Source organism: Amblyomma mixtum, chromosome 3 (assembly GCF_055824585.1).
Source record: "Amblyomma mixtum isolate Tamu chromosome 3, ASM5582458v1, whole genome shotgun sequence".
Taxonomy (NCBI): domain Eukaryota; kingdom Metazoa; phylum Arthropoda; class Arachnida; order Ixodida; family Ixodidae; genus Amblyomma; species Amblyomma mixtum.
In genome coordinates, this window is record NC_143014.1 from 222321360 (window position 1) to 222465538 (window position 144179).

Here is a 144179-nt window from a genome sequence, read left to right on the forward strand (position 1 = left end):
AATCACCTTTAGGCACATCCACGATGAAGTCATGAATTAAGTGAATAGCTCTGTTGAGAGTGCCTTAACAGAATTAAAATCGGTAGGTAGGGTCGATAAAGAAAAGTTTATTGAGAAACGAGCTTTTCGAAGGCTCTGTTCAGTGTAACTATTTTCACAGTCCCAAGCGTGTTTTTCATGGCCAACTCGAAGACCTCCTCAGCCTTTCTCTGTCAAGAATCATGCACGCTGCCAGACATGCTTGCTGCCTAGAGCACACACTGGCGCTAGCTGGCTCGTCGCTTATTAGGCAGAGCCGACCGTCGCTATCCCAAGACAGTGCAACTCTTGCACTTGCGATGATTCGACGTTTGATACCTCAGTTTCAAGATGTGCATGGTTTTAGAGAGAAGTCATGAACTTTTTCAGAGCAAAATATAGGTCGCTTGGAAATTTTCTCTATGAAAAAAGCGTGCTTCCAACGCCATGAGATGTCGCAACGAAAATTACTGCGTTGGCCTTGAAGGGCACGCCATCTAGTTAAGTGGCTTTTCGCGCCATAGACCCTCTCGAAGAATAACATACCCACAAGCGAGATCTAAAAGACCGGTTTATTTCGGATTAAAATGAACCAAAGACGCAACACTGACGCTTTCGTCACGATGGGAACAAAGCAGCGGCAGCACAGAGAATACAAAGAATTCTGCCCCCGCCTAAGGTCGGCAACACGCTGACTTTAATTTACTAGTGCAAAACAATTCAGTGCCATGACACACACAGTATCGCATCGGCTTCAACCAACCAACGCTACGCTACTCTCTGGAGTGGTACAAGTGAAGGGGCTCCGGAGAGCGCGCAGCCACTCCCGCCAGCATTCAGGGCAAAGGGAAGGGGGGGGGGGGGGGGGGCAAAAGACGAGGACGAAAGGAAGAAGCAAGACACGACACGAGCGCTCGTGTTGTGTCTTGGTTCTACCTTCACCATGAATCCGGTTCAACTCCCCCAACTTTCCACCTCACTCCTTACAGGTACCGCTTCCATCTTCACAGGTATGGTTGTCGCCGGGGTACCGTCATTGCAAAGCTTAGAAAAACTGCGCTCTCAAGAGCGCTCCCGAGCGGTTGTGTTATACCAACTGCCTGGACTGTTTGCTCAGTCCTTAAAGGCCGAGCTCCATTTACGCCAAAACTAACACGAACGCGAAGGCGACGGCGCCAAGCGACGACCGGCACCGTTCCGCGAACCGTTCAGCTCGTGTCGCTTGCTTCATCGCTGGGTTCTGCATCCACAGAAAATTTCTCTCGTCGCATGGAAGTGGCCCCGGAAGTAGCCAATCAGATTACCTCTGACCGTTTCGGGTTGGTCACATCGCTCCTCTGCAGATCCTATCATCGCCTCAACAAACGCGTCTTTCTAACGTCATCTTCCACATCGAGGCTGTAGCGAAAATACTTCTTTCGCGGTAACTGTGAGGCACACCCACTACATTTAAATAAAGAGAGCAATCTGCTTATCGAGCACTAACAACATTTGGAGCTGGCTACGAGTGGTTGCACTGCAGGGCGAGGTGCGTGTTGAGCCGCGGGTACCGGCGCTCGATCCATTTTGCCCCTGAGCTCCAGATGTAGGTGCAGAATCCCTCACGGAGCATATTCTCGCTTGCATAGTTCGCTCACTTACAAGCAGATCTAGGTGACAGTTTATGGGAGTTTTTACAAAACCGCACTGCACAGGCAGTGAACGAAAGCACACTTTCCCCGTGAATCCGGGATATGACTTCGCCTTCGCAAGCGCGCTGGCTTGGTCACCGCCGCTGTAGAAAAAATATTTCTTTTGCCGTGGCTATGAGGCAAACCCGCAAGAACAGGTTACGGGCGTGTTGTTTACTAAGCCGCAATGCGCAAGCTCTGATACCGCTGTGCACATCACCTGCGGCCTTCACTTTTGTTGCCCACTAAGCGAAGAAGAGAACGACGGCAGTCGTCGCCGCGCAGCAATGTCGCGTCGTTCACTTTTTCGCGCACATCGAGGTCACTCTTAACCAGTGTCGCAGCCGTTATTACGCGTATAGTCCTGCTTTACTCCGCGTAGTCCGTCATGCTCAGTAGTGCTTCACACGGGTGTAAGTGAACTCGGCCGCACCCAGATTACGTAACGACCATCCGTGCTGGAAAGGGCACGTACCACGTAGTTTTACTGTGCAGTGTCATTGGGGGTCGTGGGCCCCACAATCTATGGGCTACTGATAGTGTTACATGAGCTTGAAGCGGGCGTTCTCGAAGATCTAGCCTGAAAGCATGGATCACACAAGCGGTGCGTGGTCAATAACGACCTTGAAGTCGGTGCACGCTGTCGAGAACAGACATGTTTTAAGTATCTAGAAGTCGGGGTGCAGAAATGAAAATTATAGTGGTGACGTTAAGAGGAAGAGCGGCTTCGGTTAGAGATCAAACTTGACTCAATGATACGTTTTGGGGAAATGAGTAGGTCACTTTACACAGGGGTAACAGGCGGTCCAAGGGAAGCAAACGCGGCCTGTTACCGAGGAGAGTTGTGCGGCCAGGCTATACTAGGAAATCTGCGGCGATAGCAGAACCACGGCTGGCTCAGGGCAGGAGTAAGTGGAGGTGAATGAGAAGGATTTTTTGCCTGCACTGCGAGTAATGTGGAATGGTGATGATGATGATGGTGGTGGTAGTGCATACATGTCTGCTGCAAAGAGTCGTATACAGGTCAGTGTGTAGGAGCTTTAGACAATGCGCCACATGTGGCAGCGTGTCTAGGTGGGCCAGAAGTGGGCATGCCTGTCGAGAAAGCCGATGTGCTCCTGATACCTGTACTACTAGTTTTAGTACTTATTCGTGGCACTGGTACTGCTACCTTTCTCGCTTCTTTTGCCCGAAGAAGGGCAAAAAATATTGACCTTCCTCATCCCTAAAATGGGTGAGGCTCTATTTGAAAGTCTCTCCTCTGTTCCCAGAAATTTGTGCATATTAGGATCCTATGAAACAAAAATGTTGTTAGCGTGACGCCTGGAAGTGGGCTTCACTTGTATTATTTCCTGTGGTGAACGTCACCTCCTGTCCTACCACCAGCCGCGCAATTTTGGGCGCAATCGCTAACCTCCCAGCTTAACATGTGTTACCAAAATTCGCGTTCATGCACCGCTGTTCGCATCTCATGCGCCATTTTTGGCTTGCTATTACTTCCTTTTCTTTGTAATATTACTCAAATACTGCTGGTATGTTTGTCTGATTATTTACCAAATTTTGGTAACAACTTATAAACCATGCTGGAAGCTGCTTTTCAGCGAGTATTGAACAAAGCTGCCGACTTTATGCTTCAAATCATTCATTACCTTCGGGCTTTAGTGTTAATTTGTCCACTGTTAATCTTTCTCTAATCAAGCAAGACAAGAAAAAAATCATCACACTGAATAATCGCCATTGAGAACACTCTTAATCTGGTTCGGGTTAGGTTACAGCTGGCACTTGGAATTGTTTAAACTTCAACTTGAAGAACTGGAGTGGTGTTCTAGCAGAAAAATTGTCACAGGGAGCCCAAAACGTGCTATCACAATTTATCAAATACTATGCGAAACATTGTTTTCCTTACGGGTTTGTTAGATTCTATGCAAAACATTGTTTTCGTTATGTTTCTTTAGAACACTATTTCGGCTAATTCTGAAAATGTTTACTTGGAACCGCGTTCGGCGCAGCCTGCTTTTACGGACTGAGCTTCATCCTATACTAAGGTTTCACTGCCTTTTTCTTCTGCATTGCGGGCAAGCCTAGCCAAAGGCTCTTGCATTTAATCGTTTTATATTGCGTGTTTCCTACGTCCAGAAAACGTGTGTGCGCGCGCACGCGCGCGCACGTGTGTGTGTGTGCGTTCGTGCGCGCGTGTCTCTGTGTGTGTGTGTGCGTGTGTGTGTGTGTGTGTGTGTGTGTGTGTGTGTGTGTGTGTGTGTGTGTGTGTGTGTGTGTGTGTGTGTGTGTGTGTGTGTGTGTGTGTGTGTGTGTGTGTGTGTGTGTGTGTGTGTGTGTGTGTGTGTGTGTGTGTGTGTGTGTGTCAATTTTTAGAATTACGAAAACGCAGTTCCACTCGGAACTGAGGAAAAACAAATTTTGGCTGCATCGCGCCAAAATAACATTTGAAGGCAAAGTAACCCCATCTGTGCAAGAAACTCGTCGAAATAGCCAAAGTTTTAGGCCACAACATCGAGGGTAATTGCGTTTTCGAAATTCTAAAAATTTGCATACATATTACGTGCTGCTTGCTACACGCCTCTCTATAAATGAGAACAGTAGTTCAGAACTAACTACAGAGTTCAGAATTTTCCTATTAAATATTAATTAACAAACCTACTGGCTAGCACTTCTTAGGTGTATTCTGATGCGTTACACTGCTGAAAATGCTATGCTGAAAAAGCACCCATCTAAAACAAAAAGCCTGTTTTTAAAAAGTGCGCAACATCTTAAATGAAACACTCAGTATATGCCTGTTGATATCTTTAACGCTTCCAGATTTTTATTTTAAAACCTGCGAAAGATACGTCATGTGGCCTGTTGAGAAAGATAGTACAACTAGGCGAGCATTATGTACTACCTTATATGGATCATTATTGAGAATTTGAATTGCCTTCAATTAACTAGTAAACTTTTTATTTTTGATTTCAGGGGCAAGGCTATATATAAAATTTATGGCCTCAACATCGAAAGGTAGCCCTGTTCTAAAAATTTGTTAATCGACCAAGTTTTTAAAATTATCGAACGTCAAAAGCTTGATGAGTTGGCTTACCCTCATTAGTTTATTATAAAATGGCGTCGATGCGTATGGTATTGTCGCTGAAATCAAGTTAACTACTTCGACATAATAAAATATACCGAACTGCTCATGTATTTCATTCATGAAGATAGCGAGAGACGCCATTTTATAAATATGCATTGCGGAAAAGCGAATTCAACGAGCTTTTAAATCGTAATTTTGGCGAACGATATTTAAAACACATTGCCGATTGCAAAAATTTAAGAGCACAGCGCACCTTCGATGTTGACAACCATCAAATTCACAATACAACCTTGCCCACTAAAATCAAAAATTAAAAGTTCATTCACTATATTTTGTCAATTGTTTAAATATTTTCCATATGAGGTACACAACGTCGGCCTTGCTGCGCAGTCCAGCTCAAGAGAGCTTAAATAAGAGGTAAAAAAAATTTTACAATAAAAATCCCTAAAGATTTTTTGAGAAAATCGCTTAGCATTTTATATGCACACGCATACAAGTGGGAAGCTTCATCGAAGGTGTTTCTCGTCTCCGTGTGATTCATGAATGAGCAGAGGGCTTGTAAAAAAAAAGCCAACGATCACAGTAGCGGCATCGGTGGTGAAAGTATCAGTAAAATTACTTGGTCACAATGCTGTCATAGCTGGCACGCTGCACGAAACTCTATAAAACTCCTTCGCAGTGAAGAACACAATTATTTCGCTGGAATACATTCTAGCAGCAAAACTGATTCTATGAATTTAGGAGAGTTTCAAATTGGGCTAGTTGGTGGTTGTTATTCTCGTGCATTGTTGCGCTTACGAAGGAACTTGGACACAATCAGGGACGACACATCTGTTCTGTGTCGCACATCTGTTCTGTGTCGTCCCTGATTGTGTCCAAGTTCCTTCGTAAGCGCAACAATGCACGAGAATGATTCTATGAAGACAGGAGTTTCTATCATGACAACGATACTGCCAACACATTTCAACTGTCGTATGTTACAACTGCTTCACTTCGCAAGTTTCACAAGTGCACGTATGTAAACTGCAAACTACCACGAGGAGCTTCATGCTAAGCCCCGCACAATCTCAGAGCCACGTTTGTCGTTTCAGGATCCCGGCAAAACAGCAAGTTTTAATTTCTTTGCTGCGCCATGCAGCACGACCAGGTTTACAAAGAATAAATAGTATAAAGCAAAGCCTTCCTCCGCAAAGAGTGCAACAAGAAAATGTCGAGGTTTATCATCCTTCAAAGTACACTTCAGTTGCACGTAACTCTCAGATGCAGCGCAAGAGCACAGTACGCCCTTCGGTCGTTATGGCCGTCAATAGTAGCCTTCAGCATAAACTAAATGAAAGCCGATACATCGAGTCTCACCTTGAAGTCGTATAAGCGGTGCGTATTTATCCGAACTATCTATGCATTGCAGAACGGCCAAGGTGGCTGACATGCTCAATGAAAAGCGCTTAAAGCCGAGCTGTGAACCTGTCACAACGCAACGACACAGCATTCCCGCCTGTCGATCATTGAAGGCTCGCAACACGCGGCACTGGTCGTTAGAAAAATGCAAAAGACTACAAGAAAACATTACAGTCACACACCAAATCGTCGCTAGGGCACTACTTCCTCTATGGTCGCCCCGTCCAGGTGGCTTGGCATAGGTATACATGCCTAACGTCGCACTCAAAAAATATCTTAGTGATTATATCACAACAGTATTTGATCCTTCTTCTGCGTCAAAATACGCGGCGGATTTAATCACTGTACTTTTCAAAATGTATCGGACAAATGGTGGCTTAAGCTTGTGATGAAAACATCGGTAACAAAAAATTACGGAGTGCATTTAAGACTGCTTATGTGCTGTGAATTCGAAAGCATCTGTGTGTCATCGTGGGCTACTAGGCAACTATATTTGTTTACAAGTCAATAACTAGCACCAATGCCTCAAAGGCCTTTAACAAAAGGCCTCATGGTGAAGGTCTTTAGGAAAGACCACATGACTTGCATACATATAAAGCACCGCTTTAAGCAATACAACCACGTCTCTTCTGGTTTCACATCCGGTTTGGTTAACGTCGTTTCCGGTCTCCGAGGCCATTGTGACATCACACTGGATTTTCGTGACCTCATTTGCGGTCAACGACGACAACCACAGAGTTTCGTTGCTGATGAGCCATACAAGGATTTCGCCTTAAAACAAACTGCAGCGTGAGTGAGAAAACCAAGAGATTGTTGCATGTGGTAGTCTCGGACAGGAACGGATTGGCTTTCAGTATGTTTTTGAGGTCATGATCCACACTCATAACTCATTAACCACACTCTAAAATACCACTACAACAGAAAAGCTTTGAGAGAAAAGTTTTCTGTTTTTTTTTTTGTTTTTTTGCTGTAGAGCTAAACTCAGCCAAATGGTACTCGGATGAACACTGCTACGCTCTGTTCTGCAACAAGATTCCCGCAACCAGGCAACCCACTCCAGTATAAAAGGTTGCCTCGACAATTGTACAGTGACTGCGTATAGTTTCCATAAAGTTGCCAAAAGAACCAGGAAATCTACTTTCAGTGCAGCACCCTCTGCCTAACATTCTAGAACGCAGATGTTTAGCGCCATGGCGAGCAGGAAGAGGAGAAGGGAAAAACTTTATTTGAGACCATCACTAAGGTCTAGTAAAAAAAAAAAAGCGCTTGCTTTGCTAAGTCCTGTTGTTTATCTGCCGAACCCGAGTGAAGCCAAACAGCCCAGGCAGAACGGGGCGTTCTGTATCTGTCCTGATGTCCGTACAGTTGCGACAGGGGTCTGTATCACACCATGGGGAGCCATGGCCGGCTGTAGCCATGGCGATCAGGTGGCATGCCAGCCCCACTCATTTTTTAGAGGTAGGGGTTTACAAAGATTAATGTAAGGGACTTCGACAGGCCGTTCACAAAATTTGGCCCGGGAATTTTGCTGTGGCTTTTACCATGAAAAGTAGCTCGCCTATAGGCGCAGCGGAAAAATTTGATCTCTGCACCTAATCTGGTACCATGCACTTTTCATTATCGGCTACTCGCACTTGAAAGTTGAGACATTCGGACTTGTCGGTTTGGTAATTTGAAAGGAGCAGCGGAGTGGTGTGTGCGGTTTTCACCGATGTCCTGTATGCGTGCTTTTCCCGATGTCCTGACCTTTTTTCCAGCAGTATCCCCGAGAAACACTTGTTGAAAAACGTGATGATATTTCACCATTAATGCATCCTTCAGACTAACTAAAGCTTAACGTTAAAGTGGTAGCTTTCAATATGTTACAGTATGGCTGGTTTTCAGAATCCGTATCATGTGCGATTTATTACATTCTCACACTTCGTCATACTCGAAATTGCATCCTGTTGTGACTATCGACTGGTCTCTAGAGAGAAGCGTCTAACTTTTAAAGTTTTATTTTCGAGTCTTAAAACCCAAGCTGTGCAGTCATACCAGATAGGAAAATTTCCATAGGACCCATGTATCTGAATTCTGGGGTCTTATTAGGCCAAAACTCGGAGTTTAGCGGGCTACCACGATGCCTGTGTGCAGTAAGATGAACTGTGTATACACGTTACAGACTCTGAGATGGCTAATAACCTGGCAACCAAACTGGTGAAACAGTTTCAGTAAGAAAAACTGATAGATATGATCATCTGACCGCAAAATTGAAGGCTAAAGCACGTCCAGTATTTCAGCTTTGCTTAAGACAGGCAACGACCTGCGTCAGTTCTTATTTACCGCTCCTAAAGCTGGCGCCTACATCTGCTAAGCTCTGTGAAGTGTGCATAGCGACTAGTCAAGTTTTGGAGCGGAGTTTCGCACCTGGTGTAATGACGAATCTCTGTATTTTACCTAATCTATAAAGGCGATTACGCTGTCTTCAGTGTACACAAATACTTTTTAAGGCGAAAGCTTTAATGCCTCATCCTTGTTGACAGAAGGTTGTCAGCAGAGGTGTCACGCTTTTCTAGTCAGACCAGAAAAAAGATCTTTGTTCACGATGGGATTTGAACCACCATCCTTCAGTTCTCCAGCTGAACGTGCTAATGGCTACGCTACTTCCTGCCAACGCATATGTAGTTCTCCTTCTCTGGGACGCTGGAGAGGGTTTGCAGAAGGGCGTCGAATCAGACGGATGCCTCCCAAACGCCCTCCAGTGACTCCAGCATTTAAGATGCACAAACAATTGTGTAATTAATTAACATCTTAACCACACATCAGTGACACAAGCAGCCACACCGCGTTAAAGACTTTCGCCTCACCGCATTTAAGGTCAACAAAGTGCCCCCCTGATTTTTTTGTCATGCTTCCTCCTTGAACTGCGTCTGGATGGACCCAAATTCGCCAAGCCAATTTCTCTTTATTTTGTTTATATATTTAGATGAAATGTTAATTTTGGTGACGCCAAACATATAAGTGCCGTCAAAAGTAAATAGAAGGCAATATTAACGAAAAAATTTAATCACATGCCTGCTCAATTCATGCATCCTTGAATACATATGTGCAGACTAATTGTGATTGTGCGAATTGCACTGTGCACCAACAAGCATGGACCATTATGCTTTAGATTTAAAGAAAATAAGTTTTTTGGACAAAGTCGCCTTCCATTTACTTTTGACGGCGACTGTACACTGCGCCCCAGCTAAGGTGAAGGAAAGGTCAACAAACGGTACTGTCGGGGTCAAAAACCTTCAGGATAAGCGAGAAACAAAAGACACACATAGTTCTGTTATCTTCGAATGGCTCGAGGCTGCACTTACGAAGGTGAAATTCGGACTCACGTTCGCTAACGTGTGAAAGTTGTCAGGCGTTCGCTTGCACATATCGCACCTATAATCTTGGATCGGCAGTGACGCGTCCAAAAACCTTTTGTCCATGATAGTACATAATCCAGAAATAAAACTTAGCTATACTACTGGTGGCGAGGTTTGAAGCACGACGAAAAGATATTTTATTGTGCACTAATTTGAAATTTTCCCAAAAAAATCACTTACTTTTAAATCTCTAAAGCCACGCTAGAATTTTAATCAAAAAGTCATATAGCATGAAAAGAAACCCATCTAGTAAAAATTCTTAGCGCCATCTTCAGTCAAGAAATGAGTACACACTCTCGGCAAAGCCCGTCAAACGCAGACTGTTCGCTCCAAGAACGCGTTTTTCATTCTAGGCTTGGAAGTGCCAATCTCTCGGTCATTGACATCGAGCGCCCAATTTCGCGGAACGCTAATCGTTATCAGCACGCGCCAGAGGATGCAGTCTTTCTTTCCTCCGGCGTTTCGCGCACTTCGTTCACAGAATGGAGAAAGGTTCCGCCTAACGCCATGTAGTGCGAAATTGCGTAACTTCTTGTCCATTTTCATTATCTACAAAACTCTTGGCTAATCGTCAGCGAATAACACCGATAAATATTTATTTTTACCTTTTCTAGTGAAAACTTTTCAGAAAAAAACACGTCACATTCATACTGACAAGCAATAAATAATAATTTTTTTACTTATTCCACCCCCCCCCCCCCCCGTGCCGGTTCTTGTTTAATTTGCTCGGTAACATCACCTGGGACGCATATTATATATTTTGCTAATAGGCTATTCACATTTTTTGGAAGGATTATATATTTAGCATGTTGTTACCAAGGGTCAGTGGACTCCCGTTCTTCGAGGTTATTACACTCAAAAACCGGATTGCCTAGAGTGACCCTCCCTGAGCGCTATGTGTGTGTAGCTGAAACCTGTTCCAGAATCTGGATACGTTTCCTTCTTTAGTTTTGGCTGTTAGAATTTCCTTCGTGTGTTTGACTCAAAGGTCATTATCTACAATTTTACTTACTGTTCTTAGTCGCCAGGTGAACTAAAAACTAGACTTTGTCGTTGGTCTGTCCGTCTCTTACGTGCACGGAATAATAATAGAAGCGAAAGCGCACTTTTCTTTACGTACAGTGGTGGGGCAGACGCTTACCTCTTTTTTTCATCTTACTGTCAGCCTGTGAGCCCTATACGCTTCCTCATTTATTCTAGAATGTACCTATGCAAGAATTTGAAACCCATGCTAACGTCCTGATCAATTTTTTGTGTCGTTTGAATCTTACTCTACTCTGCGTCAGGTAGCCTGAGGGCCGATGCCTGTAACCATAGTGTGCTGAGCCACTTTTTAGAAACTTTGAAAGTCACCAATGGTATCGAATGGCCAGACAATTTATAATGATAGAACCGGTTTCTGGTGTCAGAGAACATGTGCATAGGCATACTGTTCGAAGGATAGGCTCAGACACCTTTTGAGACATTAATGAAGAGTGCAACAACGTATACAGCTACCTGTTGGATAATTTGGAACACGCCAATATGAGTAGCGCAATAACATAACATAACTATAACATTTGTATTAGATTCTAATTTGGCATGTTAGCAACAAGATCAGCCATAGACACATCGCCGACAAGGGGTCACTGCTTTTCCCTCACGCCATCGGAAGGATTTTAAAATTAGCCTGGCGGACATATCTGCACAAAAGGCGAAGTTAGCACATATACGTGTGGTGCTAGGCTTTACAGTCATGAGGGTGGCTCGATTACAGTACATAATGAAGCAACTGCGTGTAGCCCTCCGGGATTTTTTGGAACAATGTAGGTGGCCGTATTTTCCCGAGCGGAACTCGAGATAGGCAGCCGTTTAGAGAGCTGCGTGGCGGGGAAGGCGAGAAAAAGATTTTCACAAAGATGTTCAGTGTGTAGATCGAAAGTTTTCAAACCATAAATGGGCTTCACCGCTTACTGCAAATCAAAGAATGGCAGGCTCTGTGAACTTATCAATTCTTGCTCGAAATAATCGGGCACGCGGTGACAATGCGCAAAGCGTTCCACGAAATATTTGGTGCCGTAAATGCAATGCAGTCTGATGCAATAGTGTGTACGGCATCACACTGTATTGGTTGGCGGTCACCAGAAGGCATTAGCGACAGCTCCTTTCGCTGATTTCGAAGTTATGCTTTAAATAATCCAACCTCCCCCCCCCCCCCCCCCCCCGCCCCTCCACACCTTGCATTGTGTGAAACTTTGTAGTAGTTCTTACAGCTAACCTTGGATTTCTGTGGCCGCCTTTCCCAAGAGCAGTGAAAGAATGTCAAACGAGGTGAAATAATATGCGCAGGTTTCCTTCTATGTTGAAGTTCAGGGTGTCAGTATAATTTCTGAGATTTGCACTACGGTGTTCTGCTCGACCAGCCCTCTTGGTTTACTCCTTCGTCTTTATGGATCGGCGGACCAGCACTTTAATGTTAGTGTTATGCGCTGTGCACCCTGTTAGTCGTCATCATCATCAGCAGCCTGACTACGCCCAGTGCAGGGAAAAGGCCTCTCCCATATCTCTAAAATTAACCCTGCGCTGTACCAGCTGCTGCCACTTTATCCCTGCAAACTTCTTTCTCTCATCCGGCCACCTAACTTTCTGCCGCCCCCTGCTCCGCTTGCCTTCATGGGTACTCGTAGACGTGCTCGTACTTCTTTACGCATGGGTTCCGGCACTAAATGCCTTTCACCATTGTGCAGTGGCAGAAGAAAAAGAATAGAAAAACGCCTTGCATCTCGGGTAGTACGTGTCCAGGGCTGTTTCCATACGCATATCTCGAGATCATAGCACAGAGCCCAAGGACGTTCTAAAACTTTTTCGGCATCGAAATACGGCGGCCACTGCCGGGACTCAATTCCACTTCCTTTCATTCAGCAGCCGAACGGCATTGCCACAGAGTCGCCGCGTCGAATCACCGAGCAATAAAAAGGTCTAAACTAGCTTGTGCTGCTTTTCGGACACTTCTATATATATGCTGTGCTCACCATAACAACGTAACCTCCGAAGAATGACACAGTTTATTATATGCGGCTACACTTCGTTCGCCCTGCAAGATTCCAGTAAATTAAATGGCAAAGAAAGCAAAATGAACACGGCATGCCATGGACGCTGCAATTCGCGTCTGTTTAACTTTCACAGATGTTAAAAAATTGTATGCTATCTGTAAAAGGACATATTCCATGCCTGCAAGCGAGCGCGCTACAGTCGCACCATCTGCCTCAAAACAACGGCGATGTGATAATTACATGCAACGAATCCCAGTTTCTGTGCTCGCTTTTTTTCGGAGAGAAAGAGTATGGTATGGTTGTTTATCTGCTCATGGACATATCAGCTTTCCCAATGCGAAATTTTTGATGCATGGTTGACAACAGCCAGCGTCGATATATGGAATTTCAGCTTTACCGCCGCGGCCCGCTGCCAATTGGGTTTTTCTTCTCCAAGAAGCACACTTCATTTCAGAATGTCGCTAAACTTCTCCTCTGGTGCTTTCAGTTCACCACCCAAGCGGCATATCTCGTAGCGGTGTTGTCCCTACTGCGCTCCGGCACAACGCGGTATGAAAACAGCCGCGAAGTCCCGGCGGTAATTCCTTCAGGCACAGTCGTACGAGACTGCTATGCGTGCTTGGGAAAGTTGGCAGTGATGCCAGCCCCACATCATCCTCGTAACGCCGCTGAATTACAAATGTCTCGGTATAGCCCCAGTATACGCGGAAATGATAACAGGGAAACATGCAAGGCCATAAGGACAACTCAGTAAACAGCTGATATAAAAATACTGCAGCCATGAAGCATGCGCCAGCCTGGGGCAACAGGAAAAATTGAGTAGCCAGTGGAGTTTGTAAGAGAGCAATTGCAGCTGGTCTTACGCTTGTAAGCGCTGATTTTACCTTCGGATCCGCATAAATTACATTTTTTAATGCGAAAGCATTACTAGTCCCATTGCAATAAAAGTCGGTGATGTGCGGGCGTGCCTGCGTGCGTGTGTGTGTGTAGCCACGGATGGTAAAGAAAACCCCAGTGATGACACGCAAAAAGGGTGACGTCATCAAGCGGCCGTACGATGCACACAGCAAAGTCAAACATCCCCACTTCAGGCAATCCTTTACATGTCGTTGTTATATATATCCCCTCCAGTAGCCGGCCTCCATGTGGCGCCATTCATGTGATGACAGAGCGTACAAAAATTATGACGCAACCGTTTGTCGTGTACAGTGTTCCGGGTGGTGTCATACCATTTCTGGTTGCATATAGCTTACATGTAGTAGTCAAGTTGGAGGCTAGCTTGCGAGGGGGATTCGAACCGATGACATACGCATTTTAATTGTATGCCTTCCTAGACTATTTAGCCCGTTCCTAAATCTGGTATGTGAGGCAGTTACTGCGTCATTTCGTTTCCTCGAAAATCAATTTTCGCATCAAAATTGCGATGCAACCGTTCGTCGTGCAGCGTTCCAGGAGGTGTCATACGCGTGTGTGCGTGTGTGGGTGGGTGTCAGTGCACCCAGGGACAGTCATGCTATCGCATTCCCACACCTTAGCAGTCCTGAGTGTCTCTGCCCAATTTTAATGTAGACAGAGGACTCTAAGCAAACTAGTACCAGACCCACGAGGCAGCGCGTCTAATGAAGTAGTTCAAGGACTATTGGGTGGTTTACATTTGCACCAAAAGTGCATGAAGACAACATTCAGCATAAAGGGTGACCGAGAGAAAGGTATGTCATGTGCTAGGAAGCAGGAGTTTTAAACTAGCTATGGGGGTTTTTGAAAACACACAGCGCGAAGAAAAAGGCAAATGACTGGCACAGTAAGCACACTGTTTGAGTGCTGGGCACTTTTTCAAATATAAATTGGAACCAACCATAGTCGGTTACTACTTAAGTCTGCAGTGACCGCCACACTTTATCCTGCCCTGAAAATAAGTAATCCGCTGTCCGCTATTAACGGTTTTCTTGTTAACTAAACAAAAAGCTATTCATCCGACGAAGCAAGAATATCGATTTCTCTGACTTGTTAGATATAGTCAAACACTAAAAATCTCATTTCGTTCATTGTTGTGACTGGTAAGAGAAGTAGTACAGGATGCAGCGATTCGCGAGTCATTGTTACGAACTACTGTTGTTTTTTTTAAGTCATGTCCTACAAAATTCAATTTCAGTTTATTTCCGTCAAAATCAACGGAGGGGACTCAAACAAAAAGTTAAGCCAGTTGACTTGACTGCGTTCGAGCTCCCTTTTTATGGCGTAGAGGGACGGCATAATTCAAGTCTAACAATATGTGCATTTAAGTTTTACAGAACAAAGCAAAAAGCATACATTGTCAGAACCACGTAAATTAAGTTACATAATGTCCTTTTTCCAGTTATACAATTCTAGTGAAATATGGAAGTAAGTAAGTAAAAAAATGGTATATCAGAATCATTTTCATTTTTTTCAGCAAAGCACATGCACAAAGCCCTGTGGTAAATCATATCAGACAAAAGCAAATAGTAGCGTATGAACACTGTCATGATGATGATGATGACTGTGTTCATACGTAGAGTGGCCTCATCCTTGCTCCCGAAAGAAAGCCTTTAGCTCAGAGATGTTAGTGCGGTTAATAACAATTCGATTGCAGTGAAGATTGTTTAGTAATGTCGGAAGAGAATGACGTAGCTTTTCCTGGCCTAGCTTTGTCCTCGAAAACATAATTTTCCAAAGTTGTGAAAAACGCGACTCACTAAGGCTTGTTAACTTGTTTGCTGTGCTATTGCATTAAGTTCGCAAAAATGCTGAGTTGTTTGTATCATTTTCCCAATGTATATAAATATAAAATATCTACACTTGTTAATTTAAGCCGAGTAAAATATTCACCAGTGTGAGCTTTTAAGTCAGCCCCTAAGATATGACGAGTATGGACAAATTCGAAAATAGTTAAATGCGGCATAGCAGTGTCTTGTTTAGGATCTGCACTTACTAAATCATGTATTCATACTTTAGGCAGCAGTTTCGATAAGTAGGTTCAAAGGCTAAGGTCAGCGGGCTTCCCCAAAGATGTGATAGCGCTTGCTAGCAACAAGATCCTGAAGAAGATGAAGTCGTTTGGTAGACATGAAGCACAGGAAAATTCTGGTAATGATAGAACGAAGTATGCGGTAATACCCTACATTCATCAGTTATCCCATAGGCTTAAGCAGGTTGGCTCTAGATATGGGGTTAAAGTGCTCTTTTCGGTCCCTAATAAACTAGGCAAGGTTTGTGCTATTGTTGACAAAAGAGCCCGGGAACTGAAGCAAATAAGAGGCAAAAGAAAAAATGCATGCTGCGTGGATCATGAATCACCATTTGTGCCATGTGCAGAGGGAGTGGTATATGACATACCTTTTAAATCCGGCAAGAATTACATTGGGCAAACCAGGAAATGCATAAATACACGCTTACGTCAGCATAAAACCTCTTTGAATGGTGCTCCTTCATCAAATCTGTCCCTTCATTACAGAGATTGCCATCTGAACAAACCCGGTGTGTCTAATAAAAAAAGCATGCTTTCCACTGCTTAACAGGGCTAAGATTAAAATCAGTCATCCAGATCAGCTGACTAGGGAGTTGTGTGAAGCCTATCACATTCACAAGAACAGCGACACGTGCGACACACCATCAGTAAACTTACATGAGTGTGAAATTTTGTATCTAGATTCTTAACTTTCTTTTGCGTGCTTTTTGCGGGAAGCGCAGGCGCTTTGGGTTGTAAGTTGTGTGCATATAATCAGTGTTCTTTCAAATAAACTTTCAGTTGTTAGTAGCGCTTGTCCTTGTCTTCCTTGTCTGTTCTTGTTCCTAGTCGCAGCGCTGGTGAAATTTTGAAGATATACCAACTAGCTCAAACCACCATTTTGCTCAAGATATGACGAATGACGAATGGACTGTAGGATATGTATGCGATTTAAATTATTTGCAATTATTATGTCGATTAGTGCAAATATTAGTCAAATGTTCAGACTGGGTGGACAGGGGGAACACGTTGCCTTATGGTAAAGCACGCAGGTCAATGTGGCAGGCAGTCTTTGAGAGCTTTACTGAAAGTCACATAGCCAGGGCAGGTTTACTTCAAAGATTTAATGCTAGATAAAATGCCATAAAAGCTAAAGGACGGGTTATAATGAAAGAAAAAGCTTCGGATCCGAAGGCAGGTGCTATATATTGAATAAAGATGAAATCTGGGCGAGTTGGAAAATATATATTCATTGTAGGCATACCAACTCGATTGTCGTGTGCATGTCCTGCCGCTTTTCCGCTGTTCCCCTAGAATAAGCGCCGTAAAGTTTCGGGGCCATGCGCTTCAGGATAACATGTCGGAAGCGAAAGTGTTCTGACGTAGGTGACGATTTTTGATGTTGGTGAAAGCAAAATAGTACCATGTGCGACAATAACACAGTGCGAGGTTCTCCGGATAAATCATAGAAGGCCGCCCCAGACATGCAGTAATTTTTTTTTCAGCCACCCATAACTTTCTCCTAAGTCTGAAAAGTGTGGACAGTGCTCGCAAAGATGACAAAAAAGAAAACTGAAAGCAAAACAAATCGTTTGACGGGGGTGAGACAGTTGATCAAACGATGTGAGCGGAAAATTAGCATGGCAATTAAGAAAAGAAATAGCAGGATTCATGGCTACTACAGGCACGCGTGGTATTATGCATTCCAGTAGACCGCACGTTGTACTCTAGCAATTGGCCAGCAGGCGACTTATGGACAGCTGAGGTCTGTAGAAGCAAAATGGAAATGAACTCTCGATTTCAGAAGGATATCCTCATTTATGAGCTTGGTAGCCTCCGCAGAGTGCTGAGAGGACGTATTAAAGGGCATTTCACTGGGAAAGTAGTGCGTAAAAGCCATTAGCGAAGTTAATAGACTATTTTTTACTGCCGAAAAAAAGAAGATTGCAGAGGACCGCAGCTCTTTACATCAGATGGTAGCCTTACTTTCCGTCACCGCGCGCAAATCCTGTTTTACTTAATTGTGGTGGCCTTGGTAACGTCGCCTGCTGGGATTCCGCATAAAAAGCATAAATCCTTTAACGAGGCCCACAAATTTAGTTTCTTTTTCTTTGTTCTTAAAATCGTCTGGAACGCAACACGTGGTCCTAAGCTCTTATTTTAACGCTTAATATAAATGGAGAAACGGAACAACTCTTGCAGCGTTTGTCTAGCGTGCTCAGTGCCAGCTTTCGATCAATGAACAATATTGCAGGAGTCTTGGTTTTCCATGCAGTTTTTTTTTTCAAGTATAACCTAAACTATATTGTCCCAATTTATGCAGTACAACCGACGCTATGTAGGCGGGTACCTATTTTAAATTTCAAAATTGCAATTATTCCAGTTTATTTTCGAAACGCAATTCGGAATGGTGTTATTTAGGAACTTATGACAACTTACAGGAATACAATCTCTAGAAAGTTATTAAAGCTTATGCAAGCATTAGTTTTCTTTTAAATTGAAAAATATTACTTGTGTGATTATTTAGATACATTTATGAGAAAACTTAGAGCAACTCAATACGTTGCTTTCAGATCACTTCTTCTTCACTGCCTAATGGTCGCAAATTTGTAAGTGAGACACTTCTCTATGCACATTAGCAGAAAAAAATGCATATTTCTCTGTATTTTCGCTCACTGCTTCCATGAGATCCCTAGAAACTCGTCTTCTTAGCAATGCGGCTGGACGAAGGGTTCGAATAAGCAATTACTTGCGGAATGCTCCAGCATGTAAATGAGGTCCGTCAAAGCAAAACTAGCTCCAGATAATAAAATTTTCGTTACATCTGTGTGTTACTACTTCACATTTAGTCACTGCATTCTTTCACTGCATTTTTTGTGTACCCAGACATTACACCGGGCATGAATTACGAAACTCGAGAGGCCGACCTTTGAAACTGTTGTGCGCTGAGCGACCGTAAGCAAGCCAAGTGCGCAATCGAGGGCTTACCAGGGCCACATTATTAGAAACTGTTCGAAGGGCGGTTGGCTTGGGTGGCTCTATTTACACAGTACATTTCTGGGCCTTTATTTCTAGCAATAGATGGAAGCCATGCGGATTTTCTATCGGAACTTTCTCATGTGGCGGTGCGGCCCCCTCCCTTCCTCCCTTCGAGCATGCATCAGCCTCTGGAGCTGAATTGCCTACAAGGTGCTAAAGCCCAGCTGTATGCTTGAACCCCCGTTGCAGCTTGAAAAAAAATGTTACAATAGAAATAATGACAGGGGCTCACTGATATTTTACTTCCTGTCGTTTCGTATGGTGCCACTCAGTCACTTCTGTGAGAATGGGTGACAGGTAAATGGGCTTCTAGAAGAATTTTAAAATATATTTCGAGCTACGCGAAGCTCGGCTGGACGCCAGTGTGCTATTAGGTATACACAGACCTTCTTTTACGTCTTTGTAAATTGGAACTACTATTCCGCTGCACATTGTCTCTCTACCATGCAGGATAACTGCCGCCTATGTGCTTAAAAACACAGCCGGCAAGGAAGGCAGCATCACTTCGACAGCTTTTTTTTCTGATAATATGTCAACGTGTGTCTTTATTAAAAAAAAAATAGAGGAAAAGACAAAAGTCGTAAGAAAAAAGTAAAACATCATCACAGCAGTAATGCCCAGGGAAATGTGTGTCCCAGTTCCTTTTCCGAGTCTCCGCGAGAGCCGAATAGCTACTTCCAGCAGCCGTCACGAGATGAAACAAGCCCCGGCCATCTTGGTCAAGAAGGGCGCAGTCTTGCAGGTGCCCAGGGCTCGCGTGAACGAGTCGTCGTCCTGCTCAGTAGCGTCCCCCGCGACCACCGCCAAGGCCGCCTCCAAGGCTACCGCTGCCACCTCGGCTACCTCCGCCAAGGCCGCCGCGGCCACCACGGCCCCCGCTGCCGCCAAGGCCACTGCCGCCACCGTAGTCACCGCGTCCACCACTGCCCAGGCCACCCAGGCCGCCTTGGCGGCTTCCACCATGGTCCCGGCCGCCGAGTCCACCACCGCGGCCGCCGAGTCCACCCCCGTGGCCGCCAAGCCCACCGTGGCCATCGAGTCCGCCGTGGCCGCCGTGCCCGCCATGGCCGCCGTGATCACCAAAACCACCGCTGCCGCTTCCATAGCCGCCGCTTCCTCGGCCGCCTAGGCCCCCTCGGCCGCCACCTCTCCGCTCGCCGACATCTTCCAATGCGTGGCTAGTGCACACGGCGAAGAGCAGGACCGCTCCGAGGAAGATCACCTGCGCAGCGTTGAGAAGTAATTCGGGTCATTCGCCCACGCCTTACGAACAAGAACACTTTACAACGGCCCATTGTCAGTGACCACTCTTCACATCATACTTGCAAAACAGAAGCTTCAGTAAACACCAGTAAACACCAGCCTTCAGTAAACACCAGCCAAGAAAGTGCCCACGCTGGAAACGATGGCCGTGTTCCCTGGATATTTTCAGGCTGTATCTAACAGGTTAATGCGACTTGTCGGTATGCTGGCGTAAATCTAGCCTTCAGAAGAAATGAAGTGGCGGGAGGTATAAACCATATGTACATAATCCCATCCACAAAGTACACAGATAAAAGGCAGACAGAAAAAAATAATCAGAGCAGAGATTTTTTTCCGTGCTCCCTGACATAATGAAATCTTAAGAACAGAGCATCTGTAAAAAAAAACTTAATTGTCACTTTTGCGAGAGTGGAGATTTTTAATATATATTAAAGAGAACTCGGTGAATAAAAATAGGTCCAAGAACAGTGGTGAATAACAACAAAATAGATTCCGTCTTGCGTCGTTCAAATCTTCCTTTGAATGCCTGTCACGCATTTGAAACTGCACCACATTCGTATAGGCGAAGGAATATTGCTGATGTATATGGCGCCCGCCACTGCCCAAGCAACTTTCCGCAATGTAACGTCGAACCTCCTGCAGCGACAGGCAGTCGTCAGCGGCACTAGGCGCGAAATGGTAAGTCTGCTTGTGTGTTGACGTAAAAGAGTAGCGTAAAGTAAAAAACAACACAACGTTGATTGACTTTGAAATTACATTTTTCTCCTTGCTCTCAGGCCATATATACTGCACAGCTTTCCCTGGCTATCGCTCAGACACCGGTTTCTCTTAGCAGGACAAATCATAACGAGAAGTGCCCCATTGCTCCTGCGTATTGCTCAAGCTGTGCATTGTTTTTCAGCACCTTTTCGAGCTCTGGACTGCCCACGTCCGCTGGAGGGATGTTTTAACCAGCAAATAAACCTGCATTTCATTAAGGCGGCGTAAGCGAAGGCACTGAGCAAGACACGAAATTTTGTCTACTAAAAATTATTTAACGTCATCGTTCTGTATACTGCATCACTGAAAATGACACCGACCAGGAAGGGACAAAAATAGGGGTACGGGCAGCGTCGTTCCCGTCTTCTCTTCTCGTCTTTTTCAGTTCGCTTTTATCAGCTGCAGTGTAATAAATAATTCACCAACTAGCTCAGTTCGGCACCTACTTGGCGCCATCTTGTGATCGAGCATTTACTAGTATCGGGATTTCACAGCGCACCAACTACATCTTCGTGTCCAACCGTTTGGAAAGGGTTACGATAACACGATTTTACCTTAAGCCCTTCTGACTTCCTCTAAGCTCCTTCTTATACTAGTGGTTTCCAAGACTTGACCTTTCATTTGAAAACTGTATTATTCCAATCGTTGCAGCGATTGCGGTCGCTGACTTTAATTAAGTGAGCATGCAGGGTGAACGGGAAGTTTGGCGGAGGAAGTTCTCATGGTTTCTTCATTTTGTCCTAAAGGTATCGTGGGAAAAAGAGGACAGTGGTTCGCGGCCAAAAAGTTGACCCCGCTCCATCGCTGTTACACTATCCTTTAGCAAGCCAATGGATGAGCTAACTTTGAACGCGAAGTAGGAATCACGGATTAAACAGACTATACCCTGCCCCACTGAACGTTCACGCATCAGTCCACGATGAAAAACCTGACTCCGCTATCCATTTCCAAAGTACCGCACAGCCGCGCAGGAGGGCCGCTACCACGGTCCTTCTGCGCGGCTGGACGTGGAAATCTTAGCGTAACTGCGCTCAAAAGAGGTGCGTGCACTCCACGCTTCCATAGCCGCCAGTAAGCCTCACTGTAAGCCTCACTGGTAGTCAGTAAGCCTCACCAGTAAGTCAGTAAGCCTCGCCAGTAAGCCTCACTGGTAGTCGGTGCTTCGGTGAGCGCCACGATGGTGCGCGGAGTTTTATCATGGCACATGACGGGCGTCGGCTGTTCCTACACACCCTGCCGACGTTCTCAAGGACCGATTACGAACAGTTCAGAAAGTGTTCGCAATCGGTTTTCGTTCCCATAGCTTCCAGGGTCTTCTAAGAACCTTAACTAGAGTTCGGGGATAGGCATACTGCCAAATAATACAGAAAAAGGCAGATATTTTCTCACTTATATCAAGTACTTTTACGAAAATTTTCCGCACCATAATTTCAACTGCCAGGGGGATTTTGATAAGAAGAAAATTTAGGTCGATAGTACAGAAGTTTACTTCGACGGTCCTTTCAACGTGAGTTGTCAGGGTTGTTCCTCCAGGATTGATGTCAGCATCTGCGAACTTGTAGGTACCAGGTTTAAAGGTAATCCGGCTTACACTATTTAAACGCGCAACAGTTTGGAAGGATAATGCAAAAATAGTGCAGTATAATATGCCGCCACAAAACAAAATAATTTCTTTCGCGCAAAGGGCTCGACTCAAAAGTAGCAAGCAAAGCACATCCGAATATACCACCAGCTATTTGCCGATTTTCTTCTCTTCGATTCCATTCAATACTCTCCTTTTCTCTCATAATCCAAGAAATATATTGCTCGTATCAAAAAGAAATATGTTGAGCGTTTTGCGACCGTACACAGCAATGCATACCATACCAGTACGTATTCAGCTTCACGAAATGCGTCACTTCAACTCACCACTTTGCTGAGAGCCATGGTACAGTTGTTTCGACGATGTTACGCCTGTTGTGTCCGGTGGGATCTCGGCTATGTCTTATATACAGCTGCGAAAGCTTCGGGAAGAGCACCCAAAGGCATCAAGGTCTTGGGCACTCGCCACCGTTTTCTCCGCCACTACAAGGCAGGTATACTCATGCAGAGATATTGGCGCGCAAGCCAAAACGTGAAAGTTGCGCGTTCCTCCTCCCCCAACTCGGTGCCCTTGTCTGCGCTACCTCTCCGCATCTATTTTCCTCGTGCGTTGCGGTCTTCATTAATATGCGTACGAAGTAAACAGCTTCAAATTATTTTGTTGCGCAATCACGCAGTGGCTTCTATTTTTTGTTATTTTTGATCCCTCTCTTTCTTCGGATGCGAGGCTCTTTTACCTTCCTTTCGTCTTCTCTGATAAGCTGAAGTAAAGTTCTTCAATTGGACTCTCCACTACGCACTTCCTTTTTTTATCGCAGGAAATTAACGATTTGTTCTTGCTTGCTTTCTCCAGACAGCATGACTTTGCTTCATTTTCGTGGCTTACCTCTGCGCAGATTCTTTCACTTTTTGCTTTTTGTAGTTCATTGTCTGTGTAATGTAAAGTGCACGCCGCCGACTGTTCTTTAGGTAGAGCTTTTATTCCGTTCTGATTCACGGAAAACCCCTATACTTTAGACGCAATTTAAGCTTTCCGTAAAACAACCAAGAAAAAAACACATACGTCATGCAAAGCGAGAGCCGTGATACTGTCTGTACGTGTTGCGCAAGGAAGAAGGTTAACTGCGAAGTTGTTCACGACGAAAAGAGGGCAATTATCTTCAACTGCTCTCACTGGGCAACTAAGAGAATTCTCGGTAGGACGATTTCGTTTAATTAAGGTGCGAGGGCGAGACGACGCGTAACGTAACGGGAAAGGGTGCTTTCCGTTTTCATGCGCTCCAGACTGCGCGCTGCGCTGAAAACGTACTGGAGCGCTGCGGTTGCTAAGGGAAGTGGATACGCGGTGTTTCCTAAGCGGAGTGAATATAAATAAGCCGGTATTTGAGCAGCGACAGACCGTTTCTCGATATTCAGGTGAGAGTTACGCGGACGCTTCTCGTGAAAATTCAACTGAGCTATGAGAGTTTCAAGGCGTCTGCTACTCCAACAGCGGTCCCACTGCTGGAGTTTGCAGCGAGCGCTGCGGGTTCGATGAAGGGGCGGCCAAAGACGCTTTAGAGTGAGCTGTCGTAGTGGCTGGTCGTTGCCTATCTTGAGAAGAGGAGAAGCGCGCCGTGCTTAATTTTCGCTGTTATCACTCGCCCTCCTCCTGGCGACATCGTGAGAGCTCTTGTGCGTCGCAGTTTCCCACGGCTGTGGATGGGAAAAAGATGCGGCTCGGACGCTGTCTGCAGAACTGTCCACCGATCGATAACGATGAGACCAGCTGCTTCCTTGTTTGTAGGCAGCTCACTGGATTGTTGGTGCTTCCTCGTCTTTAGGCGGCTGGCGCGCCATTCTCAACAAGGCTTCGTACCTACTTCGAGCGTCAGCTGCTATAGACGCAGTCCGGGGACGTAATCACGTGAGAGAATTCTGTGCTGAGCTCCGGAGCGAGGCCTTGTTAAATCAGTTCTTCTAATTAAGTCATGCCCTGATCTTTATTAAGGCTTCCCAGTTTTTAAACTTGGACGACGTAGACACAAAAGTACCTTACGCGTATACGATTGCTTGCGGGAGTAAATTCAGCACGCTGCTTTGTTACAAATGCTTCTACGTCTGTCAAGTGCAACAAAACTAGAAATGAGGAACCAGCAGTAAACTTTGACAATCAGTTCTATAGCCGTCAGCTTGTTGCCTATGTTGTGTTCATGTTGGCATTGTGTAGTGGACACGGTCACTATTTCAGTATTTATTGATCATTCACTTCTACGACTGTATTGAGACAAAACACGATCCAGATTTTTCACGCGACTTGAAAGTAGTCAAGGCAATCAGAGATTTGAAGCGAATCCCGTTTTGGCTGTTTCTTATTCCAACTAAAGAAAAAAAAATTGTTCGGTTTTTCTCGATAGTGGCGCAGCAGCTTTTGAGTGGGTGCTTATTTGCGGACCCCAACTTAATGCATCTTAAATGTTCTTTTCCGAAGACTATATTTATTTTTTTCTGCTTTGAGACACGACTGTGAGGTCTCAAAGAGAGACAAAAAACGAACAAGCCAGTGGCAAAGAAACGGCAGGTGTTTGTATGTGCTTTGGTTGTGAGTTTTTCCCCTAAGTTTTTTGCGCTTGGGAGACGTGTTGAGAAAACGCTGCGAGCTCTACGAAGTCCTATGAAGAGCGCTGCACGAGTATTCTACTCATCTACTCATAATTACTTATCTCAAAATTAATCTGCTCAGGAACGGACCGTACAAATACGTATGTCTTTCTTTTCAACAGGAATCTGACAGAAAGCCGTTGTTACTTCGTTGTATAATGTTTCGTGTGGCGACTTTCCCTCAAACAAGACCACTTCGTTGCCGCAATGAAAACTGCGCACCCGCCGGCTTTCCTGTTCGGCTCGCCCGTTGATGGAGATTACAACCGAAAAGATTTCATTGTCAAGCTGACAGCAGTTTGAAGCGCCGGCTGAATGGTCGATTGAGCAGAAGCTTCGCAACGCAGTACCAGTGCGGAAAGGGCATGAACGGAAAGTGTCTGAGTAGTGTATACGGCATTTATCCGAGACTGTAACACATAGAATTGGTATGCCGGCTAAAGTGGAGCCTAGACAGAACTGCCGCGCGAAAAAAAACAACCACATAGGGAAGAACACACTCAAGACACGGACAAACGCTGCACTCCCAACTTTTTCGCGCTGCATTTACATCTAAGCTAAGCAATCAACTTGCCAAACAGTTCGTTTTACTTGAGTTCTGAGTGCAGCGTTTGTCGGTGTCTTGAGTGTGTTCTTCGCTATCTCTTTGTTTTTTTCACGCGGCTGTTATGTCTTAGCTAAGCAGCCAATTTGCCCAAAAGTTCCTTTTACTAAATCAAGTTGAGCTGTCCGCTTTCTTTATGCACGGAAGAACTATTTCGTAAGGGTTCTTTTATCAGGTCAGCATGCAATTCCTTATCATTAGCAGCTGCCCACTGAGACGATAGAGCTTGTATCTAGCAAACAATATAACTCGGTTCGCAGGCTCTGTAGTCAGTGACAGTGCCCACCAATACCAAAAAAAGGAAAAAAACGAATCAAGGAAAGAATTGTAAAAAAATCAGACTCACACTTCAGTTGGCGCTAAGGCCGAATTAGCCTGCAGCAGTGGCTTGTGTTTGAGCGCCTCTAAACTGCCTTTCGCAGCTGCTTTCAGCTGCTCTTCATAAAGCTGGAAAGTCATACTCTATACGTGTCCACGAATGTTGCGCCTTGATTGCGGTACCAATGAACCTTTATCTGCTTGACTATACTTCTGTTAATATTTGAAGCATGATAAGAGATTTTACCGCATTCCAATAACGGCCACACCAAATCATTTTACGAAAATAAAACACGCGCGCAAACGTATGGAAGATTAACCCAGAAGTTAATACGGTGAGCGAATTAACGTACAGCCCAGTGTACAGAGGGCAAAATGCATGTCTAGAACAGCCGAACTGCGTGCTCCCGGCCGCTCAGAGCTACTTGCGCGACGTCTAGCGATATAACGCCTGTTTCGAGACGACGGAGTGTGGGCATGCGCTGCCAAACTGATAGCGCTGCCCGTTTTTCGGGGCTCGCAGGCGGCCGCGGCTTTACCTCCTGCTTTTGTCGTTAGTAGCGCTGATTTGCGCTACCGTCTGCGAAAGGACATATGCGGCAGAGCGCACACCACTGACTTCTTTTTTTTTTACTTTCTTTTTGTGCGACGACAGCCACCTCACCTGAGGCCCCAGTATGCTTTCAATAATCACATGCCTATTTTGGCATTTGCCGAAGAACGCCAAAACGCCAAACCTCGCTCCCTTATCTAAGGCTCGTAGCCGTGATGACGATGCAGTACACCGGCGCGTATGTGATGCGGTGAATTGCTCCTCGCCAGAGCTTTGCAAGCGCACAAAAAGAAAGTAAAAAAAAAGAAGTCAGTAGTGTGCACTCTGCCGCGTATGTGCTTTCGCAGACGGTAGCGCAAATCAGCGCTACTAACGACAAAAGAAGGAGGTAAAGCCGCGGCCGCCTGCGAGCCCCGAAAAGACAGGCAGCGCTATCAGTTTGGCCACGCATGCCCACACTCCGTCGTCTCGAACCAGGCGTTATATCGCTAGACGTCGCGCAAGTAGCTCTGAGCGGCCGGGAGCACGCAGTTCGGCTGTTCTAGACATGCATTTTGCCCTCTGTACGTTCACCATGCCTAAGACCAATGCTGATATGCGCTTGACTTGTACCCGCACGCTTCGCGCGCAGAAGTCATAGTAATGCATAGTAAAACAATCATTGAACGCACAGGGGGCCATTTATTACCTCTGTCAGCCACAAACTAGCCACCTTAAACAGCCGTTGTGAAGGCGGTTTGCTATTCTGCGGCACATGGTCAAATCTTCCTACGTCCTACAGTTGCCAAAGTTTCCAAATAAGCGCGAACAATTCTCGCAAATAGCCCCTGGCAAGCGTTAGGGCTTGTTTCCGGGCTTATGCCTGTGCTCTCTGCAAAACATCCCGCAGTTCTGGCGCCGTTCAGTGTTTACCGCCGACGAGGTAAACCTACCTGTGGAGGCGCCCTTTGTGACCCGAAGAGAAAGAAGACAAATTATCGCGCAAAAGACCTCACCTGCGATCCGACGAGCAGCGCTTGACCAGACGAGGAGATTACGTCACCGACCAGCCGTTACCATGAACTCGTTCTCCAAACCGCCGCACAAGGAGCAGCCTATCGCAACAAAACTCGTTACGTAACGTAGTCAGCGGCAGCACACCTTTTGCCGAAGCAGCAGCAGGAAACGAGGCGTCGGGTTGCCGGCGTTGGCAGCAGTGCTGGGCACGTTGTCAGATTCCGAGGCGTGTTGTTGAGCACGGCGCCCGAGAGACGGCCGAAGGCACCCGATCACTAAGAGAAAGCGCGCCGCTTTCTTCGCACTCGCCCCTCAAATGCAGGAGCAGTCTGTCGCTCGTATCCGCCAAGATTGCATGACAGTCTCGCTCTTTCGCACTCTCTTGACTGCGAACCTTTCGAAACTGTGGGCGTCCTCAGTAAGGAGCTCGCACTTTGACTTCTTGGCGCTCTTATAACCGGAAATGTTTCCCCTCCGAGAGACTCCGATGGGCGGCCATGAATGACCTGCCTCGGTCTTTTCACCTCGCAGTCTCCCCTCCCTCGCACTTCGCGCCGCAGCCAAGCACTCCCCTCTGCGCCCAGTGCAGGTGCACGCTCTCTTTCACCCGAAGGTCAGCCGCTGTTCCGCTTCCCCTGAGAACGTGCGTTGTCGTGGCAAGGTAGCTGGCGAAGGCCCCTCGCGTCACACTTGCGTCATTCGACGTCTGTGTAGCAGTTGCCCCAGAGACGTTCTATTTCACTTCCGGCCATGGACGGTCTTTCTAGATCACGGAGCGTGCGGCGTGTCCTATTTTTGTTTCGGGCCGAACGAGGAAAGAGTAGTGGCCTATGATGCGGAGCAAATACAGCTCACCGTTGGGCCTCTACGCGCCGGGAAAATTCGCGTTGGCCTGCTGTCTCACGCTGTAGCGGAGAGGGGGGGGGGGAATCACCGTCGCACGCTGCTTGCCAAATGCAAGTCGCCTTTGCAGCGCTACAGGAAACTGATCTCCCCTGTATTATATACACAATTTAGACAATTCCAGGAGCGTGTCCTCCGTGCTGTAGTACTGGAAGCCATCTAACCATGTTATTACTCATTGCCTTTTCTGACGCATTGACCTTAGGAACGCTGTGCAGCCCACCACGTTCTTCCCTTTAAGTCACAAATAAAAAGGTGCATGACTGAGTGACAAATAGCGTAGTTCGCAATAGCAGAACTCACCTTCAGAGTTCGTTTAACTATGCAGTCGAAAAGAAAAAAAAACACTGATTCAGTTCTGCGCTGCGCGAATAGTGGGGCAAGACGGCTGCATTCTCGCTTGTGGCGTCTTAGTGGTTGGTAAGGCGCGTTTGAGCGATTACGCATTACGCATGCTCAGCCGGTAGACGTCCCCACATCTTGACATGGTGTATTGGGCAATAGGAAGCGAAGTATACTGAACTCTGTGAAGGACATTATCAGTCTGCTGCACAAGTATGCTGTATCGGATGGACGCACGGGCCTCACGCACGCGCTTTCCATGGTGTAGTGGCATAGGCGAGTTGGCAGCTTACACAACAAATCCTGGAGCCAAGGGACGGGGAGATAGAAGGAACAGCCCGATGCAATTTTTTCCCCAAAATAGTGGAATAGAACGGTTGGTAGTTTTTCTCAAGAAGAACTTTGCATGGAGGACACTAGGCAGTGCGTCGAGGGCCAACTGTGCGAGCCAAACAGTAACGTCAATATCGCAGTGACTGGCATGCGCTTTCGCTCGTTTGCTTCATTGCGCCCCAGCGAAAGGTGTAACAGCGGAGTTATGTATTTTTTAAACTCTGGATACAACAGCTGCCAGACCTGCGGATGCTTTTGATGACGAGTGCTTTCCCGTAGCTTTCACTTCCTTTATTGCCACTCGTCAGCATACACTTCCATACCGAAGAAGGCGAACGCTCTACCCTAACGAACGCGACGACACAGACGCGTGCAGTCATAAATAATGATAAATCGACAAAATGGTGGCTCCTGTTCCCGTAGGCCGCTCTTTGCGGCTAGTTTTGTTGCTTAGGAAAATGATCCTCACAACCTAAATTAAAATGGGCCACATTTTTCTCCTCCTAATGACGGAGTAGAATCCTTTGTGGCGCACTTTAATTTGTTACCGCGTACCCATGTCATGCCATAAACGTGGAAGGTGTCAGAATTCAATTTTTTTTTGTGCCCTGGCTGCGAAGGATAGCATTACATTTTCATCGACAGCTGTTAGGCAGCTCATGTGCAGCAGCTCCACGCACGTAAGCCTTTAGATCCTGTCACTTTCATCAAATTTGAAAAAAGGACATAGAGGGCGCAGATTCCTGTCAAAGATTCAGGTGCGTTACAACGCGTCTGTCATAGCAGGCTGTGATAAATCAATGATGTGATTGAGGAGAGGTAGGAATTTATAGCTCACCCTTGGTGGGGGCGGTTTAGGGAGGGGGTACCATTTGAATCATGCATTTCTTGGACTTTTCTCGTCGAGTAATTGAGGTTCAGCATAGTTTCCCTACGTAAAATTAATCCTCGCTAGGGAGAACGGGGGGGGGGGCACCGTTTTTGTGCACCCACCCCCCTAAATCCGCCCCTGATTGAGGAATAGATGAAATCCAAACGGACAAAGGAATATAGTGTGCTTCCCCACAACTAATCTGCACAAAACTATCTCTCGTCTTGAATCTAAGGAAATGAATAAATGACGCGACAGAGAGCAAGCTAAGGCAAGTACTGTGAGCTGCAAATTTCGAGCAAAATATATCCAGTTAGTTTTCAGTACTTTAAAAAGGGCGGATTACAATAAGATTGCACAAGGAGCGCCGATGAGCGGCAAGAAATGACCCGACCCAGTACCAATAAATGAGTCAACAAAATTTAGGTTCATAAGCGCTTGAATCTTGTTAGCAAAAACCACAGTGGTTGAGCATAGATCATTAATGAACTCCTTATTTACACTGAGTAGTGGCTGTCAGGCAGACGCAATTGCTTCTCCACTTGGTGCTCAGTATTGCTCGCCCAAGCCGCTTCTCGCGTGGACGCAGCTTTGGCGACTGGGGATGTTGTGAGCTGAGGCGTGAAGCAGAAAATGTTATCAGCACTACACATTCTGGCGAGGACCGCATTTAAATAAATACATTACCTTTCAAGAGCCCGTTGTCTCTTTCGTAGCCTTCGATCTCCAGGGAAGATTTTCTCCTCAAACAACGTGGTTTCCTTGCACTGGAAACATTTTCTACGCAATCAAACCCCACAAGCGACATTCCTGAGATGAAGGGTATATACATACGTAATTGAACGAGGGGCGCAAATATCTCAAACAGGTGGAGTGTGTTAATGCTTGAAATAAAGCGCAATTGCGCTTCACTTTAATTCCTTGGCCATATATAACGCATATGGTCAAACATGAACACACCTTTGCACTCCACTTATTTGGGCATCTACTCTGTGCATAACGTCGTTTCTAATTAATCTTAAACCAACCACCATTATATGTTGTGAAGATTCATCCGAACCAGCGGGCGCAAAGCACTACGCAAGCTCCTTCTCAACGGCATTTGGCTGCGGCCCCCGCCGCTTAGCGGAGCGACAACCCTGTCTGCATCCCGCCACCAATAATGTGCTTTGTCCGTCCCGAGATGCCACTTCCCGTGCCCCTGCTTATGGCACGCTGGTGGTCCGCTCTGGCGTTTATTCGGTGTTAATTTCGAGGCTCGCCTATTAAGATGACATAACTCAGGTGACATAGACATCCGACGCCGTTATCCGTGCAAATTATGAATGTAGACAAACTTACTTTCCTGCGAACATAGGGATGAATAAGACCCGTTTAATTTCTGATCGCATCCTTTCTGTTTCTTGTCTCGGTAATTCACATCAGCAACCAGCGTGTGTTGAATCCCTCAATCCCCTCCCTGTCCAAGGCGCAGTTTGGCGGTTTTAAAATGTACTTGTAAGTTTTTAATCATCGACGTTCAAATTTTGAGTAGAGGTTTTTAAAATGCGCATGTCCCCAAAATGAGCTTCGTGCCAAGCAAAAGTAAGAAATCTGAAACTTACCTGCTTACAACATGTACAAGTGCGCCAATAATAACAATGAGCAAGCTTCGGCAGTTCCGTAAAGAAAATATGATGGTTTCTTGGGTTTATGCGTGAGCGCGTCATAGGCATTTCATGGCATACGTATTATGTACGTACCTTTAAATTTTCGCTTCTTAAGGTGTGAGAGGAGTTTGATCGCCGAAGCGGGCACCGTAATATTATGGCCATGACTCTGCATGTGATGGCATCACTTCGCCCTACCTGTACCTTATTTTTAATGTTCCTTGAAGTTTTTCAGAGATGCTACTTTTTGTAACGCCTTTCAGGCAACTGCATTATGCCACGAATGCTTCCAATTTTGCGAAGCTTTCTGCACCACTTTTAGAAAATGGGCAAGAACTGAACCAATTTAACAATAACACGATGTTTCAGAAGATAAAATGCACGTTCCGGCAGTCACCTAAAAAAACAGTTTGCGAATATTGTGAAAGCTGTGTACGGAAACCGTTTATGCTTCATTGGATGATCACGTGCATCAAAGCAGGAATATTTTGTTTTTTGAGTGAAACGACTAAAAAAAGGGAGCTTTGCATAAATTTTTCTGTTCTTTCCTCGGTTTGAGTTTTGTTTTAAACAGTTCTTGCTTCTTCACACTCTTGTTGACCCAAACGACTGACTAATAACACATTTTGTTGCTTTGTATTGGACGTCCTTGAAGCACATCCACGCTTCCTCTAGAGAGTCTTATTGGTTTTCTAGCCACGAACCATGAGTGAGAGCGGCGACTTTTCAATGCGTGGCGAGTCGTCTACTCAACTGATATCAAACACCGGAGTTTAGAGCACATGAAGGTATTAAAATATTCTGTTTCTATTTGTTTTCCTGTAAACATAAAGTGCAGCCCTCATCAGCAAACCGGTTCCCATCGCCTCCTTGAAATACCGTCTGTGGCTTGCCTACTCATTAACTATTCGCTTTCTACCCGTATCTGGCGCGATGCCTACAGCAATAAATATGGACCGAGTCTACTACACTTTCCTTTCAGCTCAACAGAAAAGCTTTCGGGACCGGTAAGCAGTGAATTTATAGTAAGAACTAACCTTGCTCAAACTTAAAATAAACAAATCAACAGGTTAGGCTCAGCGATATAGAATGGGATTGGCATCAGCTGTCGTGTCGGGTTGTCTTATGCGCGGTCAATCCAGAAAGCGTCCGACATATTTTAATGTCTCCAAAACCTGCGCCGCAGCTCGCATATGATTTAGACGTCTGTGTTCGTTTGAGTGATCATTTTCGTTTGCATCGGATCGATAAGCAGTGAAATGCCATGAAATGACGCAGTATGTTGTGTCGCCCTCGCGTTCTAAACGGCAAATCTACTACATGCGTGTTCCGTTCACCGCGTCCACTACAAGTCCTTTTTCATCTATCCAGAAACATGGCATCACGTGGTTCTGCCACTACCTCTGAATTCCCAGATATTCCTGTAGGCCTCTTGTGGTCATTCAAAAAGCTGGGAGGTCATTTTTAAAGGAGTATATTCTCCTACGACCTCTAAATAATTTATTACCGAATTTCTTTCTCATAGTGTTTCAACTTCGGTTTCAACAACCGAACGATGACTGACATAAAACTGTGGTAAGAGGTCACGTGAGGCATGAAAAAACTGCAATTAATCGCTGCTTCTACATTTCTTCTCATTCCGACTTTTGAGCAAGGCTGGCTTCCGCACTCCGGTGAGTTAAAACAATCAAGCGGCTTTTATATCGCAGTTTTGCCATGCCGCACGTAACAAATAACCGCACTTTGACGTCACACCCATCATTCGGCTGCAGAAACCGAAACCGGAACAGCATGACAGAAAAATTCTGTTATAAATTCAGGCGAATACGACATGGTGATTCATGCATAGTAGTGCCTTCCGCATTATTGTAGAGAAGAAAACATGCCACAAAAATTAGTTTTCTATACTCCTTTAAGGCGTTGGTATTTAAAAGCGGTGAATAGATAAAAAAAAACTAAACCATGAAAGGGAGTTGATGGCCATCCAAAATTTCTCCTCGTAGCGTGCTTCAATAACAGAAAGGAACGCTGGTTCAGGTTTGTGCGCTCCAAGAGGCGCCGCTTGAACCACAGAGGTGCGCCATTGTCTTTGGTTGCCTACACTTTGCCCAAACTACAGGCTCTTCCGTTCTCCCTGCGGGGAGAATGCTGCAGCAAAATATCTTTAACCACCATTTTAACACCATTTTTTAGCCACAATTTTTAGCAGTTGTAGTTGTAGTTGTAGGCAGAATTAAGGCCCAATTATCCCACCTACAGCACCAGAACTCCAGAACGATGGAAAATTCCAAAATGTCGCACTGCCTATGGACAACAAACACTCCGGTATAATCTTCCGCGATTATTGAATGCTGCAGAAAAAGAAGCCGCTGATGTATCCAATATGTCTCTTCCAAATATGTACAAATATTTTGCTACTCATACTTTTCTTTTTTTGTGTGAATGAACGCACAGATCTATCCTTATGTTCAATTGTTTATGTTCGACTATTTATTGTTTGACTGTTTATTGCCCCACTCTGCTGCTGTATGCACTGTAAGGGGGCGGAGGATTTTTCAAGCCGCAAATGTACGGCTTTTCCCTCCGCCTCCTTCCACTTCTTTGTGGAGAATAAAACTTGTATGTATGTATGTATGTATGTATGTATGTATGTATGTATGTATGTATGTATGTATGTATGTATGTATGTATGTATGTATGTATGTATGTATGTATGTATGTATGTATGTATGTATGTATGTATGTATGTATGTATGTATGTCTGCAGTAATAAAAAATTCTGGGGGCACTTTGACTGTACAAAGTGCGTAGAGGTGAAAGCGTTTTCCGCACCACTTTGACTGCCTCTATGACACTGGTGGCGTCACCATTGGATGACGTCACACATAATCAAGTACTAATTACGAAGTAATTACAATGATTAATCAATGGGTAATTACTGATTAATGACCAAACACTAATTAACCGCTAATTAATGACGCTTAAGCTTCGCCTTTAGGAGTGGAACGCAACAGCGTGTTGTATCGCTGCCAGGGAGCCAACGGAACGCCACCACCTTTCGGCGCGATGCCTTGCCCTTTGAACGCAACGCTTTTTGAGGAAAGGAAATGGCGCAGTGATTCTCTGTCATCTCGGCGGGAGGAAGTGGGAGTGAAAGAAGAAAGAGGGGCCGTAATGAAGAAAATGAAAATTGTATTTGAGGAAAAGAAATTACGCAGTAATTGTCTCACATATCTCGGTGGACACCAGTCAAAAGCGTGACACCTCTGCTGACAAGCTTCTGCTGACAGCCTTCTGTCGACAGCTATGGCATTAAATGCTTTCACCTTAAAACGCTGTCACCTTACCTGAATCACGTAATCCCCGTTTAGCATATAAGAATGCAACGCAGTCCTGCTGGACAGTGTCTTCTACAATCATATGATCCGGATCTGGTTCCGACGCTTCCACCTTTTAGTCGGTTCTATCGAGGAGGCTGCAAATGTTCAGCTGCCACCCATATGGCTCAAATTTATTTCGCTAACACGAAAGCGTGAGGATCAGGTTAGTTTCGCTTGCTGCATCCTCAGCAGTGAAACTAAAACAACGCTGATACAACAGAAAGGTGCAACATTTTCTTTGCAGACCAAGTATGCGTACTTTGCGAAATCCTAAAGCGAATAGGACAAAAAGGTCCGCATAACAGCCCACATAATCGCACAGCCGTTTCAACGCCAGAAACACTCACATGGCAACTTTCTAAAAATCACGGGTTTTGTAGCGCTATCTGCTGCTCGCTATGTGCTGCTCGCTATGTGCTGCTGCATAGAAGCGAGCGCAAGCACAGGTGGTCTGTGCCCAAATTCGAGCGGAAGTAAAGGTGGCTAGCCGAGTTCATATAGAAGCGACAACTATTTGCCATTTAAAAACAAGCGTGATCTGTTGTGTTAAATAACACAGCACTACGTTTTCTCTACAGCACTACATTTTCTCTTGAAACCGACTGAGAAAGTTGTGACACTAACCACCAAGCTTGTGCGACATTGGCCGTTGCTCAATGTGAGAGTTCGTCGGCAACTCAAAGTAACCTTCGTGTTACCGCGGCCTCTCGTAGTTGCTTCACGCCTTGTGCCACCCTGCGCACACTTGTTCACGCAGCTCTCCGCATAGGATGCCCCCCCCCCCCCCAAAAAAAAAAAGGGGAGGGGGATGGCATAAGGGAAGGCATGGTACCAGTTACACATATATTTTCATGCATAAATAAAGTTGTCGCTAAATACGCAAACACTACATTTCTTGAAGATGAAAGTACAGCTTCGGACAAACGCGAAAATATTCCTTCTCTTGGGCTCGCATGCAATCGCAAGATGTTTTGCTGAAGCCCTTAAATAACGCATACCTCTCGCATGTGCATGGTGTAGCACCTCCGGCATTTTTCTGGTCGGCAGATGTTCCAGGATTTCTCCAAAACGTGTGTTTCCTGTCGCCTCTGGAAATTGGGCTTGCTATCTTTGGGCTACAGTCCAGGTTTTAAGACTGAATTTTGCAACAGCGCCTCTTTCACTGACTGCCAGGCACTACGTATCTCTGCGAATCTACGTTGTGCTCCCTTTGCTTGTGTTGTTCTGCCTGTGCGACTTCCCGCAAACCTTTGTAACCGTTGTTTTCTTTGTTATTTGTTCAAGGCCCCTGGAACGGGTCTTATCGTTTTGTTTGTGAAGCCCGAGGAAAGATTGTAACCACGCGCTAGACGCCGCTACGTTCGAGATTATTATCAGTGCTTTCCGCTCTTTATCACGGAAGTTCGCCCCATTGAAATTCAGCGCAGCTGATACCGATGGCGATTCCGTCTTTCGACGACTGCCGAACGTACCGTCTTCGTCAAATACACACAGCCCAATGGGTTTGCTTCCAAGCCGTATAGCGGGGCTCTTTAGCACATTTGACAGACAGTCTTAAGCTTGGGAGGGTGGAGGACGCAAGTTCCTCCTGCCTTCGTGAGATTTGGGTCCCTGAGCATGCAAGAGCAAGAGGAACCGCGCTGCAGGGCTCAGAAGCAGACCTCTTGGGCTGTGCAGTGCGAGTGCAGTGCATTTGAGGGCACAAGTTCGCCAATTATTTCCTTTTCAATGCCTTCAGCTGTCTTTCTTTGCCAGACTGGAGTCCGCGCCACGTGACAGGCTTATACCCCATATGTTGCTTAAGAAAAACACTACGATGGTAGGAACTAAACCGGCTTGCAGAACCAAGCACGAGAACCGTCACGCTGCATGCACATGCCATGCGATTGCCCCTGAAGTGTAAGAAGGAATACGCCACCCAAGGAACTTATTTTGCAAAATGCTACCATGCCATTAGTGCATCATTACGGTCTTGTGTGTTAGTATCATGGCTTTAATGTGTGTAGGGACGTTGAAGACATCTAAATTTTATTGCAAGCGATGCGGATGCCCATCCATTAGCTGTGGTACAAACGGCCAGCCGGCGAGGTGAAACCCGCCGAGAAACTCTTAAGTAGTCTGGCAGTGAGCGGTAAAAAACGTGTTTGAGCAATTGGCTATGGCTCCTTAACACCATATATCACAAATATCACAAAGTCTATTTGTGTCCTCCTGGTGGCTATTTTTCTCTTTAATAAGGAAATGCGTTTTGTTCTTAAGCATACTGTCAGCCAAACTTTGCTTCTAATCATCTCTGTAGGCTGCTTGTCGTGCTTTTTTCGATGTGCTGCTAAAATGTTAACAGGATCGAAAATAACGTACCAAGGAGCACCACGTGGGCAAATGAGCGAGATTAATGAACGATTCTGAAACCTCTCACGGAGTCGAAATCAAATTCAGTGGAAGTGAGCATCAGCAGTTGAGCTCATGTGTATAACTGATGTGAGCAGCCGCTGATATTTAATGCCACTGCACGCAGGATGGCGGGTGAGTGCGGTGCGCGTCATCCCGTCATTGCGGAGCAAATCGGCGAATCGAGTGAGGCTCAGCGCCAGCGCAGAGGACACACGGCAATTACAGCGCCGCCTATCAGGTTGTTGCGCTCGTTAATATGCAATCTTTTTCTCTGCGTAATACATCGGTACCGGCTGTTTTTGAGCTGCTGTTACAAAGCCTGATCCAATTCCTGACCCAATTCATTCAACAACACAGTTAGGTAGACCGCACGCTTACCAGGGACGTAAGGCCAGCCAGATTCTTCAAATATTGCAAAGAACTTGTTATAGGCAATTTCACTATATCAGTAGGCAGCTGTACGCAAATGTTCGAAACGGTACACATATGAAACAATATTTTATGCAATACATTTGCTCCTAGGACCAAATGCTGCTAGTGAGTTTTCATGGAGTGTAATTGAACTTTAAAGGACATCTGTTATAATTATATGAGCATCATGCAAAGGACATTTCATTAGATTTATGTCGACTGACTACTCTACTAGACGGTTTACCATGCCCGCCTGCTATAATACAACTAACATAAACATTGATCAGGATAACAAGATGGTCGTGAGCGCTGTAACCTAATTGCACCTTATAGGTATACATTATTTGTGTTGGAAACTTCGCGCACTGCCACATCGGCAGATCTCGCCCTGATGCCAATAGAACTGTAGCATTAAATTCATTAGGCTCAAAGTGCCAAGCGTATGCATGCACATGCAAAACATTTGCAAACTCAACTGCGTATGCACACTACTGGCTTGCATTTTTGACGCATTTCAGTGTAATACACGTTGTTCCTCATCACGCGTACACTTTGGCAGATTAGTGATTACTTCTTGAATTTTCTTTTTTCGCTTGTTAAAACAAAGGTGTTTTGGGGGTTGGGTGAGAACCTGAAGAGCCTGCCTTTTCACGGAATCATGTGGTTGATCCCGGGTAAAGCAGAAAATTTTGATTGAATTTCCCAGCATGCTTGTACTTTATCGAGTTGTGTGAAACTTGTTTCTGTGCGAGAGTCTACTTCATAATTACCTACCTCCTTAAGACGTCTTCACCGGTGTTTTTTTGAAGTCTGCGGCTTTATTACGACATTTCCTGAAGTCCACAGTGCTGGGATCGAAATTGTCCAAAACAGGCTACACACATTTTGGTGGTTGAACCGCTGTAGAATTAGCAGTATTGCGATCAAAGACCTCACCTGCGATTTTCCTTGGTTTCGTTTTTGCTTTCTTGTCCCCAATTTTGCGCAATTGAACATAAAATATTACGTATTGTTCCATCTTCTTCAACGCTTTAAGTAGATTGAGAGCGTCGAAATACGCCTTTATGTACCGGAACTACAATGCCAATTTACCTAGGGTGGCATCCCAAGCAATGATTTGTTCAGTGGAGTTTCAGTCAATATAGGAAATGTCCATCCACAACGAATGTTTTATAGTACGGCGTGATCATGTACAGGCTTTGTCAAAAGTAAAGGGCCCTAAGTCGCTTGATATGGCTTTTGAAGCATCCGTGGAAGTTCTTATTCTCTGGGGAATCAGAACATGAGTTTCTCTCAGCTTCAAGAAATTTAATAGCCGGCGAAGCATGACAGCCACATAGCACGACCCGTAAGCAAACCCCTTGGGGCCTCTACCTTTGACAAATGCACCACATTTACAATCATATGCGTGTACGCATGGGTGACAGAAAGCTATAAGTTGTAATTTTTGTGCTTAAACAACTGAATATTCACATAAAAATTAGAAACCGTTTGACCAACAAGGTTGGGCTTTAATGCTTTGCAAACAGGAACGAATATCCCATCTAACCGTTTCCGCTGTCTTCTTCGACAAAATGCAAATGCATGTTTAAAGCTCACCTCCGTAAAAAAATACTCTGGAGATTCAAATAATGCGCCGCAGACAGCCTTCAGCGATCACCATTAGTTACTCCCGGTTGCTCTCGGCAAATGGTGCGGGCAGAGGTTGCTCATTCGGAACGACCTCTGAGGGGTTAACATTTTCCACGGGTTGTTCTGGTTGGCTCGGCTGCTGCTGCTGCTCATGTTGCTGTCTCTTCTCCTCTTCTAGAACTTGCTGAAAGAGAGCGTCTTCGGTGCGCAGTGGCAGTATTGCTCGGTCATTGCCTGGTGCGTTTGGTGGGTGTCCTTGAGCGTCGCCGTCTACATAAACCACATTGACTTGCTCTTCTGGGGACGACGGGCGCTGGTTCGCATCTTGAGCGCTCCCTGCCTGCCCAGCGCCCTGTTGCATCAGCTGTTGCATCTGCTGTTCGAGATCTCTTTGAAGCAGCGGATCAATTGGACGTGGAGCAAAGCCTGGGTCAATGATACCTTCAGACCCGGGATACTGCTGCCACGGACCCTGTGGGAACGCAGGCAACGGGTGCCAAACTCCTCTGCGCCTCTGTTCTTCGAGTACCCTCTGGAACAAACGAGCATGCGGGTTCGGCGCGAACCCAGGATCGATAATGCCGGGCGAGTTAGGGTAGAATCCCTGCGGGTATTGGGGGTAATGACCTTGCGGATACTGAGGATAAAATCCTTGAGGGTATTGTGGGTAGGGACCTTGAGGGTATTGAGGATAGGGACCCGGAGGGTACTGAGGGTAGATGCCCTGGGGGTAAAAACCTTGAGGTGGGATTGGGTACGATGGGTATTCCGTCTCGGGCTGCGGTTGCGGGGTTTCGGACGCAGAAGTCGTCTGAACAGTGGGCACCTCAGTTGTGCTCTCCTCAGGATTGAGCGAGGCTGCCGTTGTGGCAGGTTGAGAGCTTTCAGTGCTTGTCTCGACAGAAGCAACGGGAGTTGATTCAGGACTTTGAGGGGTAGTTGGTTCAGCAGTTTCAAAGGTAGTTGGTTCGGCCGGAGCCAATGTAGTGGCAATGGTGTCCTCACTAGTTGGAGTCTCTGGAGGTGTAGGTGTAGCTTGGCGACGATCCCTCTCCTGCAAATAGGAGACACGATTTTTCAGACTGCATGCAACCTGTACGATTTTTTTTTTGCTGTTCTTGCTAACGCTCATTTTAGGGTGGCCCCCTTTTCATTTTTCCAATCTATTCCACAGAAGCTCTTTGGAACTTCCCATTTTAACACAACGCACTCACTCGCTTATACATTATTGTCCTCTTCGCGGTGCAGTAAGGCAGTAGTGGTAGCAGGAAACAAAATTATTTTATCACTACGACGCACCAGCAGAACAATTGCTAGCAATACTAATGTAATGATAACATAACCAGCGATACATTGGTGGTGAGGGGTGGAGGTTGGGAGCTAGTTCCCATTAGCCTCTTCCTACTGCCCTTAAGGATAACATAACTGTGCAGGAACATAACCCGTCTCCGTGTCTGCACTACCACTAACCGTGATGAGCTACCCTGTTCTTTTTTTAATATTTTCCAACATTTAGTCTTTACCGGGCCCCTTCGCATTTCCTGGAATCAGAACAATGCTTTACTAATGAATATATCATGGCAAATAGCACCTATTTTTCTTACATTTATCAGAAAAGATCACTACGTTGACCACAACGGCAGCACAAAGTATGCAGAGCACGAAGGTGTGGTGCAGAAGCACTATGCTCAAGAAACGAAATTCACTACATGAGTGTACCTGGGCGAACCTGTTATCTCCGAAGTGAACTTAACCCTCATCTTCAATTGCTTACAACTGCTCCATCCCAAGAACCGTCTCAGGCTACGTACAGGTGCCTACAAAAGTTTTCGGAACAGGAAAATTGCAACAAAGCCTAATAACTGGGCAGCCTAAGCTTGCAGCCATGAAGAGAAGTGTGTGCTTTGTAGTTCCCAGCTCGACCTGTACAGTGCACCCCTCAGTGCCTCGTTGGGCTTCTAGTCAGCGAGCTTCTTGATGCTTTTCATGATTTCGGCGTTCCAAAAACTTTTGTGGGCACCTTTACAAGACGGAAGACTGCGAACCCTGTACAGTTTTGCACTCTACTGGGTTCGCCAGATGATGACACTCATGTATACCACAGGGTGGTGAGAGTAGCAGTATAGGGGGTCTTATTTTCTCTTCTATACATGTACAGTCGCGGACAAAAGTCTCCGGACCACGTGTTCCTCTAACGAAGCCGATAGCTCTGCTCATAATCGGCGGCTGGAGACCACACTTGTGAAGGTGAAAGCTAATTTTTTGTTCTTTCATCTCCACAAGTGCGGTCTCCAGCCGCTGTCTGATAGTAGAGCTATAAGCTTCGTTTGAGGAACACGTGGTCCGGAGACTTTTGTCCCTGACTGTACATACCATCTGGAGCGACGGCTGTCCAAATTACTAGGCTGCCTGACATATATCCGGAAAGAAACTCCTCCGAATGTAGGAAAAACACTGGTAGGAGATGACGCTCCAAATGTAGCTCTAACAGTATTTTATGTAACATTTTTCACTGATTCAACAAGAATGTACTGGAAAGTTGACGCGGGGAAACCCACTGCGTAGCTCAGTCGGTAGCGCACTGCTCCCGACATGCGGGGGTTGGGGGTTCCGATCCTGCCGGCGGCGTGGTAGTCTTTTCTTCCATTTTCTAAGAAATTCACTTCTGTCTAAACGATTGGTCAACTGTTTTTGCACCCTAAACATCACTACGAAAGCAAAAGTACGTTCCCAAAAGCTTTGCTTGGTTACAATAACTACTGAGTGCTTTAGATTGTTCTTCACAAATTTTATATGGTTACAATTCCGACCAAGCTCGAGCACAAAATAAATATTTACGCAAAACCTCTAACATCACGTACACCTGCCTACACAGCCTTCATTTTCCGTGGCTATTAAACTGCCATTGTTTCTATGCGAGCGGTTGAGAGGCGATAAACTGTCCATAAAAAACACATCATAAGTTACAGGTAACTGCAGAGCATACCACCAAAAAAAAATGTAAATAAGCGCTCCACCACACTTCATTCATTGCATCTTTCCATTCGCTAGCGTGGTGTGCAGAAAATGCCCGTGGTAATGCTTTTTTGACAGTGCTTTCAAAAACGAACACAGCAAGACAAATATATCGTCAATGTGCTGTAAACCAAAGTAATCTAATCGCATGTTTTCCGCAATTCCTTCCTAGTATCTGCTGTTGAAAGCATCATCGCTATTGCATCACTACAAAGTATTCTTTCCGGACGCTGGAAATCCACGTGCCAGCCGTAAACGTTGTACATAAACCATCATAAATGATCAGTGAAAGACTGCCAAGGAAAAAAAATTGGGAGCATTCGGAAGGGCGCATGCTTATTTCAATAAATTGTTAAGCCGCAAGTAATCGACTTCCGGTTGGGGAGCAGGATAAAGGGGGAAATCGACAACCAGTTATTCCATAAGTGGGGTTGGAATTTTCGTTTGAGGGCGACAGCACTACTTCAATAGCCTCAAACTGACGAAACGCCAGTGACGGAGGCCTTGAGCAGCTGCTCCGTTAACAAGTGGAACCGACCCCCCCCCCCCCCCTTCGCTCCCTGGGCCTATGTACTCATTTTCTCCCTCACACCTGTGCCATGCGTTGAAGCCAACCTAACTAAAGCCTCGCGGCAGTCCTCCTGGGGTACTTCGCTGCCGAACTCGTTGCGCAAGCCAGCTGAACCTTAATTTTAACGAGGCTGTTAAATACACACTTAACTGGTAACAGGGTTAGACATCTTATGATAGGCACTTGGTTAGTTGAAAATCACCGTCCGATGCGGCTTCGATGAAAAGCACGTTAGGCCTGGAAACGCCTAGTCAGCGGTGGGCTGCCAACACGCCGGTGTGCGGCACGTCGCTGCAGAAGTAGCGCATCACTAACGTCGGTACCCTGTATTCTTGCTTCAAGGTTGCTGATAAGCTTATCTACTGCCACTTTTTGGTACACCAAAACTTTGATATGCTGAACTAATTCGTGATCTCCTTTTGAATTCGACATATTCGGGTTCGATTGAAGTAGCAAGAATTTAGAACGCTGGCCTTTCGACGCCAGTCAGAATGCTTCTCATAAAAATCGGTCAAGGCCACTGTGTACATCATTTCAGTTTCTAATTTTTTTCTGCGCTTCGAAAACGTTGTTCAGACTTCGACTCAGACCCATCGTGAGAGGGAAATTTATTCTGCGTGTGAAGAAAGAAGCACTCGCCAAGGTCATTGAAGGAAAATAAAACTTAAGAAACATAGGCGTTTTGGCGTCGGTTGGAGCGCCTTGTTAACAACGAGACGAAAATAGACGGGAAATCGCCAGTGTAGGAAAAACGCAGCGTACAGAGCCTATGGCAGTCTCTCCGCGTCCTGTTTACCGCTTCGCTTGTCGTTAGTATGCGGAGGGACTCTCGGAGCAGGCGCCGCCACTTCCTCAAGGTCCTTATCCAGCGAACAAGAAACCGTATCACGACTAGCGTTTACAGGAGACCCACCCACGCGGGGTATATCCGAATTTTGTATCGGCACGCCCGACCAGACAGAAACGATCAGCTGCCTCGGCACTTTTAAATCGGGCCTTAAAGCTTTGCTCAAGCCTCGGAAAAAAAATGGAATGGACACTTAAGCTCCACCTTAAGGGTATGGCGCGATATCCTAGTAGGTTACGCTTTACATCCTGAGCATTTGACACCTTTGAACCCCGTTTCTGCAATTTTTTCATTTCTAAAACTAATCAATCAATTACAATGATTTCATTAACTCGTCATCGCTTATCACAAACCAGTCAATCACCAATCGCTAGAACCAAAAATTACCGTGATGCGACTTTTTCACGCAGCCCCCGATTATTTCTACACCGGCGGCTTTTCGACCAAACTACTTGTATACGTTATCGCATAATAACTCGTGAAATCAGATGCAAAAAAAAGACCCTCAGTGAAAACGGACACGCGCTTAAAATTCACCGTTCCCAAGAACGACGCGCTGCAGCTCTTCTAGCCGGAGCAAGCAGAACTAAATATAACAAGCGTGCAGCCGTCCCCTATGCCCATGGTGTCAGCGACACTTATTCAGGGTATGAGCTAACTATGACGTCTAAGTGGCCAATGTTCCTTCTAGCAAACTCAAAGGCCCCTTGCTACGTGTGAAGGACCCGCTAGAGAAGACAAGCTACTTTGGCGTCGTCTACGAAATTCCTTGCAAAGAATGCGGGGCAGCCAACATAGGCAGACAGCGTTTCAAGGACCATCAGCGTGGCGTCATGAACGGAAAAGTGGCCTCTAACGCCCCAAGTGAGCACCATCAATGCACTGGTCACTTGACTGACTGAGATTCCGCGCGCATACTTGAAATATATATATATATATATATATATATATATATATATATATATATATATATATATATATATATATATATATATATATATATATATATATATATATATATATATATATTTGCACGCCTGCTCGAGGAGTCCCTTTACATACAAACGAGAACCGAAGCAATAAGCAGGGCGCGGGACTATCTACCCGAGATATACATGCGCTTTGTACGCCACGTTTCTCTTATAAATGCAACAGCCCATCAGTTTTTGTCTCATTGGGAACAGGGCGCCCGTACCTGCGTCGAAATATCAATGTTTTGTACTGTTTTTTTTTTTTAAGTGACGTTGGGGAGAGCTTCTTTCTTCACTTGCAGAATGTTTTTCTTATCTTTTATGGGGGTTTAAGCTCCCAAAACAACTCAGGCTATGAGGGACGCCGTAGTGGAGGGCTCCGGAAATTTCTACCACTTGGGGTTCTTTAACGTCCACTGACATCGCACATCCCGTGGGGAATGTAAAAAAAAAACGTTAATTTATATATTTTGTTAATCTTTCTTTACGGCCAACTTAACACCACGCCTAAGGTGCCTGTAAAAAGTCCCTAATGCGATACATGCTTAATGCATTCAAATATCATCATCATCACTAGCAGCACAAAGCACCAGGAGAAAGGCCTCTCTCATATCTCTCAATTAACCCTGCCCTGTGTCAGCCGCGGCCAGCTTGTCCCCGCAAACTTTTTATTCACATCCGTACACCTTACCCTCTGGCTTTTGGGCAACCCTACGCTATGCTTGCCTTCTCTTGGAATCCAGTCCGTCACCCTTAACGACCAGCAGTTATCTTGCCTTCGCATTACGTGCCCTGCCCAAGCCCATTTCGTCCCCTCGATTTCGACTAGGATGTCATGAATCCACGCTTGTTGCCTCACCCACTCTGCCTGCTTGCGTTCTTTTAGCGTTACACCTATCATTTTTCTTTCCGTAGCTCACTGCGTTGTCCTTAACTTAAGCTGAACCCTATTCGTTAGCCTTCACGTTTCTTCCCGATAGGTGAGTACCGGTAAGCTACAGCTGTTGTATACTTTTCTCTTGAGGGATATTTTGCAAATATCAGCATGCCGCTTACAGGCCGGTGCTGAATTAAGGTCTTCACTGACGTAGCGTCAGACAAGGCATTTATAAAAAAAAACTGGTACCTTACATACGGTGGAACAAACTGAAACTGTACAGTCGGTGCTCACCTAGAACAAGTGAGTGTATTATTTGCTCCTTACTGATGCGACAATTTACTTACAAATAATTCATTAGCGTTTCACCTGTAGCAAGTGCGTGAACTTTCATTTTAGGTGGGAACAGAGCACTTCAAGAGACACTGAGGAAAATTGAAGTTGGCCTGCATCGATACCACTCTCACAGAAAGCGCAACTTTTATAAGTTATAGGAGAATAAAAGTTATAACAGAATAAAAACATTTTAGGCGGCATAGCAAACCTCACACCTAAACGAAAAACACGGAATAACCGCAGTACTGAACTGTGGGAAATACCTCGAGCACGCAATACTATGGATACCAGATGCTACGTAATATGCTCCCGTCACATCTAAACAAACGAGTTGTTTCATAGCCCCAATACTGTTTTTTTTTGCAAATATATCATAGCCGCAATAATTCCACCTTCTACCTTTTTCTGTATTGCACCGTACATTGTATACTTCATTCAACACTCTACTAATCTTTTAATTGTTTTGCTTATGTCCTGATTTTGTGCCACATCCTCCCATGTCTGATGCGTTGTGTTTGTATCCTAGTTTTGTTGCCAATGCCGTGATTTTTAGGGGCCGTGAACCCCGTCAAGCCCAGCTAGAGGCTTTTCGTTCACGGTCCTCAGCATCTGTAATGTTGATGTTGCAATAAAAAATGATGATGATGATGATGATGATGATGATGAGATCAAAAAACTAAATAGAGGTAATCATAGAGAAATAGAGGTGGATGCCAGAGGGTATGCTAGATAGACGTTCATTCAAAACACTGGTACTGGAGTCTGTTACTGCGTGGACGTCACGTTTAGAATTTGTCTCTGCAGCTGAGAAAACGTCTATATATACAGAAAAAAGCCGTAGGATTGCCTTCCACTTAAAAACACATTTGCATAAAACTGGCCTCCGTTTCCGCTTTAAAAACAGAAAGAACCATAAATGGTGCTACTCCGATATGCATACGACCTTTCGGTACAGACTTTTATTTTTTCGTGCACAATAAAAAGTGTAAAATACCATGAAATATTACAAACCTGACAGTTCATGCACGTTGATCGCGAATTCGAATGAGGGCTAGCAGACCGCGGATGTCATCAACCCTCAAGTGCTTTACACGCCAGCCATGCTGTATACATGTATAGCGCTCTAAGACTCCTTGAAAAGAACTGTGTACATAGCAAATTTTGACTATTTTCTACATATGCTACACCTAGCACTGATTTTTTTGTTTTAGGCGAATTTAGCATCCATGATATCACAAAAAGGTCGTCGTCTTTTTTTTTACGCCAGGTAACGAACGCGGTAAATCAAATTGCCCAAATCAGCTTGGTAGCACGTTCTCCGCCATTTTAAAGCAGAAGGATTCAGGCAGTGATATTAATATAATTTTTTTTATTGCTTGTTGTACATCTTCGAAACAGAAACTGATTCCATGACCGCTTGGGAGTATAGTTAAGAAATCCTGACATTTTGATGTTAAAATTTCCATACACTGTGACACTTTGTAAGAAATTTTGTACACGCGTACAAAATGTAAATGTTGGCGTTTTGCTTTGGAAAATGAAACAATTGGCTTTCATGATCCCCGATTATACTATTTACGCAGGAAGCGTTTTGTTTGTAATCGAAATAATGGGCGTCGCCTAAGAGGGCTTAACCTTCGCTGCTACCGCTCACATTTTTAATTTCGCGCGCTTTCTCCAGATGACGCAAAACGCTTTCAGAACAATACAACCATACATGAAATTCACGCAGATATAACACAGGTCAAGCTGTCACCTCAAAAATGCTCGAGTAACAAATTGAAAAAGAAAGGGGGTAAGGAAGGCAGGTACGTTACTTCTGGAATTATAGTTCCATTTGAATGCATTGCGACAAACAAGTGTTCGTTGACTACCAACAGGTATTTGACAAACTACCCTATGGTACCTTGTTGTACAGGGAGCTGCAAGTTAACGCAGAGGCAGGCTATTCGCTGCTAGCTTACCCATACAGTCAGTCAGCTCAATTGCCACAGAAAGTTGAACTGCCTGATTACTTGTTCGCTATCACAAAATTTTCCATGCTGTTGTAGTACCACGTGCTTCTCTCGAGTTCACATTATCTCTTTTGGAAGTATACTGAAAGTCGAAGCAGTTGCTTCCTTTGTAAAGTTTAAACCCTTCTTAGGGCCTAACTACAAAACTCCTCAAACTGGTTCTTCAGGTTGACGTTTAAGTACACTCCGTGTAAGCACAAAATTGAAACACTCATGTTCAGGAGTGTTCTGTTCTGCGTAATTTATTCTTTAGTTAGAAAAAAAAAGTCACACCCTGTTTCAAAGTGGCTCCCTTCTAAATCACTAAAAAAATAAAGTCAAAGGGCGCACTGAACGCATAGCTAGCGCCGAGTTCAGTGCCTCCTTTGTTCTCATCTTTAAGTTCTTTCGGAAATGAACAAACTGTACGAAACAAAACTTTTCTCTCTAACTTTGATAAAGCCTCCCTCCGGCGTGGTGAATCAGTCGCACAGTCAAGAGCTGTGTGGCAAATGAACATCTTGAGAACACTAAAGGCCCTTGTCTTCAGTTCGTCTTACCTGCTCGCCATTCTCGTCGCCTTCCACCGCCTTGGGAACAGGCACGCCGACCGGAACAAGCTCCGGCTGGGTCTGGGCGCCTGGTCGTCCGTCCTCGAGGTTGGCCGCCGAGCGGCCGAGGAACTTTCCGAAAAAGTCCGAGGTAGCGCCGTCTTCTTGTGGCGCTGGTCGTAGCTGGGCGTCCTCTGAGTAGCCTGGCACAGAAATGGCCTCGGGAAAACTCTCAGGCTTCTCAGCGCTTCGCGGCGGTATGTAGTTGGCGCCATCGTCGTCATCGTCGTCGTCGTCCACCGAACGTCTGGCCCGCTGCGACAGAGTGCAAGTTAGGCATTTGTTTCTTCAAGATTAAAAAAAAAAGCAAGGCTTAAATTATCAGTGAAGTCATCTTTGACCTGTTGAGCCAGGCTTTTTCGTGTCTTTGAGTTAGTTTTGTAATAAAGCGGATCCACGGTAGCGAGAAGGAAGGAAGGAAGGAAGGCTAGATTCTTAGCAACGCGAAGCGAAATGAACAAAGATCAAGGGAAAGCCTCAGCGGCTTGAAGCTGTCCCTTTATCCTTGTTGAAAGAAAGCATATTTGAGAGCGTTGCTTCATGCTGTACAATGTGACACTTGGTGAACAGGAAAGTCGCAAGAACCTTTGGGTTATTCCACATGTCGTCTAATGAATGTAACACCAGATTTTGCTTTGATGCCAAGCAAAATATCTTAAATAAAGCGTTTTCGTCAGTATGCGGAAAGGCTAGGCTGTTTTTGCTATGCTTCTCTGCCTTCGTCCTAACTTTTTATTGCGCTAAGTTGTTCTAAATATCAACGATCAATTCACCTAGAAAAATGCTTTTCCTAGACAAGGCTATTTGTCTTCTTGTCTCAAAATTGCAAGGTACATTCGGTGGGATTCGGACACGAAAACGCAATAAAATTATATTTCCTGCCGATCGTTTTATGCAGCCTTTTATTTTTCTGATCTACCTACCTACTATACTGACTCTCCGTATTGTTTTGATTGTCCCGTTTTTTATTATTCGTAGATAATTGTGTGGCTAAAAATCACCCTGCACTAGACCGAATACAAGGGAAGTCGCTAAGCGCCAAAGTGCGCCCTGTATGCCCTACCTGCCTTCGTCGCCTAATTTTGCTGTTCTTTGCTTACAATCTAATCATTGCAGTGACGCTGGGGCTATAAGATGAGGACATTCCTTTCAGTATATCCGAATTCTGCGGTCAATCTAGACCTAAATCTTGACACTGATCAGCGATTTGCCCATGCCAGAGTCACAGACACATTCAAAACGCATTCACAGCCAACTCCAAAATGCTTTCACAGCCAAAAATTCGCGTTTTGAATTTAAGAAGTGTGCTTCTAATGCAGATTTCAGTGCCGTATTAATCCGAGAAGTGCGTGCTTCACCTCTGCGGCTTCCGAGAAACTGGTCAAGCGTTTTTATCTTATAATGAAGTACACATATTCATAAAATAATCTCAATGTGTCTAATAAGTAAGCGCTGCCACTCAAGAGTTGTTTCATATCATTCGTTGTTAGCAGTAACAATTCTTTTCAAACGCTGGCTTATGTTTTGTGTAATTAAAATGTGCCACATGTGGAATCTCATGCACTCTGTGCGTCGGCAGTTCTAGATTGTCTGTTTAAATGGTTAAGTATGAAAGGCAAACACCGTCCGGAACGCACGTCAAAGTTATATGAAAACTTCCCTAACTTTTCTGTCTGATGGGTGTTAAGCAGAAAAAAAAACTTCACCACAATATTGGCCCCCAGCGCGATTAGAAGCAGTGGCGGCGCAAACATTTTTTCAATGAGCCGAACCAGAAGTGGAGAAGTATATATGACACATCGCAGTAAGTATGGAGTCATGAAGTGAACAAAACAGAATCTACTTTCTCACAGCTTCGCTATGTTGTAGTCACATCGAAACTGTTCCTCGTATGTTTTCGCAGGGCCTCACAGAATTGGTTTCATGAACCATTTTGCTTGCGCGAACAAAAATGCTCCTCTCATATGAGACCTCATCCTGCTTGGCCTCTTTCGTAACTTCGCTTCGTGACTTCCAACATCTGTAGTCATCTAACAAGGCGTCGCCATTTCCGGCTTGCTGAATCCTCATATACGAAAGGCTTGAGGGTCAGTAAAAAATTCATGCTGAGTGGAGCTGTTAACATGGGCGCATTTCGTGGCAGCGAGCCAATCTATTCTGTCCCACCATGTTTTCTGTACCACCATGTTGTCTTCCCGAAGGACTTGATTAATGGCCGAAGCTTAGCCGCAAGCGAGTCAGCTTTGAAGCACATAGATCGTGGCTTTTAAATGCCGATCAAGCAAGAAGCGGTGGTGAACACTTAATCACAGCACATCTTTTATAATGTGTTTAATTGGCTAATTATAGCGTTCTGCTTTTTAAGGATCGGAGTGCTTTCGAACAGCTAATCTTTCTGCGAACAAAACAAGTCTGAACAGAAAGCACTCGAAGCATAAGGAGTCTGAAAAGAAATTGGTGAAAATTTAATGCAATTCACACGAAGCGATGGGAACGCGCGGACATGTAGTGGGAACCAAGGACATGGACCTATAATATCTAAGCCCCTTGAAGGTAGCGAGTCAACACTAACTGCCATGAGCACGTGAGAGGAAGATCACAGCGGTCTGAATGTTCACCACAGCGCAGCATCATTTGCGCTAAAAACGTGGTGCAAATTGTCCCACAAAGCAAACTTTCTTTGAAATGCCAAAGCAACAAATATGTAGGTATGCGTGTTACCTACACATTGCCTTCATTGGCAAACGCTTGCTGAAATGCGGTTGGAAAAAGTGTTCCCGCGCTTGTGCAACAGCCGAGAGGGGCGCAGCCTATAAAGCACACCACCATCGCTCCATCAGGTGGACGCCGAAAAAGCAATAGAAATCTCGCTCGGTGTCTGGGCTGGTTCAAGATATCCCCGAATCGCTGAATTTTTTATTTTTTTCGCAGAATTACGCAGCCTTCCTCTTGCCATTAATGGATTTAAAGGTAAGGCGGTGGCTGCCATCAAGGATTCCTAACACTCACATGGACCTTCGTTGTTTTGTATCCAGCCTAGTTCGCATAGCTGTTAGGGCCTGCAGTAAACTAGTAAACCAGCATAGGCTGTAAACATCTCTGATAGTGGTAATTAGCGTTCATTGGAACATGAGAATAAAATTTTCCCAACAGATGTAGAAACAGGCTCGTACGCAAATCTGCGTTTTACGGGACAGCAAAAAGTCACCGAAAGGCCACCGTTGCAGCGAAATTCGCTTAAAAAATTGGTGCTCGTTGGTATGGAAACATGAGGTGAGGCAGCCGTTGGCTTTCAAGGCTGACGGTGCGTGGCAGAGTAGTATGGTTTTCCGAAAGCCTTTCCAGGGGCTTCGCGTGCGGGCTTTAATATCAGCCGAAGCGGTTCAACCGCGCATTCACGTGCTACGGGGCTGCGTCCCCGCACCGTCCGGCTGGTCTGGCCGCCACGTAAAGAAAGCGCTCGACCAGAGAGAGTTACAGAGCTGGGATTATCCGTGGCAGCAAGTAGAAACCGGCCCCCATGCGAAGGCTATAAAACAGCGCAGGTATCTCTAACACAAATACGGTGAAGCACGAACGAACGCCGCTTTACGTGCAGCGCTTGCACGCTGCCGAGGAACGAGATAATTCAATAGCTTGCGTTCTTGAAAAGACCTGCTCGGCTGCGTTGTCATCCTATTGTAGACGCGGTTGGACGCTGGTAAGATTTCACAACAGTGGCTTCGACTATAGAGGCGTGGCAGAGAGTGTTTCCAAGAGGAAACGTTTTGTGCTTTGCCGCCATGAGTTTCCTAGGAGACGAAATATAACAGTATGTCTCCTTGGGAAAGGAAGACTGGGTCATCGGTTAAGGCTGAGTTAGAGCTCACTAACGACGGCAGATGCCCACGCACACTCAGTGACCATCTGTTTCTGAAGCTGTTTCGATCGTATCGCGCATTTGTGATGATTCCGATAAACCATACGAAGCAAGCATTCTGTACCAAATAACATTTTCATGATCGTTTTCTGTTAAGAATAAACATGCTGTGAAGCTTGTTTTTACTTTGTCGTTGCCGCTTGAGTACTCTCTCAGTTTCAGTGTTTCAGGTGACGTCAGCAATAACGTCTGCACTTTGAATTTATATTTTTATTTCACAAAATTCTGGGTATCAGGTAAAGATACCAGCTGTGAGGTGGCACTTAAAAACCTCCCTAAAAATATTTATTTATTTATTGTTCATTTATTGAAAATACCTACAGCGCCCATGAGGCATTATTGTAGGGGGGATATTAATATATACAACAACACATGCAAAGAAGATATTGGGAAACATGTCAGCAAGGATAACACAACATATTAAAAGAAGACTAAATGAGTTTACAAGTAGTATGAGTGATGGCACAGCGCTGGTAAACGCACGAGACCTGGAAGAAATACAACAGATTATCGCATCAACAGCACTTTCGAAATCAGGTGCCCAAACCACATCATTCGGAAGCTTATTCCAGTCCAGGAATGTGTTAGGGAAAAATGAATACTTAAATACATTAATGCGGCATTGATAACTATTAATATTTTTCGTGTTATCTAGTCTCTCCCAAATGTAATATGGCTGCTTTAGATAAGTGTTTTTATTAATACCTTAAAAATATCTTAAAATGTGACAAATTACAGCCTTAAACCATTCAGCGGCCTTTATTATATTTATTGCGAGAAAACCAAGCAAAAACACAAACTTATAGGTCTTGGAGAGGAAATGTAAGAGAGCTTAACTGACACTTCTAAAGGACAGTCTTCGTGCATTCAATGCGAACTTAATCTGCACTAGCACCGAATTTCCTCCACCTAAGATATTCTCATTTTTCTCTTCAATTTTTTTAATTATCGTGTTAGCGTTTCATTTGTTCCTGATAGAGCATCCCACTAGATATATGTCTGTCTTTCTATGAACCACTTTATACCTGAGGAGGAAGTTGGTACAAGTTGCAGCTCTGGTCACCATTATTTATATGATGACCGACCTCAGAAGTCTTCAGCGTGCTGTACTTGGACAATTCCGCGTTGTTTTCTTCCTCAACGAAGAACGGTCATTTTCAGGATAGCAGAAATGTTGGATATTACTTTACCGTATATACGCATGAACGTATTGGGCTTCTCAAACGGTGCCCCATGCTTGTAAAAGCCATATACTCAAAAATAATTCAAGCAAATTATTTCGTCCTAATGCTTGGGGGCTATCACGTGACTGCGTGAGAGGGCATGAAAGTCTACGGGGTTTAGAAAGTAAACTGCATCACTTGGATGAAGAAGCACGCGAACCGGATTTGACGGGGTCTGCTCCAACAAATGCTCCTGAAAGCGAATAATTACGTCGGTTACTTCTTCAATTTTTTATCTTTCTGAAGTTATTATGGATAAAACCCACTTGTTTTTTCCAACGTAAGTAAACAATCAAGCATTGGCTTCTTGCCCAAGTATATTCTATAAACGGGAATTAAGAGTCCTTGACTCGTTCTCAATCGTTTTCTGGGGTTTTTCTTTTTGTTTGCTAGCTTTCCTTTTCGTCTTCCTGCCATGACGTGCATTTCTAATTCTTTCCATAACCACAAATCACGACATATTCCTTGCAGTTGGACCTGCTCTTTCAAGCCTGTCGATGATAGCGCATAATAATATTTTAAATCTTAAGCAATTTTTCCTTTTGACAAACTGCGAAAGTTTTTGTCTATCTCAGACCTATGTTCCTCGTCAATGAATGGAACCCTCAAAAACGTTTTCAGCTGCTGCTGCTGCTGCTGCATATCACTACACGGGCGACGTATTATTTATGAGCGGAAGTTTATACACACGCATGCTCCTCATATCAATGCCGTACATCTGCGCACAATGTGTCACCTAACATACCCGCGTCATTTCACAACAAGCAGGATTTCAGTGCCCCTTACATTGTGCACCTACTCGTTGTGCCACTTCTTTTACTGTGCGTTGGACCCATTGCCGCCCAAAGGAAATCAAACACTCTTCAAGAGCCCGCCAATCTCGAGCTCACCTGTGCGGGTGCCTCGCCGCCCGCGGAAGTGGCGTTGCCGGTGTCGTTCAGCTTCACGAGCATTTTCTCGATCTCTGCGATGTCCGAAACAGTGAGCACGTCGGTCGAGTTCTGGGGAAACCTGATTCGTGTGTGGTAATCTGGGGCAAATCCGGGGTCCACCTGCCCTGAGCCTGGGAACGTCGACGGCGGAATCAGGGGCGGCTGCCACGATGAGTTAGCGGCGCCCTCGTCGCTCCGTCGCCAGATGATAACGTCGCCATCGGGGAAGTCGTTCGGCAACGGAGTGGTGACGTTCTCAATGGCAGCCGCGACCGCCAGCCGCAGCGCGGTTATCGGCAGGATCATCGCCGGTGTCCTGCGTCGGAAAAGAAAAAAATTGCAGTCCATAATAGACTCGAGATGCAAAACTGAGCTTCATTTTAAGATGGCGTGTGTGCACAAAGGCGCGTCTGTGATACGATCAACCAACGGCTAGAGACCGCCGCAACGGTGTTCGCCCCCTCCCCCCTTAGAGGGTAGATAAGAGTGAACCTCGCACACAAATATATCTACGCAAGCGCTATCCATAGCTATCATGGCCCTTGTACCGCGAGGCTTGCTTGTCGTTTGAATGGAGCAACCTCGTCGTCACCAAATCGATGTGCCGTCTGGTGAGGCAGGATAGTATTTAAAGGGTAGGCTGTACAGGTGTAGCTATCATAGCTTCCCACCAGGCCGTTGAAAGGAGAGAAGTTCGGGAGTTTCTTCCTCTTTAATTTTTTTTACTGCGCCAGCACTAAAACTCTCAATCTCAGATTTCGCCGGCGTTTGTCTGTCCGAAGCCTCTCTCCGTGACCTTGAGGCTGCATAGGAAGAGCAAGGTGGGTCTCGCAAGCCCCACCGGTGGCAGCCCTTTGTCACAGCAGGACAGTGGTATGCGCATCGCTTGACTGCTGCACCACTGCTCCAGGACTACCAGCAATCAATGAATGTAATGAAGAGAGTGACAACTTCTGCATATATGGGCATTAACTGATTAAAGCTATCGGGTCATACCCTGAAGGCGGAGCTTATGTCCACTTTCGACGATCTTTGTCTGAATCCTGCTTGACCTACAAAACTGAGCCTCGAACCGAAGCTCAATTGAAAACCGAAGTGCTACTGCACCCAATTCGCATTTGGCTTATTGGACAGCCCGGCCGCCTTTGGCCGGGCTGTCTGCGCCGTTCCTCAACCCTCGACTCTACCATAAGTGCCTCATAAGGGCCTCTGTGTTGCCTCGACAGGCGAAAACCATTAACCATTACATGCGGCACAGCACTGCTGGAAGAAGAGAAAAGAACTGGTTCTGAACACACTAGCACTACTTACCTGTAATACATCGTACAGTAAGAGCGCGAGCACTTTAGAATCTCACGCTTATTTCTGGGTACTCACGTAGGAGATAACAATTGCGTCAAAAGTAAACTGGATACCATTCTATTGCTTGCCACGTGGCACTGAACCGTAATGAAAATGCTGCTGTTTTGTTTGGTCAAACGTGAGCGCATTGTTTTGCTGTCTTATTTTTTTAGCGTTTCTCAAGCGTTACATACATCGGCTGAAGTAAACTTTTTTTTTACCTTGGAGAGACATTTAAATAACATGTGTACCGTTTCACTCGAACAGAACAGTAAACTAGCCCGCGAAGAGGAGACTCGCCAATAGTCAGAGCAGGCAGTTTTAGTCAACAACAAGGAACAAGGGGCAACGCAGGCGATACTAGAGCACTACAATATAGCGCGACTAATGCATGAAGCTCACGCGCTAACCTTCGAACGGATACCATAGCTCAAGCTGCTTATGAACAGGCATGAAATCTGTAGCATCAGTGATGGGGTAAATGGGTAACAGGCAATTATCTACTGAAATTTTGGGGCTCTCAATGCAATGGATGGGAAGTACACTCTGAGACATTTAACTGTAAAAATTCTGTAAACCCAAGAACATTATTGCTGTGCGAGCAGTGAAAAACGTTCTGGAGAACGATGCTTGATATATATTTGTAATGCTGTTTCACAGTTATGATTCGCACACTATGATAACATTACAATAACAGCATGAGCATAAGGGTCCATTTTCAACGTAACCAAATGTTTACGATGCTACATGTACCAGCATTTTTTTATATTTTTAACTGCACCCTAACGTTCGATTGTAACAAGTAACATGGAACTTGTACAACCATTTAATAACATTATACTGACTTTTGGTGCTTCCAGTGTCTAAAGGCGTCAAGGCAATGCAGATTCTGGGCTGAAAAGCCACCGCACTCATAGGCGACAAAAAGTCCACAGAGAGGCAAAGTGTGCCTGCATATTTCCGCTAGGGCTCCGATCATTGTACTTTTTTTGTCAAAACGAGCCTCTGTTTAGCTTTGCTCCCTAACTTCGCTGCGACCACTGTGGCCAAAGCACAAAATGCCACTGTATGTTTTTGTGATATAGTGCGTTAAACGCCCGAAGTTTGAATGTTCCTTCCTTTATTCCTTGATCGCCAAGCCAGATGTTTGAAGCATTTTTATAAGGCAAACTTGGCAATCTATATATTCATAAAAAAATTTTTATAGCGGTGCGCAAGCGATACATTTCGACCCTACGAACATGAAGCGCGCAACCGGAAAATTTTCATCGTTGAATTGCTGTCCACTTGAGCACCGCGCGCCCTCTCGTAGAGCGGAAAGCAACCAAGAAAATTTTCATCGCCAGAGGGAGCGGTGCGACAACCTAGCACGATGATAACGTGCACGGGGCGCCGAACCGGTCAATTTTATGGGAAGACAGCCTTTCCCTGTTTCCGGTCTTCGCGACGCAAACAAAAAGGCCACCTTTCCTGTGCGATAGCCCCCTGCTGGGAGAACCAATTTTTCTGACGCCGCTACCGCATGATTTCAGAACTGTAGTGGGAGATAACTTTCGATCGGAAGCGTCATTTTTCGCCGAATGGATCATGGTGAGAAGATATGGTTGCGGTAGAAGTGTTTTGCGAACCACAGATTATCTCATTTTCAGTTAAGCATCTCTGAGTTCATGATTTTGTTCACAGCGCAACCAGAACGGGAAAGACGAAAGAGTGACACAAACAAGCGCTCACTATCAACTAGTTGTTATTAAAGAACGAAAGGCGTATATATACAAATATTAAAACACTTCTCAAGAACACAGAAGTTATCTGGAAGGCACGTGGGAGTATAGATACCTCAGTTCCCTCCCAGATAAAGCAATGGAAGGGCTGCTGATACACAGAGTGCCTTTTTTGGTGAATATGAAAGGCCTCCATTATCTCGCGTGTGATTTTACCGCTGTGTCGGAACAGGATGCGCGTGTTCTTATAATCAGGTGCGCATTTGCACTCCTTGCATGGAAACGTAGACTGGGCAAGGGGGTCACGTTTTGCTCTCCTTTCTGCGTGATCTTTCACATGCTTGCATTGGCAGTTCCTGCAGTACGTGGGCCCCTGTGTTGGTATCATGAATACTTACCAACTCGCCCAAATTTTCGCCTTGCTGAAACTTGTGAGTTGACTACAAGAGATTGAGGGTGCAGATGCTGAAATAATTCTGGTTTTTACAAGTATCACATCCGTTTTGTCTGGTTCTCCTAAGCACATTCCACCGTGCACCAATTAGGTGTGGCAGTGAAGCAAAAACTCCTATGCTAAATGCTTTACAGACTGAAACTACTACTGAAACTCTTTAGACACAATCTGAGAAATGTGTTTTTGTTTAGGCACGCTTTCTATGAAGCTTTTGGGAACAATTTTTCTCCTTCCCGAAAAGGAAGAAGAAAGTGCTGGGCTGGAAGAGAGCTTCTGTGGAAATGCGTAGGAAGATAATATTCCAGCCATCGATAATGGAGGCCAGAGAGGCGCAATTACCTCTTCCGAGTTGTTCACTTCATCTTTTCGCGTGCTTTCAAAGTGCTCCGTGTCGAAATACCGTAGCTTGTCGTTTCCAGTAGAACAACTCTGGCGCAGTGAGCACCATTTTAAAGACCGGGGCAGGGGTCCCGCGTTTTTCACCGCAATAGCAGTACCAGTGCCACTTTGGAAATATGCCGGCGTCGTCCGTCTGAGGTCTCGGTGAGTGAAGCCTCCACTTCCCAGAAGCATCACCCACCAGCCACTTTCTCACCGCACCCCCGTAGCAAAAAAGCGCTTTCAAGTTTCAAGTGCTCCTTTATTCCGAGCCTATCAACTGTGATCGGGCTGTCGAGTCTTGAGATTAAAAGTGGCAGGGGTTTAACGCAGTTAAACCGAGTACAGATGTGAAAGCAGGGGACACTTAAACTCCGCCTTAAGAGCTTTAGTGGGTTAATCCCTATATATGCTGAATTGGTCACTCTCTATTTAACATTCATAGATCGTGGCGAGTCCTCACACCACTACCAGTGCTGTGGCGCAGCGGTTAAGCGATGCGCCGCTGCACTGACAGGTGGCTGCTTTTATCACATCTACCGGGACTGTGTGACCCATGTTGCTCTTCCCGAGCAACCTCTCGCGACCAATCATTAAGTGCCACCTGCAACGGTGGTCAGTTTGTGGTGACGCCACAATGTTACGTGACCTAGATGCCGCGACGCCTTCGTGCCATTGGCTACAGCTGGCGCGACGCTCCAGCGAACATACCCGAGCTTCCTCCCTTTGACTGAAGCTTGCGCGGCGCGCCTCCTAACTTACCCGAGCTTCTTCCCATTGATTGCAGCTTGCGCGACACTCCTACGATCTAACGCGATCTTACCCTAGTAACTCGGATAAGCTTGGGTTACTTCGGAGCACAATACAAGACAGGATTCTTGCTCGTGGTTTGACAAGACACTGCGCAAGACAATATTCTTGCTGGGGTTGGTACGTCTGGAATAGTGCTTTCACACTAATACAGCCGGGACAAGTATAGAATGGCGATGATCATAAAAGAACCCCAACTTAAAAGCGCTGCATGACTAGTCGGTAAAGGAGCGCTGACCCATGCTGCGGTCCAGGTCCTGAACTCTGTGCCATTCTCCACTGAAGCGATTTTCTGACCTCGAGAGAACAGTTCCATGGAAAGATTTCTCAACTTCTTGAAGGTACGATTGCTTTTCCTTTGCAAGCTTGCTAGTTTCACAATTTCTTCGTCATACTTCTTACCTATGGCGTGGCTGAAACTTGTCGAAGAGAAATATTGGGCGCAAAATTGCGGGTTCCTTCTGGCATTGTTCTCCTTCGGCTGTGCCCAACCGCAAAGGTGTATATCAGACATGACGCAGCAGCGCGGGGTTTTCGACACCACTGGAATGCTGTCCCTACTTCCTGGCTTCGACGCCTGCGAGATTTCCCTCGTCAAAAGTCATAAAAGTCGAAGAATCGCCGCCCACCGTATCGTCAGATTATGCTCGCCGAGTGCGTGTCACTTCCCGCTGAGTCATTTGGAAGCTGCATCAGTGTGCTCGTAGTTGGGCTTCTGAGAAGTCCCCCGCCCGCTGGTGTTGACAATTCCGCGCTCGTGTCGCTTTCCAGTGTTGCAATGGGCTTGGAAGGAAATGATCGAGCCAGTTGTGATTGCCGAGTGCAGTACACGTCACACAAAGCCTGCTACATTCGATAGTCGGGGGTGGGTCTCGCCAGTTGTGTAATTTAACGCCAACATTTAAAGTTGAGCCTCAGCGGAGCCTCAGCTATGAGCTCAGCAGTCAGATGTATATATAAGCGCCACAGTCGCCCGTACATAAAACTGATCGGGGAGTGTTAGGGCGCCCATTACAGAACTCAGTTCCATAAAGTTTAAAAACGACGCAAGTTAAAGACACATTTCAGAGATGGTTAAACCAGGAGATGGTCCCGTTAAATAATCGACGCAAAACATCGAAATTACTGAATTAAACGGTCATGATATACGTCAGCATATGAAGGAAGCCAACAGACATCGAAACTCCGCCCCCACCCCTCTTGCCTCATGAAACACAGAGGAAAATTTTATTTTTCATTTTAGGGGTTGACCATTGGGAGATTAGTGATGTAATTATTTTTTACCTGAAGGATAAGTGATTAGAAAGTAGAGGATCAGACAACCACATGGTGCTGGTGGAATCCAAATCCACAACAGGCGCATTTCGCACACGGTATTCTACGAATTGAGCTACGGCGGCGGCGGTCCGTTCTTGTACTTTCGAGTGTACTTGCGTTGTGTATAGCCTAACCTTGAGAGCGTTCACCAGCGCCACCCACAACCACTGTGGCGGACGTTCAACGTCCTGTCATACCGCAATTGCCACGTGGAACGGGATCGAATGGTGAGAGTGGGAGCATGGCGAGAACCCTCTTAGGCTACCTATGGAATCAAGAATGCCAGGACCGAGGTCCTGGTTATCCAAGCAATGAAGGAATGCTTGGTTATCTAGCCTTTCACTTGGCCGGTTTTTTATTACTTTTTTTTTTCTCTGCATGGCATATTTTTGAGCTGCTTATATTGTTACGCGGTAGAAACGGCGCCCAAAGAGTTCGGCAGTGCTTCCGTGACATCTGCCAGGCAGTTTCCATCGCCGATCAAGCCACTTTCTAAAGACGCGCTACCAGCGGATGCTCAAAAGCTCGGATACACATCCATGACGCATTGTGCAATAAATTTACTCTCAGCAGTCCGCAGAGAGCTCGTCTTTTCATTCTAGGCAGCTTTCGCTTGCGGCTTTCATTACAATGCACCGTTTTCAATTTCTTTTTGAAGGGCTGTCGGCCGCCGAACACTTCAGTTTCGCTGAAGTAAGAACAGAAAACAATAAAACGCAAGACAAGCAAGCGTACAGCTGGCCGAGCGTAGCAGACGCCGTGCCATTGGCTCCTGCGCGAACTACGCTGATTGCTGGGGGTAGCCTCTGATAGACCAATGTCGAGGCGAGGAGTCATGCGGCGAGAAATTGGAACTTTTACATTTTGATAATTATTCGTCTGCGCGAAGAAGTGAGCTAGTGCGCGAGTTTATGTGATAAAGAAACAAGCTTTCCGCTGAGTCGAAGATAGCACCGCTCGGTCGACCCATCGCAAAGATACATACGTCTTTTTCGACACCATCGAGCACCACCACGGTTGATAAAACAGTTTTTGAAGTGCTTCTCGGTAGATGATGGCGATGAAATTTATAGAGAGAATAGCAACAAGACATACGGGCATGCACTGCGAGTTTTCGAAAAGCAATTTTTTGGGCCATTTTTCGCGATATAAAATCTGCGTCGCTCATTCAACGCCGGTCTGTTTCACTAGCCTGGCGTTCCTCTCGCTTTCCCGCGTATTCATCTGAGGGCTAAGAACAAGGTATTGTAAAAATAGAAAAATAAATTGTTTGCGACCAAATCCGAATGCCGTAATGTCACTGCATCGTATTCAGTTGCTCATATATTCTCCGCCCTTTAAGAAGAACGGGATCCGGTTTTCAAAACCAAGCAACCAGTAGGCATGCCCTCTTTCTTTGGAGCTAGCACTCACTCGCTTTACTGCTATAAAAAAATGGTGTCAAAAGCAAGTGCAAACTTCTACTAATTAAGCTAATACTTTAACAGAGCTCAGTAAAAGCAAAAAACGGTACGTGGTGTGCTTCACTCAACAGTGAAATGTTTTACTCCGTACTCTCCTTACCTCATGTAAAGAGCCCAACTTCTTCACTTCTGCGCTATTATTTTCAATGTTTTATTTTGCGTTTCGTTGCAGAGTTAAAAAAACACAGGCAAGGCTTTTCTGCTCACGTATTTCCACATTTTGCTGCTGACAGAGGCTCATGTCAGGGCCTGCGTTCGAAACACCCCCACAGTTGGTGTGAGTGCAATAGCCAGATAATGAATGAGCATTTTGTGCATAAATTCTCGGGCACATAAGTTCTTCACAGAATAAACTCTGTTTTTTTTTTTTTGCTGGTAGCTCCATGGCCGTAGCCAAAATGCCAATGAGTCTTTTAAAGAACCAAGTCGTCTGAGAGCGCAAAAAAGAGAATGCTTTCTTTAAGAAGTATATATCCAAAATACCGCTTTAGAGGCAGCGCTTCCGATCAGTGATGGCACGATGTCGTAGTTAACGTCCTGAGGGCATGCGGAATAGAGCTAGGGTCCTTAATCATGATATTGTTAAGGGAAGTGAACAGTTGTCGAATATAGTATACTGGCAAAGATGACAAGAAGCTTAAAAACTGACCACATGGAGCCTGTCTACTAAAGAGACGTTTCTGCGTATGCCGCTTCAGGCGAAAAGCTAAATAAATAATGGTTTTGCCTTCCACCTTTATTGTCTCGAAATGCAATTTTATTATTACATTTGAAGAGTTACTAGAAAACCTTTAAAAAACCGGCTAATTTTTTTACAGCTTTGTTTACACGGAATTGCAAATTTACGGATCGACAATGGCACACATCTCCGCATCAGTTACTTCCAAAAGAGGCGTATTCTATAAAGAATAAACAAGCGGCATGCAAATTATGGTTTTGGAAAAAATCACAAAGCTATGATTTCGCTGAAACTGTAATTCTAGTTAGTAGAGTTTAAAAATACAAAACAGCGAAAAAATGAAACAAGCTCAAGTGAGCTATTTGCAGTAATAGCTACGGAAACTGGCGATAGCTATGCCTCAAAATACGTTGCAATTATATAGCCTACATTGTGCCCTTGAAAAATCTTCATTTCGTGTTTAACGCGCTCTGTCCTGGGGGGTGCATTTTTTATTGCGCTGTCGGTCATTTTTCTTCAAGATTAGTTCAATGCTAAGTGCCTCATATTATTGATTTTTTCAGGCCACCGGTCATTCTCAAGAAGCGACAGTATGCCACCAGGTTTTAGAAGAATGACGCGAGAAACTTTCGGCCGGCAATTGTGATTCATTAGTTAAGACAATGCGCAAAAAGCACTTCGCTGCCGCGCAAGTACCGTCAGGAGCAGGACCGATTCATACCACACGAGTTCGGATTAAAATCCATCGTACACCAGCTTTTTTTTGCGTTTTCGATAACCAGGAGCGCGATGGATCGAAACGAGGAAACTCGCATTCCAGCAGATCAAAATGGTCCCCATTTCTTCTGTCTGTACACTAGCAACTACCGCCCCGTGGCGGTATCTCGAAGCTCGAGTGGTATACGCAACTATTATGACAGACATTGCATCTCGATTTCAGCTCATTGAGATACATATGCTGACTTACTCATGCTGTCGTAAGTTTCACACAGAACCGTAGTATTTTTTGCGTCTCTAGACTTCGCCGAAAAGATAACAGAGGAAAGAAAAGGTTGCAGAATCATCTCCCCGAGATTATGCAACCTTATCAGTGTATGTCTCTGAGATTGGTTTAAATTATCCGCGAAGCACTTCAAATAACATGTTACAAAAGAGAAGATTGTCAACAAGCGACACAGAGAGTACTAACGACCACTGATGTCCAGAGAGAAGCGTCGGAAAATAAAAACGAACATAATACTATCAGAAAGTGTGTCTCAATTTCTGTGCGATTCGAGAGGCTTTATTCTTTGAGGCGCTGAGATTACGATGTCACCCGTGGGAAATGCGTACGGGGCATTTCTCCTCTCTCACCGACACCCGTTTATTCATGCGATCAGTCTCATCTCCCGACCGGCTCATGCTCCTAAATAATTCTGCCATGTTTCACTTGCTGCTTTCGCCAGACAACGATGCGTTATTTTAATCGGCATTCTTCCTGCACTTCAGAAATAAACTCGTGTCTAAAGTTCTCTCAGGTCCTGAGGTGTTCAAAAATACGCCGCTTATATGTTCTTCCTTTATAGCCGCCTTTAAAGCCCTTTCGGAGCCTATTTTTTTACCACCACACGCACTGGCTGATGTGTGTGTAAGTTGCGGAGAAGGGCACCTGGCCGGAAGTGTTGAGAAACGCCAAAGTCCAGAAGAAAGAAAATTCCCTCGTCTTCAGATCATGGAGTCAGGAGGTGATAGTTCAACTCCGATGGTGTTACACAGGCTTAGGGCGCCTTTCAACTGTAGTATATGCATGTCTTGGTTTCGAGGAAATATCAGGTTTTTTTATGGTGTCCTTGCTAAAACAAATTCCATGGCCGACAGCACTCCGAAGACTTGGTACGGCCAGCAATTCGCAGCATACGTACTCCCGCGCAAAAATATCTATCATGACCACCTGCTTGCTCTGCACTCGGCGGAGGGTGTGCTAAACGACGCCGAAGCCTTTACAGTTTCGTACAACTCAGCATTAGCGCAAAGTATTTTCAACGAGCCTTCACAGCGCAATCTGTGATTGTTGTCTACGCTTGATGGCACGTACGTCGGCATGTAGGCCCAAATTTTCGCTTTCTTTTGTATTCATCTTTTATTCGTCTCGATATACCTAACGTCAACCGAAGTGCGAAATTAATGTAATAAATCATAGGGTCGTTTTTATGGAGCTATCTTCCCCCTGCCCTCTTCCGCTTTCTTTTCTCGACCAGTTGCCCGAGAACGGCAGAAAACACTCAGTTCGAACGGTTATACTCCGTTTCCTTCTCCAATAAGCAAATTAGAAAAAATACAACTCGCGCAAATACGCGTGCGAACAGCGATACCTCTGCCTACACGTACGCAACGTTGCGAGTGATGCTATCTGTTATATCAACAAGCCTGGCTCTTGGCTTCGAAGAAGTGCACTTTCCTTAATGCAACGCACGGCACACAAGGACTAACACGGATGCGTGAAACTCACCTTACGCTCCGCTCTGGTGGATCCGCTTTCTCAGCAAAGAACTTGCATGCGAGGTCCCGAGGGCGCTTCCTTTGTACTCTCTGGCTGACGAACAAAAAACGCAGTCTAGGGGCCGACATCCGTTTTGACGCCTTTGCGATGACGTCGCTATCGCAGCGGAGCACGCCTCTCCCGACGGCGACCGCTAGCGCACTCAACGCCTGTACCGCGCTGATTGGGGAGCGCAGCAGCAATTCTAATTGGAGCAGATTGCAGGCTAGCGACTCAGAAGTGTCGGAGGGTTCGCGATCGCCATGCGTAGCACTACCGGATACTTGTAGCTTGTTTCCCAAAACAACACAATGGTTGCGGTCAGCACTAGCTTCTTTTAAGGCGAAAGCCTTTAATGCCTCATACTGTCGTGACCAAAGAATGTTAGAAAGTGCGTCCGTGTTTCGGCGTCACTACTTAAAAAAAAACTGTGTCGAGGCTGGGAATCGGACGAGGGTTTTGGGATATGTAGTGGAGACGCCACCACTCCGCCACGAAGGCTCAGGGTTTGAGCGTGAATAAAGGCGCATGTAGTGAATGCATGGGTTTCATAAATGAAATAATAGAAATAAATACAAATAAAAATAAGTAAAGAAACAAAAATGAAAACTAAAATATGAAAATAATAAAAAAAAAATGTGCGCCAGGAAACACTATCGCCTTGCAGCACTTTAGAGAGCCAAAGTGCCCCCAGAATTTTTGTTTTGTGCTTACTCATTCATCACTGACCTAATGTTCTCGAGTGGAGAAGGAAGAAGTTCCGATGGAAGGACACGTGCATTCACCACCAAACATTGGCCAATCTCCCCGTGCTGGAATGTGCCTTGTTCACTGAGGTCAACAACAACAGCAACAAAAACGTGCAGTGACTGTCTCGGTTTTTGTGGACATCTGAACCGCTTTTTGAGGAAAGGTATGGAGGGTTGAAACAGGCCTTGGAATGGAGGGAATAGTTTGGAGTACAGCATCACTAAAGAAAATATGGAATTTTGATGCTCGATTTTTCAGCGTTTAAAATTCTCCGTACGCTAAAGCCTACGCTAAAGCCTACCGTACGCTAATGCCTAGGCGCCGCGAGGAGTGGCTCTCTAAAGAAAAAAAAATGTAAGATTTTTTTCAGTCTCGAAAATCGGCTTTGGGCGTTACGATGTCTTTTGGCGTACAACACTATGCATAAAACACTTCGCTTCCAGGCCACGTTATTTGGTATTCACTCCCTTAAACAACAGCAGAGCGAGCATTAAGAGTGCGCGCAACTTATGTCGACTTTCCTCCTGAAACAGTTTGTCTCACAGCACTAACAATATTCTTCTTAGACATCTATACGCACATTGAAACAGTGCATCAAAGCATTTGCCTTATTTAATATTCCACTTGAGTTGTTAAAGGATCTGCATTGCCTTCATAGAGACGAAAACAGGATGCATCTCTGTTATTAACATGCCGAGATCCCGCCAAAAGCATTGGCAGTTTACGCTATTCCCTCGAGCACATCCTCCATAATTTCAATTTACTGGGAACAAAATATCCCGGTGCGGCAGAAAAAAGCTTTCGCAGCGGATAAATTAGAGTTATACTTACTGTTAATGTATACTTGCTTACTCTTAATGTAGAAGAGCTTAGCCTATATAAAGCTTATATATATCAAGCTTTTCTTTAACAACGGAAAAATCATACGTCATGCAAAAAGAGAGTAGTCAATAAGGAAAAAGGCGATGGCAAGATGAAACTGGAAGCACTTCAGCCTCCCATGGCCAAACAAAGCGCCAGTGCCTTTTGATTGCGAACACAAACATTTATTCCCGGCGATATTTACTGAGCGTTTTCTCGAGTTGTCTAGGCACCCTACTGAAAAAAGCTGTATGACGCAATAACCTCATGCAGTTTTTCATACAAATGTCATACAATTATTATACAGATGTTATAAAAGGTAATCCATTTTTGCGAAATCATACGTTCGTCATTCCGATGTTATACAATGTCCTATGAATTTTATGATATTTCTATGACGAAGCCTGTATGAGGTTATTGCATCCTACAACTTTTTCCAAGTTGAACGGCCTCACAAGTGCGAGGTGTCCGACATGAAAGTTTCGACCGCAGGCACAGACACAACGAACCTCGGATCAAGATAGCGCGCATTTATCTCACAAAGGCGCCTCCTTCTTCACGTTTGTTTTCTGTTTTTGATAGGCTGTTATTCGCTGGGCTCAATGGATGACTCCTTTCATGAGGCTGTGTTCAGCAGTACACCGAACTATTGTCTTGTCGCTGCAATAAAACACGCATGAAAGAAAATATTTCTTTGTTACAGTTAATTGACAATATACAATTCTGTATGAAATGGCATGAAACTTCTCAGGAAGAGACGATTTTTTTGGGCAAATCCGTACTAAAAACCAAAGTGACTTCTGGATATTATAAGCAAAGAGAAAAACTAGTTAGAAAAGAGGGTAAAGTGTGCTTGTCACCAATAATTATAGAGTAATGAATAATTGAATGCTAAAACTTTGTTCCCTTTCATATCGGAGGGACCTGTACACTTCTATGACAAGTACAGCCCCCGTCAAAAGTACACAGCCCAAGGAGTTCGCTTGCGAGCCCTTCAGCGTGCCTGGATATGCATACTCAGCGACCGTAATCTCTAGAAGGATAAATAGGTCCCAGTCCTCAATCCTCCTCAGCTTTTAATGGCTAGATATTATAAGGAGCCCCGCTAAACAGCTTAGAAGCAAACCCCTTGCAATGTATACTTTTGATGGGGGCTGTACATACCTGCAAAGGCGGGAAGAATGTAATGTAAATGCATAAAGGTAAAGAAGTGTAAACGTAAGCACACGACGCAGTGGATCAATGGCTAAGGGGCTCGGCTGCTTATACAAAGTTAGCGGGTACAATCCCGGCCGCGGCGGCCATATTTCGATGGAGCCGAAATGCAAAAACGCCCTTCTGCTGTGCGATGTCAGAGCAGATGGAAGGATCGGAATCGGTCTACGTTAACCCGGAGCCCTCCACTACAGCCTCCCTCATAGCTCACGTGTAACTTCGGGGCGTCAAACATCACAATATTTTTGTAAATGTGTAAAAATAACCAGAATGAGTGTAAAGAACACTTATAAAAATAACAAACGATGTGCCAAGCATATTAGAAAGCAAATGTTGATCCGAAGGTGATAAGCATATAAGACATGCAGAACAAGATGCTACACACTACAAAGAAAGTTAGCAACACTATTTACCCCTTCCCCACTCGCTGCCGGCGGGTTTTAGTTAACTCCTTTTGTCGCGGAGTATAACGTACTGAAATCTAGCCTTACCAACTACCGATGGCCTTATGGCAGCAGTACGCAGAGGGAAACGTCAGTTCATTGACTTCTAATGAGCATCGTGCCAGGCTCTTAACGAGGATTAAGGACAATGAATATATAACTACATAACATCACATTTAATCTATTAATGTGGCAGCTTGGGCTTGTTGGTAACACATGTCAACAAAAATAGCGCAGGAACAGAACAAGGACAAGCAAGGACACACACGAGGGCTAACTTCCAACAGTTTATTGTGAACCGCAGGGCGGTAAATATATACGACGTGGCGATACATTGTGCAGGCGCAGGACAAAATTTTTTTTCAATAGTTTCTCAGATAATGTAGGTCCTTTTGAGATAATCCAACAGACGGTTTCGCGATGCACAAGTCACCTAGGCTATAGCACAAGCCATAGATAGCCTGGGTGGCTTGTGCATCGCGAAGCCGTCTGCGAAGGAGAGGCAAAGAGAGTACAAGATGCGGCGGTGGTGTATGTAAAATAATTGCACGGCCGTCATGGAGTATATGGCACAGCCACGTGTTTGCATATGGGGATGAGCCCTCAAACTGCACTTATGCAAGTCTGGCGTAAGTGATAGATCCCGGCTCACGCCCGCATTTGCGGTTGTGTCTTAACTATCGTTTAATTTACACTGCATTACATCTGGAGGGAATACAACATTACATGAAGCGCGCTTTTCTCATACGACGAAAAAGAAATCATAGAGGATAAGAGCAAAAGAAGACACATAATGTGTACTCATTACAACAAGAATAGAAATTACTGCACTGATAAACCTTGCCCGAGAGAGAGCGAATTAAACAGCCAGTAAGGTTGCAACAGAGCTTACTGCATTCATGAATGGGCTCGTAAAAGAAGAGATTTTTGCATGTGGACGTCCTGTTATTTCGCACATAATTCAAGCATGGCCCTACTCTTTTGCACGAAATGTACCGCTAGTACTCGTCAAAAGCGATGCAAATTTTTTGGAAGAAAATTACTGTGTAAATCACCCATTAAAATCTCATTCTTTTATTTATACGCTGTAAGTTATATACGTCACACTTTTCTCAATAATGTTGATCAGAGAATTAGGACTGAAATTTTGGGATTCCCATTCGCACAATATTTGTTAACTGTAAGAACTAGCATCTTGCGGATCTTGTAGTTGCTCGCCGGTAAAAAGGAAATTTTTGAACAAAGTAGTCAATAACTGGTAAGAGCGAAAGTGTGAAGCAAGATGATGAACTTTATGGTGCAAGAGCAGCTTTATCCAACAGCGTCATAGCACAAGGTATTTCCTTGTCCATAAGCCGGAATGAAAGACACATTTCCATGCATTTCACCCTGGGGAAGCCGAGCAACAGGCCAAGTGAAACCGTGTACCTGTTGGGTCACCGGTTGGTACCCGGCGGCACAGGGGATCGAACGCCGCTCCTTACGCACGTCAGGCGGATGCTGAAACCACTAGTCCACCGCTGTGGTAGCGTCAAGCGCGAGCAGACGCTCGTAGATGTATGCGGAATGAGGAAATTTGCTCGGCAGTGTACACATGCTGCCATGCATTGAAGGCCGTGCTCTCTACTTCCCCGCACGGCGTGGGCATTGGTACACCACGCCTACAGGAAGCGCGAAAATTAAGCTTTGTCGTGGCCTCTCCTCTCTGAAGACTTCTGCAGGCTTCGGCTCGTAGGAATGCTGTGAGGCTAATGAACAAAAAATCCGACTTTTTCAAGTAGTTTCATAGTGCGCGGGAATTGGAGGGAAAAGAGATGGGAAGTATCGAAACAAATACATTTTTCGCTGTTTTATTCACGGTTTTCTCTCCAATCTGAATACGCATACCAGTCTGTTTCCTGCTTCCAGCTTTGTGCCTAGAGAGTGTAGTTCTCATTTGAGCAGTTCTGCCGTATAATTTTATATTTTGCCCTGGAGGCAGGTTGCGTTACGTGCTCTCTAGTCATATACTTTTATACCAGGTCAGAGTACGGCACTTTATAATATAAGCGTTCTAACATCCCCTTTCACTCACGGCTTGTCAGTGCATTTTTTTCGAAGCATTAATGTTCATGGATCGAACCTACCTATCATAAATGCTTCATACGCGGTCCAAGAACGTGACACCCAGAAGAATAGCAGATTTCAGTAGATTTCCGACGGAAGAATGCAAGTTCATTTTCGAGGGACACATAATTTTTCTAGGTATAGTACAAGAAAAATATACTGCTATCGTTCTTCTATTCCTACGGGCTGTGTTGAGGTGAAAGCCGGCGACAAGATTATGTTGCTCCACATCTCAGCAAGAATTATAGTTCAACTACGAGAATTCTGAGGAAGCTGGGCAGATTTCTTTTGCAGTCATACGGCAGAGCTCAGGCATGCATGCCGGTGAGTAATTACTCTGTTAACCAAAGCCAACTACATCTTGAGAGATTGTACTGAATACATTGCAGTGTTTTGAAATAAACTACCTTTTTTTGGGCAACAACAAAACCGGAAGTAATTACCGAAAGCACAAGAGTGTCGCGAAGTACCATCGTCCTGTATACAAATCAATGCAAGAATATCAATATCTTTCTGCGTTTAAGAGATGGATTTAAAACGCTAATTTCCAATAATCAACCCTTGGAAGCTTCAGGAAAATGCAAAAGAGTCAGTAAAACTACCTTCTGCGCCCTTTACAACCGCCCGACAGGCGTGTTTAGTGGTTTTGCAGAAAATTGTCGCATCGCGTCTCTATTCTGGTCTTGCTTTTTGCGCTATTTGTCACCGACGCTATCGCTGCGGTCGATCGAGTACCCGGTGTTGCGAACAATCAGAAAACAACGATATTGAATGCAATTACCGCTTGCATTATACCACCTGGAGGTCTCCTATCGTTTTGATAAAAATGGTATGCGAGCTATATTCGTAAACAAAAGGCGAAAAACTGAGGTTCACGGAACTGGGCAGCGAGATTACAGGACCCTGATACGAGACAATTTCAAAAATTTGCCAATGTCATGCTTGTAACTTAAAGGTCTCGTACAGTCATATTCCAAGGCAGATTTGCTCTTTATGGCACTTGCTGTGCAAGAAAGAAGATTCAACCTTTCGATAAAAATTTGAGGGAACACTTAAGCTCCGCCTTAAGGGTATGACGCTATAGCGTATTGGGTTAAAGGTGCACTAAAGAGGAATCTGAACTAATCTTTTTACTGCGGGGAGCACGACCTACACGTTCCGAGCATTCTTAGAAACTTCGAATTATTGTCCTGTGCGGCCGACTTCCATAATTTAAATCAGATTAAAGGTCCCGGTATGGTATATTGGTATATGGGGTTTAACGTCCCAAAGCGACTAAGGCTATGAGAGACGCCGTAGTGGAGGGCTCCGGAAATTTCGACCACCTGGGGTTCTTTAACGTGCACTGACATCGCACAGTACACGGGCCTCTAGAATTTCTCCTCCAAAGAAATTCAGCCGCCGCGACCGGGATCGAACCCGCGTCTTTTGGGTCAGCAGCCGAGCACCATAACCGCTGAGCCACCGCGGCGGCTAAACGTCCCGGCTCCCACCTTTTATTGAACTCGCCGCACACGGTAGGAGGAACCAACTAGCTTTTCAGCCAGCCCCGTGGAGGCTTGCCGGTCTGCCATCGGCGGAGTGACGCGTAGCTATCGGCGAAAGCAAAGAGTCCACGTGCATTTTTATTTCCGTGGGCCTCATTTGCGGCTATGCAGCCTCTGACTGGATCTATTTATTCACGGAAACCTAAAAAAAAAACAAAATAAAAATGAAACCGAAACCGCCGTGCGACAGCCTGAAAGGCACTCTACGCGTTAGTTGACTCCTCCTACCGTCTGCGGCGAGTCCAAAAAAGGCGGGAACCGGGACATTTAATCCGATTTAAATTAAGGAAATCGGCCGCACAGGACAATGATTCGAAGTTCTAAGAATGCTCGGAACGTGTAGATCGATTTCCCGCGGTAAAAAGACGAATTCGGATTACTCATTAGTGCGCCTTCAATTCCCCTTATATACGGAATTGGTCATTCTCTACTTTATATTCATAGATCGCTGGAAGTCCTCATACCCCTCCTGGCGCAGTGCTGAGCTGTGAAGTCATGCGCCACTGCTCTGACATGGCAGGTGCTCCCTGCGGCGGGCCTTGTGCGGCCCAGGTTGCTTTTGCCGAGTGACCAACCAATAATTTATCTACCACTTAACTACTTTGCTTATTATCCTCTGACCAGCTGTGCAGCGCTGACGCTGCAAAGTCACGTGAACTCGGTGGCCCACCTGCTCCTATGTTGTTCTGTGGACACCACCTGCCAAAGTCATGCTCGTGATTTTTCACTCACAACGCTGACGCCCTCAACGTCGACATCGGATTTTCTGGCCAACGTAGCCTTAAACGGTATCGCGTTAAAAACAGCCGGACCGTCAAGCATGATGAATTTTTAATGTTGTATCTTGAAATTCAATACACCACACATGTTACCGCTTTACTTTACTGCTTGCAAGAATCCCTCCTCGCAAGGCAAGAAATGTCACATACGTTGCTGTAATTGCTGTTATAATTAATTGTAAAAAAAGCTCTGGTCTGTGGTGCATTGTACTTGCTGCGGTCTTTCGGACGTTGTAGAAATTGTGCCTTCGTAGAACTAACAGGGACAACTCATATTCTAAGTATCCCATTAACTGCTAGTCGGACATCTCTTACAAAAAAAATTTTTAGAGAGTCTATAGACTCTCAATAGACTTCTATCTATGAAGTCTATAGACTCTCTATAGACAAATCCTACAGAACAGTCTATATGCAATACAAATGCTACAGGCAGTCTATAGGCAATCTATAGGTTTGCGGCTATGCACTTTTAGTAGACTTTTGTTTATAGACAGTCTATAGAATACGAATAGAGAAAAATAAATATCTAAAGGAAGGCACTGAAGTCTATAAGAAGTATATAGGCTGTCTATAGACCACTTTTATATGGGTCCAATAAGGCTCTAGGGTGTTGTCCATTGCAAGGAAGGGAAACTTGGAAACGAGTCGAAAGAAAATCGGTGTACATAACGCCCTCTAGAAAGTCAAGAATGCGCGCGATATTTTTACAGCACACTTTTTCTTCCTTAACAATACTCGGGGTATTAGAACCCTTCGGCTCCTTCCTGTGCTGAAAGCATATTAGTCTTCGCCACCTAAAAGTGCTCTACTACTATCCACTGCCTGTAGGCGGCCATCGATATGTAGTAACCTCGTTAGCATCCTCACGCAGTCCATTTAATCAGCAGCAAAGCAGAAACTTCTACAGAATAAATAGGGACCATCAGTGTATTTCTCGTTTGCAGGTGGTTAGCAGTGAGGTTGCACAGAATATTCTTTTTTTTTTTACTTCTTAGCTAGTACCGCGATCAGTAGGACAGCAAAGAAGCAAATACCTTAAATGTGCCACGAGCTCCATTCACAATGCCCTGAAATCCTGGCAGTAGTGATGTTTCCCATTAAGTTGGGTATCAAAATAATGTCGTTCCAACAGAGACCCCAGCATGTTTGGTGTCGCACGTGCATCGGGGAGCTACAGACCACGAATCGCAATGCAGACACCTGTGGTATGTTCGATTTGATATCAAGGGAGGCATTCTTTATGCCCCATGGGCTATGCGAACTAAAGAGTGATTTTTAGCCTTACGTGCCTATGCAACGCCGTGAGCCATGAAGCATGCCATATATAAGTGCTCATGATCCATTTGGACAACCTGGTGGTCTTCAACGAGCACGGAAATTTACCCCGTAGTTTTCAAATTTTGCCTTCAATGAAAAGAAGGCTGTCGCGGCTGGAATCAAAAGCACGCCTCTTGTAGTATGTGCCTGCCATTGAGGTGCTCAACTCTTCTGCCGGATAAAAATCAATCAAACCATATGACGGGTCGACAGAGTTATGCAACTTGCACGGAGGAGCCAAGAAACGAACTAGATTTTTTGTTAATGGTTGGTTTTAGGTTCTAAAATCTTCCCAGAACCAACATGTCTGTCAAACAACATAAGTTGTTCTCCAGGAAGACAAACCGTCGCCATTGTTTCCTTATTCATGACGACACATGACCTTGGACGCAGAAGATCAAGGTCGGTGAAAGTTATACCAACGGCGAGTAAACCAAGGCCACCACAGCAGCTCGTTGGACTGCCTAGCATCCACGTACGCTATGTAAATTCAGCGCTTCTTCCTTTCAGCCGTAGCGTTCCTTTCCTTTTCGTAGCGTTCCTTTCAGCCGTAGCACACGCCCAGAACACACAAAAAATCTGAGCGCTTCGTTTGTTAGGAAAAAGTAGTTTGTTGTACCCATGTAAACCGACACTGCTATAAATTAACATTAGATGCATGAATTTCGCACAAACATGCTGAGAACATTCTGTTCGTTTCTTTCAATAGTTTTTCTTTTTTGCTAGAGGCGCTTAGTTATAGCGCAGCTGAACCGTACATGCCACGCTCGCATTGTCATTTATCACATAGCAGTATTTGAAATTTACTCATGAAGCGCATCGCAATCGTAGCCCGCTTCTGCGCATGCGCTAGTGAACCTCGAAGAAAAATTCATAATCGAGAAATATTGATTCAATTGAACTGTGGTTCACGAGTGTTAAAAAGCACGCTGCCAGAGTTGCTCAACATTGTTCGTATCGATAGCACTGATACAATAAATTTCACACCCTCCCCCTAGAGGTTCTTTTTCTCTAATAACACATTACCAGAACTCTGAAAGAAGTGGAATTTTCTTCTGTGCTCTCAAATTCATTGCCAGCGTGCGTTGACCAAGTTTTTTTAGCAATAAGTGAAAACAGCTTTCGTTTGCCAGTGGAATGAAAGTCTTTGTAATGCGATTCGTAATGTCAAGCGCTTTAGAAAAAACACGAAGTGTAAAACCGAAAACACGAAGACGGGACCGATGCTATAGTCTTGAACTGCCTACTGACGTTATGAATTCGAACGACCCTTCCAATTAGCCCAAGTATCCGCCTTAATTTATAGCGCAAGACTTTCTCCTCAGCTGCTGCCACGGAATTAAACCGAGCGGTGTCTTTCCAAATATGAAAGACCGTAAGATTCATTATTGCTTAGGCTTGTGCGCTGGCTACCACGCACTGGTTTCAGCAGTTTAAGTCCTTTCAGTGTTTCGTTTGAAGTGGTATTATCGGTAGCCTGAGTTTGATGACATTCAGCCTCTATCACCTCAGCACAAGCTGCGTTCGATGTAGCAAAGCACGTATGTATGCTCTGTGAAGAAATGCGATGGAAATTCAGCAACTGTCGCCGTTTTGCTCAATAATATTCGAGCTCCCCAATTATCGCTGCCTCGAGCACCTGCACGATTGCATCTGGAGACATTCACGTCGGTGTAACACAATTTGCATAATTTCCACAATAGCCAGGGCCTCCTGAGAAGCCCATTGGAACGTTTAAGGCGTCACGCATTACACTGTGCATAAGGAAGGGTAATAGACCTGCGTGAAAGCGAATCCAAGGACAGCGAGGCCAGATTCTTCAAGTTATCTACCGTGCAAATCAGCCGCTAAACGACAGTGCCCACGTGGCTGCTTACATATGCACATACGCGTAACGTGCAGGCCACACATACGCCATCTACCACGTACGGCCAACTTATGGCGCGCCTACGGATCGCAAACTGGTACGCAGTGGCCTGCTGCCCTTGGTTATTTTTTGCCACGCGCATTTGGGCCCTGCGTTCCCGACTTGTTATTTCCCCACCAGGATGTGGCGCTCGCTCATCAGATATTCCGCCAGTAGGCACAGTTCCGTGCGGCGCTGACGAAGCTAAGCCGCGCACGATTGCTCTTGCTCAACAAAAGGGGCTCGGTTTGACGCCGACGTTTCGAGTGAAAGCTGTCCACTCAACGCATGCAAGAGTAACGAAAAGAAGCCCCGTAACAAGTGGTCCAATCAAGACTTTGTAAAATAAAGGAGCTGAAAAAAAAAGCGCTTCCAGATATAACGAACGCAATGTGTAGCAAGATTGATTCAGTAAAGGTAGATTTTGACCCAAAGCTTCAATGCATTTTGTGAGTTTCTCGTTCTAGCGTGTTTTAATGTCCTCGGCCTTTGTTATGTTTCACTGTTTTACTTCTTTAGATATTTCACTGATTAACTAACCGTGTCCTAACTAGTACGTTACCACCACCGAGTCGAAACCAAAGCACTCAGAAGCACGCGAACGCTCCGCTTCGTGCTCATCTACTTCGTAGCTTCTCGCTGGCCTGCACAGTACAACGTGTCAACAGGAGGCGTTCGGAGGAAATGCGTCGGATTGTCGCCAGCCTTGTAGATTCGATAACAGCGGTTCGTTGCAAGCTCCGCAATATCAAACAAGGGGGACCCCCGCTGTCGCCGCTCTCGAAGGGCTGCGAGCCTCGTTCATGACCTGGAGCGTCTAGGCCGCGAGATATGGGGGCCCCAGCTGCTGTGGGCGGAAATTGCTATAACGAGCCGCGATCGAGCTCCTGCATGCTTCCAGGGCAACGCGCGGGCTTGGCGGCGCCTCAGAGTCGCCATTCGGAGTCCATTAGGCTGCCCACATTGGGAATAGCGAGAAAGAAATGAATCATCGTCATGCAAATCTTCTGAAGGCGTTCAAAAATAATTGGTTTTTCTCACCACTTGAAATTTGTTCATTTTCGCAGTAACATGCCCCTTAATTTCCTCATGAATAAAACTACCGCCGTAGCGCTGTTGAACAGGGATTACGTCACTATTGTTTTTCAGCGTTATATTTAACGATCATTTTTCCTTTTGGAAGCATTTGCTTTACATACACATAAATTCGGGACAAAAGCTATTTTCAACGGGGAGATGTTTATGAACGCAATTTTTTATGTATTTTAATATTTCACTATAAAAATCAATACACCTGCTGATCTTCGGTCAGCAGGTTTTCATTTTTTTGCTATTAACATTTTTGCTGTCGTCATAAACGTTCCGCATCAGTTTTCTGTGGCAGTCATAACTGCTGATTGCGAGCGATGGAAAAACTTTAAAATATATTGCTACGTTTCGAAAGAATGGACACCTACCTTCAATATTTCCACGACAGTGCTTAACAGTAATCGAACAACCAAAATTTTTGTCCGAGAATGTTGAACATGAATATCATGCTTGATTTTGAAAAGTTTTGATGAAACAACGCACTCCGGTCGTGCGCCATTTTCATGCCAAAATGTAGTGCTGAATTTATTAGGTAATGATTCCATATGCTTAAACTTTATTGGTATGAATAAGAAGCCGTCGAACCCTTTTTAAACTGCCCACCACATACACGCACACAGAACATGGGTCACTTGTTCTGCGTGAAGAACAATGCGTCGAAAAAGAAAAGCAGCTAAAGAAGGAGACGGATTTCTAGCTACGCAAGTCGACATCATCTCCCCTTCAATTTATTCGAACAAACGCGCTGACTCCTCGCCCCACTCATGCACCGGTAGCTGCGACCTGGCAAATGTGCGTTGTGGTGGCCACTGATGAGCAACCGTTTTTCAGGCTGCTTTGTTCTTAAGAATGGGCTTTTTGACACGAGCGATTTGAGAACCACAATACAAGAATACAGGGAGTTTCTCGCGGATGCGTTACTTCTGACTCGACCTGATTTCGCCGTTCTTTGTTTTTGTGTCTTCAGTTCGTCGCGAATTATTTGTACGAGTGGAGAGAAAACTTTCAGAAATTAGACGAGATATGCTAAAACAACAATTTATATTTCTTTCTAAAAGTCTGGACGTGTAACATATGATATCCTGATTAATATGGAGATATAAGCTAATTAAACGCCTTTATATTCTGTATATCAGCACAAAAAGCGCAGCAGGGAACAAGACTTCACAGGAGAACAGAATTGGAAATAATAGTGGCATATAGGAGGGCAGTGAGGCCGCTATCAGTTCTCACCGTTCCGTCATACACTTCTCACATCGAAAGCAACCCGTCAACCCTTTTGCACCCACCGAAACGTATCAAATTCTTACCTGAGCCAACACTTGCGCATGTTCAGCGGACGTGCTAAGCGTTATATGATAAAAAATTTCGCCGTAGCAGGTAAATCTCACTTTCTGGCAGCGAAACAAATGCTTGGATAGCAGATGTGGTGCTGGAAAACTGCATGCTCCCAGAGCGCTTTACAGGTGTACTGGCGGTATAAATACTAAGGCGTGAACAATGTCCACGTTTGAGAGGATTCGCATACTCGCTGAGGCGAACATTCATGAAACGCAAGGCTGGTGCACGTGCACATGTCCACATGATATTTTACGAGTGGACTTTCTATATTGCATGTCATAAATGTTGTGACGTAATCCGCTTCACTAAGAGTCGTCTAATGGTTCCATCCGTACTGCTGTGCGGTTAAACAAATTTCGCTACGCTTGTTATGGGTGGAAAAATATCACCTTCGTACCATACCTCGCCGCCACTCCTCTCTTCCACTTGAGTTATAAACGGCCTACGGTCTGCGCAGTTGTTGACTCATTGAAAAATGATCTATTACAGCACATGTTAAAGGGTTGTAGTGTTGCTTCGATGGTCCAGCTGGATGTCGCATGAACCTAACACACTCACTGACTGAAATGTCACTTCCATTTCCGGTGAAGCCTTCCCATCTAAGTTCAGCATTCGTCCCGTTTTCCTTTTTACGCTTTGTGCGCCGTCCTCTCCACTGTGTTATTCCGACAGTGAAGTACCCACTCGATTAATTAGCTTTTTGTTGACTTTCCGAGAACTGCCCTTCGACCAACAGCTATCATGCTTTGCTGGTTTTCCTTTATACAATATCCGTGGCAGTGGTAAAAGATAAACATCATCCTGAGCGCGAATTGTACGTACACTTTTTTGCACAAGTCAAGAGCTCAGGGGTTTTTGCTCCTGGACCGCGCCTTGTGACTCGTTAGTTCCATTCCTAGCTTTCCAAATCTCATGCCTGTCAGAAGAACACTGCGCCTTCCCCCTGCGAAGGTTAAGACTTGCACGGGCGCGGCAGGAGCCGCACTACACTGCTTAAAATGCACACCCCCCAGGCTATAAATTTTTTACAAAGGCTGTGCATCAGGTCATTTTACGCCGATAGTTTGTTCTGAAAGACTGAATGCGTTTGAAGTCACTGCTCGGTAAGGGGGTCTAAGAAATGCGGAAAAAAAATTATGGTTATTTTTCGTGACGCTTCCAGCAGCGTTGCTCCTTATCAAATGGTTGCTCCGGCCGCTCACCTGTAGCTTGTGCGTTCATCGTTTCGTTGTTTAGCTGGTTTATATGCGCCTCTGTCATTGTAAAATCTGTTCATTCCCTTGTTCGAGCTGTTTCTAGAGTATGAAAGAAAGGACAACGGCAACTGTTGCAATCTGAAGCGAGTATACCTGCGTTGTGAGACTGAGTGCACGTAACGCAGTAGTCAAAGATATATGTTGGAAGAAATAAGAAGTTCATTGTGTCTACCTTTACCTTGGAATTTGTTGCTATATGTGTTGCTGTCAGAGGGTTAGTTCAGAAGAACATGAAAAACAGTATGATTCCCATATACTCTTCAAGCGCACTTCTCGTGGCTTGCTCTAAATGCAGCGTAAACTTTCTTAGGCAATATCAGGCACGGTATCACTACAGCCACAAGACAACAATGTAAAATTTCACTTCGTTGCTTGGCGAGCCACACTTGAATGACGGGTGATAAGACAGCGGACAAAAATATAGATGTGTGCAATAACGACGGTACTAAGCACAGAAGCTGAAAGCTGAGAGAAACTGAAAAGCTAAATATTTATTTGATTACATGCTTAACAAAACCACAGAACACGCAGGGCAAAAAAAAAACAGGCAGGACACAACTGGAAAATTCTTTACTTCTCCACGCAACCCTTTTTACACACACTAGCATATATATAAACAAGGGAGGGGGAATAAGGGGCTCGTTATACATATGAGAAAAGCCAACAGCCACAGAAACCAAGGAACACCAGGAACCAAGAAAACCAAGGACCGAGCCCCTCATTCCTCCTACCTTGTCTGTTGTCGGTTGTTTTTTCTTCTGCTTTTCTAATCAATTATACTTAAATGAAAACATATTCATTAATATTCTCCATTTATCAACACCACAAAGTAGATAAATATTAAAAAAAATCCTCTGTGTTCCCATGGTTTCTGTGGCTGTTGGCTTTTCTCATATACAGACCAAGTCCCTCATTCCCCTTCCGATGTCTGCTTAATTGCTTAACGAGGGCCTCGGTTCTGGCAGCCTTGATGCCTTAGGAAGCATCAGAGGGTTCTCACACAGCCACCACCCTCGCCATTCGATGACGTTCCACGTCATACCAGCCGTAACTCAGGACGTACTACGTCCGTCGCTTATGAACGTGGGTGGCGCTGATGAACACTCTCTAGGTTAAGTCACTTGTAAACATAAATACCCCCCAAACCAGAAGATCAGACAGCCGTCGCCGTAGCTCAGTTGGTAGAGCACCAGAGGCGTAATTCGGAGCAACATATATATGTATGTGTGTGTGACGGCACTTTATATATATATATATATATATATATATATATATATATATATATATATATATATATATATATATATATATATATATGAATACACTACGTAGAACCTCACGTTATTCTCGGAGAGAAATTGCTTAAAAGCTGCTCACTAATTTGCAAATTTATAAAAACCGCCATTTTAATTAAACGGCTTGTTATATAAAACGCTGAGTATTTTGTAACAAAATTGCAGTTTTTCCAGCGTTTGGGGTGTGGGAGTCATTGCTCCTTGTGCATAGGATTCTGCATTTTCAAAGTTTATTATGGGCATATTCAAAGGGTGCTTTTTGGAGTTGATTTCAATATAGTTTAAATTTTTATTGTCCATTGCATAAGATGGGAGTTTTTCGTGTTTTATTTATTTGCTCCTAATCTTCAAGTAACAACATTTTTTACATAATTCGGCATAATAATATAAATAATATTAAAAATAATAAAAACATAAAATAATTTATTGGCTGTTCAAACAGATTGTAATCAATGCGCGCGTTCTTTCAGGCATTACCGGGGATAATTATTAGACACGCTCTTCCTGTTAAGGACGTTAAGGCCATAGAACACGGGTAAAGTTCTTTGGGCGTTCGCTCTGGATGCACGGAATGGCAGCAGATTCATTGCGCATCGAGGACAAAATTCCAAACTTCTAGAACAGATTTTCAGAAGACACCGAGCTTCTTTCGTGTCTATCCGAAACCACAAAACCCTATGTGTGCACCAACCTCGTATAACTGACTTCATTTGAAATAACTAATTAGCATGCAGGTAATGGCTATACCTACGTCGTAAGTTAAGTAAGGAATGTTCGATACGGTACGGTACAAGCCCTGGCCGGGGTATTCATTAAAATTTTTCTGCACTTGGGAAGTCGGCAGCAAAGAGTAATGAGACGTTACAGCCTTATACGTTCTTGCACCTACGCTGCTAAGCAATGGAAACGAACCGGATTAATTGCTGCGTTTTGTCCGAAAAAATCTTCGTGCAGAACCTTTTCTAGATTTTTTTTTTTATATAGACTCGTGAAAAGCAGCTCTCACTTCAATACGCAGTCAGAGCAACCACGCCGGCTGTTGAAACCCCCCTTTTCTTAAACCTGGTTTCCTTGATCGCAGCGTGCACTGAATGAAATAAGACGACTCGGACTCTGTTCACTGCACTCGGCGGCAACACAGCAGCTCGAAAAAAAAATTGCCATTTTGTTCCACAACTTGAAATCCCGGAACCGTGAATGCTGTTTCTCATCAAAAGCCTTACGTTCTATTCACTGTTTGTCAAGAAATCAGGAGTACTTAACAAGTTTTCTTTCCAGAATTGGAGCAATGCGAATCCCTGGAAAAGTTGCCACCTGCCGGTTTAGTCAGACAAGAACTCTGCACTTCTTTCTCAGTCCACTCAGTCTGCTTGCAACGACGAATGAGATCAGGTGATATGCAAATAGCGAGCAGTTACTCACGTACCCCTTTTACTTTTTTGCAGCCACTTAACCGATGCAGAGTTGCGCCATGATCCCTGCCGTGGTTATAAAGAAGTTCATCCCATCCTCAGCGTAAAACATTCCTTTAATTTCCAGACGCTCCTTTTATGGCAAGATTCTTACGTATTAGTTTGTAGTTTGCTTTACAGCAAAGATTATACATCGCTTAAGGACATCCACTGAGCACACCTGAGTGGCTATTGCCGTTACATTAGAAAGAATGGATGGATGAGATCGATAAAGGGGCCAAGCCTTTCAGAGCCTTTTCATTACAGGCACATGACTATTGAGCATCGTAAGATCTTCTACCTTCCATTATGCCACCTTTCTCGCGTGGTTTTAGTGAAACGTGAATTTGCCCGTATGCTGACGTGTGCATGTCTAAACAACCAGACATTAACATGCTGCCTGGTTTCATAGCTGTAGATACGACAAGCGTGTAAACATGCCCTTGGCTCGTTTCTTGCGTGTCGAAAAATCTTTAAGTTCAGCAACAAAGAGCTCTCACGCCGTCATCGTATCCTTGTGACTTTAGAACCAGTTCAGGATGGTGTTGGTCGAGACGAAAACGACGTTTTCTAACCCAGTGGCAGAGTCCCACCGTTTGTATCGGCTCAACTGTTTCTAACAGGTGTACCACGTGTCAACATTTTCGTCCACTGCTCCTGTGAAGGGATGTGACTTCCGGTAGGGTTGGCAAGGATCGCTGGCTGCCGACGTACGAAGCTCTCGAGCCTAGCTTGAACGGTCACAGATAGCTGATAGAGGCTCATTCCGTGCTGCATAGTTACTGGCAGCGGCGAGCGCTCCAGCGGCAGCACCTGTGCAGCTTGCGACGCCGAGACGGTCGAACCGATGGTCGAACACGCAATCGCCGTCGTACTGTAACGTCTGTAACATTACATTCAGACAGTAGGCGGACAAAGAGGCCGGTAGCTGCTGGTTGGGAGATGCCAGGCAAGGCAGCGCCACCTTCTTCGCTGCGCTCTCTACTTCCTGCGTCATCGACGTCACGTCTCTATGAGCGGGTCCGCACGCGCGCGTGCGTGCGTGCGTGCGTGCGTGCGTGCGTGCGTGTGTGCGTGTGTGTGTGCGTGTGTGTGTGTGTGTGTGTGTGTGTGTGTGTGTGTGTGTGTGTGTGTGTGTGTGTGTGTGTGTGTGTGTGTGTGTGTGTGTGTGTGTGTGTGTGTGTGTGTGTGTGTGTGTGTGTGTGTGTGTGTGTGTGTGTGTGTGTGTGTGTGTGTGTGTGTGTGTGTGTGTGTGTGTGTGTGTGTGTGTGTGTGTGTGTGTGTGTGTGTGTGTGTGTGTGTGTGTGTGTGTGTGTGTGTGTGTGTGTGTGTGTGTGTGTGTGTGTGTGTGTGTGTGTGTGTGTGTGTGTGTGTGTGTGTGTGTGTGTGTGTGTGTGTGTGTGTGTGTGTGTGTGTGTGTGTGTGTGTGTGTGTGTGTGTGTGTGTGTGTGTGTGTGTGTGTGTGTGTGTGTGTGTGTGTGTGTGTGTGTGTGTGTGTGTGTGTGTGTGTGTGTGTGTGTGTGTGTGTGTGTGTGTGTGTGTGTGTGTGTGTGTGTGTGTGTGTGTGTGTGTGTGTGTGTGTGTGTGTGTGTGTGTGTGTGTGTGTGTGTGTGTGTGTGTGTGTGTGTGTGTGTGTGTGTGTGTGTGTGTGTGTGTGTGTGTGTGTGTGTGTGTGTGTGTGTGTGTGTGTGTGTGTGTGTGTGTGTGTGTGTGTGTGTGTGTGTGTGTGTGTGTGTGTGTGTGTGTGTGTGTGTGTGTGTGTGTGTGTGTGTGTGTGTGTGTGTGTGTGTGTGTGTGTGTGTGTGTGTGTGTGTGTGTGTGTGTGTGTGTGTGTGTGTGTGTGTGTGTGTGTGTGTGTGTGTGTGTGTGTGTGTGTGTGTGTGTGTGTGTGTGTGTGTGTGTGTGTGTGTGTGTGTGTGTGTGTGTGTGTGTGTGTGTGTGTGTGTGTGTGTGTGTGTGTGTGTGTGTGTGTGTGTGTGTGTGTGTGTGTGTGTGTGTGTGTGTGTGTGTGTGTGTGTGTGTGTGTGTGTGTGTGTGTGTGTGTGTGTGTGTGTGTGTGTGTGTGTGTGTGTGTGTGTGTGTGTGTGTGTGTGTGTGTGTGTGTGTGTGTGTGTGTGTGTGTGTGTGTGTGTGTGTGTGTGTGTGTGTGTGTGTGTGTGTGTGTGTGTGTGTGTGTGTGTGTGTGTGTGTGTGTGTGTGTGTGTGTGTGTGTGTGTGTGTGTGTGTGTGTGTGTGTGTGTGTGTGTGTGTGTGTGTGTGTGTGTGTGTGTGTGTGTGTGTGTGTGTGTGTGTGTGTGTGTGTGTGTGTGTGTGTGTGTGTGTGTGTGTGTGTGTGTGTGTGTGTGTGTGTGTGTGTGTGTGTGTGTGTGTGTGTGTGTGTGTGTGTGTGTGTGTGTGTGTGTGTGTGTGTGTGTGTGTGTGTGTGTGTGTGTGTGTGTGTGTGTGTGTGTGTGTGTGTGTGTGTGTGTGTGTGTGTGTGTGTGTGTGTGTGTGTGTGTGTGTGTGTGTGTGTGTGTGTGTGTGTGTGTGTGTGTGTGTGTGTGTGTGTGTGTGTGTGTGTGTGTGTGTGTGTGTGTGTGTGTGTGTGTGTGTGTGTGTGTGTGTGTGTGTGTGTGTGTGTGTGTGTGTGTGTGTGTGTGTGTGTGTGTGTGTGTGTGTGTGTGTGTGTGTGTGTGTGTGTGTGTGTGTGTGTGTGTGTGTGTGTGTGTGTGTGTGTGTGTGTGTGTGTGTGTGTGTGTGTGTGTGTGTGTGTGTGTGTGTGTGTGTGTGTGTGTGTGTGTGTGTGTGTGTGTGTGTGTGTGTGTGTGTGTGTGTGTGTGTGTGTGTGTGTGTGTGTGTGTGTGTGTGTGTGTGTGTGTGTGTGTGTGTGTGTGTGTGTGTGTGTGTGTGTGTGTGTGTGTGTGTGTGTGTGTGTGTGTGTGTGTGTGTGTGTGTGTGTTCGAATTTGTTCACGCAAACATTGGCTGCAACCTGTATTCCCTAGTGTGTCGTGTTCGCCTGGCACCTGAAGGCTGAATGAAATTAGGTAATGGAATATTTACTTCTTGTGAGAACATTTAGCGAAGAAACAAAATTCGGTTCATTTTGCGGTGGTCTGAAAGAAGCGAAATTTTATTTTCAACCATTACCTTTCTAGGAGAAATCAAATCAGGTGCATATGCGGCAAATAAAAAAACTCTGCTGCATTTGTGGAAAATAAACCTGACTGCTTGCCTTTGAATTATTTCGAGCGAATTTGTCCTTTCCTTTTTGGTGTTCCGATCCCAAAATACAGGCGTACCGAGCTGAGTCGTGAAGAAAATGTTATATGCCAAAAGCTTAATACTTTGGGGGGGGAGGGGGGAGGGGGGGGGAAGGGGGGGGGTCTGATGCAGGAGCGCCGCCCTCTGGCTGAGGTGCAGCGAAGCGCACGTGGCAGCAGGAAGAACAGGACTCCGGCAGTAGCAGCGAAGTGAGGATGGGAAAGCCGATTACGGTTCCGCCATTTGTAGTTGCAGCTGCCTTGTGCGCAACGGCTCTATGCAGTGCAAGTTGCCTACATCTTAAACCAGCTCTTGATGTGCTTCTCTTAACCAAATGTGCGAAAATTTCCGGGGGCACTTTGACTGTCTAAAGTGCGTAGAGGCGGAAGCGTTTTCCGCACCACTTTGACTGCATCTGTGGCACTGGTGGCGTCACATATAATTGAGTACTAATTACTAAGTGATGACAAATCATTTAATTAATGGTTAATTACTGATTAATGCCTTTATATTAATGAACTGCTAATTAATGACGCTTAAGCTTCGCCATTAGGAGTGGAACGCGACGGCGTGTTGTAGCGCTGCCAGGGAGTCCACGGAACACCACCACCCGTTCGGCGTGATGCCTTGCCCTTTCAATGCAACGCTTTTTGAGGAAAGGAAATGGCGCAGTAATTCTCTGTCATCTCGGTGGACACCTGAACCGCACCGTAGAGGAAGGGAGGAAGTGGCAGTGAAAGAAGAAAGACAAAGAGGGCCCGTAATGAAGAAAATGAAAATTGTATTTGAGGGAAGGAAATTACGCAGTAACTGTCTCACATATCTCGGTGGACACGCGTCAAAATTCAGGGGGGCACTTTTTTGACCTAAAGTACGGTCACTGATGTGTGGTTAAGATGTTAAGCTTCGCTCTAAGAGTGGAGCGCGGCAGCGTCTTGCAACGCTGCCAGGGAGTCCATAGAACGCCATCGCCCATTCGGTTCTACTCATCGGTAAACTGATTTTTGAGGAAAGGACATGTATCTGTCTCTCATATCTCGGTGGACACCTAAACCTCGCCGGAAGGGAAGGGAAGAGGATGGGAGTGAGTGAAGACACCGTATTCACTAGACGCGCCTTTGTTCATTCCAAACCATCGAGCTGGCATGGCGGAGTGGATAGCATGCTCGTCTCGCACTCCGAAGACCGGGGTTCGATTCCCGAGCTCGACCGATTTCCTACTCGTTTTATTTATTTATATGGCCTGACTAGAAAAATTAATTAGGCTAATTGGGTAATTAAGCAATTTACTATGCTCAGTCCCACTTACTTGGAGCATCACTATACGATCCGTTCAATTGGTTGCATGGTTACTAGCCAAAGTACAAATGGCCCCGTTTGAAATTCGCGCACTGTGACGTCACGACCATTTCGACCAATTGAAAAGCGTGACATTTCTGTCGACAACTGCTGCTTACAACGATGAGACATTAATGGCTTCCGCCTTAAAATTTTGTGTCTGTATAGGCATATTAGACTTTGTGGTGAAATCGGCGTGAGTAACGGGTGTTTTCGAGCCGCACATCCCGGTTCCCAGGCCACAATAACATAGAATTCCCTAGCAAATTTTGTTTGTCTTTTTTACATTACTCAATCAACTATTTGATTTCGTACATCACTGGTTTAAATAACTAACGTTCAAGTACACACAGTTTCATTAGCTCCCCCTACTTACAGAAGACCGATGGTCCCTTAGGATTGGATTTCGAGAGAAGGGTAGCGTATGATCTTCAGAGAATCAGGTGGTCGTGGATTAAGAAGTGTTCTGGGACTAAGTGGCAGCAGCTAGCACGCGCTACGGTTAATTATAGGAATACAGGAGAGGCCGTTGTCTTGCAGTGAACGTAATTGGGCTAATGACAATGATGATGACTAGCAGAAGTATGGCCTACCATCGGAATGTCTTGGAATCTAAAAACCTTCGCAACGTACTGAATGACTTCATGGTGGAAAAAAAACTGCGAGTACCACAATGCACGAAGGTTCAGCCCTAGACCATAAATGTAACGAGGTGTCTCATTCTCATTCCAGTAAAAACAACGCGGCACCGGAAATTGTTCGAAACAAAATCATCGTACATCAAAAAAAAAGGTACCGATCTGTTTTCGGCAATTTAGGCAATATCATTTCACTCTAGGTCTGAATTCAAATTCTCACACTGCTTTCACAGCTTCCAGAAGAACCAATACACCTGAATGCCCGGGTTCTCCAAAGGCTTAGCTAATTAAGCAACTTATGAATATGACATCAAAGTTAAGGGGCAGAGAGCTCAAACGCAGAAATTCTGAGCCGAAAGTAACCTAGGCGCGGCTACTAGTGTCAGCAAATTCAAGCCATAAGCCCGGTACTCTAAGCTAACAGTGCTTGACTACAAATAGTTCCTTCATCTGTCTACACTGGCTGCTTTTATACGGTAGCGCAATCTTGCGACTCCGTACCGCCGTATTTGAGACGAGAGCATCGCGATATTTCCGCCTTGCATCGGGCTGCAACGTTCTCGCAAACTTTCATCCTCCATGCTATCCTTTGGGATTCTAAGGCTGCCCTTATGAGCCTCCAGCGCCCCACACATGTACCTCCCATTGGCGCGGTCCTGGAGTTTCGCTTCCATTCTCTTTCTGGATGGGATTTATTATACCAATAGCTCTCTTCCCATTCCTAACTATCAGGAAATGAAAAGGTGGATGGTCTTGCTAATTCCACGCACGAGTCTAATCCCCCCGTTCCATAAAACTTCTTCCGCTTGAATACCATAGGCTTCGCATCCGTCGTCCAGTATCCATTTACCATCCTGACTGAACGATCGCAGCAGGTATTCAATTCATGTGCCCCCTAAACAACTTCACCTGTTAGGAGCACTCCCTTCCCATTCCTTTAAATGTATGTTGTTCTTGGCACAGATCAAGAAATAACTTTTGTGGCTGGTCTCGGAGTCCTAATTCTCCATCCTGTGACGACACGGAAAAGCTCGCTTATCATCTACTGACCTATGTCAACCATCATAATGCGCTCATTATGAATTATCCTAACCTTGGTCTTCCGGTCACGGTCACGGAAGGCCAGCTTCTTTCTCCTGAAAAACATCTTCCGCGTGCCTTTCAACACCTCTTCCATTTCATCGACATGACTCTGCTCTCGTCGGCCTTGTGAGCTGGCACGGCTCTTCCTCCGAACCCTCGCACCCGCACCTCCTCCCCAGGATGTCGAGCTGTGAACTCCAGAGGAGAAGCGAAAAATAGCGCCTGTGTCTCCTCCCGACCAATCATGCCATTGGTTTTTTATAGCAGTCTTAACTGCTACATGCGAGCAATGAAAAAATCTAAGAGAATGATTTTGCTTACAATTTTCTAATATTAAAACTTTTGACCAAGAATGTTGGACATTATGGCCAAACTAATATACAAAATGCGCCGTGAGGCCATTCTGATAAGATGGAGGTGGTATGGAGCACCATTGTTATGACTGTTAATGCCACTTAAATTTTAAGGCATTGGTTCTGGTTTCAATCGAACACGATAGATGCACGAAAGAATATAGGGAATCTTGAGTGTGAAAGCTGATAAATTAAAAGAAAATAATAAAAATGACATGTTCAGTTTCGCACTTTAGTTTGGCTTCCATGTGGACGCCGCTTGCAATGATGGGCGTATATTTAGAAATGAAGTGGAATTAAAGAACATTTTAGTCATTCTATACAAGGGCTTCTGTTTGTATAAACTTGTCAAACCATCCCACATTTGAGGAACGTTTTATTCTCGAAAAATTCTTGTAAACGGATGGCATCGCTAGCTATATGCAATGATTTTTGTAACTGCTCACGATAACAAGGTAACATTTCTCATGCAGTCTCAGCCACAAGCAAGAACTGCAGTTGTTAGACCCTGTATCGTACGCAACATAATACGTCCTATCTGAGCTGACTTTGGCGCGGTGCTTAGCGCAGTTAAGATTAATGCACACCACTTAGCTTCCAATCAGGTCATCAGTATATTCCAGAACAAAGGACAAGTCTGCAGACTTTGCAAAGATTACAGCAACGAATTCTTAGGATGTAGCTGTCAAACGCTTCAGATGTAGACATATATCAGATATGTAACTGCTTAGAAAGTTTATTCCTGTAAGTTTGCAAACTGGCGGGACCGATTATGCAAGCGCGTTAGGTCTACCTGTGCATGAAACGTATGCGCATAAAAGGAAGCGTCCTACTCGCATAGAAGTCATTTCCTAAATTTGCAGCTGTAACTACAAAAATCTCTGGGAGCCGACGCGTAAAACACCAGCTATAGTTTCCGCACTTACAACAACTTAGTATCAGTCGCTCTGACCTCCCGGCACCATTCTTAATTTCGCATTACATGACTAGCTGACACTCGTGCAGAGAGCGTGCGCCGCATGTGACTAGTGCTGGGTTTCCTTGCTGCTCAGTTAAGACGCTTCTTTCCTCTGAAGAAGATTGCAGCACAAATTGCGAAGCAACCAATAATTTGATTGCAAGAGAGGCACAACTTTCCAAGTATCGAGTTCTAATGCCTTTTATGGAATATTCCACGGATCTCCAACAAGGCTATCAAAATTTTTTTCATGCAGGTGGAGTTTAGGGCTAGTAATCACCATGGTCGTCAATTAAGATTGCCTCGTAGGCTGTTGTAATTGGCTAGCGCTCAAGTGCCAGCCAAATACTTTAGCTTACGAGGCATCTCATAACACTCTTACCAGTAATGATATTGCTTCGTAAGAAAAGTTTGGTAATTAAGCACTTATCCCACCTCTTCCCTGTCTTTTCTTCAACACCTTGCGCTGGAAAGTCACACACTCTCAGTTGTTCCTTCAGAGAAGCTTTAGTTTTGGATACCTAAGACGATACGTGCATTCCGGAAGTGTCGACGACTTTCAAAGTGCAAAAGGGCCCAAATTAGTTATTCTCAATCCGGTACAAATATTGTAGACTTATAATTAATCAAGTTTTTGTCAACTGCGTGTTGTGCGTCTGTGATAATCTCTAATGGTAGTCCGAATTGGCTGTTGTTAGCCTTTATTAATTGCAAAAACAAGTACATCCGTAAAAGTTGTTCCCCTGAAAGAAAAGTTGACCACAAGAACAAAGAACAACACACCATAGAATGAAAACCAAACCTTCAGGGCGTCAATCGCAAAGAGGATCACTGACGGCAACAACGCTGCCTTCAAAAAACTTACACACAACGATTAAAACCCATAGCTCTACACTTAATGATGGAAAAAAAGGTAGCCCATGCAGTAACCATTCCGAGCCTTATTTGCAGAAACCATTGGCACTGTTAATAAAGAAAAGTACAGAGTTATAGCAAGGTTTAACACGCTAAGAAGAGCTCGCTCGACCTGTGGTTGTGAATTACAGGGGTCGAAGCTTGCCATTCAAGTAGCCCACAAACAAGTATACAAAGCTACCGCTTTGGATATCGCTTCTGCACTATGAAGAGTATGACGACACTGGCCACGAGTTCTGCTGCCGTGGTCACGGCTTGAAAGAGACGTTCGGCCTGAGCTTCATCATAGGAAGTTTTAGTTTCTTTTTAAAGTCAGGATATCAAAAAGCGGTGGATAAAAGTTACTGCCTACCTGACCTTACATTAACGCTTCTAAAGTGCCTAAAAAGCAAGAGAGAACACAGGAAAAGGCTTCAGCTCTTCGTCGTAGTGGCTGTCAACACCAATGTTACAGTTCACCACAACCGACAGATTGTGTTACACTACGTTCTTCACGCACTAAGACAGTAGTTCGTGGGGGACGCCACATCAAACAGCTAGTGAAATGCCAACACGCACAAATTGGATCACTTCCTGTCTGTGAACCCAAAGCTCGACATCTGGCCGAATGTCGACGTTCGTCCAAACACGCCGGCTGCAGCGGGATTGGGTCCCGCACCCGTAGGGCCCAGAACGCCCGCGGCTGCTTGTTCCACTGCCTTTTGGATGTTCATCAGCCCTGGATTGAAAAGCCCTCCTCCGAATGGCAGCGGGAGACTACCAGGCCCTTGAAATCCTGGATTGGTCGGGGCGAAAGGATTGCTCGGTATCGACGGCAGGCCGAAGGAACCGGCCCCTTGTTGTGGGTGCTGAGGACCTACAACACCCCTGCGAGCCTGGTCTATGTCCTGCGGTGGCGGGTGATTGTTGAAGCCTCCCGACTGCACACCGAGAGAATTTGTCGGAGGACTTCCGATGATCAAGCCACCTTCCAGGCTTGGCCCGTTATTTTCACCTGATACGGAAGGCCTGTTTACGCCACTGTCCGGCTGTGAGAAAGAGTTGCCCGGCGGATGACCAATGATGATTCCGCCGCGCAGTCCACCGGGCAAGTTTGTCGGGTTCGAGGAATGCGATGGAGGTGGTTCGTTGCTTGGAGTAAGAATATTAGGCGTGGGGGCCAAATTGGGGCTGTAGCCAGAAGGTTCGTCGTCCGGGTAAGCAGAAGTGACAGGAGCAGGGTAGGCGCTGTAGCCTGGAGAGACACCCTGGTGGTTCCAGGGTACCGAGCCGCCGTTGTCAGGGCTCTGGTTGGGCATTCCACCTCGGTGCTCATTTTCGAAACCATTAGTGCCCTGTGTAGGGTTTGGACCTGCGTTTGGTGTAGAAAAAAAGAGAGAAAGAATAGTTAATTTGGACACCATATATATATTTTTTTCTTTTCTATCACACCCATGAAGATATCACACCCATGAATGCTCTGTTTTGAATCCAAAAAGGCCAAGCCCTCATTGCTCTTCACAAGGTCACTGAAAACTGTGTTTATTTCAGAGATAATGACGCATCTACAAGCGCACATCAAGCCCGGTTATAGGCCTCTTGCGCTGGAGTTTGAGGTAACGTGGAGGCGCCTGGTGGCAGCAAGGAAAAGCTGGCTGGGTAGTACCAGGTTGGGTAGTAGTGAGCGCTGGCTGTGGCGGCGTACCTTTCTAGCCTGCGTTTTGCGTCGATTCGCACGTTTTTCTGCACTGTTGTGAGTACTACAAGGCTCGTCACTTGTGACCAACCACGCCGCGGCCTGGCCGTGGCTTAGTTTTTAGAAAACCGACGCTCCGTGTGCCTTAGGACGAAATGCAGGCAGCTGAAGGAATCTGCGACGCCGATCCGCCCGAGAGACTTCGCTCAGTCTCGAAAAAGCGTCACCGTCGTTACTGTTGTGTCGTGGGCTGCCACGAGCAAGAAGGTCTGAATCCCAATATCAAATTCCACCGTTTTCCTTCAAGGTCTCACGAAGCGGAGCGCCGGGCGCGCTGGATAGCTGCAGTTCGACGCACTGAGTAAGCGAACCTTCGCGTTGTGCTGGCAGCTTCGCCCCCCTTGATGTTTGTTTGGTTATCCGCGTTGCTGAAATTCGGTCTTTTTGCACATGCAGTCCGGACGGCAAACCGTGGGATGCAGTGCCGAACACCAGGATATGCAGTCGCCACTTTGTGGGTAACGAGCAAAACAATGCCAGTCATCCCTCATATGTACCTACAATCTTCCCTGCGGTCTACAGCCGGTCTCATCCTCCTTGTGTTCGTCTTCTTTTGACGCCTACCTCTCTCAAAAAATGTATATGTAGGGAGCAGCCGCATATGCAGGCGTCGAATGAGAATATATGCATTCTACAACACAACTTGTTTAATACATCCCTGCATAGGCAGTTGGACCAAGCAAGCAGCAAAAAGTGTACCATGACAATCACCAAACAGTAGGGAATGCGGAACAGAGCCAGCAGCAAAAGGCGAGAAACGAACAGCATAATTCAGAGTTCATATCAAGGGAATGCACAACACAGCAAAGAGCACAAAAAATGCATGGTATAATTCATATGTCATGTCAACATCTCACTTCAGATAATCACTATTAAGGCAAATAGGCATATCAGCAGGCATGGCTGGTGGTTCACGACTAGAGACCCGGCCACTGAGACAATTGACAATTCGACCGGTGCAACGTGGTGAGGTGGCCAGGTGTGTGCAAATGACCACAAATGGGGAGGGTTGATTAGGTGCGAATTCGCTGCGCACTACGAGCAGCCCAGCGTCGAGAGTGAAATGTGCACATTGTCGACCTCAAACCAGTACGTATGTGGCAGCGCGGCATCACTGCTAACAGCGAACGTGTTCGAGCGATGTAGTTTTAAGGATGAAAAGCTACATCAAGAAAGCGACATGAAGCGCGCAGCGCACGAGCTCGTGCTGCAGCGTTATTCGGCTGCGAGCTCATATATGCATTGCATCATGTTAGCATTTGCTGAAGGAACAGATGGCGGCTACTACAAAGCAGGCATGACTACTTGTTTAGCGAGATGCAGTGAACAAAGACTGCAGGAGGCCCACCGTTTCGTGGCATGCTGAAAGACCGCTGTTGGCGCGGCATGTACCATCGTGCGCTCGAGCAGTCCCGTATACATGTCTGTTTAGCGCTGCTGCGAATTCATATATTGCAAGTATTTCATCGCGTTGGTGCGCTTAAATCTCGAAGCGTGCAGACCTTATTTGAAGTTCAACTTCGTACGCGACTCTCTTCTTGCCACTTGCGAATGACACCGCGCTGAAACTTCGCCGCTTATTTCTTGAACAGAGTATACGTAATTGGCGTCGCATAATTTCTTCCCTTTACACAGCGCGCCAGCCCTGAAAAAATCTTCGGCGCCCGATATTCGCTGTAGGCCATAGCACAGCACAAGCGAAAGTCGCGGGTCCATACTGCCAACGTGCTTTCCGAAGCAGACGCCAGAGCCCGGTACTACCCAGCCGAGGGCAGAGGGCGCTCTTTAGCACCATTTTCGCAGCGCCCCCTGGGCAATGCAAGAGGCCTATATGCTGATACGCCAATATTATGGGCCAATTTTGTGGGCCGGTTTCTCCGAGCGAACCTGAACCTCGAGTGTAAAGTTGACAAAGCGTCATATTTATCTCAAGCTGTTTTCAGACTGCGCTTTTCGCTGCGATGAACACGGTGACGATCGTCGAAACGAGGATCACTCGCTCCACGCTGTATTCGCCTTCGTTCACAGGTTGTGCACCATGTTAACCAAAAATAATTTTCCACGAGGCTCATTTCGTTTGCGCCAATCAGATCTAGCGATAAAAATTAGGGAGACACTTATGCTCTGCCTTAAGGCCGTGACACTAGAGCGTTCGTGGTTATTTGCTTGCTTTCTTTATTAGTATATCTTTTAGTTACACCCAAAAATTAGCATACATCGTTAGCCTTTCTAGACCCCATGATACACCGCAAGACACACAAGTTCTCCCTTTAACCAAGTCGAATGAACGCGCCTCAATGGCCTAGAGATAACGTGTCTGACTTGTACACTTCGATTCCCCACTAATCACCCTAATTTTCTTTACCCCCAATTTAATTTACTCTACAACCTATGCGTCATAATGACATTTCAGTCCTGCTACAACCTCCAAGTCACAATTCAGGTAGCTTTTTAATCACTTTCATGCACACCTCAACGCGTGATGTCACAACCGTCTCGACCAATCCTTAACTAGAGTGACAACGCACACGGTTTCTTATCCTAACGTCCCCCTAACACTGTTGCGTTAAAACAGTCGTTTATGGACTGGATCTAGACGCTTCTGCTTCCAGGTAGGACCTTGAAGCAGGAGCGCCAGAGGCACAGAGGTTACCAACGCAGTTTCCTCAAAGTGTACACGTCACAGTGCTTTTGGAAAACGCGTTTTGCATTGTACATAACCCAGGCAAGCACTATGCTGCATCGGGAGTGTCTATGAACAATTGATTTGTTATTTGCTGCGAGACCAGATTGTAAAACTAAAATTTGTTCCACTCTACCACCAGTGCAGCGAGTAAGCGCTCAACCACTTACCTAGCGCGCTTACTCTATTCGGTTGTTGATGCCAAGGTACCGGAATGGAATCCCGGCTTTGGCCGCCGCATTTCTTTGGACGCGTAATGCAAAAGCGTACGATAACAGCGAACGCAAAACAACTACAAGTGGTTGAAATATATCTGGAGCCCAACACTATGGAGTTTCTCAAAGCCCACGTGGAGGTTCGAAAAGTGTTCCCCCCTACCCCCCTCCCTTACCATACCGCACTAATGTCATAACGGTAGTGAACAATATCAGCCGGCTGGAGTTACTGGCTCGGAACAGCTAAAGACGATGCAGTTCCATTTTGAAAGAAATGCAGCCTATAACGCGCGCGATTAGAAACCAGCGGACGCGGCTAGCTTTGAGGCACGATACACCCGATAAGGGCCACAGTTGGAATGGAATACCTGAAAGACCTCGACGCAGAGAAAGGAGGCTGATGCCCCAGACAGGCCACTTCGTCTGACCAGAGGGACTTCCCACCGTCCGGAGTTCCCCATTTTGGTGGTAGGTTATTTCTGCTCTAACAGTACTACAGAGCCTGCAGCGACTACCTGGCCATACCAGAAGATACCAGATAAACTGCTACATACTTCGTGCTTCTCAGGGCTGTAGAAGTGTTAGCAAAACCTGCACACCAACTTCTTTCGCTCCTCCTTATGAGAGCACCCACTGCAATGTCCGCAGGGACGAGGTTCGTCTGAATCGCACGTTCAAATTTAGCGTGCTCCAGAGACCACCTACCCGACAGCGCACAAAAATAACAGTGGCCGGTAGGCGAATGCTAGAGTGTTCAGTTATGCCTATTATATTCATGGTGGTGCCCTTTATGTACAGGTACCGCTGTAAAATAACCGCATTCTGCATGAATTCTACTCCATCCTGCGTCAGCCGACGGTGCCAAACGAAATTGCCGTTGAAAGACTACGACCTATGCTGTTATTTCATGTTTTTGTTGTTCGTATTTAATTAGCTTCGGCATTTGGTATATGCAGAAGGTTCTCAAGAAGCCAATGCTAGAAGCAAATAAAAGAAAAATATAAAAGAAGCAGCGCTGTAAATCCTTGTGCCCTTTCTTGATTTTAGTTCCCATTTGTTGGCCCGTAATTGTTACACTTCTGAGGAACATTAAGACGGTGTCTGCTGATAACTGGCGACGTTATAGTGCGGCCAAGTAGACCAGTCGTCACATGGTGGACGCAAGAGACGCGAACAAACATATCAGTCCAATTGTTTTTTTTTTACAAAAAATGAAATTATAAAGAAAAGACTCCTTCTAAGCTATTCGAATGGTCAAAATGAAAACCATGACTTGCGCTCGTTGATGCACAACAAAAAAAAAATGTTTTCACATGGCGAACAAACGGCATAGAAGTCTCATTAAGTACCTTGCGAAGCTTGACCATAGTCTCCTGGCCGCGGTCTGTTAAAGGATGAACCGCTGGTGGGAGGGCTACTGCTCGGCTGGTTTCCAGAAGAGAAACTCGGTCGTGAGTTCCCCGAACCCCCACTTGATCCTGAATGAAGAGAGGAATGCGTTAATCAAAGCGCAACTTTGCTCAAACGCGTGAAATAATTTCCAACACGTTGTTAAAGACGAACGTAGCATGTAAACTGAAAGGCAGGTATGAAGAACGCGAGCCAAAAGGCAGCCTGTCAACCTAGCTCTACGCGTGAGATGCATCTTCTCATTGCGGACTCATGGTGCTGTGAAAGGTGGCCTCAATACGGCAGAAAATGGGAGCCCGCCTTTAATTAATGGTAGGTTTATACAAACGCCCTCAAATTTCCCTTTAATCGCTACATTCCATGGGGTCCCAGTATTCACAGTGCAACAAAGGGAGAAAATCTATCTCATCATTTCGGTTCCTCCATTTTTTTGCCCTGTGTTTCACTCCTGCTTATCGATGAAATTGAACAACAATTTTATTTATTTTGTAACTGGGCTCAGCGATGAAGCACAATATATCTGCATATCAGTTTAAGGTTAAGCTCACCGCTTTTCCGTACGCCGTAGCTTTTCCGTAGCTTTACGCCAAGAACACCCATTGCATGTAAATCTGGACTTTAGCAGCAAATATCGATCGTTGAACTCACTTGTTGCACCTTATTTGAAGAAACAATACCGCGATGGCCAGTTGGATGCGGTTGCGAACAGTACTTTTTCCAAATAGAAAAGAGTCCGAATAGCGTAGCTTTAATGCCGAACCGAACACGTATCGTTTATTTTTAAGGGTATTTGCCAATTCTGCAGACATTGGTACAAAATCAATACCGGTGCAAAACAGCTAAGCGCTAGCTGCGGCCGAATGACATGGCACTATTACTCGCGGAGTTAAAGCTATAGCTTCAAAGACGCTTCACTGATCTACCCACCCTTCCCCTAGGGGCCACCCAACACGAAGTCTATTCTAGACGACCGCTGTGCTGTACGTAGGTGAAAATTAGCATTTACTGCTGATTACGACCGAGAATAAACTAGCGTGACATCTTAACAGAAGAGAGGTCCAAGAAGTATGGGTGAGCCATGGCCCCCGAGATGAGGCATCAAGGCGGTGTTTAGTAAAAACAGCCTAAGCACTGCCACGTCACCCCATCTTGGAGGCCATGTATGAGCATTATCAACGCCACCACACGATTGCACTACGCCGTGGAGCTGAACCCTCCATCCCGCGCAGATCGATCACGGCAACATGCTGCGCGGTGTGTGAATGGACCCCGTTTTTTAAATTATCGACGAAGAAAAATACGGCATCCGTAATTCGAGCTCCTATTCATTCCTCAGCAAAGTAAACCGAGGAGAATCAGAAATATTGAACGTCACTGAAATCTCCACCATAATATATTTTCTTAAAAACTTCATAATGAAAGTTATTTTGGTCAAGAGGTGCGGGAGAACGTTTTACATAATACCTGAAACCTATTTTTTTTCTCATTCTTTACCTTACCTCAGTGAAACCACTAATCCTGCGAAATTATGTACACCGATGATAAGCAATGTTCTCGATGACGACGATGCAATGCCTTTGGAACCTTCTCCAGTGAGGTCATTTAAATTTACTAAATGAATAGTGTTGCCGCTTAATAATTACTGCGCTGATATGGGAAGGAGGACTATTGTTTATATGCTTCTTAAAAATGAAAGATACAAAGCCTCCTTCCTCCGCGTTCGCTGCTCAAGTTTATCACTCAGGGAGAACTCCTCGTTTCCATGTCATTGGCTTCTAACTGCTTCATGAAAACTACAAGGCAAACCTGCTTTCCAGATTGCCAACTAAACAGACGAGAAAGCCGAACCAAGCGACACACAAGCACCGTATGCTGACGACCTTTCCTCGTCCCTTATTGCCGCGAAAGCTGCAAGGAGCCGTACGAGTCATGCAAGTGAGTATGCCGGCCGGATCGGTTCCTACCGGACAAGGAAGGTTTCCAGCTGCTCGAGTCCGGTTTGAGTCCGTCACCCAGGTGCGGCCTGCTGGCTGTCGATGGTCGTGGTCGCTGGGCTCCGCTTCCTGGCGCCGCGGAAGAGGCGTTGTTGCCCCTCGATTTCTGCGCTCCTGAGCCATAGGATCCGGATCCGCCCGACGTTTTGGATGTGGCGGCACCTCCGTGCTCCCGCTTGCGGAGCACAGAGACTGGCTTGCCGCCCACGATGCGCCCTTCGATGAACTCGTCGTCGTCCTCGGTGGTCGTCTCAATCTCTGGCTCCAGCAGCTCTAACTTTGGCTCTTCTGGCGTCTGCCGTGGCGTGGCGGCGGCGGACGCGACCGCCAGGACCAGCAGCATGCTGACACAGGCGCAGACCTGCATGAAGGAGTCACAAGAGGCCTTCATCAGATTGCCTGCAAGACCTCCCGAGCAATGCGTGCGATTGCAGCTCGCCCATGTTTATTTTGTGTCGTCGAAACGAATACGCAGCAGCCGCAGTCTGCCGAGCGTGTCCCTTCTCGTGCACTCGGTGAACGCCTAGTGATACCGGTTATGAATGCCTTCTTCAGTGAGATGAATCTAAAATGTATCAGCCGTCACCGGCATCTGCTGCCTTCAATACATTGGGCAGCGACAGACATTTCACGATTGGCTGAATCGAATACGTGTGAGTAAAACTTGGATGAATCTACACCGCTCGGAAACAGAAAATATTTTAAGTCCACCAAAAAAGGCTCAAAACAACGGAAATTGAGCGGACATTTGCACTTGCGGTAATGCGAATAGCACCGACCGCTAGGGTTGTGCGAAATTCTGAAGTTCAGTAGCCCCGGGCAGGGGTGAAGGGTGGGGTGTTTATGCCGCTACACTCGGGTTAATGCACTGGCAAGCTCTAGTCTTTGCTGAGAGTAATTCACCATACGATGAATATGAGGGGGAAGTTGGAGGTGTTATGACCGGGCCTGCGGAAGGCGCCGGATAGGCGCCGCGAAAGAGGAAAGGTGGTGTGGAGGGGCAGTGTAGTTAGCTTCCCAGGGGGGTGGGGGGGGGGGGGTGGATATGGGGGTTAAGGGAGTACTGGGGGGATGCAGCGTCCGTGTACGATGGCCACGACGACTTCGGCGCCATGAGTTCGCCGAACGACGCCCCACAGCTGTCGGCATGAAAGGTTTCATTAACGTTTCGACGGGGGGACGCAGTAAAACCTTCTTATTGTTTTTTATGGTATGCTAATAAGCTTTACGAACATGGGCCTTCCCGCTCATAGAGATTTTTTTGTTAGAAATCGTGAATATATATGTGATATTTATTAGGTCAGACGAGACCAACACCGTAAACCGATGACAAGGAGGCAGAATAACCGCACATCTCTGCATCCTTGACTTCGCTTGACGTTTCGGCTTTGTTACTAGAGTAATAAATCGGTAGCCCTGCAACATGTATGGCTCAGTTGTGTAGAACTTTCCTCAGCATGTCTGAGCGGCATTAAAAGGTGATGGCACGCAACCTTTCAGGGTTATCCTTTTGTTGCTAATTATCTATTACTACTGAACACGGCATTTCATCTATTCCGTTGCCCACATCTTCATGATGCGTGTACCACTGTAGCATATACAGCGCATTATTTACTAACTCCCTGTCTATAGTTTAGCTCGGCCCCTTCGCAAGTTTTTATAAGTGTTTGCAAGCTTTTGCACTCTGTTGGGAGCTACAATTTAACTTCTTCAAACCTACTATGATATAGAGATCTCTATACATCCCTTTCTGCAGATTTTGTCGTCGTCGAATTGCTGCTTCATAATTATGCAGAGCTACGCCATCCCTTCGTTCTTGAACATTACGACACGCTGATGTCTTTAGGAAACACACCTTTTCACCAAGGACTCCTGCTGTTAACTGCTTTGAGAGAGAAGAGTAGTTTGGTTCACAACGTACGTAAATCTGACCCGTCTAGATGTAATTACGTAGCCTTTCAGGTGTTGTTTTTTTTTTCGGGCCGCGCCTCTAACGCAACGATCATCTTCGGGTATGCTGTTCCCACCATGGCGGTTAAGCTAAGCGTGGTTTCGTCGTTTTTTTCTTTCTTTTTGCGCCTCTCGTATACTTAACTTCCAGTGCGTGGAGCACGTGGTCACCCAAGTAAAATCCACGGCCACGTTGTGCGCAGCGATTCGTGCGCGCTCTCACACATGTGACTCCTCTGTACCGCCACGCGTGTTCTTCGCAGAACGACGTCCAATTATCGCTTCCGGCGCAGCTTTCGCCATCTCAGTCGGCGGCGATGGCGGCGCGAGTTTATCACGACTTGTCCGCTCCGCTTCGCTGGTTGCGCGCGTACGCCCGCCATCCTGCGTTCACGCCCAGTGAAATAAAGCAGTATAAAGCGAACGTCGGGACGTAGAGCTCCACCGCCACCGGCGAATGGTGCAGAGCGGCCGAGCGTCCACGGTCACGCACTGCGTACGCGAGGGCTCGCACGACATACCCTCGCAACGGCCGGCCCGTGAAATGCGCGGAGTTTTTGTTTACGCAGAGAACGACCTAGAAGCCACGGCGGGGAGCGCGCTCAAGGCTGGCCATGCGCGAAGCGCCGTAGACAAATGCGTCCGGCTAAGGGTTGCTCTCCGAAACGCGGGTGGCGTCGTCTTTCTTCCATCGCACGAACTTTTATACTTCTCAGTACACTTTCCGGAACGACCACAAGGAACATTTTGGTACCCTACAGAGGGTTGCTTAGGACTAGAACTTCGCCACTAGGACTATCATTTCGTATAGAGATGATACTCGCAGTGGCAGGTTATGATAAACACAGAACTAGAATGTGACACTTGCCTCCTTTCGATAATAATTACTAAGTATTGCTTCGGGCTTAGTTTCAAGCTCTATGCCTCCATTGGACGGGACGTAGCCCGTTCGGTCCTTGCCCTCCCCTCTGGTTCGTAATATCATTTTTTTTTTAATTCTAGTTGAATATTCAAGGTTCTCAAATGTGCCCGAAAACAAACCAGCACCTTCTCTTAATCCCTGTGCAGTTTTAGCGAATGCTGGCAAGCTTGTTGGGACCATAAGGTTACCGAAATACCTCACCATCTGCCAGAAGAACTGTAATTTAATTTCCAGGTCCCTTCACTTGTGACATAGCTTAACACTGCTGCTTTTCCCCCACGTCACTTGTGATATCAGGTATCTGAGCATTTCTAAGCAACACTTTAAATAATCTATAACACCATGTTTGTTTGAAGTCACAGAACGGCATTTATTTCTGAGGCATATAGTAGGCCCAAAATATGATACTTCGATCATTCCCAAATAGAACGCAATCCCCTCATTTATCTGCTATATTATGAAGGCGAAAATAATGGATGCTATACCAGCATAAAATAGAAACTTGCCAAGCCCACTGTGTATGAACGTCAACGTAACAAATGCGTTGACAGCTTCGTCACATTTGCAAAAGCATTTAATTTGTATCAGGTCGGGTATAGAGCAAGTAGTTAAAGCTAATGGATGGCTTTGAAAGGTTGGTAGCTCGGGCGCCAAGAACAATTTTATTGATAATAAGTAATCCCTATCTTAACGCGTGAAAAAACATTAAAAAGCTTCTTAAGGTTAAAAATTCTCGATGTAACAATAGCGCTGAAAGCTGTTTTCTTTATGGAAGTCAACAAAAATAGGTTTAATTGGAGGCGGTCTTGCGACAAAAACATGTCCCATTAGAGTTAAAATTTTGCAATAAAAGGGACAAGAGGTGGAGAGTCTTGTGCAAACTTTATCGGAAACGCTTATTCGGTGAAAACGCTATGTTTCACAGCATGAAATCTGTTTTATGGTCACTCTGATTCTTGCAAACTGCCGTTTCGTTAGAAGAGATTGCCGCAGATGCAAAGCTGTTGTAGATGCGCGGGAAGGGATTTTAAATGAAAAATTCTTCTTGCAGTAATTAGTATACCTGTAACGCTCAGTCGTAACCTTCTCGCATGTTTATGGCAGGGCACACGACTCTACATTTGTTTCATAATAATATCGAAATAAAAAAAAAACATCGGCATTAGGCGCAAACCTGATGTATATTATACAGTTCTAAAAGCACTTCCTGTCCTGGTCCCATGTGGTCTTCTGTAATTTTCTTTGAATAAAAACTCTCCCCTTCAATTGTCATTATAACGTTGTTTTCTACGCAAATCAGTACCTTCATCTGGGAAATTTCATCTTAAGAATTATTCACGGCAGTGTCCGCAAACGCAACATAGCTTTGCTAACTGGCTGACTGCATTTCAGTGAGTAAGAAGAAAACTAGGGTTTCAAAACAGCGCTAATTTTCTGAAAAAAAAAGTATTCGATAACCATAGCAGTAGCGCAGAGGGAGCGCGGGGTAGAGTCCAGTTATTCAGGTGCAGTCATATTACTGCGCGCTTTATTCTCGAGGGGAAAATGCATGAATACAAAGCATCTATGAATCCAATCAACTCAGCTCTAGTCGCACCATTCCACCGAAAGAAATAGAATAGTTTCTCTGTTTTATGAAATAACCCTCTTTGTTCAGAACTGTTCAGGTTCGGAGGCCAAGCGGCAAGAAGCGAGAACACACAAGCCAGCATGCTGCCAGCCGAACACCGATCGCCGCGGAAATCCTCCAAGGACGTGCAGAGGTTACAACGTCCGTTTCCTGGCGCGCACGGATGTCAGTAAAGCGCGCGAGATCAGACAGGACACCGCGGGCCGAGCCAAGGCATATGCGCTATGGGCGAAAAAGAGAGAAAGAAAAACTCGCGAGCCTCACCATGGGTCGTTTGCGCCGGAGACCTTCGAAGGAGTAGTTCCCAGTCATTTCTTCCCTCGTCGCCGAATACAGCTAGGCGCGGTAGCGTTGCTTCGGCTCGCACCGAGGGGGCACAGCTAGCGGCAGATGCGGCAGCAAGCAGCGGCACGAGAGGCGGCGGCACCAGCACAGCGACGGTCCTTCCGACCTTCGCACCACATTAGCCGGAAAAATCTTCGTCCATTAGAGACAGCACTTCCTCCTTTAAACGATTCCCTTTATCTGCCTCCTCCTCGAGCGCGTCCCTTTACCGGCGAATGCGCTTCGAGACGCCAACGCCGCGTCATGCACCGGCGCCAGGTGTCGGGCAGTCGTCGGCGGGCCCGCTCGGAAGCTAGCCGGAGGGATTCCTTCTGGTTAAAACGCGAGGAATTCACCAGAGCACGCGCGCGCCGACGCCTGGTCAAGCCCCGCCGGAAAGCCAGCGGCCGTCCAGGTGGGAGAGGAGGAGGCGACCCAGAGCGGCAGCTGACACAACGGGCCAGGGCAGCGCCGGCAACTGCGAGGTGTTTCCCCAAATCACTGCAACCGAATTGACGCTCAACTGCAGCTCGCCTCGCCTCCCCGCCCCACGCGCACCGGGCGCGTCCGCGTGCGTCTCCTGCGCTTGCTCCCGTTTCAGCATAAACCGGATGCTCTCCTCTTGGGTCACGGAGCGCGCGCGACGCACCGTTTCTGTCCTGTCTGTCCCCTGCGCGATGCCGACGCTTCTCCTCTCACTGGTCGCTGCGCTGCCGCATCGGCGGTGCACGTGACAGCGCTGTCTTCCTCTGGGGTGGGCCTGTTGCGCAAGACAGCTCGAGACACACGCCGTGAGGAACAGACGTACCGGTCTTAGACGCGCTGCCTGTCAATCTGGCGGCGAACTTTCGGAGCCTTCCAATACCCGGCACGGGCAATATACACTCGGGTGCTTTCCGGCCAGTACGACAGCACGTTTCTTCGGCGGCCTTCCTCGGCTCCTCCTGTTGCGATCTGGGTCGCTATATAGCTTTCGTCTGCGCGCTCAAATGGGTTCGACGAAAACGCAGCAGGCCGGGCACGGCCGTGCACGGTCAAGTCCCAGGCACAGGACGTCCCACAGCGCGGCGGGCCGACCCCTCTGACGCTCAGAGCGCCCGTGCGCGCATCATCGTTTCTCTGTATGTTTGTATTAAAAACAAAGGTTGCCGGCTGCTGCTTGTTACACGGGGGCGGCAACCTTAGTTCTGTTTCACTTATTGCTTTCTTTCCTCCCTTTTCACATTCTTTCAGCAAAACGTCCCAAGCGTGGTAAATGCATCTCGGAAGCGCCGGGAAACGACTTGTTTACTGGTCGCGCTCTTACAAGCTCGGCGCCGGCGATGATTCTCTGTCTGTTCGTAGTGCACAATTTTTTTTTATTGCTACGCAAGCTTGTTTCAGACGCACTTATTTCTTCTTTTATGTCTAGATATTATAAACGCATGCTTTGTTTCCGCCGGCCAGGCGCGAAACTCTGAGCAGATGGCGGCGGTGGTTGAGGCCAGAAAGATTGCAAAGGTGTTTTGCTGGAAACGACTAGACATAGACGACAGTAGAACATACCAAGCCGCTATAAACGTGGCTTGTGTGGTTATGTAATAACATCTTCAAATTGCATTTCCTAGCATTTTGAATGCAATCTCGACAGTGTCGTCCACAGATCCCTCGCGGTGGCCACATGGACACAGCGAATGTTGTATGGCATGGTATGTGTATGGTAGCCCAGTATGGCATGTGCACTTGCTACGAATCGTTGTCCAGGGCCTTTGCTTGCGTTTGTTTCTGTTGAGTTGTAGTACAGTTGCTGAACCAGGCATGCTGGGTGTGTGGTATCCTGCAGGCAATTTAAGCACACAATGCGACACTAAATTTTCCTTGGGACTTTGCGAGTGATATATTAAGCTGCACAATTCATTCTATCGCCAGGCTGTACTGGACGTAGAGATTCCCTTTTGATAACGTCGTGCCTTTTTTTTTACGAAAAACAAACAGAGTAACACCCCCCCCCCCCCTTCAAACAGTTGCAGCCAGCAGTAGTCTTGGTGCAACTACTGCGAAGTACAAAGTATACGTGACTCAGTGTGCGCAACTTTGTCCACGCCTCCAGCGCGGACAGCCACGCGCGAAAGTTGTGGAAAAACACCGCTCAGGAAAAACACTCCAGTAGTCCTGGCCCGGCCAGAGACAGGAAATGAGAAACCGAAGCCCAGACACAAATGCAAACTTTCAATGGCTCTCACTGTGCTTTCGTTGTTTACGTCCTTCACATCGGGCGGTTAAGGACCCCCGCTGTCGCATCGTGCGTCAGTGTCCATCGTCAACTGCCGACTAGGCGCGAAGGTTAGATGTAGACAACTCTCCGTGACTCACGCAAATGAGTGTGTTTTTTCAGTGATTGAATGTTCAGCATGGTTTGCTGTCCAGAGAAGTGAATCTTCAGTCGGAAAAGTTCTACAACGATGCGTAAACGTGACTTCATTAATCTTTTTGAAGATCGATTATTTCATTCTTTGTCTCCCTGGTTTTAAAGTAGTCGATACCTCGACAACCAACATTATCGCTGTTGTCTTCAGTTTGTGGAGGGTTGAGGCAGAAGGTTTCACTTTTAACGTCGAGGACAATCTGCTTACAGAATTCATTTTATACCGGAGCTCTTTGGCACCAGTTTCTGCGTTTCGCGGCGTCGCCGTCGCTGTCAATGTTGTCCGTTGTAACCAGCAGTAGTAGGCACCTTAGTCGCGCTTTAAGCTGCGATACCAATGGAGCAGGAGCTTGGAAAGGCGCATAACTGCCCTCTTGGAACAGTGGACACCTCAATCGTGCTTTAAGCTACGTGGCGGTAGTGACAGATGTGCACAGCAAGCGTTGGCATTGACAAAGTTGTGCCATTTTAAGGGAAGGAAGTGCGTATAACTGGCTCCCTGGGTCAGTGGATGCCTGAATCGCGCTTATAGGTACGTCGGGTGATGAGAGAGAGCGATGTGGGCTGCAGGCATTGACAAGGTTGTGCCAGAAACGCGGCGCTGAAGCCATAGGCCGTCGGCGTTCATTGTGTTCTGTGGCGTCGGCGTTAACAACGTTTTACACTCCGATCATTTTAAGGAAAGGAAGGGCGCATAACTGGCTCTCTGGGTCAGTGGACGCCTGAATCGCGCGTATAGGTACGTGGGGTAATGAGAAAGCGATGTGGGCTGCATGCGTTAGCGCTGATAACGGTGATCGAACTCTCGCGATCAACCATTAACTTCCACCTGCCAGGGGGGAAGGGTGAATGGGAACTTTAATGTACATATAAGAACAAACAGGAATTTCTTACCAATTATGCGGGAGAACATCTCGTTCCTCTCGCTCGTAACGTCTCCCACGGCTGTGACAACCTCTCGAAATACTTGCACCAACCTCGTCTTTGAGAGCGAGGGTTTGGTGCAGAGAGTGGAGCATATGTACATCTATTTCTTCAACCATAAAGCTTCCTTCATTGCAATCAAGAAATGTTAGCGGAGTGTTTCTTGAAGAAGGAAAATGTGTGAAAAATAACAAGCTGTCTGTAGTTGTACATGCATGCCTTACACGAATTATTTGCCTCAATCTATCGAAAAACTGAAGCAGCTGATCAGCGGCGCTCAAATTTCGCATTAGGAAGTAACGTAATCGTCGGCAATTTTCTTTTTAAATATAAGACGTTCTGCCAATAGACTCCCACTTCATCCACAACCCCTTCGATGCTTAAGCTTTTAAAATACGTGCACAGTGACAACGGCATGCCTGCCCAGTGTGCTGCTAGTTATAGCAAAACGTTCGGCTCGTCTGATGCAACATAAACGTTACTTACTGCTTCCGGCTCATTTGTAAACACTACGGATATTCATTTTCCCCTGTAAAACATCTTACCGCACAGCGCTCATAGGACAATACGATGAGATGATGGAGGGCTATTTAATGTCTTCTCTCGAGCAGCAGCGTTTCTACATGCGACCTCTCACTCCTTGCAGCTTTTATGAAATGAACTTCAGTGAAATTCTTCTAGCTTTCTTCCATGCTTCTTCATTTTGGTGAATACCTCTCCTAAACAAACACGCAACACAGCACATTTCCTAAACGGTGTCCATTTCCATATACCGCAAACGTGAAAAAGAAAAGTAGCGTAAAATGGCGGGTTGTGTGGCTGCCACATTTCCGCGGAAAGTTTACAGCTCAGCCACCTCCGCTGCGAGCCATAGGGATAGACATTCAAATACACTTCTCAGGACGTCGAGATAAACCATTACATCTCTCAAGATTAGAGTTCACCAACTAGCGCGTTGTTAGAACTGAAGGGGACTACACACGCTGCTCCATAAAATTCGCCAAAGGAATGTTGTGGAAGCAGAACTCCTCAATTATTGCCACTGTTAAGTTCTATAAATAGCTGTTAAGAATGTTAAGTTATGGTACAGAATGTCAAGTCCTATGCCTGAGGGAAATACATCCGCTCTTTCCGCTCACAAAAATGCCTTTTCTTTCCACTTACATATATGCATTTGTGCATACGCCACTTTTCAAAGTTTATACTCAACGCCTCATCTGCGTGCCTATTTGTAGTACAAATATTGCGTTCGCCAACACTCCCTGCTTCGAATGTAGAAAGCGCTAAACAGATCACCACACCACTAGGCATTACAGAGTCCATGCTCCCTTCTTTATTTTTATTTTGCACGTCGACTGCGACTTATAGGGCCCTGGATCAATTTGAGGGGCACGCATAAAGTGAAATCTCCTATAGCGGTGGGTGTTTTTTGTTCGTCCTCCCGTAAAATGGCTTCCTGCGAAGGACTTTGAAGACCGCACACTCAGCGAAGTGATTCACCAGGGTGGAAATTTGGGCAAGTCGGTATTGATCCATAACGTAAGAGTAGCGCAAAACCAGGACGACGGACACAAGGGGAGAGAACACACACCAACAACACAGGCGCTAACTTCCGACTGACGAAGAAAACCAAACCCAACCAAGTGAACGGAACCTGGGCAAAAGTAGCGCATGCGCTGACCTAAGATTAAAAATCGAAAAAAAAGGTGCGAAAAATGCTATTCGGCTTAAATTCATGGACAACCACGTTTGCTGGTGCTATTAACCTCGCGCCAACAAACCGCTTCCACCTTACACATCAGCTCATTCTAAACTCGTGAAACGAGGCATTATTAACCTCTGCATGGAAAACGCCTTTGAAAAGTCATGCCCCCATCAATCCGCATCCAGCTTTCATGAACAACTCGCGAGGTTCCTCGAAGCAGGGTACCCTAAAGATTTCGTGGGTTCAGTCGCCGAAAACCTCCTGAAAAAGAAGCTCCGGAAAGAACCTAACACTACAGAAGAAACGAGAGGCAAGGTGGCTGTCATTCCTTACGTCCATTGTCTCGCGCACAATCTCAAGAAAATAGGGAAAAAGGCAAACGTTCGCGTGGTGTTTTCAGCTCCACAAAAGCTCAGTGTGTTATGCAAAAGGTCCGTGCCCTCCGCACATAGCTCCCAAAAGCAGCAGTGTACCATCCGCCACTGGAAAAGATTTGTTAAATGTACTGAGGGCATTGTGTACAACATTCCGCTCTCCTGTGGCAAGCAGTATATTGGGCAATCCGGTAGGTGCCTGAACGATAGGCTTCGAGAGCACAATAATAACATGAAGACTTATACCGGCAGCAATCTAGCTTTGCACTGCAAAGATTGCAAGTGCGTGCCTTTTTTGGACAAATGCTCAGTCGTTGCTAAGAGTAGAGATAAGCTAACTCGCGAAATTGTGGAAGCTGCACAGATTGCTGCCTTACAAGATAACTGCGTTAGTACTCCGTCCATTTCCTTGTCTAAACGAGAGCTGGCCTTCTTGGGTTCAAAACATCCATGATCTCACATTTTTTATCGCATTTTTCGCACCTTTTTTTTCGATTTTTAATCTTAGGTCAGCGCATGCGCTACTTTTGCCCAGGTTCCGTTCACTTGGTTGGGTTTGGTTTTCTTCGTCAGTCGGAAGTTAGCGCCTGTGTTGTTGGTGTGTGTTCTCTCCCCTTGTGTCCGTCGTCCTGGTTTTGCGCTACTCTTACGTTATGGATCAGCGAAGTGCTTCTACATAGCGGGAGCAAACAAAACATTTGGGGCGGTTCGTGAGAAACTAGCCTGATCGAGCTAAATTCTGTGGCTTTTGGCAGCATGTACTGTTTTGGAAAAAACTTCATTTTGATGGAGGCAAAATTCTAGAGGCCCGTGTGCTGTGTGATGTCAGTGCACCCAGAAGAACCCTAGGCGGTAGAAATTATGCGGAGCACTCCACTACAGCGTTCTTCATAGCCTGAATCTCTTTAGGACGTTAAACTTCATAAAACAAAACAAGCAAGAGAAATCTGAGACGTTACTAAATATCCCTTATCATGGGCAAGCAAAATGTTTGTTACTCAACATGAAACCTATGACTGAACGCGAGGTATGGGCCTTGTTGTGGGCGAGTGAACTGTATGAATTTTTTTTTATTTTTCTGCGCGGAATGCTGCTTATTCCTGCAGTTAATCTAATAGTTGCACTTAATTGCGTAATGCTTATTTTGAGTTTCTAGAAGTCCGTGCAGTCCTGTAGTTTTGAATTCAGTATTGAGGTCTTTTCTGCCGTCAGAGGAAAGGTAGAGCAAATACCTAAGTTGCAGGTACTATGTTCTCATTTCAATTTCCTATGCAGTTAAACACTTCAGAATTTAAAATGTTCTTGAAAGTATATCAGCGCGGCACTGCCAATCAGCAGATAGAAACTAATCAGAGTCGGGATCTATGCTACAAATCTTTTCTGGCTTTTAAATAAGTGCTTCTCCAAAAGGGTTCCCTGCTTGTATACTAATAGGAAGTTTTAGAATACTGATAGCGGTATTGCTTTTGTGGGTCACGTGGCGAACGACCACTAGAAAAATTTGTTCACACTTCACTATAATGATCACTCAGATTACACAGCCATGGCATCAAACTTCTCTTTGTTGTGCCATTCATACATCTTGCCTTACTTAAAAAGACATGTATGAACACTTAACTGAAATCGAAAACGCTAGCAAAGAGTTTACGCCATGGCATACTGCTTTCAACGTGTTGCACCGCCACTTAACGCTCACCAGCCTCGCTACCGCAGTCATTATGTGAAGATTACAAGATTCCTGAGAAGAAATGTACATGCATTCGTTCGCGGCTACATTCACTACATTGGAGAAAACCCCGGTTGTAGGTGGATAGGAACTTCTATGTGTAAACATATATCAGTTCTGCAAGGGGCACACCCTAATCGACTTGCAAGGGCCTGCGTCATCACGCTGCTCTTCCGGATCTAGTCATGAAAGCATGCTGGCATCGCTACACTATGAGCGAGGGGCTAAGCATTTAAATTCTGAGAGCGTGGGAAATGATAATGCATCCCTGAACTTGGCACATGTTCACAAACGAAAGGCTTTAATTCACGGATTCGCGTGTAGATATTGCGTGTACGTACGCTATCAGCTAAGGTACAAGCAAGGACACGATTTTGATCCCACACCTTATGGCGCTTCTCTAGCTCTTGCTCAATTGTCAAGGTACATTTGCGCGCTAATTGAATGCCAAGTTGGACGGAGGGGGGGGGGGGGGGTGCTAAGGGGATAGTAAGAAAATAGACAGTCAGCACACGCTTTAGCGCCTAGCTCCAACACTTCTTGGGGGTCTACGTCACGTGTTCCCGGAAGGCGCGCCAGCTGGAGGCAATACTTACTTGATGACTGATTGCCGGCGGACCTTTTACGGGGGAATTACTGCTGCGGGGATTTCGGCCTTCACTTTTGATTTCTTTTCGAGCGCTGTCCGTAATTGGTATCTCGGCTGCCCAGGTTTCTTTTCTCGGTGGATACTACGTCCTTAGCTGGCAAATTTTACGGTCATGGTACACTAAGGGATGAGTTCACTGGCAGGCAACAACGAAAGCTAGTTTTAAGTAGCGGCTTCTAATTTTCATGTGGCCATCACTTAATTTTTGCACTCTTTTGCACTTAATTTGTTTGCAACCTTAAAAACAGTTGCGCTGATCAACTAGAGAGAAAATACGAGCGTTTTCTTTTCGCATTTCGGAAATGGCTATGAGGGTTACAAGGTTTAGAGAAGTGCACTAAACGACATCTATTTATTTATTTATTGGTATTTATTTTTTTGATACCTCCAAAGCCATTGTTGGCGTTTCACATGAGGGGTAGCTCGCTGCAGTTTCTCAATTATTCTTTCAATAAATACCTATAAGTGCTCTGTATGACAGTAGGGAACTGTTTTTGCAGGTAGATGCTTCCAGTACCTTTCTGTCTGGACGAAGAAAGCGTTAAGAGAAAATGGCAGCGGCGCAAAAAAAGGGGAGAAGTGACGGAGCGTAAACAAGGACGAGCGCTGAACTTCCAACACCTTTTAAACGTTAAACGTTAAAGAACCCCAGGTGGTCGAAATTTCCGGAGCCCTTCACTACGGCGTCTCTCATAGTCTCAGTCGCTTTGGGACTTTAAACCCCAATAAACCAATAAACCAATCCAACACCTTTTATTTTGCATGATTCACATGCGGTCCGAGCAGGGGATATTGTCTACGCTTGCACATAAGTTTGAGAGCAGGATGGAGGCCATGCTGACGTAGCCCTCCCCAAGTGGCACGTGGTTTGCTCTTCTTAATAACAGAAGTGTTTTCTACTTCGAACAAACAGTCCCTAAAAATCAGACAATGACTTGCCAGGAAACGTTCGAAAAACTTTCCTACACGCGCATTTTTTGTTACGTTCTTTGTATGCTCCCTTAAGCTATCGTTAACACATATCTCAGTCTGGCCAACGAATACTTTTCCGCGCCTTAAAGGAATCTAACACACGACGCATACAACAAAAGGCCGCCTGCGCGTCTTGCCGCAGCCACGTTGCTGGCATAGTTGTAGTATATCAAATTTTCTTAAGGTGCGGAAAAGTTTACGCTGGCCCAACTGCGAGATGCGTTACGAAGGGTTAAGAGAGAATAACAGGACGTAAAAAAATTGGCAGTGGCTTAGCTGTGGTTGATCCTGGATATACAAGGGAAAAGGTTCAGTTACGCTTGGTTTGACGTCATGGCTGTCGCAGTTCGCGCACAATGCACTAGGAGCACCACGATAACGGTGGAGGCGTTCGGCCGTCCACACACTGCCTGTACGGAGGCGGAGGAGGAGACGCGCGTGTAGTGAATACGGTGCTGCCTTAGAAGGTTGCTTTAGAGACATGTACTGTGGTGTCCATTCCTTTCGGGTGTACACCAAGATACAAGAGACAGGCATTTCCTTTCCTTAAAACCAATTTTCATTTCATTTCATTTTCCTTAAGGTCCTTACAGCGCGGTTCGGGTATTCACCAAGATATGAGAGAGACAGGCGTCGTTTCCTTTCCTTAAAACGAAATTTCTTTTCATTTTCCTTCCCTTAAAGTGCGGTTCGGGTGTCCACCGGGATATAAGAGAGACAGGCGTCATTTCCTTTCCTTAAAACCGATTTTCTTTTCATTTTCGTTTCCTTACGGTGCGGTTCGGGTATCCACCGAGATATGAGAGTTTCCTGGCGCACTGTTTGTCTTTTATTTAATTTATTTCTATTTAATTTCTTTCACTTCTTTTTTTATTCTCGTTTCTGTGCGTATTTCTATTCTTTTTTTTTATTACGGAGTCGGCGGCCACCTGCGCTGCGCGTGACGTCGCTCGGTTTCGCACATGCGCAGAAGTGGCAAATCTGGCCTCCGGCTCACGCGAAGCGCGGTGTTGACGAGCCTAGTGAAGCTCTTCGCTTCAAAACAATTCGCGTGAAGAAAAGCTTTTCCGGGGGTTTTCTGGCAAAACATTGTCTAATTTGCAAGAACCGTTCGCCCGACCTAGAAAACAGTTTCACTAACAAGAAGATCAAAGCACGTGCCACACCGGAGATCACAGAACCTGAACAGATTTCTAGACTTGGAGAGGGCTACTTCAGCATGGCCTTCATCATCCTTTCAGACAGGGAGCTGGCATATTTGCGCATGCGCAGAGCAGAACCCTTGGCTCGGAAAGCATTTATATATTTGTGGGTCGTTTGCAATAATAGTTGTCGGAAGTTCAGCGCTCGTTCTTGTCTAAGACGTGATTCGAGGGGTGGAAGATTAGATACTGACTTCAGTTTGGTAACACTTGAATGAAATGAGTAATGAGATTGAATCAACCTTGCTGCACGATTCTGGATAGACTTGACCGCATGAGAAACCTTTGATTGATGAGGGTTCCAAACTGCGCAGCGCAATCCAATTTGGGACGAACGAATGTAAATATGTCAACATTTTCAGTGAGAAGCTGCTGTTCGTAGGTTACTGCGCAAAAAACTAAGTACGTGTTTTGTCTCTTTGGTAATGTTGGACACGTGGCATGACCAATTAAAGGAATGGGAAATGGTGACACCAGGGTATTTGTCAGAGTTCAGGTCAGCTAATAATAGTAGGGTACCGTTGCTGTTAGACGTAGATCTATCGATTTCGCAGTCATCAGCAAACAATCGTATGTGAGAAATGGTACCAGTAGCAACCATAACTGCAAATCAGAAAAATTTGTCATGTTATGATTTGGGACCCCCCTATGCAATACATAGTCCTACCCGTAAGAGTCTTTATGAACGAGTCGCAGCAAATGAATGGTTCCACAGCCTGCCAGTGCGCAAATCTCTAAGCGATCAGGCTCGACACTATTGTTTTATTAGGAATTATTTTGTTTTCGTAGCCAGCTATCTAATACAGCCTTCGTTTATTGCATTATGATATTTTCTAACTATTGAGAGAAATCCTTGGCAGCCTGAGGGCAACTTTTTATTAAGCGCTGGCCATGTTGGCCACAACCGGTGGTCGAAAATTCGGTGCTGTACTCATTGCTGCTTCCTATCTCTGAAATGCAAGCCTTCGAAATCGGCTCAACGCCACCTTTCTTAACGCCTTAGCTGTAGAGCAATGCGGAATTCACAGCTCTTATTTCCCTCGATGGTGCAGCTCTATACATCGTTTATCTGACCCAGTTGGCGTCAATAAACCTTGGCCGGAGCGGCGGAACTATGTGACGGGTCGCTTAGTGCACCAGGAGATCCCACACGATTGCGACATGCGACGAAACGCAAAGTGAATTCTCCAGCTACTTCGATTGCCGTGCCTTCCCGCAACAGCCGGGCACTAACGAGTACTGTCTGCAGGATGTCCTGCAGCAGCCATCGAATGCATCTGAAATGAGCTTGCGGTCTCGTCAAGCTGCGCAGCTGGACGGCTTCGCACGTCTACACTCGACAATCCACCCGACTGTCAGAGTTGCTTAACCAGTACAAGGTTCATTCGCCAGTGGTCCTTTTACTGTGTTAGTATGCCCACCAAAGGTTGAAATATTGATCTCAGTATGAAAAAGCACCGAAGATACTCAGAACTTACACAAAACCTTTGCAAGTAAGCTTTCCCTGCTCACAAATGTAATCTGCACTTTTCGGCAGGCACAAAACCGGAACACAGTGTTTGCGCTACTGCAATATTTTTATTCAACCTTCATTTTATTTTCGACTACCACACATCCATTCTTATACAGTGCAAGATCGGAGCATTTTTGACCACGCAACTTTCCTAGCAGCACGGTGCTCTGTGTTTTCCCACACAATACCTCATGCAGTGGTGTACGACGGTATGTTCTTTCTCAGTGATGCCAAACATGATGATCGAGGTTGAAGCAATGAAGATCGATTCTTCTTACTTACTACGATGAATAGCTTACAATTCAGCATAAAAGAAAGTTACTAATTCCGTAAGGTGCGCGGTTATTAGTTGACCATACATGTATACGCGAAAATAACAGTGTAAAATTTCAATGTGGCAACGCTGACGCTCAGTTGCACTTACGCACCCGTAGACGGCATCACAAAAAACAACATCATTTGGCGGAGGTCATAATGTGAGCCATTATAGACAGCCAGACAGACGCACGTGGGTCAGCCTGAATATTATAAATATTTGAGCACAGTTAATGCTGATTAACGCTTTTTATCCCCGCCTGAGAACCATACCTCTAAGACAGGATCATCACAGATTCTCGAAAGTTGCGAGCTCGCATTCGAAGTTTTTCTGTGGCCAGCTCTGGTCAGTGCATCCGGAACAGGCTGCGTCACCCCGGTATTCCCGCTCAATGCTCCGAGAAAAGGTGCGAGCTCGAAACTTGCGTAAGCAAGCGCCGAAGGATTAGCGGTCCGGAAGTAAGTTGTGTCAGATTCAATTCTTACCGCTTTTGCTTTTAACTTAATGAAGTGCCTCAGCCGCCTATCACAAAGGTGGCCATAAAATACTCCCCGAAAGGACATCTTTTATCTTACTGCGTACAAGCACACTTCCTGTCAATGACACATGGAAGCAGCTTTTGGTTTTTTCATTCGAAATTCTAGACATAGCTCCGCATACGTTCAAAGAATACAAAATCATCTGATGAAGAAGTAATCCCGTGGAGGAAAACGTGGATGGCCCTAAAAAGCAGCTATCTCACCGCTGTCTTCGAGATGCGGAGATCCTTTGGCTAGCCTGACGGTCGCGCAAGTTTCTTGGCACAGAAGTACTTGTAGCTGGGCTTGTTGGTTCAGAATTTGTAAAGACACAGTAGCGCAAAAAAAACGAACACGGATGTAGTGCGGGGACAGGACAGCGCTCGTACAGTCCCCTCTCTGCGTCCGTGTTCTTTTTTTTTCGTTATTATGTACTTCCAAAATTTCTTAGCAAAGCCGGAGCTAGACATGGGAACATTTCGTGCAACAGCGATGCACAATCCCTACTACCGAAAGTAGATGAAGCTGAATCGCAGTGGCGTATCAATAGCTTAGCGATGGCGTTGCAGCGATGGCGTAAGGGTAGAGCATCAGCATTGCGCGCAAAAGGACCGGGATTTGAATACAGACGGCGCAATTCTCCACAGGGTAAAAAAATCTCCGCGTGTAGATGGAATTGCATAACCTGGCTTGGGGTGCAACCTGATCTCGGTGACGAGAACCGAACCGGCAACGCACTCCCTTACCAGAACAGGATTTGGCCACCCTGATGTAGTACTTGGCCACAACCTCCCATATGGCTAAACCAATTAACCCTCGGCCCTCAATCCCCTGCGGCTGCAAAGCAACTGACCAAGGCGGCGGTCAGACCTGTGACGCAGCGGAAAGTGCTAATAATCTCTGGCTCCGGACAGGCTGCCATTGGAAACTGAACCTGGCAACGTTTAACGCTAGAACGTTATCCAGTGAAGCTAGCCTAGAAGTGCTGTTCGAGTAGCTAGCGGGTATTAAATGGGATGTCATAGAGGTTAGTGAGATTAGGAGGACAGATGAGGCGCATATAGTGCTAAGGGGCGGGCACGTACTAAGCTGTGGTCGATTAGCGGACAGACTAGAACTAGGTGTGGGGTTCCTCATCGATCGGGATATAGCTGCAACATTGAGGAATTCTACAGCATTAGCGAAAGGGTTGCAATTATTGTAATTAGGATTAGCAAAAGATGAAAAGGTGCAAAGATGTGAACGTCCAGCCATGGTGAACAGATCGTGGAAAGCTTCTATGAAGACGTGGAATCGGCGATGAGCAAAGTAAAAACGCAGTGCACTGTACTGATGGGTAACTTCAATGCGAAGGTAGGAAAGAGGCAGGACCAGGCAGTCCGCGACCATGGCATAGGCTCTAGGAATAGCGGGGGGGGGGGGGGGGGGGTTGATGGAGTTAGCGGAGACAAATAATTTACGGATCGTGATTACGCTGTCCCGCAAACGAGAGAACAGAAAGTGGACGTGGGAGAGCCCCAATGGCAGGGCAGCGTACAGTTGGTAGCGAAGTGCTGGAAGTGGTAAGCGATTACGTCTGCTTAGGGCAGGTAGTGACCGCAGATCTTAATCACGAGAGTGAAATAGCTAGAAGGATAGGTATGGGACGGAGCGCGTTTGGCAGGTTCTCTCAGATCATGAATGCCAGTTTACCAATATCCTTTCAAAGAAAAGTATACAACAGTACTTCGCAGTACTCACCTATGGGGCAGAAACGTGGAGGATAACGAAGAAGGTTAAGTTAGGGAGAATGCAGTGAGCTATGGAAGGGAAAACGATGGATGCAACATTAAGAGACAAGAAGAGGGCAGAATAGGTTAGAGAACAAACGCGGGTTAATGATATCCTAGTCGAAATTAAGAGGAAGAAATGGGCTTGGAAAGACCATGTATTGCGAAGGCAAGATAACCGATGGTCCATAAGGGTAGCGGAGCGGATTCCAAGAGAAAGCAAGCCTAGCAGGGGGTGGCAGAAAGTTAGGTGGGTGGCTGAGATTAAGAAGTTTGCGGTGTCCGCAGCTGGCACAGGACAGGGTTAATTGGAGAGACATGGGAGAGGCCTTTGTGATGATGATGGCTGATGGTGATGATAATAAACCAATACATATTAATCTAAAATGAAGAAAGTTAGCATACAAAATAACTTTCGTAATCAAGAAAACTGTGAACTCGTCCAGACATTGCTAGGTAACAAGTGCTGTTCCATGTAAATTCTAACATCGTTTCTTCGTTGAGCAGGGGCAGAAAAGATTTATCGTTTACTACGGAGCACTACCAGATCGGTCACTGTTCAACCTGGTGGCAGTATAGGTGAAAGAAAACAGTGGTCGTGAAATATTACCACTTTATTTTCATACTGCACGTAAGCCAGATGCTCAAAGCTCTATATCAACATAATGTGAATATCATCTTCTTTGAGGAAAACATTTGAAGACGCCGATATAGGTTTATATCGGCGTTAGACGCCGATATAACAGTGAATTGCTACATCTTCCGCTTGTTGATAAAGCGTTCAGGCCAAAAGCGGCTATGTATCACAGACTAAAGGAAATTAGAGTCTTGATGGCATGTAACGAATTGTCCGCATTGCGGAAGATGAACTGCACATGCAACTAGTACAGTTTCATGACAGTTGCTCCTTCATGCAGACGACGCGCGGTTGTGAGATCCATGCCTCCACTCTTCGAGCCAACGTTATTTGTACCAGGCAGTTTCGTAGCTCCGCAAGAAATGGCACCGCAGTGCCGATTACTACAATTAATTCGCTGTTGAATTTTTCTTTCGGTCGAGAGCATCGTCTGCTACAAGCGGAGTGAATAGGCCGCGCTCATGTCCCTTACTTATGATACCACTGTTATTCGGAAGGCAAGTCCCGACAACTTGTTCGTGTTGTGTAACACTATATTTATGTGTTCATATAATCAAAAGTACCCACGTTAAAGAACCCCAGGTGGCCGAAATTATCCGAAGCCCTCTACTACGGCATCCCTGATAGCCCGAGTCCCTTTGGGACGTTAAACCCGACAGACAAACCAAACATAAGTACCGCGAAAGGGCTACGGTGTGCTTCTTTCCCAGTGCATTTTCCCGCGCATATTGTTTTCGGGCGCTTGCGTGCATTTACACGAAGACTTTTCTCCTCAGGTATAGTCTCTTGGCGAGAGAAAGAGTGCGCAGAAGCGCGATTTAGAAGGAACTACTGAGCTGGGCATCAGCTGTGTTGGTTCATATGCATTGCTTACGGGCGCCGTGCGCAGTAACAAGGCATTTGGGACCGGCTGAGCCCCGCCTCTCTGCCTCTGCGGCACGCTTGAGGTGTGAAGTATACCAAACAATCCTGGACAAAAGCATTTTTGAACTGGAAACTGTTGATGAACGCAATTTTTTTCATATAGTGTAATCTTTCAGTATAACATTGAATATTGTCACAGATATCCGCCGACCGGCCGACGGCAGACTTGTATTTTTTTTTTTTTTTGCTATTAGCGTTCTTCTTATCGTCAGAAGCGTTCCTCATTGCTTTTCCATGACAGTCTTGACTCCTCGATGCGTTCGATGGAAACACGTTCAAAGAAAGATTTCCTTACACATCAGAAGAATGTACCATTACCTTCAATGTTTCCGTAACAGTATCTTACAATTTTGCAATATTCAGTAATTTTGTCCGAGAATGTTGGACATGGCGAATGCCTGACAAAAAACAATGAGTATTCGCTTAGCGTCGATTTATCATATTCGTTCGCTAGAACTTCCTGTTCTAAGCCTCGACACCCGGCGCACCTATAAGGGAATGATAGGACCCGTGAAATCAACAATTTTGATTAATTTAACTAGCACGTTGTCACTGCTGATGCTGCACCAATAGCTCTGCAGGAAAAGTGCCTTCAGAGACAAGCGTTTAATTTTTTTATCAGAGATCACCAGCGCGCGAGGGCGTGTTTTCCGGCTTGGCACCAGATGTCTGCCCTCGTAAGTAGCAAGTTGTTAATATTCTTGCACAAACCACTGAGCTTATCAGACAACAAGAAATCAACATTGTATGTTCAATTTTGTTTCAGTTTCAGCATGTTTGATCAGTAACGGGGAATAGCAGTGAAAACAAAGGAATTGCCTCCTTAAAACACCATTAGTAAAACAAGAGTACTAGGAAGAACGTAGCACAGCGAAGAGCTAGCTAGTGACGGAAGCTACAAGTTCCGATTTAAGCAGCATTTAGAGATTCCTCACGTCACCGTTTTCAGCACAGCGTGTTGAAATAGACACCGAACGCTGGGTGAGGTCCGAAAAAGTACGAAATTATGGAGGCGAATGCGTAGGCGCAGCTTAAAGTATATTTATGTCACATTGCATCAAAGTTATATTACAGTTGATTTTACTTATGTATAGAAACGGAAGGCATACGCATATCTTATGCGCCGGAAGGGTTGCAAAGTCAGCGTGGAAGATGCAGCTAGCTTCATCGGTGCAAATATGTTTTGCAAGTGCCCTTGAGAGGCGTGCAAGGTCATACGGGGCACTCAATCTCTGGAACCAGCTGATTTAAGAAATGGAAGTTCTAGGAGGAACTCCAATCATGGTCATTAGCTTGCGAGAAACAAATGAACGAAGACCGACATACGCGTGAGAACGCACTCCAACTTTGGCCACATGAAATCGTTGCCCTGAAAGCGCGAGGGGTGTCGAATATAGTTGCATAAAACTGATCTGGTGTTCCGTAAGAAGCACCAAGAGTTTTGCTATATGCGAGAGGCATGCTTATATCAAGAGCGCGCACTCTTGTACCACTACAGCTGATATTCGCTTAACCATGCGCTCTACTTCCCCGAGTAGTATTTCATTGATCTATGAGGTTTTCTTGCTGGTCATAGCGCGCATTACGAGGCGGTGTAGAGGAACAGAGGTGCGAAAGGGCACAATGAACTCCTCCGTGCCATAATTTTGCGTTCGAATTCAATATTTTCCCCTTATAAGAAAGATGTTTTCTATGAGCTTTCTCTGAAGTACCTACTAACTTGCATAGCAGCTTTCTCCATCTTTCTGAACAGCCCAGGAGCACGTCTTTGACTTCGAAGGATGAGTAGTGAAAGTCGATTATTGGCTGCAGCCAGAACTGAGGGCAAATACTCAAAATTTAAACACTTGACTTCAAAGCCGAATGCAGGCTAGAAAGAAAAAAAAACTAGAAGAGAAAACGCCCTGCCTGTATCGCTGCTCCGAGTCCAACCCCTGTGTTTTGATATGGTTTTAGCACACTTCACGCTCCCAAGACTTGACTGCAGCGTGGTTCATTCTCGGGACCGCCACTGTAGCAACCTTCTTCTGCTGGTCGACATAGGAAGCTGCGGAACTGACTGAGTTCCAGTAACGTTGCTTCAAACTGCGATAGCCGTGAACTACGCGACCCCTCTAAATTGCGCTGGCTGTATGGAGTGACACACTGTCCGTGTTTCCGTTCATAAAGCCTCGGACTTTATGTGAGTATGTGCATGCGCTCGCGTGTATTCGATGGGCTGTGTGTGGTGGGTCACTGGCAGCCCTAATTAGTCCAGCTGCAAGTAGAAAGCTGCCAGCGCGTGTGTCCTCCTTTTGCCCCTTGTATTGCATGTTCAGTGCTTTAAAGGTGCCACGACACCAAACTTTGGAGTATCGACAATGTATTCCATCTTAGTCCTCATGTACCAAACTACAAAACCTGAAAACTTCAGCTCCGCCAGTTAAGCAGATACTTTCAAAAATACTTTTCTTATTTCTGTGTTAACAACTTGTTGCTATGGGAATCGTCGTCATCACTGATGTCACAAACCAACTCCCCCGCATGCAGCGTCTTCTACTGCATGTTTCGCGCAGTGTTCGCGGCTGGCAGGCCGTCGACGCGGTGGCGTTTTAAAGCTTCTTTGTGCAATGAAATAGCCATAGCCCTTTTTATTCCTGCTGGTCTCCAGCATAGTATGCAAGCTTAGTGACTCTACAGAAATGGGAATAATCGCGACGCTCGTTTTAACACACCGAAGTTAAAACCGCACCTAATCAGGCGCACGTGCAGTCTCACACATCACCATTGGCCCTTGTGACCACAGGAGAGCAATGGACTCCGCAAGTAGTGCGGATCTCCGGTTAGCAACACCCCTCTTTGCCTTCCTCCCGACAGACTATGACTCACTGCGCCCTCAGTGAGCGGCCCCATGTAGGGTGCGCAAGTGGTAGGGCCAAGGCACCTACGCCTGCCGCATACCACTCTGTCTCTCTGCCTTTAATGCTGCAGATAATTTGTGGAACGGCAATATACGCCTCTAGGACCCCAAAGACACGGGAACTGGCCCCTCCTAAACCATACGACAGCCAAACCTTCACAAGCTATGACCATTCGATGAGCTCAGACATCTACCGATATAGTCAGGATGGTCAGCCCCTGATGAGTCGGGTGGGTCTCCACACCCGGCACTCTTCGAGATCGTCCAACATTGCAACGTAATAGGCAACCGGCTTTGGTCAATGTCTCTAAGAAATCTATTTTACCTCTCCAGAAATCCTCGCCGTAATCTATCGATGCAAGAGTAGCAGGTCCTCTCTTCTACTCTTGCCTCTAATATTGTCACGGTGTAGTGACGGCAGTCCAGCGGTCAGGAAGACAACAACTAGTCATGGAAACGAAGCTCTTTATTTGGGCTGACTTGCGCCCGCAAAAGAACTGAATCACTCGGCGGCGGCGTAAGCAACAAACGTGCTCGTCAGTCGTCGAACTACGAATGCCCGCTGCTCGCGGCATCGTTCAATTTAAAGCCGGCAAGGAAACTTCGAGATAACAGATCGAGATCATCTAGAGTAATCTAGAAACACGTAGATTCAGCTGTTCATGGCTGTGAACAATCGAGATTAGTCCGGTCGCTTCTCGCGTCACGAACAAAAATGATAACACCCCTTTTCTGCGGCCTTGCGCCAAAGAACGGACGCTACAATGATACGTGGCATTACCCCCCTTCCAAAGAAGCATCGTCTCGATGCTTTAAAATGAAAATAAACACGGAGAATGAAAACTTCGAGCCCTTTAGCGTTCCTAATAAGGTGTAAGGGCAGCGGTAAAAGCTTCAAGTCTGGCCGTGTCGTCGTCGTCGTCGGTGTTGTCGTCGGTGTTGTCGTCGGTGTTGTCGTCGGTGTTGTCGTCGGTGTTGTCGTCGGTGTTGTCGTCGGTGTTGTCGTCGGTGTTGTCGTCGGTGTTGTCGTCGGTGTTGTCGTCGGTGTTGTCGTAGTTTTTGTCGTAGTTTTTGTCGTAGTTTTTGTCGTCGTAGGGATCGTCGTCGTAGGGATCGTCGTCGTAGGGATCGTCGTCTTCGTACGGGTCGTCGTCTTCGTACGGGTCGTCGTCTTCGTACGGGTCGTCGTCTTCGTATCTTCGTCGGGGTCGTCGTTGTCGTAGGGGTCGTCGTTGTCGTAGGGGTCGTCGTTGTCGTAGGGTTCGTCGTCGTCGTAGGGGGCATGGTCTTCTGTTTTCGTTGATGGAGGATCTTAGTTATTGCGCTCAGAAGCAACCTCACCTCCAGAGGCTGCTTTATTCAGTTTAACCGTCGGGGCTGGGAAAGCGTCCACGCACTGCGTAGCCTCGGCTAGGAGATACTTAGTGCGGTGACGATGGCGACGGAGAACGCGATAGGCGGCTCGGCGATGAGTATCCTTCCCGACGCAAAAAATCCTCGATTTCGGCTGGTCGCTGGCCGGGTCGGGGTCGTGGGGCGTCGTAAGGGAACCCTCGGATGCCCATTCTCCTGTATGGGCAGTACCGGAGAATGTGACCGGCTTCTCCGCAGTGGAAGCATTGTGGGCGGCGCTGGTCGGCTGTTCTCCACTCGACGCATTTCCTCGGCCGTGTACGACGCTCGTAGGACGGGCGAGTTGGGGCGAGAGGGCGGCGCTCCAGCGCAGCTGGCTAAGGGCGATAGGGGCTTGGGTCCCGTCGTCGAGGTACAGGACGGCGCACTGCTGCGGCTTAAGTCATGGCTGGAGGCTCCAGAGGCTGCGTGGTAGACTGGAGTCAGGTCTTCCGGCGAATAACTCAAATGGCTGGCGTCACAACTTGCAGGGGTTGTCCGGTACCTGGAAGGCTACCCAGCACCTCCACCAGATGTCACGTTGTAGTGACGGCAGTCCAGCGGTCAGGAAGACAACAACTAGTCATGGAAACGAAGCTCTTTATTTTGGGCTGACTTGCGCCCGCAAAATAGAACTGCATCACTCGGCGGCGGCGTAAGCAACAAACGTGCTCGTCAGTCGTCGAACTACGTATCCTTGTATCATTGCCACGTATCATTGTAGCGTCCGTTCTTTCGCACAAGGCCGCAGAAAAGGGGTGTTATCATTTTTGTTCGTGACGCGAGAAGCGACCGGACTAATCTCGATTGTTCACAGCCATGAACAGCTGCATCTACGTGTTTCTAGATTACTCTAGATGATCTCGACCTGTTATCTCGAAGTTTCCTTGCCGGCTTTAAATTGAACGATGCCGCGAGCAGCGGGCATTCATAGTTCGACGACTGACGAGCACGTTTGTTGCTTACGCCGCCGCCGAGTGATGCAGTTCTTTTTTGGGCGCAAGTCAGCCCAAATAAAGAGCTTCGTTTCCATGACTAGTTGTCTTCCTGACCGCTGGACTGCCGTCACTACAACGTGACATCTGAACGGACGCTACAATGATACGTGGCAATATATTCATTCATTTAGTATTCATCCCCTACCGCCCTCCTCTTTTACAGCGCAGCTGTTAATGGCTCGTTAGCCGGTCTGCGTCGGTGATGGTGTGGGCGGACCCGCAGAGCACGTGGCCTCTCCGACTTATATGGCTGATCCTCGCAGTCTTGACATCACCACTAAAGTGACTGAATAGCTCGGAATGGTTCTCATAATCATGGCGTTATCACTCAGTTGACTTCTCCGATGCCTCTGGTTGTTTTTCAGAATTCATCAGGTCGTCATCAAGGGTATTTAATAGAGCTCTGGCCTCTGCGCAACGGAGGCGAGATGCCGCCGTATACGGGCCGTTTCATCTAATACTTTACAAATTTTTAAAAATGGGCTCTCTGAGCTAGAAGAGCACTTTTTCCCGCATAATAATGTAAGTGGCGTAGTGCGTCAGAATAAAGCTAGGATGTGCTAAGTTGCAGGCTGGTTTATTAATGTTCAATAGCTAACTTTTTAACTATTACTGTTCGGCTCATTAATTACTGAGAGGCGTGTAGCCCGCCACAAGTAATATCCGTATCAGTTTTTAGAATTTCGAAAACGCTCTTGCCCTCGGCGCTGTGGCCCAAAAAATTTTGGCTACATCGCAGAGTTACGTGCACTGTAGAGGCTGCTCTGCAGCAAGTTCCTCGAAATAGCTTGTATTTTGGCACAATGTTGGCAAAATTTGTTCGGACACAGTGCCGAGGGTTAGCGCGTTCTAAAAATTCTAAAAACTTCGATGAATATTACTTGCGGTGGGCTACACACCTCTATTTAATTAAGGAGACTAACAATACTAGTTAAAAAGTTAACAAGTCAATATTACTTAACCAGCCTGCCGGCTGGCATGTCTTAGCTTAATCCTGGTTTACTACACCGCTGATAATGCTATGCTGAAAAAAAGTGGTCTTCTAACTCAAAAAGCCTATTTTTAAAAATTGAGTAAAGTCTTAGGTGAAACAGCCTGTATAGTCGGTTACTTGTTTTTATCTCCTTTCCTGCTATACAACCTCAGAATGCGCTACGATTTCTGAGATTCACTCTGACAATGCGCAGTTCCTCCCTTATCCTACTCGTTTGTGATAGCAAAGTCAATATCCGAAAGAACAAGGACTTTATTCTGATGTCACAATGAACACAAATAACTCAAAGATAGCGACTCTTGAAAATGTAATTACTACCCCATGGAAGAACTGCATAGACCTCATGTTCTAAAACAGAACAAAAAATTAATAGGATGTCTTAATAATGTGTCTTTAGCAATCCTTCATATAAAAAAAAACACGAAAACTGCTCCATTCACTAATAGAAAGCACCCACAATTGCTGCGATCTATTAACGCCTTACCCATAGTCGTAAACACCCTCTTTTCTGAAGTCGACAAAAGGTGAGTGCCAAGGGGGGTAAGGAGAAATAAAACACCATGAAAACACAAAAGCCGGCAGCAAGTTACCTACCATGACTAGTGAGCGAAGAGGGGAGGGGTGAGATGGGAGGTGAACAACGCTTTGAGGTTTTCTAGAAGCCCACCACCTTAATTGGATCAGCCCATTCACCCTTTCTACTAAGCGCGGACCGCCCCAGTAACAAAAAGCCAACCAGGTCCTGCGTGAACATTAATTCGTGCCCGTATCAACGGCAGCTCCCGGGCCCCATGCTCGAAGCCCGTTTGAACCAGCGTAAATAGCAGCATAGTAACCCACCATTGGCAACGAACTCGCCCTCTTTGCGAAAAAAAATAAAACTTTTTAAAACCTCGTAAATACATCCGCTAGTCAACCCAATAGTAGATCACTTAAAGTAGGGTATTGTAGATCACTTTTTACTTTTCATTAGTGAAAAATTTCCTTTTGGTGCAATCCCTATTACTGATATCAGTATAGGTTTAAGCCTTTATACTAAGGGGCACTGGTTAGATCACTTTGTCTAAATTGCAGTCTCGAATCAGACCACAGCATTTTTCTAATGGACTAAGCAGTTGTTCCACTAGGCGGCGCGAGCAGAGATTTATTTTCTTTTTATAACCATGTGAATGTATAATGTGAATGTGGGGGCTCTGTCGTCGCCACCAGCTCAGTCGCCATTTTCCTCACGCATTCATTGAATACGCCGGAAGAAACTATATCTAACAAGATTTCCACGCTCGCATTGAATAAATACGATCGCCGGTCATTAGAGTCAAATCTAGTATACTGTTCTCATCACAGAATCTGGAGCTCTGAAATAAACTAAGGTATGAAAACAAAAGAAGCTGCCACGAAAAAAATCATATAAGGGTTAGCAGTAAGTGAAAACTTGCAGCTGCTCAGTAACGCACTTAAACATAGATCTTTCGATTTGCTGGAGAAGAGGAGGGCAATCTAGCGACAATGAACGCAGATTTATCCATACAATAACAGGCAGCAATAAAATTAGGCATATAGGTTCGAAACCAGCAAATTCTCGCGGAAGACAAAGGAGCTGATTAAAATTGCCACAACGAGGATGTCTCGACCTCCGAAAATGAGATGTGCTATTTGTATTGTCAAAACTTATCAAAACGCAAGGTAAGCGACACCAAGAGGTGAAAATGGACATGCCAGAAAAAGCGATAAAGTAAGATGAAAACCAACAAGTAGTAAGGTTGAAAATTCGGTATGGCGGAAGCCGAATATACGCATTAAAGGATGAGCATGGCATTGCCACCAACAATGATAATAAGTAATTGTACTGGCATAAAAGTTTCTCAATGATCTGTGCTGCAGACAGACAAACCAAGCAGCAATACTTGGAAATGTCAAACCCGAAGAGAAAGGTATAGTGTTATATGATCTCACTCAAGCAAAGAAGCAAAGAAAGCTTGAGAGCTAACAAGGAGAGGGAAAACAGCGGCAATTATCCAGTGCTGGTTGCTCTCCTGAAAGAGGCTGTAGATATAATGTGTGAGAAACTTCCATCAAAGCATGCGTTATGTCTTATCACATCAAAGTTACCAGGGACACAAAGAACGCTAAAATTACACCTATTTAGAAAAAAGCCAATAAGAAAAGCCTGAAAGTCTGTAGGTCCATTAGCTGTGTCTTGCGCACGCATTTCCGAAGGCAATTGCTTGTAAAATTAGGGCAACACAGACATCAGTCAGGTCAGAAAACAAGCGGACCAACGGAGGAGGTTCTTTAAGACAGATTACATCCTCTTCATCGATCGAATTGCGAATAAATCCACTAATGACAACGCTCCTACGCATATTAGAGTCATAGAACATAGAAAAGCGTTTGATTGAGAGAAAACATTCAATGATACTGAAAGAATTGCGTGACCAAGGCGTTGAGGAACCCTACATAAAGTAACTAGAAAATATTTACAACGACAGCACGGCGGCCAGTGCTTGATAAGAGCAGGAAAAAAACCCGAATAAAATTATAGGTCAGTTGCCACTGTGTAACGGGAAATTCAGCTACAGCTGCTAAGGTATTTATATTTTACGATATCTCGGAGTAGATAACATGAGACCGACCTCATACCTGCATATCTGCTTATCTTACTGCATATCCGACGTACTATCTGCTTTCTGTGGCAACCACCCACAAGTTGCACTTTTTAGGCTCTCGCGATACCCCCCTTTCACGGTAACCACCTTCTGGATGGTTTGGTTGGCAACCACACTTGGTTACGCATTCCTCCACTCTCGTCATACCTTTCACCCTCTGTGGTAAGCCTCCTCCGAGTGGTCCCCATGGCAACCCACCCACCAGTTATGCTGACAACTACGACCTACTACTACTACTACTACTACTACTACTACTACTACTATTACTACTACTACTACTACTACTACTGCTACTACTACTACTACTACTACTACTACTACTACTACTACTACTACTACTAATACTATGCGAAACAGCTGTCTTTGTAAAACGGGTGTTAGGCAGGCAGACACAATCTCTCCACTTTCATTGAATTCGTGGAAGAAATATTCAGGAGGTTAGAATGGAAAGAGTTGGGTGGAGGGTTGGCGAAGAATATCGAATCGCCCGAAAATTTGCGAACGTTCATGTCCTGAGAGGAAATTAGGGGGATCAAATATATCAAAGGATTAACGGCTTTGACTCACCAAGCCCAGTGCTAGACCTTAAAACCAATATGAATAAAACCAAAATAAATTTAAGCGATGTGGCAAAGCAGCAAGTATTTCCGGTAGATAATAAAGCACTAGAAATATTTAGAAGTACGTCTGTTTAAAGCAGATAATAAGGAAGACAGAGGTAATGAGAGAAAAATTAGCAGGCTCTAGCGGAAACCGGAAGTCTAACACTTCTGGGTTTTATAATAGTAACAAACGTGGCGCCTGCTCGGTACTTGGTCTTTTTAGGGGTTAAACGCTTTATTATAAGCCACTTAGTCATCTCGACTGAGAATGAGCAGCCCATGGTCAAGAAGACATAAAACCGACCTGCCTCGGTCAAACCAAGCATTCCGACTATCCTTTCATGCCCAGTACAGCAAGGATTTACTCCATAATCGAGCACTTCCAGTATATTAGGCGGTCGTTCTACTATCCGACCATGCCAGTGGTGTTACACAGAGTACTTAAAGCTATAGCGCCTCTCTGGTTTTAAGCTATACAACTTTTTAACTCAAGCGTTGCACACATTTTCGACGATTAAAGATTTGATACAATACTTCAACACAAGTTTCAATTAAATAAAGTGAAAAATACTTCTGTTTGGGCTGGACGACAGGGATGAATACTAGTTTCATCGTCAGTTTCTTTACGTGTCTGAATCGTGTTACTTCTGTCCAATTGTTGTAACTTTTTGGTTTACATAGGTTTTTTTTACAAAACTGTGCTCCTAGAGAGCTTTGTGGCTTTTCACACCAAATTTCAGAGTCCGTTTCGGAAGACAATGCTTAATGACTGCGGTAACTTAAATAAGCAGCATTGTCAAGGTGTTTTAATATATTACCTATGTGTCTTTTGCCGAGTAAATCAGATCCCTTGAAAGAAAGGTGAACGTGATGGCGGCTTTACTTTACAGAACTGTCTGTTAATTTTGTGGCATGCCAACGCTATCCCTACCGCGGATCCACAATTATTAACTGCACAAAATGTTCCATTTTGCTCATCGACTATGCCTGGCGTCTCGCGTTCTTAAACGAGTATGCGCAGCGGCTATTAGCTACAAATCTACGAGTATATTTGGCCGGTCTTCTAGTACATATAGCTCTGTGGTCGCCACAGACCTACTTCACCCACCCTTTCTTATTATAAGAAAACCTTAAATTTACCATAATATTTTTCTTCCTGACTTCCAGCATGACAAATATCCTGCATTTGTGTCCAGGTGGAATTAGACTGGAGCTATGCACACAGGGTAATTACAAGGCATGCCCATCTGCTTCAAAGTTATCTGCTGGGTCCCGGCCACGCCCATCCGCACCGCCGGAATCGCAACTGGTCAAAGTCCGTCAACCGAAACCACCGCCCTCGCCTCATGCAGCTGGCGGGAGGTGCCACGTGCAGGCCGCACTGTCGGATTTCCCACTAATCAAATATACAGCGGAATCTCAATAAAATTGACCCGAATTTCAGGGTATCGCATGGTTTTTCGGCGCCCGGGCTAAAATGCTCTCGCTACAGATAAGCTACGTTCCGGGATGAAGCGAACCTTGTCCCGAGCCGCCGTGCATGATTCGAGCGGGAGTGCGAGCGCCAGCTGGCAGTCGGGGACCCGCATCAGCAAGCAGTAATTTCGCGGGCCGCCGCTTCCACGTAATGCGACCGTTGCCGCTCCGGATACCAGCGCAAGCTGCTGCATTTAAAGTCTTTCTTTTTTTAAAAACCAGTAGTAGAGCCCGCGGCTATTGACCAAACTTTAACCTCGTAAAACAGGTATGAATTCTAGTTGTAAGTATCAGCGCATTGTGTCCTGAGAAAAGCGGGCGACCTGCATGGTTGGAACTACTGACGATGTAGTCGACGCCGAAAAAATATTCTGACAGGGGTGATTTTCAGACTACCATCTCCGACGTTCTTCATTTAGCTAGCCATTTCGATTAGTGTCAAGACAACACTTCGTTACGCGTTGCAAACAGTTTGGTCGGCAAATATGAAGCCAGCTTGAGATAAGCATTATGTACTTCTCTACCTTGAAGTAATACAAAAAGAATGAGCCAAAGCGTAGTTCAATTGATTCTAAGTACCGTTTGCACTTTTTCTGGGTTTTTCATGAATTCTTGGTGATATAACTACTTCCGAGGGTACCGCGAAATTCGTTTGCTCGCGGAGTTGCCGTAATATTCAGGATGATATTTATTTTTAACTTTTAGAGAATTTATGAAATATAAGTGTGTGCGGACTGTTCAGGTTGATTGTGCAGCAAGGCCACCATCATGCACGTGAGAGACCTAAATAATTGCACGAATAATTAGCTAAAATTACCTAATAAACTTTTGATGTTTGATTTTAGTTGGAAAGAATACAATGCCTAATTGAAAGTAATCAACATCGAAGATGAGACCAGCTTTTAAATTCGGTTAATCAGCAATGCGGTTCGAAATATAGAACATCAAAAATGCCCATTTCAAATATCGTGGAGTTGGCTTTCCCGCCTTGCATATTCATAAAATGGCGTCGCATAGCTTGGAATAGACTCCGAAATCAAGTTAACTTCTTCTACGTCATCTAACATACCCGGTGAGTCTGTATTTTATGCATAAGACATGCAGGCAACGCCATTTACAAATGTGCCTGTCGGGAAAGCCAACTCAAAGAACTTGCGATATAAATTCAGCGAGCGTACAAACTATCTTCGACATTCGATATTTCGAACTACACTGCCGATTTCAAAGCAGGGATCACTTTCAACATTGGAAGCCTTCAATTTCCCGATTGAACCTTTTCCTGTAAAATCAAAAAGTAAAAAGTTCATCAATTAATTTAGTTAATTAATCATCTAATTAGGGATCCATGTCTGGTACACAATGTCCGTCTGGCTGTACAATCCGGCTGAGCAGACCGCACCGACGTATCACTAGCAGTTTGTTAAATAATCGTAAGCAAAGTGTAAAAAAGCGATTTATGAAAAAACGCATATGATCTTACCCTCATGTTTAAGATGGTCTAGCTTTCGCCTAAAACTGAAAACTGAGTAAGCGAATATAACTAAGCTCTTGTGAAAAAAAGCAAAAAAGTCGTTTTGTAGCGTTTACTTTGAGCACTTATTATAGCACATTGCACGCGCTTGGCGTGTCAAATTATCCATCCGCAGAAGAACTGGAGAACGACGTAACAAGGAAGGCCTGTAAAAAGCCTCATGTTTACTGATTTACTCATTGAGAAACAGATCGCCGAAAATGCATGAACACTCATACTTACTCAATTCCTCACATCATCCATCATTTCAGCCAAAATTTTCACAACTTCATTTTTGTTTAATGCAACAAGTGTTTCATGCTGCTAGCTGACATCCGTTCCCAGTTCGTGTAACAACAGAAAAGAAATAGGTTACTCTTTAAGATGAAAGCTTTATATGGCCCGTTAGCCACAAACCTGGCGGCGTCGGCCTCCAGGAAAAGTGATCCACAAGACCCCCCAATGACGTCATCAGCAAAGAAATAAATATCTTGTGAAGTAGAGGGCCATTGAAACAAGAACCTACAACCTGCGAGGCGAGCATACAACCCATTGGCCACAAATCCGCCTTGTTGTTCGGCGAATAAAGGTGAACATAGTTTATGCGTTGCTTTACGACAGTATGCTAATGGGTAGGTGCGTCATTAGAAAGGAAGGAGAAAATTTTTATATGAAAAAACGAAAGTTTTCGCCTTCCAAGCACGCTGGCCAAAGTAGTCTAAAGTGCCCTCCGTAATTTTGACATATCATATGGGTGACAAGTTAGTGCGCCCGAGATACTACTTACCGCGGTAACACCTGTGGCGACAAGAATGTCCTGCGCTGCCACGGCTAGCCATCGTTGGCAGTTCGCAGGAGTTCGCCCAGGGCGCAGTGCGCATTCTAGGGCGACGGCAGAAGCACCGGAAAAACCCATGGCAACGTGTAGCCCATGCAACGTGTAGCCGTTGCAGGAAGGCGGCTCCAGAGACGTTAGGCAATCCGCCTTTGCTCTTAAACGGATCAGCAATTCATCTTAACCGACCCTACCTGTTTTTTGCGAGGCAGAAAGTTTTTTGTCCGGAGTGGCCGCTCTCACAATGTTTGCGTTATAAACGCAGTGCAGTATTTTTAAGAAGTGCTTTTCGATCAGCGCTAACCTTTTTTCCCGTCCCGATACTGGAGGTAGTAAGTGAACGTAATGTCACTCAACCTCCAGCTAAATTGAGGAACCGAAAAGTTCGGCGAAGCCAGGCGGAAACAGCTAACCTTGCGTTGAGTAAGATGCGGCACTATTTGTGTCACATGGCTTGAGGGATGTTGCTTCATTACTTCTATGCTAATGTATAGAGGTTTAGCGTTATTGTTCCTCGAAGATGAATGCGTATCAGTTTTGGTTTATGGGAGTTTAACGTCCCAAAACGACTCAGGCTATGAGGGACAACTTGGTCAACTTTCTCCCTTAAAGGTGCACTGAAGAGGAATCTGAACTCGTCTTTTTGCCGCGGGAACTCGATCTACACGTTCCGAGCATTCTTAGAAACTTCTAGTTATTGCCCTGTGTGGCCGATTTCTCTAATTAAATCAGATTAACGTCCGGCTCACGCTTTTTTTTTTTAATTCCCCGCATACGGTGGGACGAGTCGACCAACGCATGGAGTGCCTTTCAGGCAGTCGCGTGGCGACATTGCTTTCGCTTTTATTTTGTTTATTTTAGGTTTCCGTGAATAAAAAGGTTTAGTCAGGGACTACATAGCTGCAAATTAGCCCCACCGAAATAAAAATACGCGTGGACTATTTGCTTTCGTCGATCACTACGTGTCACTCCACCGATGGCAGAGCTGCAAGCCGCCACGGGACTGGGTGAGTGGTTGGTCGAATCCTCCCGCCGTTTGCGGGGAATTCAAAAAAAAAAGGCGGGAGCCCGGCGTTTAATCCGATTTAAATTAGGGAACTCGGCCGCACAGGGCAATAATTCGAAGTTTCCAAGAACGCTCGGAACGTGTGGATCGAGTTCCAGGGGTAAAAATACTAGTTCAGATTCCTCTTAAGTGCACCTTTAATGTGTGCACCCTCGTGCGCTCTTTCAGGGCCCACGCACCCCCTGTAACATGCATAGCATGTTTGTGCTCTTCGCTCTCTATTTCTTTCCCCCCCTCCCCCTCCCCCTCTTCGATTTTTTTACTCCCTTCGTCCATTTCTTCCCAGACTGGATCAGTTGTGACCGCAGATGCATTTTATACGCCTTCAAGTGAAAGACAGAGCACAAGTAATAGCAAATAGGTCATGTATTCTGACATAAGGTAACAGGATGGGATACACAACGTAGTGCCATCATTTCACCCCCAAACGTCGCTTCATAACACCCTGAGCGACGTTTAGCGCCGAAATTAATCGATATAATCTCAGGTCTGTCTCCATCAATAAAACTCAAGGCCTTTTCCCTTCCGCCGTATTCTTGAAACACGCTTTGGCCACTTGTCGTTCCTTTTAACGCGTCACGTAAACACGCTGGGGACAGTTCATTTATTGGCAACAGCACCTTTTCCTAACTATTCTCACGTGCTCTAAGCTCTTCGAGCGCAGGTTCTTTTCACATGTTGAGAAAACACCGCACTGCACTGTGGTTCATCAAGGTGCCGTGTATTATTTCAATCGAATTCAAGGGCTGCGAAGCGTGTAGTTCACCTTGATTGGGCACATGATTTGTGCGCGGAAATTGCGGGAACCAGACGGAACACAAATAAGCGGGGCTGTTCTAAAGTCTGAACCTCGAGTACGCATTACATTTTAAGATTTTAAATGATATGTTGCCATGCACAAGTCCTTCAAGAGCAGTTAGAGCACATCGGAAGTGACTCTTTATCGACTCTAATAAAGTATGGGGCGCCTTACATTAGCGTCAATATGAAGCACACCAGAGAAAACTCTGTTACACATTTAGCACTGGTTTGTAAGGTCTAATGTCCCGTAGCTGCGCGTCGGCTGTCAAGGACGCCGTAGTGGAGGGCTCCAAATTAATTTAGGTCGTCTGGGTTCTTAAGCTCGCGCTAATATCGCACAACGCAGTGGTGAATACTACAGATGTGTACTACGAGGGAATACTACCGTACTAGCATACGGGCGAATACGCCCGTTTGTGAATGTGATAATTATTGCGAAAGCGACGCCACCTAAAGATTGCCGACTCATCCTGATATAACCAGACAGCGCCATATTAACAGAAACTATCGGGCGGAAGTGTAAGCGAAAATCCTCCCGTGCCGCATTCCTTGCCTGGCGGCTATAGATGTTTAGTTGCAATCAGCCGATTGATATATACATCTAAGTAGCCTGCACGTGGAAAAATTTTGCACTCTTAATATTTGTTATAACTGAACACTGTGGGCAATTCCTCTGCGCGGGGACGCACAGGCAGTCACTCGAGGCAGGACTTTGTACAAACGGTTTATTCTCACATCAGGGGGGCCGGTCGTCGTCGTGGCAGCTGGGTCAGGTGGTTCTTTTGCAGGGCTGGTCCAAGAGCGAGAGAGCGCGAGCCTTCCCGGTCTCGCCTTATAAAGGCTTTCTCCCAGCCTCGCTCCCCCCGCCCCCCCACTCGGGAAGAAGGGGTCCGAGGCTACCCGCGGTGAGCGGCGCGAGATTTGACTTGCCCGCGAGCAGACCCTACAACACACAGGACGAATAAAGTATTTTCTTCATAGGCACTGTTCGCGTTTCATTCCGGCCTGATAGCACATTCCAACACCAAAAATGGAACTGAGACTTTTGGACAAATACCAGACATCCTAACAAATAAGCCATACCACTACACCGGGAGTCACACCAGCTCCTTATGTAGCCTCCGCAGTTTCATAGTTTCATAATACAGAATCAATTAAAAATGCGAAGCCCACTTTGCGATTCGCAAGAGCAGTTTCAAGCCCTTTCTGTCAGGCTACGAGAGTGCCGAAAAATTAGGACAATAAGAACGTTTCTCATGACTGTTTCTGGTCGACAACGCCGTCGGAAAGGTTCCAAACGCTCTCAAAAAAAATTGTTTACACTAAAAAACTAAGTGGTGTTTTTAACACAGGTTACAGCCTCCCCGATTTACCATAATAACAAAGAATTCCATGGCGTACGCATCACCTAGTGTTTTTTACTTACGTGTGGAATACGTGGACAGAGACTGCAGTGAAAGGTAAGAAAACGATGCCAGCGATGCTTATAAAAAAAAAAGATATTTCTGAATGGCTTTGTGGTAACAAAAACATGCTGAATTTTTTCTTGCTGCTGGTTTCGCAGCTTAGCTCTCTGAGTAATCAAGGTTCCCTTCAGGGTCACCCAAAATAATACGAGAGCGAGTTCTTGTTCCTAAGGTGGGACTCATCATGGAAGCAACGGAAGTGAAAACTATTAGTGAGTATGAAACTAGCACATTCGCACATTTTCTTTTTTATGACTTTCAGTGCTCAGCCTGGAGCGCTATTGATAGTGCCATTGTTTGTTGGTTGATTGATGCGGTTTAACACCCCAAAGCGACTGAGACTATGAGGGACGCCGTAGTGGAAAGCTCCGGAAAATTTCGACCACCTGGGGTTCTTTAACGTGCACTGACATGGCACAGAACACGGACCTTTTGCATGTCACCTCCGTCGACATGCGACCGCCGCAGCCCTGAACGAACCCGCGTCTTTCGGAGATACGGCCATGGTGCCAGGGCCTACAATCGCAATATCAAGCAACGAGCGTTGGCGGGGCCATTTGTACACGAAGCAAGAAATGGTACACAGTCCAAGAGCACCATTCCTGCCGAACGCCGCATTCCCGGAAGACGCAAAGGTTGGAAACCGACAGCAAGTGGTAGATTGTAGATTTTGCTGCAGGTCTTATAGTAATTGTCTGTGCAGAACTAGAAAATAAGCCCTGTGAATCGTCGGGGTGTGTCAAAATGGTTTCTCAGAATTAACTGATTTCAGACATTCGTGTGCAATGCGGCACTGGAAAGCCTTCCTCGGGCAAATTTCTGCAGCACATCTTGGGCCATAGTATCCTGTTTTTGATACGCAGATATTCAGGTTCACTCAACCTTCACACGCATCCACGCCAGCACTTGAGTGCGCCGCCTCGCTCCAGTAGCTACTGTGAATGACTGCAGCGAATTGGGAGCGCCCATTTCAGTTGGTGGATGAAACTTCTGGAGTAGTTATATTTCGCAAATTTTGTAGGCACTGAAATATGCGCATTCTTGTAATAAACGTGTCACAGCGGTCCGATTTTCCCCGCCAATACGCCGTGTTCCTGATTGGTTTATGGTTTAGGGGGTTTAACGTCCCAGAGCGGTTAAAGCTATGAGGGACGCCGTAGTGAAGGGCCCCGGTAGTTTCGACCACCTGGGAATCTTTAACGTGCACTGAAATCACACAGTACGCGAGCCTCTAGAGCTTCGCCTCCATCGAAATTCGGCCGCCGCGGCCGGGATCGAACCCGCGTCTTTCGGGTCAGCAGCCGAGCGCAGTAAGCACTGAGCCACCGCGGCGGGGCCCTCGTGTTCCTGAATTGAGCGTAAAAGTGTCCCGTTAATAGGTGAAATAAGACACAAGACCACTGAAAAAACTGACACTTTCTCTACTCATTTTTTTCTTTCTCAATGCGTGCTATTTCCTTTTTCTTTATTTTCTTTATCTTCATTCTTTTTCATCACTTTCTTTTCTTTTTTTCGAGCTATAAAACAGGTTTTCGACGAAAAACGAATGGAACAAGCCTCTTCCCAAATCATTCCATCAAAAAATACAGCACGCTGTCCTTGGTTTGGTCATTTTTAGTCACTTTCAGCGACGCGGCCCCTTCCCCTCATTTCCGCTTAGAAATGCGCGAAGCTTGTCCTTTTTCTTAGCTTGTATACATATCCCTCTTATTTCTTTTTTTGTTGCTCGGTAAGAAACACCTATTAACTTGTTTCATCACTAGACCTTACAGGCTCGGTAGGTCTTTCAGTAAGGGGAACTACACGTTATTAATTTCTCTTGGAAGAAATAAAATTTTTGTTTGTTTGCTGGAGTTCTTATTTTTTCTTTCCCTCCTGCAGCAGTGATTTCAGACGACGGGAAAAAACCAAGGACTCGAAGTGGACACACATGCGAAGAATAAACACAAAATATGCTATTTCTTCTCAGCATCCGCGTGACCCACCAGTCACACTGTTTGTCCAGTGATTTTTGAAAAACATTGCGTTAAAACTGCGCCCGCCTCTTTCCTCTCCATATAATCCGTCCTGTTCAGGACCAAGGTAGCAGTGGATTAAGAACAAGTACACAGCCGGCAATAGTAATCTTGGTTACATGTAATACAGTCGCGAAGAGAAACAATTGCAGCAAGCAAAAACATTTCAAACAAAAAATAATTGCTAAATAAACGCTGACCCAAGATTTGGCCCACGTCGCTGGCATGCACCCTGCGGTCAATGGGACAGTCTCAATGACTGCCCATCTCAAATAAATTACTCAATTCAAGCTTAATATTTCAGGTGTTGCTAAGCGTGAGGTTTCTGTGTTTTTGCGTAATACGATTTATTTCAACATTCGCTTTCTTCCTTTCCTCTCTCGCTTTTCTATTTCTCCCTTCTTTCCGCTTCCCACGTGTAGGGTAGCATACTGGGCGTCGCCTAGCTGGTCTTCCTGCTTTTCCGTTCGCCCTTCTCTCTCTCTCTCTTCGCTCAGTCGAGCTCCTCTCGTTGGCCTCAAACCCGCGTCAATGCCGCATGGAATAAACGGATAACAGACATGAGGCGCCATCTAGTTCGCCGTTCTGCAATCATGATTTTGCAACAAGAGTTTAGCGTGAGCCTGATGGTCGGTATGCAACCTTGACGCGGTGTTTTCCAGAAGGTGGCCGCTTTGTTGCTGCTGCTCCTTCGGTTCTTTGGTGATGTACTGCGGTGGCTCGCGGTAGCTAGCCGGGCAGGTGCGCTGACTCTCGTTACGCGAAGTGTAGCGCACTGCTTCCCCGCTCCATGACGGCGAGTGGCGCTGTAGTCAGAGGCCTATTTCAAAACAGCGCATGCTGCCTGCGGCTAGACCTTTTTGAAACTGTCCCTGCGGCGCGTTTTATTAAATGTTATCTCAGATAATGTTTACCACCCATATTAGCTGACAATGCTAATTTGATTCAGCGCAATTTATTTCACTCCTTTCACAGCTTGAGATAAAGTACGCATATTGTGCAATGCTGTTACTACAGCTTTTTGGTCAAAGCAAAAGAAGAGAGTTACCGCTATGTTTACAAAGGCAAAAACAGCAAAGGTGCCCGGTGGCGGTGGCGGTGAGAGTCACCGCCCCCCATCTCTGTGCCTGACTTCTAGGGTGGGGCACTAATCACAGTGCCCAACTAACGCTCCGGACGAGCCGAGCGCAGTCCACCAGAAGCAGCTGGAGATCAGGGGGGCTCCGGCTGGCCAGGACCGATTCCCAGGACTGGCATAGATGACGCTGTGTTGGTCATGGTTGTATTCAATAAAACGGAGAGTTGAGCTAGTTGGTACATGTTTCTTGGAAAAAACAGCGCTAAACGACAGGACAACGAAAAAGAGTACAACAGGACCGGCGCTGGACCGGTATTGTCGATGTTGGTGACGATGAGGATCCTGAGGGCGACGTTGATGTAGCTGCTTCGTGCTGTAGCAACAGTTCGGAAGCGTGGATTGTCGCCCCCTCGAGCAGGAAGGCTAGGCAGTTTTCAGGTTCCGGGACCGTCCGTAACTGTGTGGCCCTTTCGAACGCCAGGGTGCGTCCCAGGTCCGTCACTCTTTTGTTTGCAGGCTCAAGCAGTCCAGAATCATAGATCATGCAGATCAGAATACGTATACAGTCTTAAGGGCAGTCAATTTTGTTGTTGAGAATAGAAAAAGCGCATCAAGACTATAGCACGAGTATAACATGCCTACATTTCAGCACTCGTTCGGCTTCAATAGTTCTGCAAGAGGCAAGAAAAGCATAACCTTCAAAACCTGCCAGATATTAAGAACTAACGTATCAAGAATGAGATTACGTTAAAGGAACGCGAAATCCGTCCGAGCTAGGGGAGAGCTCCTCACCGCTTTAATTTCTTAGCATGGCTGAAGGCCACTTTTACGAAGAGGCAGCAAAAATGTGCAATTTAAAGCAACAGGAACCGCTGCACGAGTTGGATTTGCACCATGGTCAAACAGCCCAACGGTACACGTTAGTCTTGTCTTCTATGTCCGTGCGCCGCTGTGCTCTTTTGTAATCAATATAAATCAGCAAATGAAACTCACAATAAATTAGCAGGAACAGACTGAAACACAAGCTCATGGACACAGGTTGGCTTTGGGATAACAAATAATGGTAATTAAAGCACAAACACTACAATCCAGTCAACGAATATAGAGTTCAGCCCACTTATAAAGAACGTGACGGACACGCAAATTGCGTTCGTTGTATACGAAGTTCGTAGTAAGTGGACATCCCATATTACAGCCAAAATCAATTTACCATGTGGCACCTTACCGCATATATTGGCAAAATCTTTGGTGATGAGGACAATTTGTTGGCCGACGTGCAAACCTAATTAGAAATCAAGAACTGGTTCAGTGCGTTGTGAAAAGCTCGGAATCCTCGTTGAGACGAACAGAAGTTATTAGCCTCAAGGCAAAAAATGATATTCTTTAGTATTTCATGTTCTATAACCCTATAAATCACGGAAGTGAGTGGAGATGGATGATAGTTGCAAACTTCTAACTCGACAGCCTGATTTAGAAACGGGAAACTCAACAGCGCTGCGCCAATCTTAAAGTACGGAGCAGGTTCGCAAGAATATTGTTAGGTAAAATGACTCCCTTTCACCATACAGCCGGAAAAATTCAGGTGGGGTCCCGTCTCGTCGGATTCTTTTTTTTTTCTTCGTATCAAGCACAAGCAATTGCCCATGGATGGATGGATGTATAGGAGCGCCCCCTTTGAAACGGGGTGGTGGCAATTTCCACTATGCTCAGCTTTTCTTTATTTTTTTTTAACTGCGTTCTCAGTTCTCATAAGATTCGCCATCTTCTTTACCTACGATTTCCTAGAATTCTAACCTTATGCCACATCTCTGCTTTTCAGCCACCAATTCTCCAATCGCTTTTTGCTAACTTCCACCGCAGATTTATTTACATGACCATTATTATCTTGAAACCCTAGGGCCTCCGGAAAAGTGAGTGCGCCTGCATCGACGTCCTGATGGATACCATCACATTTGAGTACGAGGTGTTCAATTGTTTCCACGTATCTACCACACACTGCACATGTGTCATCTTCGTCGTTAAATTTCTTTTTGTAGCTGCGCGTTCTAAGACACCCTGACCTAGCTTCAAAAAGTAGGGCACTGCCTCTTGAGTTATCATAGAAAAATTCTTTCCTGATCTGCCTTTTCCAGAATCGATATAGTTCTACACTATGTTTCTTTTCCATTGAATTAATCCAATTTTTAACTTCCGCGTTTTTAACCTGTCGTTTAATGCTCTTTCTTTCTCTGTCCTCATGACCGGCATACTTACTGGTTAGTTTTCTAGTTCTTTTCCGCCACTGTGAGTCAACGCTATTTCTGTATAAATATTTAAATACCTTAGCTGCCCACCTGTTATCGTCCAATTTCCTCAGGGCGGTCTTCTCAGCTTCCCGTGCTTCGAACGATGCCCAGCCCATATCCCCTTGTACTGCCCCGTTTGTGGTTTTGCCGTGGGCACCTAGTGCTAATCTTCCAACAGCTCTCTGATTTACGTCTAATCTCGACTGAACTTCTGCCCTTAAGCACAGAACCGTATTGCCGAAAGCAAGCCCCGGCACCATTATTCCTTTCCAAATACTCCTTAGTACTTCATATTTGTTGTACCCCCATAATGCCCTATGGTAGAGAGAGGGTGTGGTAGATGGTCCTTGGCGATCACAAAATGAACAAGGGAGGGGAAAACCTCAGGTTGCTTGAGCCAACGTTTCGACAAGAGGACTTGTCTTCGTCTGGGCGAAGCCAAGTCCTCTTGTCTAAACGTTGGCTCAAGCAACCTGAGGTTTTCCCCTCATAATGCCCTATGTTTCATTATTGCGGCGTCTCTTCGTCCTTTTGCCCTAAGAGCCTGTTCATGCTTTTTCGTGTATATCTGCCCTTCGTTTAGCCATATCCCGAGGTATTTGTATTCGGCCACTTTCGGTATTTCGTGGCCTTGTATTGTAAGCACCTGATCAGTTGTATCGTTGAAAATCATCACACCTGATTTAGTTGCGCTAAATCTGAAGCCTAGAGCGTCTCCTTCGTCTCCACAGCAATTAACCAAAGTTTGTAAATCTTCCTGGCTAACTGCTAACAGTACAATATCTTCCGCATACATTAAACCCGGAGTCGCTTCTCAACTACATTTCCGCGTAATCTGTACGACAGATTATAACCTAGATTACTTTCTTCTAGCCTTCTTTCCATATTTATCACATAAAGCATGAACAGCAGCGGTGATAGAGGACAACCTTGCCTTAATCCTTTGTGCACCCCCACAGTTGTGGTACTTTTCTTCCGTTCCCATGTAATTTCAACTTCATTATCGTAGTAGATTTCCTGTAGAAAATCAATTACCTCATGACCTAAATCTTTTAATATGCTCGACAGGAGTTCCCTGTTCACGTTCCATTTGTGTCTGCATTGTGTTTCCATTTGCAGAAAAACTAGCGCCACCTGTCGTGCAAGCAAAAAGCTCCGCCGGCACTTTTGGTTGGAAGGGGGTTCTCGAGCTAACGTGTGCAAGGCAGCGTTCAGCAGTTCACGTGCGCTTGTTTTGTTGTTTTCGTGTTGTTTCTTTGCCAGGAACGTGCGTCTGCTAACCAAAGAGGATGATAGAGGAGGAGAGCATCTCATTTCCGCTTTCAGAACAGGGGCGGAGCGAAGTCTTTTCGCGATGTAGCCTGAAAAATGACCATTGGCAATACCTGCACTCTGCTACCTCAACTGTTCGCCTTGCTCATCGCGGCTGGTCCTTCAAGGAGCAAAGTTATGTCAGAAACTTTAAGGTGAATCTTCAAACCGCTGACGAAAAACCAGGTTTGGTGAGAGAGGTGTGCGAACCGGCTATGATGACCGGTGTTTATGTTACAGCGGCATGGTTCGTCGTTCGTGCGGGCCACATCGTTGGACCGCAGTGCGATCTTGTTGCTGGGTGAGATATTTTCTTCATAAACATGTGTCTCTCTACTGTGCAATGCCGAATGAACAAATCAAAATTTACGTGAATGTGCGTCAAGCGCGGGCGAGTGCAACAGTACAATACGATGCACTTTCCTAGTACGTACAAACGTTTATGTTTACGCTTTCTTGATAGGGCAGGCGTTTCTGCTAACTTCGTATAGCACCTTTTGACGCAGGGAACATTTTACTGATTAGTAAAGGACCCGTTGTACTATCTCAATCGCTGCTCGTGCTGATAAGGGAGAGTGTTTCTTTGCGTGCTAACGGGCCGCGTTTCCTGCAGCCGTTAGAATGCGCGGATATACGCGAGTTTGCGCGCTGCCGAGCTCCCGCTGTTCAGATAGCAGAACTGGGCATTGTTGCACTTATCGTGAATGTTCATGCTAGTATATGTCATTCGGCTTCCACCGAATACGCACGTGCGTAGATGGCAAAACTCTTCGGGAACGACCGAGCTGTGAGCACTTGGCAGCAAATGCGAAATATAGAAGGAACGCCAGTTTCGAAATGTGCTGGATGGCCGCATTACTGGCCCGATTAACTGCTTCGTCTTTTGCGCCTTGTGTGCATCGGGGCATTTATTACGTATAAGTCTCGCTGTTGCAAGATGCATACTTAGTGTAGATAGAAATGCGTTGCAATTATGTGGCTGTCCTGAGATTATGCACGCAACACTGAACAATATTGCGTTTCTTTGCTCTTGCTTCCCAACTCAGCGAAACCTGCGAGCATGCAGCAGGGCTGCTGTTCACTGCTGCTGCGAGAGTAGAGGATGCACCGTCTTGCACGGACGTGCTCTGCAATTGGATAGTCCCTGCTGAAAGTATGGCACTTACTCCACCAACTCACATCTCCAACAGTGCTATGT

At 45.7% G+C, this 144179-nt stretch overlaps 3 protein-coding genes across 3 annotated transcripts; all 3 read right to left on the reverse strand.

Moving 5' to 3' along the window:
• Positions 1–19106: 19106 nt before the first annotated feature.
• On the reverse strand, positions 19107–22689 carry LOC149353805 (uncharacterized). The gene is made up of 2 exons (XM_089582834.1): positions 22533–22689; positions 19107–19824 (listed from the first exon to the last, which is right to left on the reverse strand). The coding sequence occupies exons 1-2, from the start codon at positions 22548–22550 to the stop codon at positions 19381–19383; spliced, it is 462 nt and encodes a 153-aa protein (XP_089438960.1). The 5' UTR covers positions 22551–22689; the 3' UTR covers positions 19107–19380.
• A 16395-nt stretch (positions 22690–39084) lies between these two features.
• Positions 39085–65334, reverse strand: LOC149353806 (uncharacterized). The gene is made up of 4 exons (XM_089582835.1): positions 65179–65334; positions 54486–54843; positions 48403–48708; positions 39085–40285 (listed from the first exon to the last, which is right to left on the reverse strand). The coding sequence occupies exons 1-4, from the start codon at positions 65295–65297 to the stop codon at positions 39266–39268; spliced, it is 1803 nt and encodes a 600-aa protein (XP_089438961.1). The 5' UTR covers positions 65298–65334; the 3' UTR covers positions 39085–39265.
• Positions 65335–90860: 25526 nt separating this feature from the next.
• On the reverse strand, positions 90861–104873 carry LOC149353807 (uncharacterized). Its single transcript, XM_089582836.1, has 4 exons — positions 103895–104873; positions 99099–99489; positions 97074–97202; positions 90861–92442 (listed from the first exon to the last, which is right to left on the reverse strand). Exons 1-4 carry the CDS (start codon positions 103940–103942, stop codon positions 91658–91660), a joined length of 1353 nt encoding a protein of 450 aa, XP_089438962.1. The 5' UTR covers positions 103943–104873; the 3' UTR covers positions 90861–91657.
• Positions 104874–144179: the final 39306 nt, after the last annotated feature.

Coding starts and splice junctions, on each gene's coding strand:
- LOC149353806 (XM_089582835.1), bottom strand. CDS start 65,297: ATGTCGGCCCCTAGACTGCGTTTTTTGTTCGTCAGCCAGAGAGTACAA. Junction 54,844..65,178: donor CCACCAGAGCGGAGCGTAAG/GTGAGTTTCACG, acceptor TTTCCGACGCAG/GACACCGGCGATGATCCTGC. Junction 40,286..48,402: donor GCGACGAGAATGGCGAGCAG/GTAAGACGAACT, acceptor TCCTATTTGCAG/GAGAGGGATCGTCGCCAAGC.
- LOC149353807 (XM_089582836.1), bottom strand. CDS start 103,942: ATGACTGGGAACTACTCCTTCGAAGGTCTCCGGCGCAAACGACCCATG. Junction 99,490..103,894: donor TCCGGCGCAAACGACCCATG/GTGAGGCTCGCG, acceptor TCCTTCATGCAG/GTCTGCGCCTGTGTCAGCAT. Junction 97,203..99,098: donor CTGGAAACCTTCCTTGTCCG/GTAGGAACCGAT, acceptor CTCTTCATTCAG/GATCAAGTGGGGGTTCGGGG.